A 144,179-nucleotide genomic window follows, 5' to 3' on the forward strand; every position below is an offset into this window, starting at 1 on the left:
ATCTACCTGGTCTCCCTACTTAGGTTCTTACTCCACTCCCAGACTTTCTCAGTGGTTGATAGAGTCTTTTGAATATATGAGTCAGATCAGAGAATGACTCGACCCAGCATCCTCCCATGATTTCCTGTCAGTTCTAACTGCACTCCAGCCTCAGAGGCTCCCTGCCCAGGGTTTTAGCATTTGCCTGATCCCATCTGAGGTCCCTGCACACTGTCCCTCCTGTGTGGGGTTCTCTAAGCTCATGGTTCACTTCTTCCCTCCTCTCACATGGCTTTGGAGAACAACTCCCTGTCTGTCGCCTTTGCAATACCTCTTATTATCTGGATCCCCTACCCTGCTTTATTTATTTTTACTGCACCGTTACTATAGGAGTTTGTTGGTGGTATTGGTGTTGTTCTGTGGGTTGTGTTTTTTTTTTTTTTTTTCAGTACTGGGGATTGAACACAGGGCCCCAAGCCATCTGGCCACATCCCCACTGAACTCAACTCCAACACTTTAGTTTCTATTTTAATTTTGTTTTTCAGCTTATTATATTTTTTATCAAATATTTATAATATACAGACTTTTCCTTCATAAAAAGAAGAATACACATAAGCTGTAAGAAATCAGAACAATTGAGATCTGGACTCTCAACACCTTCACGGACACCAAGCTCAGGAAGTAAGCCAGCAGAGTGTGGCCGGAGGGCTCCTGATGACCTCTGATTGAACTTGAAATACTAAGACCGAGGGTGGAAGAGCTGAGAATTTCAGAACTGGAAGCAGTCTAGTGAACTTGTTTTCTTTTTCTATTTAAATATCATTACTGATAAAATAAAAATCATATGTGGTTTTGGTGCACAGCATGTTGTTGTTAAGATATGGGTACATTGTGGAATGGCTACACTGATACTTAACATGCCTTACCCCACAAATATGTGATGAGAACACTTAAAATATACCGTCTTGGCACATTTTTAAGGCATACTTAATGTATAAGAGTAGGGTAAGAGAGGGGGAGAAAATCCTCACATTGTACAGAGGAAAACCTCAGGAGTGGAGGAGAGGGAAGAAATCTTATTCAGTGTCATTCATTCAGTGAGAAATTTGTGCGTGTGTGTGTGTGTGTGTGTATGTGTGTGTGTGTGTGAGAGAGAGAGAGACAGAGAGAGCGCATGTATGTGCAAGTATGTATGTGTATTGTGTGTTTGTGTATGAGAGTGTCTGTGTGTGTGTTTGTGTGTGTGTGTGTAGCGGGGGTCTCTTGATGCTCCACAATGTTTTTTAACTACACAGTTGAGTAACTATTGCAATCAGTGCTTTCAACAAGCATCAAGTTCAGTTCAGAGAAGAAAGGAAAATAAAAAATGTTAATATAAATACTTTTCAGCTACGTTTAAATCATACTTTATGGAAAATTTCTAAAAATAACGTACAGAATATCCTCAACTACCACAGAATTCTAAGATGGCTTTTGTTTAATATTTTGACTAAGCTTATAGACAGAGTAATTCTAGAAATATTAAAAGTAAAAACAAGTCTAGGCTTGCTGTTTTCTTCATTTCCTTTCTATCTGAAATTCTTGCTCAGTGTAATCTGCAATGGCAACAAGGAAGAATACCCACTGGTCATGTGAGATCTAAGCAATATCTGAGTTTGATTGATAACAAATGTGCCCCTAATCTCCTGATAGATGGCAACTGCATGTGCTAAATGCTATATAAAACATTGTTATTAGAAATTAACACAGTCTTTAATTTCGCCGGCTTTGGCACTAATGCTCATTTTTCTTACATTCACATTATCCTGCTAATTCCATTAGGCCTTTTGTGCACAGCTATGCTCAGCCTGTTCTATCATTTGCATATTTAATTTTCACTGGGTTACTTCCTATACTTCAGTTGCTTGTAATGCAACTGTGATGACTTCTGAGACTGTCGTCGACTAAGTGCTGCTCAGTCAGTGCATTCTCTTCCTTTTCTTGGCACTTGAGGTAAAGGGTCTGATTTCTTCTTGATGCTGATGGTCAGAGAGCAACCTCCACTTCTTTCCCTTCTGCTCCATGTCTGGGCAAGCTGATGAGAAACCTAATTCCCCTCTTTTGACACCTTTGTGAAATAAAAATCACCTAAGTCTCAGCCTGTGCATGGGGACCTGCACCCCCATTCCCACCTAACTCTCATAAAAACCCCAAGCCAGCTACTGTCCAGGGTTTCACAGAAAGCCACCTCCAGACCTTTTTGGAGGGCCTGCCCTGCTCTCCTGGAGAAAGCCTCATGGGCATGTGTGCCAACATCACTGCCAACACCTGAACAGATGATGGGTGGGGTCCATAATATGTGGGTTGGCCACTTAGTTAGCTACACCATTTGCTGTGTGTCCTGTTCCTGAGTAATTCAGTGGTCAGACACACTGGACAATGTTTACACATACCACCTCTCTGAGGTTCACTTTCTATGTCCCTTCAGAGATTATGCGCTTGTTTGGGGATAGGTATGCTCAAGACCTAATTCCTTTTTTTCCCTCAATTTTTTATTGGTCCCTTGCAAGTGGACGTAATGATGGTATTTGTTATCACCTGTTCTTACATGCACACAATATAGCAATATAATTTGGCCAATATAACTTCTCAGCATGTTCCCCTTCCTGATCCCTCCCATCCCTTGGTCCATTTCCTCTACTGATTTCCTCTTGATTTTCAGGAGACTCACCCCCACCTTTATTTGCCTTTTCCTCTCTAATTTCTGCATATGAAAGAAAACAGGACCCTTGACCTTCTGAATTTTACTTATTTTGCTTCCCTTCTCCTGCAAATGGCACCACTTCCATTCTTCTTTATGGCTGAGTAATACTCCGTTGTGTATATATAGCACATTTTCTTTATCCATTCATTTATTGATGGACACCTATGCTGGCGCTATAGTTTTGGCTATTGTTCTGCTATAAACAAGGATATGCTTCAATGCCCAATTTCTTTATTCATTGTGTAAGAAAGATGACATGCTTTCTATTAGATCTTTAGCCCCTGCCTATGCCATGACCAAGACTGCACTCTGGCTAAAACTGCATTAAAATTATGTGTACTCCTACTTAGTATCATGATATATTGACTTATCATAATAACTTATAATAGTTAAATAATAATCTTAGAGTCCCCTTCTGGGACCAGGTGGAAGGAATCGGAAGAGAAGTGTTTCAGATTTCACTGTTAGGATGGCATTTCTGCCTGGCTTTCTCCTCTTTCTCCTCCCTTTCTTCGTTCTTTACCAGTCTTCTCTGGTAATACTTTTTAATATTCTGCACAAAAATTCTTATTTGAGCTGCTTCTAGGGACTCCACTGCCATGATACGGTGATCCAGGTGTGTTTCCTGTTCCCTGGTGCTGCATTGACACCCCTCATTCTGAGTTCCCAATATTGGCTTAGATCCACAAGCAACATCAGTTTGCAAGTTCTTGTGAAGCTACTTTGTGATTCTGACCAGGGTCCCTCTACACACTCTGGTTCATGGGTATTTCGCATGCTTTCTTGTAAGCTCCCCAGTGATGTATTTCAGATAGATTTATTGTGTATGTTGGAGGAAGATAGCTGGGTTTAGACACCTAGACTGACAAACTGCTGGAAATATTAGACTTTTCACTTTTTCCCCCTACTTCTTATGTTGAATGCTTGTTCATGTATTTTGGATCTGTTTTTCAAATTAGCATCCCATTCATGCATCGCTTTAAATGTCACTTAACCCTAAGCTCTTTGTCACTTATCATATGTCTTCCTTAACATGGATTTTATCTAAGTGTTTTCTTGGTTTAAAGACGTGAGTAATTTTAAAATATATTTGATTTTCATTTTTACATTTATATTTCTGTGCTAAGATAAGCCTTTTGTGGCACAATGTCATTTCTTTTTCATTATTTTTATGTAACTCTATGTATTAACTGATACATAAAAACAAAAATTGTACATATTAATGCTGTACATGTTTGTATTGCATTTTGTTTAAATCAGGTTAAACATACCTATCTCCTCAAACATTTATTATTTCCTTTTGGTGAAAACTTTCAAAAAAGCCCCTATTTAGGCACCATTGATTGGAAAGACCTCTCTCTCCTCCATAGTATTTCCTTGGCACTTTGTTGAAAACTAACTGATTACATAGTGAACTCTTCTTTTTTCCATGGATTGATATTCATACCAACACCAGACAGTCTTAATTAATATAGCACAGCAGTGGGTCCTAAAATCTGATAGCCTTCACACTGAGTTCTTTACTCTTCAATATTGTTCAGCAGTATGAGTCTTCCAACTTGTTCTTTCTTTTCAAGACTGCTTAGGTTACAGACATGCCTACATCTATTCTAAGTGCCTTGTCCATATTTTTTAAGTCTTTTGTTATATTGCCTGGGACTGCACTCAATCTACAGAATAATAGAAAAGAGTCATCCTAAAAATACTTAAGTGTTTCAATCCATAAATGAAGCACATTTCCAATTAATTAAACATTCTCCAGCACTATAGAGGGCACATTTTATTGTGCAGGTCTTATAAATGTTTCATTATATTTATTATTAAATATTTAATGTGATACTCTTTTATATATTTCCTTATATTTTCCAAATGTTTTTTGTTAGTTTATATGTGTGATTTTTGTATGTGCATTTTGCATCCAGGCATTTGGACAAAATTATTGATTAGCTTTAGTCATTTCAAATTTATTTGCATATGATAAATATATAGTTGTCTCATCTTTGAATAAAAGCAAACTGAACATCTGTTTTTTGCCAATATGTATGCCTTTTACTTCCTTTCATGTCTCTTTGTACTTGTTAGTACCTACAAATTAATTCCGCATTAATGAACAATTGTTGCTTTATGAATTAGTCGGCTGGGCCTTCCAAAATACCATGCCAAGTGACTTCAACAACAGACATTTATTCCCCATTTATTGTTCTGAAGTCTGAAAGTCCAAAGTCAAGGTACTCCTGGCCAGGGCTTCATCCTGGATTGTGGATGGATATGCTCTCTCTGTGCCTTCTCATAGTGGAGAGAAGACCCAGGTGTCTCTTCCTCTTCTCAAAGAGGGTGCTAATCCCTCATGAAGACCCTGACATCATGACTTTTTCTAAACTCAGTCATCTCCCAAAGACCAAAATCCAAATTCCTTCACTGGGAATTAGAGATATACCATGAGATTTGGGGGGCACAACTTTCAATCCAGAGCATCTTACTTCAAATCTTGCAAGACATTTAGTATTTTACCATAAAGTATAATAATACTCATAAAATTATGAAGACTTTTAATCAGACTGAAGACGTCCCTTGTATTTCTAGTTTGATGGAGTGTGTGTGTGTGTGTGTTACCAAGATTATAAAATTTCTCTTTACTCTTTCTTGTTCTCTATTTAAATGTTACCTCTTGCTTCTCTTCCTTCTTGAGAGTTTTGACCAAAACTGTGAAAACAAAGCTGTGAAACATGTAAGAGCAGTAATTGTTATAGGGCTGGGGACTTGCAAGAAACTGAGGCAATGCAACCCCTGATTCCTGTGACCAAGTCAGACAGATTCCAGACATGTCACCAGAGTAACAGGAATGATACAGAAGGGACAGGAAAGGGAAAAGGTAACGAGAGAGAGAGAGAGAGAGAGAGAGAGAGAGAAGGTCTTCTCAGAGAGGAGAAGAACAATGTGCCTCTCCTGCACCCCAATTTTACTGGGGATCCCAGAATAGTTTCCTGAGAGTCCCGCCCAGGTCCACTTCTAGACTTGTGGCTGACAGCAGGGTGACATCAGACTTCCAAGTTCCCACTGCCATGGCAACTCTAGGTCACCTTGGTTCATGCTGACGGGTTCTAATCGGATTCTTAACCACACATTCTTACAGATTTTATGGTTAGGAGGAACTATCCCTATCTTCCAGAATCTAGTCTGTGAAAAGTGTCACAAAATCTTTCCCTTCAAAGTAACTTGGGTTCCTCTGATCATCATTTCCTGCTTGCATTTCTTTGCAGATAACACGGAGTTTGCTGAAGAATATGACACCCTGTCCACCGAGGCCAGGCAGGGCTGCATGTAAATTGCTTTTTGGCAAAGAGAGCTTACAGGGGTTGGCACAGTAAACCCATTTTATAGAATTATTCTTTTAACCTCATGTTCCCACCATCCTCATCTATCTGTCCCTTAACATAATGTGTGCTGATTTATACTAAGGACCTAGAATAGTATCTAAAATATAATAGACATTCTGTATAATTGAGAGATCGAATGAACCCTGCCAAATGAAACAAGAGATATACAACTCCAGTGTTTCCCAGGAAGGCGGAGTTATAGAAAATAATAGGAACTAAACAACGGGGCCTGTCTGGCTTAATAGATTAAGTGCTGAAAAAAGAGGCCGTTTTACCAAGTGGAGAAAAGACCCAAAGGAGACACTCTACCATGTTTGCAAGGAAGAGAGGAGGAGAAAAGAGAGAGAGAAGGCTCGGGGACAGATCTGGTTTTGAGATTCCACTGATAGCATTCATAAGTCAGAATAGCAGTTCCTCACCTACGCAGAAGAGCAAACTAAAAGATGAGCAAGGCTGAGGTCACTGTTTTGGAGTTTCTGAAGGAAGGCAGAAGTGCTAACATCAGAAAGGATGTGGAAAAGAAGAGAAAGAAAGATTGCATCTTACCACACGTTATGCCTGTTGGTTTGCATCCTCTCTTGTCTGGTGTAAGAAAAATCCCTTCCATTTGTCAGTTAAATATTTTTTCTGTCATTTTAGTTTTTTTTCTTTATGATTTTAAGTATCTTGCAAACAACTTATGGTTGTATTTTAAAATTTATTCACGCTTTTGTAATTTACTAAAGAAATTAACCCATTTACTTGTTTGGCTATACAGAAAATGTTCCAATAATTGACATTCTAAATCATAGAATAGTCAGGATCACTTTGTAAGTTAGAGCACAAGTTATCATTAATGATAATACAATGGCCAAATTATAAAGCAAGTTTAGTGGAGATCAATCAGCTTCATATTTCCCAGAGTCAAAGAATGAACACTGAGAGAATGGCCAAGGCAAGTGTAGCAAGCAAGTTTTATTTAAAAAAGTGATAGACCGACTTCTCTGAAGAAAAGGAGCCCCAGGGCTGGGTGTCTGTAGGATGGCGGAGCCTGACTTTCTTATAGTCCACAGAATTCCCCTTTTTAATTCCTCTTTCTTCTCCTTATCTATGTCAAGGAGCACAAATGTTAGCAACCCTTTGTTCTCTCTTTGATAACCAGTCAGTCTGGTCCCCCATCACCATTACCTACACTGACTGCCTGACCTTTATCCTGTCTCACAAGGACTCCCTATAATAACCAGCAGTTAAAATAAAACACTTCTCTAACCTGCACTGTTTCTCATGTTGAAAATATCACAAATAATTTATGACTGAATTAGAGATACACAAGAAGTACAGACTGGAAGAGAATTGTGACCGGCAGATGTGTATCAAAAGCAAGAATTTAACACTAGTAAGATTTTTATTTTCTACTGATAATTTGTTTCACTCATTTTTTTTTTTACTTTTGAAAATGATAATAAAAAATGAATTTAATAATAACAGTTAGCATTGAGCATTTGCTTTATGTGAGTCCTTGTTCTTAGTTTACGTGTCTAACTTAGGTCATCTTCAAAACAATCCAAAAAGTCATATAAGGCTCTTTACTATTAGATGGTATATACCAAAACTGCATAGAATATTGACACAGTACTGAAACCCTTTCCCTTTAGCTGGCAAAGAGCAACTCCTTAATTATTGAGACCACAAGCCACCAAATGATGTCACCCAAGAGTGGCCAGAAAGGCAGGGAGCAGGGTCTGAAAGGGCTGGCTGGTAGGAGGAAAGACCTAGGTAACTACTGGGCTAACCAAGGCTGCTGTGACTGGCGGCTCTGCAGTATGGCTGATGGCTGGGAAGCCCACCATTAGCAGATTCATCTGACCAAGGGTCAGGACCACGGGTATTAATAACATGGACCAAGGTTCAAGCAATATAAGACACACTGGCATCTATAGGAACAGTAGGCCTCAACTCACGGGCACAAAATGCTAGACACCAAGGACCTAATGATAATCACTGTAATGGGGAATATTAGAAAATTTCTGATGCAATTCTTCTGTCATGACTCCATCATATTTAACTAGTGTCATGTAGAGACTAATGACAGACCAGTTTAACAGAAGACAGTAAGAACAATTAACTCCAAATAAAGAAATAGCTCAAAATTAGAAATGATTTGTAAGTGGATAAAATAATTTGATAAGAAACTTTCTCTATGACATATTAGTTAGTAACTAATTACTCTATCCTTTGTGTATCTTTAGAAAATCAAAGGGAATATATTTTGATGTATTTGTTTAAATAAGTTACTATGCCAGTGCCTGAATATTTTGAATGCTGCATCTGAGACCAATTTTTATTCCCCATTTTACATGTGAGGAAACTAGGCACAGAATAGTTAATCAGCATGTCCAAGGTTATAAATGAATAAATATCAGAGTGATTTCAGCCCAGACTAACTCTGGAGTTAATTATCTTAACCACTATATTTTCAGAATGTCAATCTGAAAAGTGATTTTTCTTCACCACTTTTTATTTAACAGATCATTTGAATATTACTGCATGATGCTAAAATTACATTTTTAAAGATAACAAGCACACATATTTTGTTCTGTTTTTGTTGCAAAAATTGATAGCAACCACATTCATGTTTTTTCATTACTAAAATGGCCTTAGATATTTATTTTTTACCCTATATTCAGGTCAACCTACAATTAAATCAAGGACAAATGGGCACTTAACACATTCTTCACCTGATTGTTAAGACTAGGTTTATAAAGAGAGAAGATGGTACAGTAGAGGAGGGTGCCCTTCCCAGCAGTTACTCTGCTCAAGATTTAAAAAGCAGGAAGACTCTCCTTGGTGAGGTGGGCAATTGAAAGAACTCACCGAAACTCAATGCTGGGCAGCAAAGGAAACTACAGAGACAACAGAAAGTCAGCCACTTTTAATATAAGAACAATAAGGGGAGGGGAGGGGAAGAACAGGGGTGTCATAGATTAGACAATGGGGAATGGAGGGAAGGGATCGGGGAAGAGCAAAGGAAAGACCATGAAATGAATCTGACATAGTTTTCCCATGTACACATATGAAAATACACAGTGAATCCCATCACTGTTATTTCCATAAGAATGGGATCCTAACAGGATATATTCCATGCTTGTATAAGTATATCAAAGTGGATTCTGCTGTCATATATAACTAAAAGAACCAATTATAAAAAGAAATTATATGTTAGAGATGCATGTGCTAGACTGGAGGTGCTGTCATTAGTGGCTACTGAGGAGAGGGAGAGCACAGGAGAGAGAAAAGTACAGAGAGCAATTGGCTTGGGAGTACCTGTGGAGTAGAGAGGGCTGATATTAATAGGCCAGTGGGGGAAGTCACTGAATGAAAGGTGCCCAGAATTGCTCAGTCCACAGGCAGATAATTCTGCAAGAAGCAGGGAAGCTGGCATGGTTATAAGTTATAAGTGGCCTTCAGCTTCGAGCAGAGGCAGAGCAAAAAAAAAAAAAAAAAAGGAATAATAAAGAATGAAAATACGTCCTTAATAACAGTTTTGTCCACCTTAGAAAAACAAGGCCTTTATTTCTCATTAAGAATTTTTATTTTTTTGTTTCCTATTTTCCATTTTTTAATTTTAACTTTTTAAAGATTTATAATTTTATTTCATTTTACTTTACCTTCATTTTAAGTGCCTTCCTCTGTGCCCATTTATTATTTAATCTTGGTTTAACTTGGTTTAACTAGGTGGGGTAAAATTATACACAGAGGTGAGTTATTATGATCCATACATTTGTTTTTACTGTTTGTTTTTACCTTGAATTGTGTTTCTCTTATTGTTCCTTCTTTACTCTCTCCCCCTACTAGTAGCCAGATTTTCCTGTTTTCTCTTCCTCTTTTTCATTATTTTTATGACTTTTTGTTATTTTTTTACTCCTTCTTCTTTATAATCATCATTGGCTATCTATCTATGGCTTCTCCTCTGTTCACTTTTTAAGTATTTCAAACTTTCTCTCACTTGCCTACTATATTTTCTCTTTAATAAAAAAACTACAATTCCACTCTCTGATATAATTATGTAGACTATATAATTATATAGATTATGTAACTACCCCATTCATGTTATTGTGAATATGAACACAGTGGATAACTTAGTAGACACTGCTGTTAAATGTCTGATCAAGTTTATGATTGTTTGTTGGTGTCGCTGAGGTTAAATGCTGTCTCCATCATTCCTATACAGGTGGTAATTCATGTTACATGTGTTAAAAGTAGATACTGGACACTTATCTAAGGCCATATATCTTATTAGCACCACGTTAGTGCTAATCCTGGCTCCTTTCTTTCTCTTAAAAATTCTGAAAAGGGATTGGGACCCTTGCATTTCACAGAGTAGACATTCTTCTGCTAAGCAAGACTCAGAAATCAGAACAACAAACCAGGATCCACATACCACACAGGCCCACTTGAGGTTCAAAACCACTTCAACACATAGAATAGGGGAGAGGAAAAAAAAACAGTAACCAGGCCCTGAGTAGTAAAAATTATAAAAGGCCATCAAGTCCCAATTGTGGATATCTATTATACATCAAAAGCAGAAAGAAGTTACTGAACCAAAAAGATAACTACACACAAAAGGACATGTGTATAAAAGAGGAAGGGGAACCCATCTCAACTGATGCACATGGCCAAGATCTCTGGTTTTCTTTATGTTTTATAAGGAAACAGTCAAACAAATCTCCATCCCCCCCGCCTTAAAAATACACAGTTCCCAAGCAAAGAACCAGCAGATGTGGGAGTGGATAAAATTCCAGAGAAAGACTGTAAAAAACAATTATAAATGTTTAATGAACTAAAATAAGATCTAAGAAATGCATTAAGAAAATAAATATAAGAGATGAAAGATCATTTCAAAAAACAGAGATAATGAGATATGAAAATAAACCAATCAGAGCTCCTAGAAATAAAAGACACAATCAACTGAAAAATTCACTTGAAAGCATCACTAACAGATTAGATTGCATAGAAAATAGAATTTCAGTATATGAACTTAAATACTCAAAATGTTGAAAAAAAATAAAGACCAGGATCAGAATATACAAAAACTCTGCGGCAGCACTAAGAAAACAAACCTGAGAGTCACTGACATAAAAAAAAACATGAGATACACTCTAAAGGCATTAAAAAACTTTAGTGAGATAGCAACACACAAAAAAATGCCCCCATATTAGAAAGAAGGTAGACATGCACATAGTGGATGCACATAGAACCCCAAAATTCACAGGATCAAAATAGAACCTTTCCAAGATAACATCATAATCAAAATGCTTATCATAGAAAAAAGGAAATAATATTAAAACAGAAGATAAAAGCATCAGGTCATATTTAGAGGCAAAGCAATAAGTTTCATTTCTGACTTCTCAATACAGACCCTAAGAAGAAGAACCTGGAATGAGATATTCCAAGCTCTAAAAGAAAAGAATTGCCAACCAAGATTGCTTTACCCAGCAAAGCCCTCTTTCAATACCTATGGAGTATTTCAATACCTCCATGACAAGGATAAACCAAAAGAATTCATGACCCACTAAGCCACCACTACAAAGAATATTCAAAGATGCACTACACACAGAGCTATCCAAAAAGAAACCCCAAATCTCTCAAATAGGTGAAGATCACTAGAAGAGCAACCAACTATATGCTATTTGGAGTGAGTCATCTCATAGGAAGATGCCAAAATTAAAAGCAAGTGGTGAGGCGGGGGAATGTTCCCATACAAAGGGAGTCTGAAAACAAGCAGGAGTATCTTTTCTAATATTTGAAAAAGATGATTTCTAGCAAAAATTAATCAGAAGAGACACAGAAAGCCACTACATGCTGTTAAAAAGAAGAATCAAAAAAGAAAATATAATGATAATAAATGTATATGCCCCAAATTTCAGTCCACCAAATCACATTTTTTAAAAAATACTTCTTAGTTGTGTTCAATGGAACATGCCTATAATTCCAGAAGCTCAGGAGGCTGAGGCAAGAAAATTGTAAGTACAAAAACCCCAGCAATTTAGCAAAGCCCTAAGAAACTTAGCAAGACCCTGTTTCAAAATGGAAAATATAAAGGCAGGGGAATGCTGCTCACTGGTTAAATGCCCCTTGGTTCAATCCCTGATATCAAAAATATATAAATTAGCATTAAAAATCAGAAAGACCACAATACAATAATACTGGATAAGTTCAACACATCCTTATCACCAAACATTAAAATAAATAAAAATATTTCTGACTTAAATAATACTATAAATCAAACGGACCTCATAGATGTCTGAAGAATATTTTACCCCAAAACACTTGAATTTACTTTATTCCCAGTAGCCCTTGAAATCTTTTTCAAAACATCCCATATTCTAGGTCACAATTTTTAAGTCTTAGTAAATACAAAACAATTGATATAATCCTGTGTATTCTCTCAGATCATAATGGATTAAAACTAGAAACAACAGCAAGAAAAATAATAGAAACCATGTAAATCCATGGAATTTGAACAGTACTCTTTTAAATGAATAATGGATCGTAGAAAAAAATAAAGAAGGAATTAAGAAATTCTTAGAAACAAATGAGAACAGAAATAGAATATATCAAAATGTCTGAAACAGTACAAAAGCAAGTTCTAAAGGGAAAATTTATGCCATTAAGTGCTTACATTAAAAAATAGAAAGAACCTAAAGAAATGGTTACACTCAATGATATTAGAAAAGAACAAGCTAATTCCAAAATCAGTATAAGTCAGGAAATACTAAAGATCAGAACCAAAATAAATAAAATGGAGATTTAAAAAATACCCAAGGTAAATGCAACAAAGAGTTGGTTCTTTGAAAAGACAAATGATTGGGGCTGAGGTTGTGGCTCAGCGGTAGAGCGCTCACCTAGCAGGTTCGAGACCCTGAGTTTGATCCTCAGCATCACATAAAAATAAATAAAATAAAGGTATTGTGTGCAACTACATCTAAAAAATTAAGTATTTAAAAAAAGAATCTGAGGGGCTATCATTTAAAAAAAGACAAATTATTGATGAACCCTTTGCTAATTTAACCAAAAGAAAGGGAATAAGACCCAAATTAACAAAATTAGACACAAAAAAGGAGATATCATAGCCAAGATTTCTAAAATACAGACAATCATTAGAAACTATTTTGAAAATTTATACTCCAAAAACTGGAAGATCTAGAAGACATTGAAAAATTTTGACACACATGTGACCTGTCCAAATTAAACTCTGAATATATAGAAAAACATAAACAGAAAAATGTCAAGTAATGCCATGGAAATATCAATTAAAAGTCTTCCGACAAAGAAAAGTGTAAGACCAGATGGATTTTCAGATGAGTTTTATAAACCTTAAAAGAACTAACACTATTTTTACTCAAAATATTCCATTAAATTCAAAAGGAGGGAACACACCAAAATATATTCTGTGAAGTCAGAATAACCCTGATACCAAAACCAGACAAAGGCACATCAGGAAAAAACAAAACAAAAAACTACAGACCAATATCCCTGATGAACATAGATGCAAAACTCCTTGGTAAAACATTAGCAAACTACATTGAAAAACACATCAAGAAGATAACACATCATGATCAAATGGGTTTCATCCCAGAAATTCAAGGTTGATTCAACATACACAAATCAATAAATGTAATTTACCCCATAAGTATAATTAAGAGCAAGAAACATATGATCATCTCAAAAGATGCAGAAAAGACCTTTGTTAAAATCCAGCATCCATTCATGTTAAAACACTGGAGAAACTAGGGCTAGAAGGAATTTATCTCCACATTTTAAAGCTATGTATGACAAAGCCAGTGCAAAAATAATACTAAATGGAAAAAAATTAAAGCTTCTCCTTTAAAATCAGCAACAAGAGAAGGGTGTCCACTTCTCACCACTCCACTGTAGTTTCTGAATCTGTAGCCTGAGTAATCAGGCAAAAGAAAGAAATTAAAGTGATACAAGTAGGAAAAGAAGTCAAATTATGTTTGTTGATGACTTGATCTTATTCATAGAATCTCCCCCAGAAGATTTCCAGAGGTGATAAACAAATTCAGCAAAATGTCAGAATACAAGATCAACATTCATTAATCAATTGGCTTCCTCTACTCCAACAGTGATTTTGCTGAGATAAATATTAAGAAAACTATCCAATTCACAATAACCTAAAAAAAATTCCTCAGGAATTAATCAACCCAAGGAGGTGAAAGATCTCTACAATGAAAATCATTAGCACACTGAAGAAAGAAAATGAAGAAGAACTTAGAAGGTGGAAAGACATCCCATGTCCTTGGATAATGTAATGGCCAATCTTAATTGTCAACTCCATTGGGTTGAGGGATGCCTAAGATTAAGGGATTCCTGGATGTATTGATGAAGGTATTTTTAGCAATGAATAGCTCATGTGGGAAAGTGAACTAGATTCAATGAAATCTTCATCAAAATATCAATGGCATTGTTCATAGAACTAGAAAAAAAACAGTCCTAAAATTTATTTGAAATAATAAAAGACACATAATACCCACCCCCCCAAAAAAAATCTGATCAAAAACAACTATGCAGAATGATCATAACACCTGATCTCAAATTATACTACAGAGCTATGGTAACAAAGATAGGATGGTATTGGCATGAAAATAGACATGAAGACCAAAGAATAGAATAGAAGACAAAGAGAAAAACCCATATACTTACTGTCATCTATTACTTGACAAATTTGCCACAAAAATATTTTGGAAGTATTATAGCCTTTTTAACAAATGGTACTTGGAAAAGTGAATATTAAGTACAAGAATAAAATTAGATTCTCATATCTCACCCTGCACAGAAGACAAATCAAACTGAATAAAAGACTCAGCAACTAGAGTAGAAAATTTGTAACTGCTAGAAGAAAATATAGAGTCAAAACCTCCATTTTATTGGTATAGGACAAGACCCTTAAGGTTCAAAAAATAATATCAAGAATAAATAAGTGGGATTCCATTAAATTAAAAATTGTTTGCACAGTAAAGGACATGTGTGCAGTGTGATTCTGCAATGTGTACAATTAGAAAAATGATAAATTATACCCCAATGATTCAAATGTATGAATTGCCAAGATTGTAATGTCATGTGTAGCTAATAAGAAATAAAATAAAATAATTTTTTTTAAAAAGTACTTCTCAAAAAAAAAAAGAAAAAAAGATCATGAAAAGAGAGCCCACAGAATGGAAGAAATTTTTTGCCAGCTACTCCTCTGATAGGATTAATATCCAGAATATATAAAGAACTGAAAAAGCTTAATACCAAAAATATATATAACCCAATCAATAAATGGACAAAATAAACAGGCATTTCTTCAAAAAAGAAACACAACTGGTCAACAAATATATGAAACCATGGTCACCATCTCTAGCAATCAGGTAAACGCAAATCAAAATTACATAAGGTTTCCTCTTACTCCAGTCAGAATGGCAATTATCAAGAATACAAATAATAAATATTGGTGAGGATGTGGGGAAACTTGCACACTCTTACATTGTTAGTGGGACTGGAAATTAGCACAACCATTCAGGAAAACAGAGTGGAGATTCCTTAAAACAAAACAAAACAAAAAAGAAAGAATCATTGCCACAATATGACCCGGCTATCTTAGTCCTTGATATTTACTCAAAGAGCTAAAGTCAACATACTATAGTGACACTGCTACATCAATGTTTATAGCAGCACAATTCACAATAGTAAACTATAGAACCAGTACAGATGCCTGTTGATAGATGAATGGATTGAGAGAATCTGGTATATATTCACAGTGAAGTTTTAGCCATAAAGAAAAATGAAATTATGGCATTTGTCATTAATTGAATAAAATTGGAGAACATCATGCTAAGTGAAATAAGCCAGACTGAGAAAATCAAGGTCAAGTGTGGAAGTTAGAGTCAAATAAGCAGAGGTGGCAAGCATGGGTAGGAATATTGGATATCATAAAGATATAGGGAACACAAGTGGAGAAGAAGAAGATGATTGAGAGACAGGAAGGAGGGGTATGGGAGAGGAGGAAATGTGGAATGAATTAAACAAAATCCTGACATGTGCATGCATAAGTATAGCACACTGAAATCCATCTTTATGTAAGCACCAATCAAAACTAAGTAAATAAATAAGTGAAAGGAGAATCAGTCGAGTAGAAGAAAGAGAACAGGCAAAGGAGGAGAAGAGGAAAAGTGGGGTCACCAAGGAATAAAATGGAGTAAATCAAATTCCATGCATGTGTGATTTTGCCAAAATGAACTCATCTATTATGTATAACTATAATGCACTAATAAAAAATCTATGCTTAAGTAAAACAAATATTTTTTCTATGAGAATTATGCTTCTCAAATTTGTTTTATTTTTATTTTATATCTAAATTTATACTATACAATATTCATTACAACCTATATTGAGGTTAAGATATCTAAATCCCAGAATTAAAATCTTAATTCAGAATAGGCCAAGCAGGAGACATTCCAGTTAAATTTTTGCTGTGGTTGAGGTTTCTTCTGCTACTTGTTTTTCTTGTTCTTTTATGTCATTTTTTTTCAAGAGCAAGGTTTAATTTGTTTTTACATTCACAGTGTTTTTGAAAGTTCATATGTCTTGTTTTTGTAATTATACATATGGAAATTGCTAATTTTTTTAAAAAAATCACTTTTTAAGTTCTTTTCCTCTAATTATCAGTGGCAGAAATGCTACAATTTGTTTCTAAAACAGAAGATGAAAGAGTTAGCACATTTTATTCACTCTTACCATTATCTCATGCCCTATAAAACACAAATTACCATGTTTGTAAAAGTGATCTGAAACTGTAAATTGGTATTATTAATACTTTAATCTTATATATTATTATATTAAATATCTTGTGTTTACAAATGGTATAAAACATAAGATCACCAGCATGCCTTTTGCCCCAAGATATGAAACAAACTTCTATGAAGTTTTCTCTGTGTCCATTATTATTAACTCTCATGCTGAGCTTACTGTTTATCTTTCTCTATACATAAGAATGTTACTATATATTTGTGCAAATGTGTCTATATACTTACACTATATATTATACTATTTCCATATTATAATCTATATGAAAATCATATATTTCACAGACCATTTTACAACTTGATTACTTTACTCAACATCATGTTTCTAAGATTATTATGTTGATATGCTTATCTTCATTTAAATAATTTAAATGTGGCATTGAATACATGGAAACTAATCTGATCATTCTCCTAAAAATAGACAATTGAATCCTTTCTAATTCTTGCTACTTCAAACATTACTTCTATGAAGATTCTTGTAAAAACTACTCTAGGGTCAAAATAATAGAATTACTGAGCTATAGATTTGACTTTACACAATCGTTAACTTAAGGAGATTTTACCAAATTCTTCCCAAATTGCAGGAGCTTCCAAGCCATTCACATCCCAGCTAACATGTGGTTCTGTCAGAGGTTTTTATTTTGCCTGTCTGTTGAATATAAAGTGCATCTCATTATGGCCTTTATTTTTACTTCTCTGGTAAGTAATGAGGTTGGGCATCTTTTTTTTTTTTTTTTTTTTTTTTTTAAGGAAAAGGAAGGTTTATTGTTTTGCTAGCAAAGGAAAAACACAGAGGACTCCTGTCCCAAATGATATGATTCTTCCTATCAATTTGGAGGGAGGGGCTTTGAAACACGTGACTCAAATGCTCTCTGCCTGGTATTGTAATTCACTTGTTAATTTGGGAGGTAGTCATTTCTGAGATCTTCTGGAACCATCCTCAAAGTCTGGATTACTACCTTCCTATGGTGGGCTTGTACTCAGGGACAGATTACTCTGCATGGGATGAAGAAAGGTAATCTTGTTTCCCTTGAGATTAAACAGGGGGAGCATTTGGGGAGGATTAGAGAGAGAGGAAGAGAAAGAAACATGTCCATTTAAAAAATAAGTTTCAGTGGCAGGGCAGCAAGGGTTATATTCAAAGCATAAAATGGACCATTGTTACATTTCCACAATGTCAATTTCTACATTCCATTTCTATTGGAAAATGAGCAACAACATCTCTAAACTGCTTTCTGCTGAAAGGGGGCAAAGTTGGAGGAAGTAACCCAAAGTCCTGTTCTCTATCAGGTGGGGTGTGGACAGTTAAGGGCATTCAACATAAGAGCAGTCTGGAGGTCCACAGTGGCAGATGGCAGGTGATTGGACAAGGTATACATAGGGCAGGGATTATGCTGAGACAATAATAAAGACAGAAAAGCATTACTTTTTTGTAAATAATTTTCACAAAAACTATTAGAATTTCAGCCAATCTCTGAAAACTATGAGTACAGTAACTTACAATCTTATCAGGGAAAAACAGATTAAGTTCATCAATGTAGGAGGTTAGGAAGTTTTGTAGGTCTATGAAATGAGACTCAAACTTACTCAGAACAAATTTGTAATTCTTGTGATCATTATTATTGGGCACTCTTACACAAGAACCCTTCCTTTATAGCCTCCATCTTTACTTACTTTTGGTAGGGCTGACATAAGTGTACATCTTAAGTTGCATTTTAGAAAACATTGTTTTTACTTTTAAATGTCCATGGAGGACTGTGCTTTTAGGCTACACTCTCCTGCCAAGTGTTTAAGACCAAGTTGGTCAAAACTGACTTTGTTCCTATCTACTCCTGAGTCAACTGAGATTCCTCAGAGATCACTCTTGGGGACATGTGTGAAGCCTCCTGGTTCCTTTAGCTCTCCTCTACCAGTGGTGCCACTTGCCAGGATGGGTTGGGGTCTGGTTGAACATATGTGACTTCTCTTGGAAGCAATTGTGACATTTCTATTTCCAATGACCCTCCTCTTTGCAGAATGTGCACTGATTGACCTCCTGTTCTCTAGGGTCCTCTCGATCTCCCTGCTTAGCAGATCAGATGACTCTGAAGTTGGATGTCTTTTCATTTGTTTATTGGCTATAGGATTTTGTTTTTCCTATGTATTACCTATTCATACTTTTTTCATTTTTGGTTGACTTTTTCTTATAGCTAGGAGCTATAATTTTTATGAGCTATCAGTTTTATGAATTACTGAAGTCCTCTCCAGGTCTACTGCTTGTCATTTCTTTTTTTTATGTCTTTTTTTCTGAAAATATGTGTAAAATTTGAAGAGAGTAATACATCCAATTTTTCTTTCATAATTTGAGTTAGGGGAGACCTTGCTTAAAATATTCTTTGATTCCCAAGGTCATAATATGTCATGTTCCTTGTGACTAAAACACTCAGGGTCACTCCAGGGGAACTGCGCTACACAAAATAATCACACAAAAGACAGAGATATCTTTTTCTTTGGGCATCCTGTGATGGCTCCTCTAACCTTAAGGGTCTGCAGAAAGAGAGAGAGCAAGAACTTGCTGAACCCTTTTATTGAGGAGAAGCCATTCAAATGAGGCAAGGGGTCAGGTTTCAGGGGGTTGAGTCTAGCTCTGTGATGTCTGCTGTCAGCAGGCTGACTGACATCTAGGAAGGCCACACTCAAAGACAGAGCAAGAGAAGGGGACACACAAAGGGCATTTCCTTGGAATATTCTATCCCAAACAGAGCAAAGGTGTAATATCACAAAGGAACAGGTGAGCGTAGCTCAATCCGTGGGGCAACCACCCACATCTGAAGATGCATCCTCAAACTTCCAGGACCAGGGCAATGTCCAGGTCACTAGGAGATGTTGTGATGGTCAGAGCCTCTCTGCTCAGGGAAGGAGAATTAGAATCATTCAGACTGGCTGCCCACAATAATATTTTCTTTAAAAGTTTTTAATTTTGCTTTATTTATTAAAAGATTCAATAAACCTAGAATTTATTTTTATGTACTATATGAGGCAAAATATATTATTTTTATATGCAAATAACAAAGTATTGAATCAAAATTATTGAATTCTCTTTCCCCATGATCTCTAATGCTTTATCTTTTATATCTCTATAAACTTGTGGGATTTTTCCTGCATTTTTATTATATTTTATCAATGAAAGTCTATGAATTATTTTTTCAAAAAATATTTCACTTGGTTAATAATTATTTGTTTTAACACAACTTGATATCTCATAAAGAAGCTTATACTGTAGAACTTTGTAATTCATTAAAGTAGAGATTGCCCTTTGCCCAAATTTTGAACAGAAACTTTCAATATGAATGCCATGGGGAAAAATTTACCAAAAGTATTTTCTTAAGTTTTTGATTATTAATGTTTCTGAACCGCTATCTAGCTGGATCTCCAATCTTAGTCCCCAATGTCTAGTGTCCTTTGTTTTTATTCATTTATATTTTCTCTAACACTTCTGGAAAGCTTTATCATTTTGTCCTCTACATTTCTGACCTAATTTTTGTACTTTAAAATTGACTGTCTCTGACTCTGTGATTGATCTTAGCTTCATCTCATTTGCGTGTCCTGTGTTCCTTCTTCACATCCTCTGTCTATCCCCCTAGATTTCCCAACCAGCCTCTTCTCCCATAAGGGCATTCTGCACCCATCTCCTGGATCTTTCTCTCTGCATTCTATATAAAGGATTTCTAATGGATCCTAAAATTTAATTCTGAGCCCAGCAGTAGATAATTTTCAGGTGTATTCTTTGTCCTCATCTTCAGGGTTTTGTTCTCATCTTCTTTTCTGGTATTTTCTGCAGGCTTTTCATGGACTGTGCTCCATACTCATTCAAAAATATTGAGGGTTCTGAGCTATTGCATGCCACTGCCACCAGGTGAGGCATATGCACTGCCAGGCTCTGGCTGGATGCTTTCTCGTATCCTCACCACTGTATGGGTCCTCCTTCCCTGCTTCTGTGCAAGCTATGGCAGGCAGTCATCTAACGGAGCATAATTCTAGGCAGGAGGAGGGTATGTGCATTCCTCCTGCTTCTGTAACTTGTTTCTTCTTTGGATGGTTTTCACCTTAAATACATGGGATTTATTAAAATCTGTCCTCTGCAGCATACTGTACTCACTAGACTTATGTACCGTGAGGCCGGTAACCATGTCTTGTAGACCTGGGTATCTGCATATGACATGTCAAAAGAGTAGTCTATGCTCTCCGTCTTCCATTCCCTTTAACATAAAATTCCTGTAGTCCAATTTCAGTAACACACAAAATACCAAAGATTGATTCCTAATAATTTTCCTTGGAAGCTCTATTTGTGGTAAAGTATTCAATGAATCATTGAGATTAATTATAATTTAGCATTCTTTGCATTTTTCCCTAAGAAATGTATAGTGGGAGATTAAAGCAGGGGATGTAGCTCAGTGGCAGAGCATATGCCTAGCATGTGCAAGGCCCAGAGTTCAATTCCCAGTACTTCAAAAACATAGGAATACAGTTATAAAAGAAAGCAAGCAAAGTAGATGTCTGTCATCACTCTACAACAAACAATGACAGACATGAAAAACATAACGGTAACATGGAAGGGACATGTTTTTATGTAAAGAATAAATTATAGCCTTCTCTATATTTAAAAATGTGTAGCTGGCCTGACCAGTTTGTGTCTTCTAGCTGCATGAGCATATCTCCAACTATTATAGCAAAGTAAAGTTGAACAGTTTGAGCATGTTTTCTAAGTTGTAGACACGTCCCTCTTGTAGGCTTTGCAATTTATCTCCATTTGCCCTGCATTAAAAAAAAATGTTCTCCAGCTGTGTGCGGTGGCGCACTCCTATAATCCCAGCAGTTCAGGAGGCTGAGACAGGAGGATCTAGAGTTCAAACTCGCCTCAACAAAAGTGAGGGGCTAAGCAACTCAGTGATACCCTGTCTCTAAATAAAGTACAAAATAAGGTTGGGGATGTTGCTTAGTGGCCCAGTGCCTCTGAGTTCCATCCTTGGTACTCCTCACATATCAAAAAAAAAAAAAATTGTTTTTTCTACGTGACTCCATAAGCCCCTGAAAGTACACACTGTATCTTATTCCTCCTAGTCAATTATATCACTGTAAGACTGTTATATAAATTATATCACTATAAGACTGTACTCTAGAGAATAAGAATTTATTGGATATAGAAATTAATAAATATTGACTTTAAAAATGGGGGTGTTCAAATATCTGTTGAATGAATATAAGAATAAAAGGTCATTATTCCAGATGAAGTATTTGCATCACTACTTATCACCATCTTCAGGCCATGGTCTCCCTCTACTTCCAGATTCAATCAGTAATCACAAGCAATATATTTTTCTTGTCTATTTGTCCTCTATTGCAACTAAATATTTAAAAATAACTTTGAAATATCAAATTGTTCTAATTGCAGTAAACTATTAGAACAAACTTGAAAATATAAAACAAAATTGTGGCCGTTCCCAAAATGAATGATTATGTAGCCATAATATATCAGAATCTGTGAATAAGACAAAAGGATCTATAAAGTGAAAATATATATTATTAAATTCCTTTAACAAAAAATAAAATGATAAAATAAATTAAATGTATAACTCAAAAAGTTAAGGACATGACATCTGTGAAGATAGTATCAAAAGATAATAAGCTAGAAAACAAAGACAAGCAGAGTTAATTTTAAAAATAAAAAAAATGATGTTGAGAAAAATTAACAAAATAAAAAATACTACTATCTAACCTATTTCAAGTAAAAAGGGAAAACCTATTTCAAATGCATAATATTGAAAATGGCAAAAAAGCCCTCAAAGAGAAAAATATAATATGTCAAGAAAGCACTTTGTCCAATATGACATAAATATATTTGAAAGCTTCAATTAAATGGTCAATATTTTTGGAAAAAAATGTAGCTTGGGAGGAGGGATGGGAAAATGTAGTTAAAAATACCGAGTAGTCGATGTGTTAGATTGAGCACGTCCACAGATCTGGTGCACCACAGGCAGCCTAGAGTTAGTATTGTGTTGTATGCAGAACTGTAACAGTGAGCAGAATATAACTGCTCTTGTCACAGAGGGAAAAGAGAAACTGGGTGAGAAGTTTGTATTGGGTAGTGTCCTCCAGAGAAACAGAACCAGAATATGAACTAATTTATAATTGCAACAAGGTCACAGGGACTGCCAAGTTTCTCCTTGATACCTGCACGAGAGGATCCAGGAGTCTGGCTTAGTCCAAGAAACCAGAAGCTTGAGAATAAGGGAGGCTGATTGTGCAGCCCCCGAGTAGGATCCCAGAGGCCCAACAGCCCTTGTAGTGCCTCTAGAGCAAGCCCAACTGATCAACAGCCAAAGAACCTGGAGCCCAATGTCCAAGGGCCTCAATGGGAGAGAAGGAGCCTCACTCCAGAAGGAAGAAGGAGAGAGAGAGAGAGAGAGAGAGAGAGAGAGAGAGAGAGGATCCCCTTTCTTCCACTTTTCTGTTCCATTCGGGGCCCCAGCTGATTGGGTGGTGGGTACCCATGTTCCCCTCCTTAGTTTGCTGATCCACACACCAAACACTCTCATAGATACACCTAGAAGTAAGAATTTACTAAATTTCTAGGCATTGCTCAGTCCAGTCAAGTTGACACCCAAAATTAAGCATCCTGATGATGGATATGTAACATTTTACTATATGTATATAACCCAAGATATCATGCTGTATACATTAAATATACACAAAAAAACTTATTTAAAAGACCATAACTTACCAAAATTGTCTTTACCCAGTAAAGACAGAAAGAATAAATAGACAAATTACTACACACACACACACACACACAATGAAAAGTACATAGAAACTCCTGTACAAAAAAAGAAAAAAAGTAAATAAGCACTATTCCAAGGCCCCTTACATTATTCAAAAGCATAAAAATAACACTTGTATAGAAGAAAACAAGTATAACTTTCATGCCAAGATCTAAAAAAGATAATGTTGAACAAAGAAACTAAAGACCAATCTGACTTACAAACGCAAGTATAAAAATTTCAAAAAAAAATTGTAAAACCCAGAATTGAACAGAATTTAAACAAAAAAAAAAAACATTTTGGTCATGTGAGGTTTATTTCAAGAATACTACAGTGGTTCCACATTTAGAAATTGATTGATGTCATCCATCATATTTGTATAGCCATGAGGAAAACTGTGTAACATCTTCATTGATCAGAAAATCTTCTGTGAACCGGGTGTGGTGATGCACAACTATAATCCCAGGGACACAGAAGGCTGAGGTGGGAGTATCACAAGTTCAAAGCCAGCCTCAGCAACTTAGTGAGGCCCTAAGCAATTTAGTGAGAACTTGTCTCAAAATTGAAACGTCTGGGAATGTGGCTCAGTGCTTAACTGCTCCTGGATTCAGTTCCCGCTACCAAAATGATAAAAGGAATTGCCACAAACTCAATGGTTTCAAAAAGCATAAATTTATCATCCAACAGTTCTGGGGAACAGAAGCAGCTTGAAATGAGAAGCCTAGGCTAAAATGAAGGTGTGGGCAAAGCTGTGCTCTTTCTGGAGGCCCTGGGGAGGGTCAGTTCTCTTGCTTTGTTTCCAACTTATATGGTCTACACACATTCTTCAACTTGTGGTGCTTCCTCCATCTACAAACCCAGCAAAGTCCGGCAGTCCTTGCCACAGTGCCATCTCTGGTTCCTTCTCCTTCTGCCTCCCTCTTCTGCTTACACAAACCTTTAAGCCCATTAGACAATCCAGAAGAGTTTCTGCGATTTAAGGTGAGCTGGTGGGCAACTGTAATTCCATTTGCAACAGTAATTCCATTTTCCATGTAAACCCCAAATTCACAGATTTCAGGGCTTAGGATTCTGCCTATTGCAAACTCTTAGAGGAGAGAGATCCAAATTTACAAGTCAGGAATATGAGACCAGAGGAGTTAAAATGGGCTGCCTAACAATCACACAGCTCATGTGGACATGGATTAGAATCATCCCTGTCTATCAGATAAGGGTTCTCCTCACAAACCAGATTCAGCAGCACATGCTATAAACTCTAGCCCTCTTCCCAATAAAATAATACATCAGCCAGGCATGGTAGCACACTCCTGTGATCCCAGTGGCTCTGATGACTGAGGCAGGAGAATCGTCAGCCTCAGCAACAGCGAGGCACTCACCAACTCAGCAAGACCCTGTCTCTAAATAAAATACAAAATAGGGCTGGGGATGTGGCTCAGTGGTCATGTGCCTCTGAGTTCAATTTACAGTATCCCTCTCCCCCGGAAAAAAAATACATCACTCCATGTATAGAATGTAGACTATTTAAAATGCTCAATACACATTATAGAAATCCAATGTGCATTTTCCTTTGAAATTAAAAATACAGCACCTGATTAGTATTTTTAGCATAACTTGGTGGTAATGGAGATGGCAGCAAACACCAGGGACAAGAATGAGATTTGAATAATATTTCTGCCAGTGGAACTTAAAAATCTTAGCATTGATATAAGAAGCAAGTTTTTCTTTTATTAAACATACATTGAACTTGCACTCATCTAACGGGACTTCCTGTCACAGCGCTGAAACCCAGTGTTTGATCTTTAGACTGAAATTTAAGCTGACACACAGCAGTCACATGTACCCACACCCCCGTTTCTTTCCGTTAATAAATGTCTGGGCTCCTCTCTCTCGGAAAGGTTGGCGTTCTTCACTTTGGTAATGTCACCAGAGACACCTCTCCCCATTCAGTGAGGCAGCAGGGAAGGGGAGCTCTTAGAACCACAGAAATTAGAGAGCAGAGGAACCAAAGAGGTCAGCACATCCATCAGCGTGACACTCGGGCTGCCTTCTGCAGGGACCTTGTCAGGGATTTGCTCTCCTCTGTTTTGACTCCAGAAAAAAAAGGTGCTGTCAACCTCATGTAGAGGGTTATTCCACAGTTCTACCTGTTAGGTGCTCTTTCACTCAATTAATTTCTTTCTTTTTTTCTTTCTTTCTTTCTTTCTCATAACCCAATGCTCAAGGGTATGATATTTTAGTTTCATTTCATACATTGACTTGGGAGCTTGCCCAGATCATTTCAATCTGCGGAGAGAACCAAATAACTTCTGTATTCTCTAAAGAGGTCTTTGACTTCTTTGGAGAAAAGATAAATCCCGCAGAGGACGGAAACTGAAAGATTGTCTCCATGGCTGAGTTTGGGGCCTGAGATTAAGAAGGAACCAGTTGATCCCTGGAGAGCATCACTCTTGCTCTGGCAGTGACTGAGGTTCCCTATCCACAGATCCCTAAAAACTTGCTCAGGCTCTCTGGGCCCTGGACATATCCAGGGAAGAAAACCATTTGAGACGGGAGCGATGAAAAAGGTCTCTATTGGATCTGGGGGAAGAATCAATTCAACACAATTCTGCTGCAAAGTACAAAGTGCTTAATCAAGAAGTTTGAATTGTTTATTTACTTTTTCTCTCTGGAGTAGACGTGTGCTTTCATAGCAGAAAAGAGACTTGGTAGTCCGAAAAACTTTGGTTTGAAAATCACTCTAGTACTAGCTGGGGAGGTTTATAAAGCTACATAAGCACCATTAGTCTCAATTCCTGCCTTTAAAAGGGTGGCAGGCAATGGTGGCCTATTTGTGGGTTGATTTTGAGGAAGAGAAAATACACAGACATTGGGATCACACAGCATGAAATCATCCAAAGAACAGGATTTCAATATGTAATGGAAACCATTCAATTCCACGCTCACCTTCTGCTTCACGTCTTTTCTTTTTCTCTTCATCGGAGGGAACAGGACAGACAGAGCTGCTGCGGTTAAGATGGCAATACCCTTTGGACAACTGTGGAGCCCATCTAATTCTCTGAACCTCAGAACCTGTGAACTCTCCAAACCTCGGCTCGTCCCTTCTCCAGCAGCAAATCCCCTCACCACTTCCCACGCTCACCTCCACACCTCATTACCACCTCAAGCGTGAAGACTCAAGATTACAGCTTTTCTGCATGGAGTTCAAATCCCTCCACAAGCTGGTCTGTGTCGACGTCTCTCACTCAGAGGTACTGGACTATTTACTTTTTCATTTATTCAACAAGAATCTATAGGTTGCCTAGTAAGTGCAAATCGCTGCATTAGTGCTAAGTAATTAAACTTGAACATTTTGACAGGAAAAGATGGTAAAGTTGCAATTTTATAGACTTAAATTTTCTTTGTACCTAGCTTGTTTTGTAAAATAAATATGGATTAATTATGTAATTCTTTTCAAAAACCCTACTGGGGCTATATTATCTTTATTGTATTAATTAAGACATAAAGACTCTGAAAAATTAAGCAAATTCCCCCAAAATAAAACAGTGTAGAAAAAAGCCAAGTAGAATCTGAATTACAAAATTTAAAAATCTGCAGTTTTCATTTTATTTCTCTTTGGCCTTAAGATATAGAAAATGTTTTTTATCTATATCATCTATCATGAATTTTGACAAATACTTTTGTGTTGTCAGAAATACTTTCATGTAAATGACAATTAATAAAACATTTAAGGATGCCTGTTCATACCCTCTATGCCCCAATAAAATAATTTCTTGCCTTGGCCAGAAACCACTGAATGGCTTGGTTGAGCAATGTCGTTCCTGTGTCTATAATTACTTTCTGGCCTGGAGTTCTTATCCTTGGGAGGTTCGGAAGTATTATTTATACATGACATTTTGAGGTTGGTAACTCTCTTCAAAACTTTTCCTTCCTTCCAATGTAAAGGAACAGAAAATCTCTTTCCATCCATTTTTTATCTCAAAAACTCACAGACATGTAATCAATTTTGACCCATTTGGGAACCATGGCATACACTGGGAAAAACATGGTCTCTGTGACCTTGGTAAAAATTGCCCCAGTTTTCCAAGCAGAATCAAGGAAAGTCTTAATGACATGTGTCTCTTGTCAAAATCTTCTCATTCATTAGATTGGCCAGGCTGGACAAAGACCTCATTGTTACATGGAGATTGTTTGGTTTTGGTCGTCTTTTTCTAGTTGGGTTCCAGGGTACAGTGAAAATGTTATTCTCTTACCAAGCAAGGACATAAATGATAATAATGTGATAAGGATAAGAATGTGACCTAAGGTATTTTAAGGTGATTGTCCTTTCTCCTCCAGAATTCTCTTCTGTTTTGTGGTCTCATTGCTAGCAGTGGGGAAAAAAAAGCTAACCATCATCACCCAAACTATGGGACTTCCCAAGTTCAGGTTCCTCTGTCTCCCCCTCTGGGTTAGCTTTCCTCCAACACTTGGTGGTTCAGGTTGTGTTCTTTGGGGGTTATGAGGTTTTCTCTCACACTCTCTGATAGATCTCTTTAGTGTCAGCTTGGAAATAGACACTTAGTGGGCTGCCATGGTTTTCTTCACAGAAGCTAGATGTTGGAAATGGCTGCTCACATTTTCCTCTAGAGATACCAGTCTATGAGGATACCATGCTTTAGATGGAACTCAGGCTCCCACACCCTCTGCATCCACCTGGAACCACATGAGGAGGCAAGGCCATAGGCATAGATGGTGGAGCATTGAGCAATTCCTGTTGGCAAAGCAGTGAGTCACTTTGCTGGTTGTCACAGAGCTGCCTGTCCTCTGGATCTAGGTCACACCCTGGGGTGCAGACTTTTGCTGACAACTTTGATTTTGTTGTCAGGACTCCTGTGATGGTTCGGCTGTGATTTCAGTCTTTAATCCTATGTCTTCCACGGATCTCACACAGTTTCCCGTAGAGGATATAGCCTTTTTATATGCATCATGATTATATTTTACTTATTTATATGTCATTTTTGGCATTTTGAGTCTGGAGCAAAAATGGGAAGAGGCAGCCTATTTCAGACTACCATCTTAAACAAGTGAATGAAACTATCAAAATTTTAGTTATCCCACCATTTGCATTCCCCTCTTAACAAATTGCACCATTGAAACAACATGTGCCTTTGGGTCAACTCCAGACTGATCCTGTATCTTCTACCAAAGGAAGACAAAATGAAAGCACAGTCTCTCATTTCCACAGGGATTCTCCCCCTTGGAAACACCAATGGTAGAGCAAGCTCACCATGCACTCGTAAACAACTCGCATGACTTTGGTGCAACGGAACACAAGGCACACACAAGTAACATGAGGCATGAAGGGACAGCAGAAGCCTAGAATTTAGTGCCAGCAATGCACCCTGTCCCCGTGCCCCAAGGCTCAGGAAAGCTGCCAGGTAGATGGAGCCTCATCTGCCTGTGTCTCATACTACAGTTGAGAGACCCTGGAAAGAGCCCACCTGGGTTACATACCTTGCGGTCACATGGCCCACTGGGCTAACGTTGAAGCTCACCCTGTACTGGGGGGAAATGGAACAAAACTTAGGCTGGTTCAGCCAGTTCCTCTCTTATCTCAGGGTGTCACATTCCCAGTAACTTCTAGTTATTCTTGAGAACTACAAGCAATAAAAGGGGGCAAAAATAGGTTAATCTAAGGCCAGCCAGAGAACTGTCCTGCACCATGTAAATCAAAGAATAAGTTTAAATGAGAATATGTACTCTCCACAGTAGGGAGTTAAAATAAAGCAAGAGATCACTGTCTAATGAGACTCATAGGAATCAGCCATCTTATTCAGAGTAAAATTTATCAGAATTTTCAAGGACACAGGTAATCACAAAGAGGTAGGGAGAGGCCCAAGACCCCAGGGTAACAGGGGAGACATATGGTCACATTATTAATTCCTGGGCTTCTCCACTTACACTCTTGAGAGTTTCCCAGCTTAGCAGGCCTCTTTCAGGAAAGCTCCTTACAAATCCATGTATTTCAGATTATTTTTTTTGCTCAAAAAACAGCCCTAGACAACCAGGGATATTCTGCTAAAAGCACTCCTTGCATAAGGGTTCTGATGCCAGCTGAAATTATTTAGCTTGTCTGATGACAGGTCTAGCATTAGTATGTTAAAGGTGACACTGGTCACCTGCCTTCTTTCGTTCTTGGGAGCGTTTCCTTTCCTACCCACCACTCTACCACTGTCCCCTGAAAAGGGATAGATGAATTGAGGACTTGTTGCCTAACTCTTTCCCACAAAAAAAATATTTAACATGAAATTAATTTTATCTTAAAGGGCTACTGTAGCATTCAGTTTTAGTTTAATGGGGGAATTGAGTTGTCCTTGTCATTGTTGGCTTAATTCTTCCTTGGGATCCTCTGGGAAGTGGAAATTTTGATAAATAGCACAGAAATATAAACATTGTGAGAATTATTCTTTATCTATGTCTATCTAGGTAAATTATTTTTCTTATTCCTAAAATATGCTTTGTACATCTTCTACTTGTCTGGCCACTAAATGTGTGGCATACCTTGCCATTAAATGTGTGACATCCCAATTGTGAGAATTTCACTCTGAGAAATTGAGATTTCAATGTTTACTAAATAGCGCATCTGGTATTTACTAAATTCTGGCAATTTAATGAATAGAAACGGATAAGTCTCTAAGTTAGATGTTGTGAGTGGTTTCTGGTTTGTCTGTCAACTCCTATCCTTTGATAATGACTATCTGGACACTGTGTTGGGGATTCTGAAACTAGTTACAGATTTAACAATGACCAAAACAGTAGTGTGATTAATTAGTACACAACATCCCTTCTCATTCACATTGGCTTCATCATAAAGATAAATTAAATTGTAACATTTAAATGGCAAGGATAAAATTATATATATATATATACACATATGGTCACATTATTTATATATATATATATATATATATATATATATATATATATATATATATATCTTTTCTATTATGGGGATATGAGTTTCATTATTCTTTTGATGATATGGCTAATCACCCACAAAAATCTCAGAATCTGAAGTATGAATCCCTCTTTCTTCACTCTTTCTCCAGTGTCCAACCCCACTCTGTCTTAGAAGAGGACAATAATGTTTTCTTCCCTCTGGTTCCAAACTAAAGCTAGTGCCTCATGTAGTTTATGCCACTCAAAAAAATGTCTATTGAAATAATAAAGGCAGGTGCAATAGTACCTAAAATACTTCACGACTGTGAATGAATCCCTGCTCTTTCTCACTTATGCTCAGACAAAAGGAAAACCTCAACGTGCTCTTACTTTTCTGTTTATTCATTGAAATGCATATAAACTGCCTGTTAAGTGGTAGTTTTCCAATAGGCACTGAAGATCTAAAGATCAATGTAAAATACTCCATTCTGGTCAGAATTCAGTAAGCATCTACACAGAAAAATAAGAAAGGGGTATGAATCTAATGCTAAGTGTCATTTCAGAGCTATGTTGAGGCTCCTGTGGAGGCCCAGGGAAGACAGAGCTAACTCTGAATGTCACAGCTAGGAGATCAGAAAGGGGATAGAGGGATGGCTCAGGAACAAGGAGTATGAAGAAGTGCAATCAGGAGAATAAAGGGCAGGAAGTAGAATCTGGACACAGATAAGAGAGTTTCTATAAAATCCAGAAAGATGAAAGGGGATTGAGTAGAGAGAGGATTCAGATAGAAGTGGCTTCAACTCCCTGGAGTGCTGAGTGTGGGTGAGTGGAGGAAACAGGAGAAGTTGGACAGGTACTCCCAGATCATTCTCTGGTGGGTTGGGAGGGGGAATGAACTGTGCATTTAAAGGTGGAAAATCATGATATTCATGATGACAATTACAACTTCAGGCAAAGGCTGAATAAAACTAAGGCCAACATACTCTGATGAAAGAGATATAAAGACTAGAGTGCCCATCAGAAAGCTAACTTTTATTTTATTATAGATAAGTTCATATGTCTTATGAATAAAATGTATAATAGAACTAATATGGATTAACTACTGTTCCAAGTGCTTAGCAAAATAGTATCTCTCAGAATCCTTGCAGTATGTTCCAAGGTGAAAGCTATTACCATCCCATTGGACATGGGAAAACTGAGGTATGGAGAGACCATATATCTTGCCCAAGGTGATAGACCAGGCAAGCCAGGTGTTGATTAGGAGCATGTTCTCTTACATCAGCATGCCCTTGATGAATGACCTGCAAGGCTCACGTGGAGTGCATGCCCAGTGATCTTGCTCTCCGTTACTCCTGAAATCACGGGTCCTCAGCTACATTCAGAGAAGCCCCAAGTAAAATCCCACATGAACTAAGCACTATTTCTATGTCATCCTCTTGTTTATTTTTCTACCTAGCCCAATTCAAACATTCTGCCCTTGTCATATTTTACTTCCTATAGGCATTTATGTGACAGGCATAGCCTTATTTTAGTGTCACTAACCAATTTGTACTTGGCTTTTTCAACCAGTTTAGGTCACCAACAAAATGCTGTGTCAACATCCCCTGGAGTTATGTCCTGGGTTTTCACAGGTCTCATAAGCAAACTGTCCTGAGTACCTGTCTCACACATGAACAGCCTCTGGCAGAATCCCACCTGGGGAAGTCACTGGTGGTGTGTTGATTTGCTAGAGCTGCCATAACAAAACACTGCAGTTTGGGTGGTTTAAACAATGGAAATTTATTCTCCCGCAGTTCTGGAGTCTAGAGGTCCAAGATCAAGGAGTTGGCAGGTTTGATCTCCTCTGAGCTCTCTTCAGCTTGCAGACGGCTGCATCTTCACATGGTCTCCACCCCCAACCCCATGCACATTCACCCTCAGTATCTCTGTGTGTCCAAGTTTCCTCTTCTTGCAGAGACAGTTGTCATTGTCCCTAAAGAACTACTTACTGAATGGCCTTCATTATAACAGAATCACCTCCTCAAAGCCTTATCTCCAAATAGGATAACATTCTAAGCTACTAGAGGGTTAGAGCTTCCACATATGTATTTGAGGGGCAGGGACACAATTCAATCCCATAAAAATATGGACATCATCTTTTTAGGGCTCATAACACCTTTTCTGTGTTCTACATGAGTATCTAGAATTGTGTCTTTACACAGATTTGGCACATGAAATGCCCTTGCATGCAGAATCTTTCCTTATCAATGCCGAAAGCAGTAACAGAGAAATTGAGGTCAATGTTATTGTGAAAGTGTTTGTAGATTCAAATTTTAGCTCTACTGCTTTCTGGTCACTATCCTTAGACAAGTCACTAATGTTTCTATGCCTCCATGGCCTCATCTGATGATCTCTACCTCATACATTTTTTTTTCTTTTAGGATCAAATCTTACATTGCCTATAAAATATTTAACATAGTCCCTGGTTTATCATAAGCATTTCATAGACATTAGACATTATCATTATTAGAACTGATAGCTGAAATTCACATACCTATGTATTATGTTGATGACTAAATTGTACCAACTAAATAGCACACAAGATTTTGCAAAGATAAAGTGTACCAAATGTGGTAATTGTGGTTTCTGGTATTGTTTGCAAACCTGCACATGAACTGGCTGCCACCCTCATGGTGGCAAATTTTGAGGGTTGCTTCTCTTAATATCTATTCTGCTTTAGACCCTCCTCTATCACTGGTGGTGAAGGAGCTAAATATTTAATCTTTTTGGTCAGTTGAGAAAGAAATAGAAGTCTTTGGGGAAGAGCTCTTTCTAAATAAAAGACGAAATTACTTGGTGGCAAGATTTGGTTTCTTCTGCCATGCGCCAGCAGAAAGCACGGGGGCTGCTTAGGGAGGTGACTTATCCTCAGATGGAGGCAGGAAATGTACAAGATTATCATTGGGCATCTCACCACAAAATAAGAGTTTTCAAAACAGCAATAGCATAAGCAACAATGAAAATGTGTCATAAGGGACAAAGGAGCCAACAAAAAGAGCTCCCAGTAACCAAAGCTGAAACTAGTTCAGCCATCAAAGAAGTAATGTAGAAATGAATTATATTCCAAGTAAATGTTTGTAAATCTATACAGGTATAAACAAAGGACTACCTGTATGTCTTATGGAGGAGGAGACATAAACACCTTGGGCAAAATTCCATGCAATACTGTGTGTGCCTTCGTAGGTAGCCTTTCACTTCCTTACTGCTTACAGATTATTATTCATGATGATGATGATGGTGCAGGGCTGACTGGTCACTGTCTGAACTTGAGAGTTCTCAAACTGAGTCTGCTCCACCCCCACCAGAGCAGGATTGCAGAGATACTACCTTCTATTGATCTCTATCCATTGATGATCAGGGACCATCCTACTTCACTCTCCAGAACAGTGAGAGCAGTTGTTCTACAAGGAAATTAAGGCAAAGACCAAGCAAAAGTGGAAGCAGGCTTGGGTCTCACCCCTGCTGAATACTACAGCCTGCCAGCCCTCAACATGGCTGAGAATAGGGTCACACAAGATAAGCCAGCTGTCCTGGGATGCTGGTTCTACTCCTCCACTGAGGTCCCTCCAGCCCTGGTCCCCTCATCGGAAGTTACACAGTCCTCTCCCTTGTGCATTGTCTGAGCTTTCTTTCTCCTCTATGAAGCCTGGGGAAATGATTCCCTTCCCCTCTATTCTATAAGCAAAGCCTTGCCTCATAATGGAAGTTTCTCCTCTCTTCATACATTCCAGTTTTATTGTAAATGCCCCCAAATATTTGTATTGAACACTAAGTTTTAGTATCTTGGATCTCAAAACCATCTTAATGCTGCCACATCATTTTTTGGAGACTCTTAATGAAAAGCCTTCTTAAAGAGAGCCAAATAATAACAGACTAGAAGCAAAACATAGTTACAGTTCCAACAATATCCTAGTTCAAGGGCTGGGGTTGTGGCTTAGCAGTAAAGTGCTCACCTAGTATGTGCGAGGACCTGGGTTTGATCCTCAGCACCACATATAAATAAATAAAATAAAGGTATTGTGTCCAACTACAACTAAAAAATAAATATATATTTTTTAAAAATCCCACTTCAATCTCTTCCCTTGAAACATCCCTGTATGCTGGTGATCAGAATGCTGCTCAAAGTCCCTTATGGCATGCATGGGTGACAGGGGAGTCAGGCAAAGAGAGCCTACTGCCAAGTTTCCATGAAGCTGGCAGGATAGGGAGCTCAGCACAGCATGAAGGATTTTGGAAAGAGCACCCAGGGGCAAGGCAGAGGGCAGAGAAATGCACCTTTATGGCAACCGAAGCCTGATCATTTTTGTTCATTGCTCAGGCATCAAATGACACAGAAAATGGTCTGGACTCTCTTCTGTAGTTTTGGAAAATGCCAGAGGCATACAGCAGAGCAAAGGTGTGGTAGAAACAGTGCTGCAGAAGGACATAGAAAACAGATGAAGCAAACCTGGTCCAAACACTCTGATAACTGCAGGGGAGAGAGAGCCAGATCGAAACCATGGGAGGGGCAATGGAGATGGAGCATAGTATCATTAACCTGAAACTGCAAATGTGCAGGACTCAGCAAGGGACTATCTGTGCCAGACATGGGGCTTCAAGCTCCATCTGGGTCATTTCATTTAATCCTTAGCACTTCAGCCAGTGAGGCTGATATTATTTCCTGCATTTTATAGATAAGAACACTAGGTCTGAGGTTGACCACAGTCCTTGGGGTAGTCCTGGGCTACATCTCTTTTCCTCATATAGTTCTTGCAATATCTTCTCTCTGAAAGGACCACTGTCTTCCTTTTTTCCTCCCTGTAAGCATCATTCTCTCACCAAGATATGTCTATTCCTTCACCCAGGATATCCTAAGACTCCCTTGGTTAACAAAATGTTGCCCATGTGGACCCTCAATTCTAAGCATCACCTTTAGGAGGGCATGGAATTTCCACCTGGGTCTCTTTGAAGACTCTTTTATGTAGATGCCTTCTCTCAGAACCCAGCACCATGCTTATGATAAACACGAGCCACAGGAAGAGGTTATGCATCCATGTTCAGCTTGACAACCCAGCTGAGCTCCCAGCAGACAGCTTGCACCAACCTCCAGCCACATCAAGAGAGTCACGGCATGTGGCATGACACTCCCCCAGCCATAGTCACATGAAAGACCACAAGTGAGAATTTTCAGCCAATCCCAATCAACACAGAGGCTTATAAAGGATACTAACAACACTGCTCTAAGACACCAAGGTTTGAAGTGGTTTATGCACAGTAATAGATATTAACAACAACTATTAATGAGTATCCTGCTGTGGGCCATGCATGGCATTGTTAACCTAGGTAAGAGGTGGCATAGTTAACCTAGGTAAGAGGGGTTGAAAATTTTAAGTATTTAATAAAAAATGTTTGTTAAAAGAATAATGAACATCAGATAAACGAATAGATTTGATGGATGTGAGAGTCAACTGCCCTTAGTTGGTTATATGGTTGGGGAGATCATCTTGCTCTTTGTCCAGTAGTATTCTTTTGCAGAAGACGAGCTTGCTAGTAGACACATTGACCAGGTCAAGGCATGGCACCATTGCCTATTCTTAACCTAATCTTTAGCCACCATGGTGGAAAAAAACAAAAAAAAAAGGTGAAAGAAAAAAAAACTGACTACAGGATAAAACCTATTATGAGTTTTTACTGAACTGTAGGGTGGACACTTTTTAAAAGAATGATCTGATTTTTTTTTTCTAAAATAGAAATTAAGTTGAGCTTTTATGATGGCTCAGGTCTTCTTCAAGCACTTTTCTCATAAATTTTAACATTAGCGTCCTTGGTGCTGCTTAACTGCAGATAATGTGTTTTTTTAAACCATCTTCTTCTCCTAGAGCTCATTAAGAACACTCTCTGCCCTAATGATGTCTAGGCCTCAAGTTAGACTTATTACTGCACAGGGAGCAATAGCTGCCTGAATTCCAGTCTGCTTGCTGGCTGAGGCCTGCTGTTGGGGGGCATTTGATTTCTGTGGGATTGGCTGGCTGCAGCCCATCCATCCACATTTCCCAAAGCCTCTGAGTCCAACCACAAATCATCATGGGGGACGGCACTGGTCTGTGATGCTCCCCAGTTTGGTTTTAACTGAAGAAGTTATTGTTGATGCTTTTTGAGTCTTTATAGTAGGCCAGAAATCCCCTCTGTTCAGGCACCAGATCTCTAGATTTATTTACCTTTGTATTTGTGGTGCTTGTTACACAGTCCATTGTTCCATGAAGATTCATCTGCCTTGGTCTCACCTCTCTTCCCTTCTTTCTGCATCATCTATTTCTGTTTGATCAGTATTTGAAAATTTTTAGATTTAGCCTCCTTAATCATTCTCAAAGAGAACAGCTTTACTCTCTTGTTACCCAAGTCTAGTCCCCAACCCCCCTCCTGAGTGGATTCTTGGGAAGTTTTCTGATAGCTTCCTCCTCCATCCATTCCCACATTGATTTCAAAATGGTAGTGAACTTTGCTCCATTCAAGCTTAAGACACTTCAGTGACTTCTCTTTGTCCGTCTCTTACCATAGGAAAAATAAATAAATAAGTAAATAAACTCTTCAGTATGGGCTGGGGCCTTTTTGATCTGGCCTTTTAATATTTTCTAGCTTTGTTACTCACTCAACATTATTACATAAACATGACCCCATCAAGCCAGACTCCTCATGCCCAAAATATTTCATGCACTTTCCCTAACCATATATTATTGCTTGATTTTTTTTTCTGAGTCTAGACTATTCATTCTGCTATCTTTGCTTGTCAAAATTGGCTCTTCTTTTATAACTCAGTAAAAATGCCTCAAACATTCCCAAACTATTTTGTACATTTTTCTTGTTAAGTGGATTATTCCCTCCTGAGTTTCCCTGATGATGACATCCTGTTTGTTCCATGGATTGGGGGCAGAAAGGCAGCAGAGGGTGTGAAAAGCCAAGATCTGGAGGCTGCCTGCTGGGTTTGAACCCAAGCTCAGCTACTCTTTGCTTTATGAAATTGAATGAGTTAAGTTATGGCTTTCTTCATTTCCTCAACTGTAAACTGGAATAGGGATGGTGTCAAATTTTACATTATAATGATCATTAAGTGACTTTCTTCTCTGACACATTGAAACTGCTCTGAAAGTATTTCTTCAATTTAAAAAAAATATTAGCAGGTGTGACAATAGAAGAGCAATGTCCTCCTGAGTCACTGAAGTTCTCAAGGCACAGGCCACTAGTATCAGTCTCATCCTGAAAGGTCTTAGAAATACACATTCTTGAATTTCAGCTCCACCCTACTGAGTCAGAGACTGTGAGCCTGGGCCCCACTTTGCAAAAACTCTCAGGGAGATATCAACATGTGATGCAGCAGGGGTCCACCCTAAAGATGATCGTTAGGATGCCCTTTCAGGTTCCAGCCCTTGTGGGTGGATTACTGTCCTGTTCAGTCCTCGAGATCTGGAGCATCCCACTTGAAAACAGTGTAAAACATGGGGAGGGTAGGGAAAAATTAAATCAGGAAGAAGCCAAGGAGACAACAGCATTACAGGTGAGGGAAATACCCAGGAGTGTTCTCTTCTAGATCTTCCTTTTCTCATAAAAGCAGGATCCTCTCATAGGTGATTGCTCTAAAATTATTAATGGGAATTTTTGATATATATTTCTATGTCAATATGAAATATCAAGTTAACAGAAAAAAAATTAACATAACTTTTCTTCTATTTTTTCAAATACATTTTGTAACTTAGAAATTGTCTCTCTGGAGTGAAACAAAAGGAAGAATTTATGGAAAAAAAATGCAACCGATTTAATGTTTATCTCCCAACATAACTACATATGAAAAACTAAAATCAGGCACAAGGATTTTGTTTAAGACCAAGCAGAAAAGTCCTTCTTTTTAAGTCTGAGGTCATGTAGCAATACCATCCCATTGCCAAAAAGGGACTCGTGAAATAGTTCAGACATAGGAGCAGCTACAGAGTGACAAAATAGATATCTGTACACCCAGCATCCAGACCAAGATCCTACACACACCTATACACACCTCCAGTGGTTTCAAAAATTATGTGCATTTAAAATGCAGCCTGGCTTTTAAAAAATTTAAGAATAATAAAAAGAACACAGCACAGGGCTTAACGCAATAAAAGTCCACTCCCTTCTGTTCCCCTTTTCTATAATACATAAACAAGCTCTCCTGCAGTAGAACTTCCAGACAGAAAGATGTGTCTGTGGGTTAAGATCTGGAATAGTTAAAGTGGTTACAAGTGAATAAAACAATTACTGCTAATGTGCTCTTCAAATGAAGCAAAGTATTCTTACAGGAGGCTTATTTCACCCCTTTATAAATACAGATCATACTAAAAATGCTGAAGAAAGCTCTCAGGGATAATTCCGCTATTCAGGTTGAGTGCAGCAGATTCTGAGAGTGGAAAAATGAATGATATTTAGCTCTGTTGAATGTGAAGGTGTTTGTAAGCATGAGAGGAAAATTTGTCCACATGAGCCTATAGAGAAATTAGCCAACATAAAATCAACCAAATCTGCTTTCTTTGTGCTTTTCTCTTGATTTCCCTAGAACTCTTGGTTGACAAGATAAATAAAAAGAACATAAAAGAAAATAGCAATAACATTTACTCTTGTTGGTTACAGCTTATAGGTGAGTCATGCTAACCACTTACTGCAGTCTGGTGTGTGTGTCTTCCAAAACCAATGTGCTAAAGCCTAGGTCTTGAGGGCAATGCTGTTGGGGCAGGTGGTGGAATCTTCAGTGGGAAATCCTTAGGTCATTGGGGTATGACCTTCAAGTGGATTGTGGGACCCCCATTCTCTCTCGTTCTGCTCCATTTTGAGATGTGACTGTTTGTTCCTACATGCGCATTCATCATAACATGCCACCACCTACCAACCTCACCAGAGGCCAAACTAACACCAGGTCTTGTACATTGAAACTACAAAATTGTGAACTAAATAATTTTTTTATCTTTATAAGCTATCTGTCCCATCGATTTCATTGTAGTGATGAAAAGTTGACTAATCCATTACTTCGTGAATGTCACCTTAATCTTTCTGATGACCTTAGGTGACAGGTATTGTGATTCCAATTTTCCAGCTATGGAAGTTATGTCCAGGGTCATTGTTAGAGAATGGTTTGTGCTGGTGTTTAACCCCATGTTTTAACCACTGCTTTATTCTTTGTGTCACTCAGGGATCATTGTCAAGGACTGGGGACCCCTTGGCATCTAGAGAGCACTTCATCAGTAGGTTGCACATTTAGTCCAATCTCATCATTTATAAATGTTAAGGAAACTAAGGCTAAAGTGGGAAAGACACTTCTTCAAGGTCACAGAACTGAAGCTATCGAGTAGGATTTCTGAATCTCAGTTCCCTCAGTGTCATTTCTTCTTTCTCACTTCCAAAATGGAATGGGCCTTCACTTGTTCCCAACCCTCTTTGACCGCCCTTTTCCAGATCCCATCCACACACCACAGACTATACCAGTTGAAGTCAACCCTGGATATCCCATAGAGTCACGGAGGGGGGAGAGATTATTTTAAATACCCAACTTACTGTACGTTCAAGAGATATTTATATATTTTGGTGTGGAGTAGGACCAAGACTCCATACTGCCTCCATTTGAATATAAGAGTCTCAAAACTAACATTTCTATCTCCTCCACCCAAAGAAACCTAAGCAACCTGCACACAGAACTTTAGTGTCTCAGTCAATGGCACCACCAAGCTGATCAGAAACCTAGCATTCATTATTGATTCCTCCCTTTCCCTTTCATCTACATTTAATCAGTTTGGCTCAGATGTTAGGCAAATGTTTGTTCGAGGAAGAAACACTCCTGTTGCTGTGGACCTCTCAAAGTGGGATCTCTTTAGGAAGGGTAAATATTTTTAAATTATATATGCTCTCGGGATACACACACATCTTACTGGACCAGTTCGTCTGTCATTGCTACATGTCTTCAGGAGTCCAGCATGTGCTCTGAGAGGAGTGAGCTCTAGGCTCTCTGCTAAGCCACGTTGCTCTGTGTGACTCCATCACGAAGGAAGGCATGGCCAATTTCATCTCCCCTTCCATCCTTCCTGCCCTTCTAGTCATTGGCTTCTACACAGGTAATCTGTGTGTATGTATATTATGTATACCAGAATTAAAAGGTTTATTTTTATATGTAGTAAATATAAAAATCATTAATGAAATATTTTATACTTTTTGCACACCAAGTCTTCAAAACCCAGTGTGTACTTTGAACATGTAGCACATCTCAGTTTGGGTGCTAAATTTTCAATAGTTTAAGTAAACTGTAGTCCTACCAAAGTACTAGAATTACATTGAGTGGAAAATGTTTTAACTTTTAATGAAGATCAATTCAAATTAAATTAAATTTAAAATTTATTTCCTCAGTTACACTACCCACAATTCAAGTGCTTCATAGCCATGAGTGGCTAGCAGCCTCTGTCTGAGACAGCTTGTCTCTAGAAGCAAAGGGTATGGATTTTACATTTTCAGTGGTATTTATGGGACCTTGTAAAGAATCCAGCCTTATTAACTGTTATTGAATGCTTTTTAGCTAATAAAATTGCTTAAGGCCACTAAAAAAAGAAAAATATAAAGTGTTGAGTAAGAACCAAAAAAAATTGTTTAATATCTCATAACTCAACGTCCTCATCTTTAAATGGTCATAACAAGTTCTTAGGCATTTCCCAAAGTAGACAAATGATTCAAAATCAAGCAAACTTGAAAAATGCTGTGTGCAAGCCCATCTCATTGGAGATTCATTAGACAGATCAGTGTTCTTTTTTTCACACATGAATCAAATGTAGAAAGTAATGCTTGTTTGATACTATGCTCTCATTTTTGGTCTATAACTAATGATATCTCTCTCTCTCTCTCTCTCTCTCTCTCTCTCTCTCTCTCTCTCTCTCTCTCTCCCTCCCTCCCTCCCTCCCTCCCTCCCTCTCTGCAATTACAGTAATTTGCATTACCCAATAGAACAACCAGAGTTTTTATAGTAACTTACACATTTTGCCTAAATTGATCTTCATCTAAATTCCACACTCATAGGTTTCTTGCTTTCTCTTGATTTTTTTTTTTAGATTGGTACAACGTAACAGATAATTTATGGTACACACACACATCATGGGGCAGTGAGTTATCATGCTCTATGTAATTTTGAAACATGCTGGATGCTGAGTTAGATTCAAAAATCGATAAGAATTCCCCTCATTCGATCTTTATTCAAACCACTATCACTTATTAACAGATTAGTTTATTATTTTTTTAATACACTTTGCCTGACTTCAAATTTTTCTCTTTTTATTTCGACTTCCACAGTCTTCGTGTTCATTTTCAAAATTATAAGCTTGATCATGTAATTACCTTGCTTAATACCTCTTAGAGATTCCCTGATGACTAATGGATAAGTCCTTAAATCTTTACAAAGATTATGGTAGATTGTTTTTTTAATGCCTTTAATTTCTTATCCCAGCAAGACAGGGGTATATTGCAAGGTGACTTTGCCGTCCCCTTTCTACTTGATGAGTCTCTTTCTCCATCCTCCTGAGTCTGGGCTGGCCTTATAACTTACTTTAATCAATAGAATGTGGCAGAAATAAAAACGCAGTTTCTAAGGTTAGGCTTAAGAGGTTCTTCTGATTTTGTTTTCTTGGAATATTCCTCTAAGACCATCATAAGAAGCAGCTGATCTCAGGTACGAGGCCATCAGGAGAAAAACCAAGTTCTTCCAGTCAAAAGGCAGCACCGATAGCTAGATAGGAAAAATCATCTCACATCCTCCAGCCTGGAAAAATCAGCACAGAGTTCTTTCAGATGACCAACAGAACTATCAGAAATAAGTAAAATAAGAACAAAGTTCAAAATGGACACCCAACTGCTATCAGAGTTAAACATTTGCCAACGTAGATAATTTGTTTTCTTTTGTTTTTAACACTTTCATTGAAATATAATTTACATGCCTTATAATATGCTCATTTAAGGTACATGCTACAAAGATTTTTATAGACTATTTACATATTATGAAGCTATCATCATAGCTGATTTTAGAAAATCTTCATATCAAAACTAATTCCCCTTTAACTATCATATCACATCCCCCATCCTGGTCTTTGTTCAACGTTAGCCTACTTCTTTTCACTACAGGTTTGCTTATTCAGAACATTGCACATAAATGAGTTGTATGTGGTCTTTTGTAAGTGGCATCTGTTTAAGTGAGCTTTGTGTTCCTGTGACCAAAAAACCTGACTTGAACAATTAAAGGAGGAAAAGTTCATCTGGGGCTTCTGGTTTCAGAGGTCTCAGTCCATAGAGGGTCAACTCCATTGCTCTGGGCCTTTGATGAGGCAGCACACCATGGCCAAACAGTACAGCAGAGGAGCATGGCTCATCTCAAAGCAGTGGGGAAATAGAGGGAGTGGAGAACAAGTCACAGGGAAAATGAACCTTTCCAAAGCACAAGCCCAGTGACCCTCTGCCTTTAGTCACACCCCTCTTGACTATAGTTATCATACAATCCACTCAAATTGGGTTGGCCTGATTTGGTTATAGTTCTCAAGATTCAATCACTTCACCTCTGAACATCCCTGCATTAACACAGGAGCCTTTGGGGACAACTCATATCCAAACCAAAGCAGCATCTTTTATTTAGCATAATGCATTCAAGGTTCATCCATCCGCAGCACACGTCAGTACTTCATTACTTTTTATGGCCAAACAATATTCCATTGCATGGACACGCCACATTTTGCTTATCCATTCAATTGATAGACACTTGGGTTGATTTCACCTTTTGGTTATTATAAATATTGCTGTCATCAACATTTGTGTTCAAATTTATATGCCGATAAATGTTTTCATTTCTCCTGACTACATAGCTAGAAGTGGGAATTAAATAAAAAGATCTAAGCTTAATCATTTCAGGAAACGGGTAGATTGTTGTCTAAACTTCCTGCACCATTTTACATTTCCACCAGATGTCTGTGAAGATTCCAAATTCTCCACATTCTGTCAACACTGTTCTTTACTGATCTTTTGATTGTAGCCATTCTTGTGGGTATGAAGTAGCATCTGATTGTGGTTCTGATTTGCATTTACTTGATGATGAACCATGCCAAACATCTATTCATGTTCTTACTGACCACTTCATCTCCCTTCTACAAATGTCTATTTAGATGATTTTCGATTTTTATTTGGGTTATTTATCTTTTTATTATTGCACTGGAAGATTTTTTTAATATATTCTAAATATAAATTATTTACCAGATATATAATTTACAAGCAACCCTATCATCTATTAATTAGGTTTTCACTTTTCCTTCTTCCTTTTTCTTCTGTTTCTTTCTTTCTCCTTTTTTTTTTCTGGGGTTCAGATCCCCACATGCTAGGCAAGTCCTCTATCACTGGGTTTCAAGAAAGCTCTCATTTTGATAGTATGCTTTGAAGCACACATTTTTTTTTAATCTGATGAAGCTCAATTTAGCTATTTTTTTTTCCTTTTGCACCTTGCATTTTTGTGTCATCTCTCAAAATTGATTGCAACATCTGAAGTTGTAAAAATTTACAACATTTGTGGTTTTTACATCTTATATTTAGGTATCTGATTCATTTTGAGTTAATTTTCTGTATATTGTGAAGTAAAATTTCAACTTCATATTTTGCCCGGGGCTATGCAGTTGTCCTAAAGCCTTTTAATTGGGAAGAACATTCTTTCCCATTGAGTGATCTTGCCGTCATTGTCAAATATAAATTGACCACAGACACATACACACATGAGTCTTATTGGAGTTATAAGAAAAAGTGTACAGGGAGTCATCTCAGTTTTATGGAGAAGGATATTTAATTGAAGTCTTTTCTTAGAGTACAATGATGGGCATATTTCTTAAACCTCACTGTTTCCCAGAAACAGATCTCAGGTAAAGTTCAACATTGTCGGTCCTCCTTTTGTTCAAGATGAATGGATATAATAGTTGTTGAACAACTTAGAGACAATCATAAATCTCCTGAGTGAGATGAAGAAGGTTTTAATAACTAGTCATGCTAGGGCTCTTGGTGGTGGTGTTTCTGTAAAATAAATTGAGCCACTTCATGAGAGGTGACAGCAAAGGTCAGTTGTTTTAGAATCCTGGAGTGCAATGTCTTAAACAAGTATGCTGAAATAAAAAGAGAGAGACAGAGAGAGAGAGAGAAAAAAATATTAAGTTAAAAAGTCAAATTAAAGCAAATACCCCGAAGTCTCATCCTGAGGGTCAGCAATCTAGTGAATTTCAAGAGGTTGGCGAATAAAAGCCTTTTATTGTAAGCAGCACTGCTATAGAGTTGTCTGCTAGCCCTCTGGGTTACAGATTTGGATCTCTATTAATCTATTCCAGTGGAAAATATTCAGCCTTTTTGCCTAAGAAGTTTATTGAATTTGAATTTAGAAGTACATGCTGTCTGGTCAATAGATTTGAATAATTAGTTCTTTTTTCTAGGTGAGATAGATACTGGTAAAGTGATAGGCTGATCTACTTAGGGTCAATTTTCAACATAGATACAGTAGAAACACCACCAGTATCCTTCCTATGGTCTCACTGGAGAGACTGGGATTGCCCAGAGGATTTTAATAAGGGGATCAGGTGATGGGTGGAATGTCCAGCAGACAATGAGACTGGATACTGTTTGGGATAATCTAAAAATGGCAATGAAATGAGTATGCTCTGACCTAACCATTATAATAAGGAAGAGAGAAAAGAGGGAAAAAAAAGGCTATTATGTGTGAATGACAGCCAAGGGTCTGTAGAAAGTGAAAAGAAGAATAATTATGAGCAAGTAGAGAAAATAACAAAGCATGAATTAGATGGGAGTCTTGGTCCAACATCTTCACAGTAGCTGCCTATTGTCTGCAGTCAGCTGCTTGTTACCAAGGTCTGGGGTCAGCATTTCTTTTCAAAGATCAGCTGTGTCACATCCTCTAAGAATCTTAAGTTTTCCATGCTGTAGTCCTCCGTTGGAGTAGACTTCCAATTGTATGGAATTCTGAATTTCCCCAAGCATTGACTCTCTGGAATTTTACTACAGTATTTATTGTAAGAATACCTGATAAGGTGTCTTCCAATGAAACCAAGGGCAGCTTTTCTCTTAAATATCTTCCAATGATGAAATATTCTGGTAGAAAATCATAAAGAAGAGATTTAGGACAATGTTGTGGGGAAATTTTTAGCCTTAACTCATTGGTGACAGAGCTGGTATACAGCAGGCCATCCTGAGGGTGACAGAGACTGTCTCAGTGAGGAGTAAAACCAGATGTGTTCCAATCTTCCTTTTTGAAAATCCCACCGGGGATTTATGCTCCCAGTGTTTAAACAGGATCATGACCTTAGTCAAGGGAGCTTGTTCAGCACAAATATCTCCTAGAACAATTTGTTTAGGAATCTCTCCTTACGGGGCCTAAGCCTTTTTAACAGCCTTCGCTGTAGCTTGTTCATTTTTATAAGGATCCTGGCAGATGAAAGAAATACCCTGCATCCTGAGAGCACACTAAAGTCAAGTACTACTCCCTAAACATGTCTGCTGTCTACATCTGTATTTACTCTTTGGTGTTCAGCTATTTGATAAACTCTAGTAACGGCAACAAGCCTTGCCCTTTGGGCTGATTTTACTCTGGGTAGAGGATTATATTCTAAACATCCATCTTCTTAAACTACTCATTGCAGATCCTGCTTAATAACCTTCAGTGTCACTTTTAAGGTATGGTCCATGACACAGTGTCAGGCCAGGTTTCTCAATGAGGTCACTAATACATGAGAGTAAACTTACATAAAGTTCCCTAACTAAACTAAAACAGTTGAATTGTTGCCTTATGTTATTTTTTTTTAGGAAAGTGCCAGGATTCGGTGTGTAGTAGGGAAATGTAGTGTTGTGAGAGGGAGAGGTGTGAGGAGCTCATTGGCTGGCTGAGTACTCAGGCAGTAGTAGTGTCCAAGAGGCTTGAGGAACCCTGAGGAAAGGCACGGAGCTCAGAACCAGATCAGCAGAAGCATCACCAGGTGTTGCAGCCCCACCTACTGCCCTAAGTCGAGGGGAGTGACCTGAACAAGCTGGTCAAGGTGGAGGGTATGGTAAGCAAGAGGATTTTATTTATTTTTTTTATGGTTCCCACGAAAGCACAAGGTTTTTGATAGTTCTCAACAAACTGAGTTAAAACCCTAAGACTATGTCCAGATCACTCATAAAATCCAGGAAACACCCTTTAGGGATTCCTAAGGAAGGAACATAACAGAGAACTTTCTTTGGGTTATGGGAGACCTATTTCTGTTGGTGCTCTCAGATCAGAGGATGTTGCAGAGGACTTAAGTCCATACATAAAGAGTCACTGCAATCACAGAAAACTGGGCACTGTTACCTGAAACACCTCGTTAAACCCGGAAGACCTCTCAGCTGCCATCTTGAAAGGAGTCTAGGATAAGTTTTGCAGCCTTTGACTTATCAGTAGAGAGCACTTTCCCTCCTCAAGGAAGTTATGCCTCAAGTAATGGACACTGTTCTGGAAATTTTATAATTTGCCTTTTGAAGCATATCTTTTTGCAACAGGACTGAAAGCAAATAAATGGAATTTTTTACAGGCTTTTTCTTCTTTCAGTGAACAAAAAATAGGAGGCTATCTACATATGGTATCAAAACTGAATCACAAGAGGCATTTATAAAGCTAGAAAATCTTGATAGAGGGCTTGGGAAAAAAAATAGAAGGGGCTTCTGTGAACCTCTGAGACATGACTGCACAAATATATTGTTGTTCTCCCCAGGCAAAGGCAAAACGTTTCTCCTGGTCTAGAGGCACACTCAGAAAAGGCAAGGCAGAGATCACTTGTTCACAGTGAAGCAAAGTGGCTTTAGGCAGAATTGATGACAGGGTGACATGTGAGTCGGGAAATAAAATCCCCCTGTCTGCGAGGCTGGCACTAACGATAGGTTTGCAGTGCCTGTGCCTGTGTCCTACTTGTGATTCTTCTCATGACAAATCACACTTTCAGACAGCACAACTCTAGTTAGTAACACAAATGACAGCAAGAGAGAAGAAAAGAGTGGCTTGGTTCTATCAAGGATGTCACTCATCTAGGAACTGATAACGAAACCAGAGGACAAAAATCAAAATAAACACCCACGATGCTTAACAAGAAGAGAGCAGAGTTCAGACCTGGCACTGCTTGATCACATCACGGTGCAGGAAGCAGCAAAGCATGAGGCATCCCACGGTGGATTGATGGCTGGGCTCTGAGATGATGGGCAGTGCCAACCGTATCTTGATGGAACCTCCAAGAAAACTGGAAATAAATGAAGGTCACTCAAATGAGCACGAACAAATGCTACTTATTCAGAGTTTGCTAAACAAACGAACCACCCACCATTTCTTGTGTTTGTCAGGGGCTTGAATACAGAGTGGTGGCAAAGCTCAATAGTGGAAACTAGGAAGGCTGTGGTATGCCTACTTGAAGGCTCTTGGTATAGAGAAGTTAGAGGGAGGCTAACTAGCAGCAGAACATACAACTGGATTGGTGAGTATGTATTTATCCTCTATGGTCAGTCCAAAGTTAGGAGTGGGAATGAAAAATATAGAACCTGACAATTATTGATCACGTCCTGAGTGATTCTGGAATCAGTGCTAAAGAGGCTGAGTTAGGGCTTCTCAGAGTGTTGTTGTAGAGGTTTTAGTCAGAGTTGCATTTTTACATATGAACTGGCCTTTACCTATTTGTGTCTAAGCCTATTTTCTGTTGTTATAACAACATATCTGATGCTAGGTAATATATAAAGAAAAGAGGTTTATTTAGCACACAGTTTTAGAGGTCCAAGATCATGGTGCCAGCATCTACTCAAGGTTGGTGAGAGATTCCACATATGTCATAACATGGTTGATAGCATCATGGTGGGAACATGTGTGAGAAGGAGAGATCACATGGTAATAAAGGAAGCAAGAGAGGGACCCAGGACAGCTGAACTTGCTTTATAACAACCCATTTGTTTGGTAAGCTTTTTTGTTGCTATGACCAAAAGAACTGACAAGAATAATTCCAGAGGAGGACAAGTTTATTTGTTACTCACAGTTTCAGAGGTCTTAATCCTTAGATGGCAGACTCCATTCCTCTAGGTCCAAGGTATGGCAGAACATCATGGAAGAAGTGTGTGGCAGAAGAAAGCAGCTGGGGACATGGCACCAGGGAGCAAACAGAGAGTGAGATTCCACTCACCACATACAAAATGTATATCCTCATGACTCATCTCCAGCCACACCCTAACAGCCTACAGTTACCAGGCTAATCCCTAGTAGGAAACTAATGCATGGATTCTGTTAAGGCTCTCATAATCCAATCATTTCACTCTGAACTTTCTTCCATTATTGTCACACAGAGTTTCTAAAGGACACCTCACATCTAAACCATTCTTTCAAGGTCTAATCCACTCCTAGAGACCTGCATTAATCCCTTCTTAGGTTCATGCCCCCATGGCCTGCCCACCTCCCACTAGGCCCCACTTATTAGAGGTTCTACCACCTCAACCTTGTCCTACTGAGAAATAAAACTCTAGCACAAGAAACTCTGGGAGACAAACAGGAACTAGACCCAAACCATAAAAGATTGTATGTTTGGTCCCTCACCACTCACCGAGTTTTTTGAAGCAAAGACATTGATACATTGGTAATGCCGTCCACCATGTTGGTTACTTCTCCAGTAAAGTAATGCATGACCTGATAAATTCTGGTCTTATAGAATTGCTCTTTGAGTTTTTTGATGCTCTCGGGGGTATTATTCAGAACCTAGAATACATCTTCCATGAGGACATGCATGACCCAAGCATTTCAGCAGATATGGTCCAGAAACTGGCTGGTCCAGAGGAAAACAGGGCCCAAATCCCACACATAGCCTGCTGCAATGATGGGTTTTTATAGGTTTATAACAACAAATCCCTGGGCTTCAGCTTGCACTGATGTCTCAGAAACTAGGGGCCAATCCAAAGGCAAGCTAGAGCCTCAGTGAGGATCTGGGCAGTCAGATTTTAGTTGTTCTGAGTAAACCGGAAGAGAGAAAATTAAAAGGTTAGCTTACAGGGTTATAGCCAAATACTCAAAAGAATCATAGGATCTGAAAATTAGGTAAAGATTGGTAATTTCTGCAAGGTGATATTAATATTATAAAATATATTATATGATAATATGTAATTATTATATACAGTTATATATTGATATATAATAATATATACAATTCAGAATAATAGTTATATATTATGTAATAATATATATAACAATATATAATATATATTATTTATGTATATGTATATATATATATATATATTTTTTGTTTGTTTGTTTGTTTGTTTGTTTGTTTGTTTTGGTACCAGGGATTGAATTCGGGGGCAGTAGACCACTGAGCCATATCCCCAGCCTTATTTTGTATTTTAGTTAGAAATAGGGACTCACCGAGTCTCTTAGCACCTTGTTGTTGCTGAGACTGGATTTGACTCATGATCCTCCTGTCTCAGCCTCTCAAGCCACTGAAATTACAGGCATATGCCACTGTGTCCAGCTATATTTATATATAATATATTAATGTATGCTATATATCATATATATTATAATAATTTTCAATGATATGTATCATATTATAATATAATATATGTTATATATTCTATTTATTCTAAAATTATGATATATATTCTATACATTATATATTATGAATTATATTATATAATGTTTAGAATATATAGATCATAATGATATATATATTTATATATCAAAAATATATATATCTTCAAACTGGAATAGTGCTATTACTTCATGGTCTATGGGAGAGGAAGCCAATTAAATATCTACCAGACAAGACAGGGTTTGCATATCCACCAGTTGCATGCAGTTTACAAAGAGGTTCATAATAGCTCCAACACAAATGGATGCAACCAGAATCCAATAACCCACAAGGATGTGCTAAAGTTCCCCATTAAAACACAAAATTTCCTTCTACAGTCTCTCCCCACTTCTGATCAAAGACAATCTTAAAGAAAGATTATTCTTGATCACCCAAGAGAGCTGGTCTCATGACATCTGCCCTGGCTCTTCACAGAGGTGCACCAAGAATGGCGATTTACATGTAGATCTTCTTCCATTTGCTCTGCTGGAAGTTTTCAGGAAGAATCTCAAAGTGCACTTTGCAAAGCCTCTTGAGGGTGAGAAGCCAAACCCAGAGCTCACCATCACATTCACCTGCAGAACCTATTGACTGGCAGGACCTTCCTTCTTCTTGAGGTCCCCCAGGTAGCCTAAGATTCCTGGAAGTCACCTCCTGACTCCCCTGTGAGTCTGGGCACCCTGTGCAGCCAGGTGTCAGGCCAGTTTTTCCAAGAGGAGCTTGTAAGCACTGGCTCCATAAATCAGCCTTAGTTTTGAACGTGTCTGCTCATATCTGACTAAATAAGCATCCTCCTCCTACAGATATCCCAGGCAAGACTTTGATTGTCTTACCATTGTTTCTAATGCTGTCCTGTTAACAAGGAGGACAGACTGTCTATGCAAATCTACGCAAATCAATGGATTGCCAGAAAAAAAGAAAATTCAGTAAGAATTTTGGAAAGGCAAGTCAGAAAGAAAAAGATAAATGTTTCATTTCTCATTATAAGAAATGAGCACAGTCTATGGAATTGTTGCTACTGGACTACCTGTCCCATGACAGGCCAGCTGAGTTGAGAGACAAGGTGTTGAGGAACAAGTCTGTTCCAAAAGCCAGCTTGGAGAGAAGTTAGAGGGGCTCCTGTCACAAGGCCTTTCTTTTCTAGAAGATGATTTAAGAGTAGCTTATAGAGATACCTGATGGGCACCTTCTCACAGAAGCTGATCCAAATCACCTAGTCATGAGAGATTTTTCAATTCTATAAATCTCAAAAACAAAGATTATAATTTTCCTGGGCTGTCTTGTCACTGACTAGTTACATATTACAAAAATAAGCAGGCTACAGGGTAGATGTGGCCACAGTCTTAACTATTGCCAAATTCTCTGTAATGAGCAATTATAAACTCCCAGTAATGAAAAAAATATCCCCAGTTCTGGGTTTCAATTCCTAGTGTCAGGTGTCCATTCCACAGTCTTAGGGGATTGGGGTCGACGTCTCATATCTGACTACTTCCTGCTGAGAGGGGGCGCTGCAGGGGGAAATGGAATGGAACCACCTGACCTGATAGGAATTGAATTCCAGTAACTGTTTAATGTATATTTGTGTTTTTTAAAAAATGGAGGGCTGGGATGAGGAGAGACCAAATAAGTACTCTTCAAACAAATTTTCCCTAAAGGACAGGCTTGTAATTTAAGCCAGATAGCTAATCTGACATCAGCTGATACTATAAATGTTTCTACTTCCTTTTGTCTTTTTACTCAAAGTCCCTAGCTTAGTGTATAGGTTAAATCCTTGCAAGTGGAGACACCACAGTTATTACACATAGTATGAAATGTTGATTTCTTACCAATTTTTCCTTCCTCGAATTTGTTTCCCATGTTAGCAGAGGCTCCTGTTAAACCTTCAATGCTCTCTGCTAGTCATGTGGTACTAACTAGCAGACACCTTCATCCAATTTCCAAATTCAGCCCAATTGTAAGAACCAAAATTTAAATTGAAATATCATAGCCTATAAGCACTGTAAAAACAGTTCTTTGGATTTTTATCAAAGATATCAAATAACCTTTGTTGTTATTTTTTTTCCTGTCTGGCATAAATAATAGAGAGCCCCATTTTACCAATGCTATTTAGTATGGAGGAGATGCATGAGAGTAGGAAGCAAAAGCTCAAAGTTACTCATCCTTTTTATGGAGAAGAAGTTTTCTGTTGCTGTGGTGCAGCTCCCATGCATTAGGACCAATCCACCTCTCACTCATGGGTGGCCAGATTCTTGTTCTTTCCAGGTTTTGAGTAGCACTCTATCCCAGAAGTGAATACATACAGAGCTTTGTCTGATGGAAATCTGGACCTAGAAAAAGGAAATTTCTACACACTGCTTATTAATTATTTGAACATTTTTTCAAGATTTAAAGTAAGGAGACAAAGTATATAATACAGATGGCTGAAAAGGTCTCCTGAACAGAATTTTTAACGGGCTGAATTTTAGCCCATTTCAGAGTCATTTGCAGTTGTGACTTGTTCTTCCCATGTCTTATTCGCCCATACAGCAGGCCCTTTAGAGTCCAGCTCCATACTTGATAGACCTTGTTCAGGGGTCTGGTTGTGTCTCCAGCATTCCTGGAAGAGCCATGTGTAGCTAATTAGTCAGTTGCCTCCTGTCAGTTGCATCCAGGGCTCCTGCAGGGAAATGTGACTTCAAGTCCAAAGGCGCCCCTTCAGTGGTGCCTGCTCCAGTACTGACTGCTGATTCCTTACAGAATTTTAAACCAAAATGTTCTGTTTAAAGCATCTTTTTAAAACACTTCTTTCTTTACTCAGAAATGATAGTCATGCAGCCATGTAATGACAGAATTAAAAACACACAATCATAAACTTGTCCTAAATACAGGCTAGCCCATCATTAGAATTCACCAGAAGCATCATGCATAAGAACACTTCCTCGAAAACCTCCCAGTTTTATTGTCTTTTTGGTAAGATGGACAAAAGTGACTCCATTTTGATTTTCACAACTTCTCCCCCTGTTTCTCTAAAAACATTGCCAGGATGGACCCATTCCAGTTGTTGACCTCATTTGGTCCCAAGTTGTAAGGGAAATGATAGACTGTTAGCAGTCAGTGGACAAACCTTTTTCATCACATCTCAGCAACAAAGAGGTTTAAAAGGAAAGGTTCTTAAGCAAAGCTTACCTGGAATACAAATGCACTTAAAATTTGAAGTAACCAGTGCCTACTCCGTGAAAACAAACAGATGGAAAGCAAATTGCAAATAGCAGGGTTTTTACCCCCCTCCAAATGGCATCAAATGTAAGCAACAGAAGTGCCAGATTTTCCTGACCATTTTGTGTGTTTAAGGTCCTGATGCAATGCACCAACTTGTGTAAAAGGCAGCAATTACTGGTCACTTCACATGAATTAAACATTCACATATTTGGGGCTGGAGATGTGGCTCAGCGGTAGCGCGCTCGCCTGGCATGCGTGCGGCCCGGGTTCGATCCTCAGCACCACATACCAACAAAGATGTTGTGTCAGCCGAGAACTAAAAAATAAATATTAAAAAATTTCTCTCTCTCTGTCTCTCCTCTCTCACTCTCTCTTTAAAAAATAAAAAAAAAATTAATATGTCTTGGAGGTTAGTCCATGACCATGTGCATGATGCCAATTTAATAATTGCATGGCATTCTTCTTTAAAAAAAAAAATTCACATATTTAACTTTAACAAACTTCAGCAAAATATTTAGGCGAAGCTCCGACACACAGCATATCAAGCCCTCAGATACAAACACATCTCAAATCACAGGTATGTAAGAGGTCCAATATATGATAATAGCCTCCTTGTAAGGTATGAGATTTGATTTAAAATCAAATGTTGTAGCTCAACATGAAAAGGACTTCCATATAACACAGAAATATTATAATATTGACCTTTTGTTTCAAAAAGTTTTGATAATAATATATTCAGATGCTTTAATCTCTAGAAATGTTGAACATATCACGTTCCCATTAGTCACTTAGTAGGCGTCATGGTTGTCAGATCAACGGTCACATGGTACTTGTGTTCAAGTGACCCTTATTTTGCTTATTAAAGTCTCCAAAGCTCAAGAGTATCGATGCTAGAAATTGTAGGTCCAGGATGTATGATTAGAAAAACAAAAGCTGTAAAGTGTTTCCTTAAACTTAAAGGTCAAAGTTCTCCACTTGAAAGGAAAGAAAATAAAGTATATTCCAAGGTTGCTAAGATATACATAAAACAAACCCAGATGCAGAAGAATCTGGAAATGAAGAAACTCGTAATGGTTTTGCTGTCACACCTCAAACTGCCAAAGTTAGGCCACAGCACACATGAAAAGGTGTTAAATGATAGGGTTCAGTATTGTGTGCATTTTCAGGTGTCCACTGTGGTTCTGGAAACATATCTCCCATGGATGAGGTGGGGGAACTGCTGGACTTAATTCTTCTTCCATTTGATCTTGAAATAGTTGTCTCATGAGTACATTTGCTTCCCAGCTAGATGTCTGGAACTTCTTGCTCATTGCAATGATCAGTCTGAGTCTCATCAAGTTTAAGCAATGTCATCAGGGCTCTGCACCCCAGAGGGTCTGCTTAGTTCTTTCTAGGAGGCTCTAAGACATCCTCTTTGTTGAAGGTGAACACTCTGACCAGCAGCTGACTTCCAGAATTTCATAAAACAAACAAACAAACAAAAACCAACTCCAAAAAGTCTGTCTGTAGATGACAAATCACTTTTCAAAAGTGAATGATCTGAGTAGTTCATTTCAAGATTAATGCAGTTGACAAGCACATCTGATTGTTTCCTGTGACATACAAAACAAAATAAAATGAACCCAAAATTTTTTACACAAATTGTCTATAATCACAATGTTTCACAATATTTTCCGAGTAAAATGGCATATCTAATTTATGAACATGGGTGTGTTTCATCATCATAATACAAAAATTCCCATATATAACTTATTTTAAAAATCATGAGACATTAGATGCCATCTGTGGCTAGCCCATCATTAGAATTCACCAAAAGCATATCAAAATCATCAAGTAAAGAGAGTCCGTAAAACTGGTGTAACTTCTAAACATCAGTAGATCAACAAAACTTCATAAGTTATCTGATTCCCCAAGAGTAAACCACCAGCCTAAAATACACTGGTTTAAATTAAAGAAGTAAAGTTGCAACCAAATTAATATTTAAAAGCATAACTGAAATCATGACTGACAACATCACTCTGTTATCTGGTGTTAGGAAAAGAGACAACAGGACTCTGACACATAGGGACATATTGTGGGTAGTGAAAACAGTCACAATTTTACGGCTCCTTCATATGCAAAATACAACTTTTTTTAAAAAAAAAAAAACTTACATTAATAAACTTTTACTCACACAAATTTAACCCAGGGAAATTTCAGGTTTGACCATGGTTTCCATGCATCTTGTCGTTCATAACATTTCAAATAATCCAAACTTTTTCTAACACTTCTCTTCATAAAGTAAAAGAACAAACCTGTGACTTTCCATGGGCCCTCCCCAAGCTAGTTTTAGGTGCTGATAAAGCTAATCAGACACTGTACTTCGCACAACCTTTTGGCAGTTTGCCAAGGACCACGAAGCCCCCAGCTCTGTGTGAATTTCTCACTTGTTACCTTGCCTACCCCGTCCCAGGTGAAGTTGCTGCCTGTGGGCCTAACCCACAAACCAACATTTCCTGCCTCCACTTTGCTGTTGTCACAGCATGTGATGATGTTTGTCAGGTTCCCAAAACCCCCTCCCACCACCCCTCCCAGCACCCTCTTCCTTCCACAGCCACCTAGCCCAGTGTCTCTGCATTTAAAAGCTTTACTCACCTGTCCCTCCTGGACACATGGCTGGTTCAGGCTTTGAACATCTCTGAACGTTTTTCTCTCCTCCCATCACAAAATTCCCTCAACGGACTTTTCCACATTAATGTCCAGATGACTCTTTTTCTTTAACAGTCACGATGCCAGGGTGCAGAAGGAACATCGACGGTGCCCTCAGCTCCTGCGCTCTTCCCTGGAGTGTTAATGCCACCTGATAGGAATCTCGGTTCCTGTTCCTGGCTGGGGAAATCGGGATCAGCTGTGGTGAGTCATAGTGTCCCAGACATTTTCCGGTTGTAGCATAGTTAAGGACGTGACTTTAGTTTTCTCTCATTTTTGTCTTTTCCTTCTGTTTTCTGTCTTTTTTTAGTTTGGTTAAAGCCTTGATTCTCCCTCAGGAAATCCTAGCTTGGGTTCTGGTCCGGAGGCCTTTGGCACTGACAGCTGTTCCTTCCATTATCATGAACTGTCAATCAACTGTTGCCCCTCATGCCCCTCAGCTGAGGGCTGCATGCTTTGCCATTATGGTGCGAATTCAACCAGGTTTATTCAAAAATGGCCACATTTCACAGCTTAAACTTCTCACCTCTTTGGAGGAACTTAGGATCTTCCCAAATTGTCTCTTTCTGTGAAGGGCATCCTGCTTCAGCAAAATCTCATCCAAACAAAGGATGCTGGGTTGCTTGTTTGTTTGTTTGGTTGGTTGGTTGGTTGGTTGATACAGATAAAAACAATATCTTTCCCATAGAAACTTTTCAGAGACTACTGCTCCCCTCAAAGACGGCCTTTCCTTCCTTGCCCAGGGCCTCGAAGACCTGTCTTGGCAAACCTCCCCCATCATCTTCTATTACTTTTCCCCTCCCCTTCAGCTCCAGAATCCTTGGATCTTCCCCCTCTCAGCACCTCCACCATCCCTACCCCTCAGTCCGCCCCTGCCAGACCTTTCCCTTCCCCTCTGGCATCGTGGTGCCCTATGCTCCCTTGAGCTTTAAGGTCCTCTGCCATGGTTGTGGGCACGGAGGAGTTTGGGACACCCAGAGCAGCAACCTGAGGCCCAGAAGGCTGACTGCAAACAGCCAGAGGCATCATCCACTCAGGGGGACTTGGGACACCCTGGACCACCACTTCCTCTCTGCCTGTCCCTCCCCGAAAGGCTACTTCGCAGCATGCATAGATGTCCACAGCAGGGCAAAGGACAGTTTAAGGGTCCCCTACCCAAATATTGGTGAAGTGTTTCAGCAATTCAGTTAGTGACTTCAACTTGCCCCATCTGCTACAAATACGATCCTTGTAAAGACGCAAAGGTGAGGGAATGAGGAAAAAGGAAAGGAAATGAGGAAAGCCACCTCTTTTCTATGAGCTAGTGAGCTTTGTATTTCTGTGATTATGCCAGAACCAGGGCTACAATTTTAAAATGAAGGATGAAAGCTGGGCACAGTGGTGCACACCTGTGCTCTCAACACTCCAGAGGATAAGGCAGGAGGATCACTAGAGTCCAGAAGTTCAAGACCAACCTGGGCAACATAGCAAGAACCCATCTCAGAAAAAAAAAAGATGTAAGCTCTGTATGTCTTCCTGTGCATTACTTATATATGTGTGTACACACACACACACACACACACACACACACATTATATTTGTAATATTTTCTAACCTCCAGGTGACTATTACCACATTTAATTATAAAATCCCTTTAAAAAGTTCCTTTTGGATTGGCTTAGGGATAAATAACAGATACAAATTAAATATTCCTGAATTTCAAGGAAATTTCTGAAATGATCAATGTGGAAAAGTATTCTTATAAAAACTTACCCAAATGTTTTCAAAATTCAACACATTAAATAAATAAATCTTTGTCCAATGAGAGTAATTAGATATTGTTGACTTCATGCCTCCAATATGTCTTGTGAGCTGTCAGCATTGCCAAAATTCATTTTTATTCCATTTGAGCATTTTCTTCCTAAACTTACACAACTACAGAAAATCTCCCTGTTTAATAATCTAGATATATTCTTGCTATGTTCTTTCTATATGCTTGATATATTCATGGCATATTATGTCTTATGCATCTTAAGTGGCTTTCTCTGTAAAAATTATTCCCATCCATTTTCATAATTTAGTTGCAATACCCACTCTTTTTTGAAAATAGAATTAATCTTTATGTATATGCATATTTTATCCAAAACTTTTTGAATTAAGTGCCACAAAAACAACCAAATTTTTCCTGTCGATGGCATTATTTTTGTGGTTAACTTTCATCAGACCTTCTACTTCTGAAAATTAGCAAAATTATGTCAGCCACAGCCATTTTAAGTCTTTTGTCCTCTGCAGATGGTTTGCTGGATGATTGTGGTCTTTCTTTGGAATAGTGCTGTTGTTTTCATGCTCTATTTTCTGGACATAAGAAATCCCTTTCTCTTTTCTCTTTAGAAATCTATCACTCAAAATAACTCCATAGACTGTGCTCATTTCATGTAAACAGAAGTGAAACTTCTCCCTCTTCCTCCCTGACTCTCATTTCCCTTACAACATGGGACCAAATGAGGTCAACAACTAGAACGGGTCCATCCTGGCAATGTTTTTAGAGAAACAGGGGGAGAAGTTGTGAAAATCAAAATGGAGTCACTTTTGTCCATCTTACCAAAAAGACAATAAAACTGGGAGGTTTTCCAGGAAGTGTTCTTATGCATGATGCTTCTGGTGAATTCTAATGATGGGCTAGCCTGTATTTAGGACAAGTTTATGATTGTGTGTCTTTAATTCTGTCATTACATGGCTGCATGACTATCATTTCTGAGTAAAGAAAGAAGTGTTTTAAAAAGATGCTTTAAACAGAACATTTTGGTTTAAAATTCTGTAAGGAATCAGCAGTCAGTACTGGAGCAGGCACCACTGAAGGGGCGCCTTTGGACTTGAAGTCACATTTCCCTGCAGGAGCCCTGGATGCAACTGACAGGAGGCAACTGACTAATTAGCTACACATGGCTCTTCCAGGAATGCTGGAGACACAACCAGACCCCTGAACAAGGTCTATCAAGTATGGAGCTGGACTCTAAAGGGCCTGCTGTATGGGCGAATAAGACATGGGAAGAACAAGTCTCAACTGCAAATGACTCTGAAATGGGCTAAAATTCAGCCCGTTAAAAATTCTGTTCAGGAGACCTTTTCAGCCATCTGTATTATATACTTTGTCTCCTTACTTTAAATCTTGAAAAAATGTTCAAATAATTAATAAGTAGTGTGTAGAAATTTCCTTTTTCTAGGTCCAGATTTCCATCAGACAAAGCTCTGTATGTATTCACTTCTGGGATAGAGTGCTACCAAAACCTGGAAAGAACAAGAATCTGGCCACCCATGAGTGAGAGGTGGATTGGTCCTAATGCATGGGAGCTGCACCACAGCAACAGAAAACTTCTTCTCCATAAAAAGGATGAGTAACTTTGAGCTTTTGCTTCCTACTCTCATGCATCTCCTCCATACTAAATAGCATTGGTAAAATGGGGCTCTCTATTATTTATGCCAGACAGGAAAAAAAATAACAACAAAGGTTATTTGATATCTTTGATAAAAATCCAAAGAACTGTTTTTACAGTGCTTATAGGCTATGATATTTCAATTTAAATTTTGGTTCTTACAATTGGGCTGAATTTGGAAATTGGATGAAGGTGTCTGCTAGTTAGTACCACATGACTAGCAGAGAGCATTGAAGGTTTAACAGGAGCCTCTGCTAACATGGGAAACAAATTCGAGGAAGGAAAAATTGGTAAGAAATCAACATTTCATACTATGTGTAATAACTGTGGTGTCTCCACTTGCAAGGATTTAACCTATACACTAAGCTAGGGACTTTGAGTAAAAAGACAAAAGGAAGTAGAAACATTTATAGTATCAGCTGATGTCAGATTAGCTATCTGGCTTAAATTACAAGCCTGTCCTTTAGGGAAAATTTGTTTGAAGAGTACTTATTTGGTCTCTCCTCATCCCAGCCCTCCATTTTTTAAAAAACACAAATATACATTAAACAGTTACTGGAATTCAATTCCTATCAGGTCAGGTGGTTCCATTCCATTTCCCCCTGCAGCGCCCCCTCTCAGCAGGAAGTAGTCAGATATGAGACGTCGACCCCAATCCCCTAAGACTGTGGAATGGACACCTGACACTAGGAATTGAAACCCAGAACTGGGGATATTTTTTTCATTACTGGGAGTTTATAATTGCTCATTACAGAGAATTTGGCAATAGTTAAGACTGTGGCCACATCTACCCTGTAGCCTGCTTATTTTTGTAATATGTAACTAGTCAGTGACAAGACAGCCCGGGAAAATTATAATCTTTGTTTTTGAGATTTATAGAATTGAAAAATCTCTCATGACTAGGTGATTTGGATCAGCTTCTGTGAGAAGGTGCCCATCAGGTATCTCTATAAGCTACTCTTAAATCATCTTCTAGAAAAGAAAGGCCTTGTGACAGGAGCCCCTCTAACTTCTCTCCGAGCTGGCTTTTGGAACAGACTTGTTCCTCAACACCTTGTCTCTCAACTCAGCTGGCCTGTCATGGGACAGGTAGTCCAGTAGCAACAATTCCATAGACTGTGCTCATTTCTTATAATGAGAAATGAAACATTTATCTTTTTCTTTCTGACTTGCCTTTCCAAAATTCTTACTGAATTTTCTTTTTTTCTGGCAATCCATTGATTTGCGTAGATTTGCATAGACAGTCTGTCCTCCTTGTTAACAGGACAGCATTAGAAACAATGGTAAGACAATCAAAGTCTTGCCTGGGATATCTGTAGGAGGAGGATGCTTATTTAGTCAGATATGAGCAGACACGTTCAAAACTAAGGCTGATTTATGGAGCCAGTGCTTACAAGCTCCTCTTGGAAAAACTGGCCTGACACCTGGCTGCACAGGGTGCCCAGACTCACAGGGGAGTCAGCAGGTGACTTCCAGGAATCTTAGGCTACCTGGGGGACCTCAAGAAGAAGGAAGGTCCTGCCAGTCAATAGGTTCTGCAGGTGAATGTGATGGTGAGCTCTGGGTTTGGCTTCTCACCCTCAAGAGGCTTTGCAAAGTGCACTTTGAGATTCTTCCTGAAAACTTCCAGCAGAGCAAATGGAAGAAGATCTACATGTAAATCGCCATTCTTGGTGCACCTCTGTGAAGAGCCAGGGCAGATGTCATGAGACCAGCTCTCTTGGGTGATCAAGAATAATCTTTCTTTAAGATTGTCTTTGATCAGAAGTGGGGAGAGACTGTAGAAGGAAATTTTGTGTTTTAATGGGGAACTCTAGCACATCCTTGTGGGTTATTGGATTCTGGTTGCATCCATTTGTGTTGGAGCTGTTATGAACCTCTTTGTAAACTGCATGCAACTGGTGGATATGCAAACCCTGTCTTGTCTGGTAGATATTTAATTGGCTTCCTCTCCCATAGACCATGAAGTAATAGCACTATTCCAGTTTGAAGATATATATATTTTTGATATATAAATATATATATCATTATGATCTATATATTCTAAACATTATATAATATAATTCATAATATATAATGTATAGAATATATATCATAATTTTAGAATAAATAGAATATATAACATATATTATATTATAATATGATACATATCATTGAAAATTATTATAATATATATGATATATAGCATACATTAATATATTATATATAAATATAGCTGGACACAGTGGCATATGCCTGTAATTTCAGTGGCTTGAGAGGCTGAGACAGGAGGATCATGAGTCAAATCCAGTCTCAGCAACAACAAGGTGCTAAGAGACTCAGTGAGTCCCTATTTCTAACTAAAATACAAAATAAGGCTGGGGATATGGCTCAGTGGTCTACTGCCCCTGAATTCAATCCCTGGTACCAAAACAAACAAACAAACAAACAAACAAACAAAAAAAAAAATATATATATATATATATATATATATACACACATATACATAAATAATATATATTATATATTGTTATATATATTATTACATAATATATAATTATTATTCTGAATTGTATATATTATTATATATCAATATATAACTGTATATAATAATTACATATTATCATATAATATATTTTATAATATTAATATCACCTTGCAGAAATTACCAATCTTTACCTAATTTTCAGATCCTATGATTCTTTTGAGTATTTGGCTATAACCCTGTAAGCTAACCTTTTAATTTTCTCTCTTCCGGTTTACTCAGAACAACTAAAATCTGACTGCCCAGATCCTCACTGAGGCTCTAGCTTGCCTTTGGATTGGCCCCTAGTTTCTGAGACATCAGTGCAAGCTGAAGCCCAGGGATTTGTTGTTATAAACCTATAAAAACCCATCATTGCAGCAGGCTATGTGTGGGATTTGGGCCCTGTTTTCCTCTGGACCAGCCAGTTTCTGGACCATATCTGCTGAAATGCTTGGGTCATGCATGTCCTCATGGAAGATGTATTCTAGGTTCTGTATAATACCCCTGAGAGCATCAAAAAACTCAAAGAGCAGTTCTATAAGACCAGAAGGGCCTATCTACTAGCCTTGGACTCTTGAAAATGCATATGCTTGGTTCAACTTCTACTTTTTTTTTTTTCAATGCATCCTTTTACACTAACTTCTCTATTTATTTTAGGCATCCCACTTTTAAGATGGCCCATCTAAAGGACACTTAATTGACGTTTGCCAACATACCCAAGAAATGGTTCAACTGATCTTCTGGGGACATCACTGAGAAAACTGACCCTGAGGACTATTCCATTCAGTCACCTCCTACTTGAGGTTTTCTCTTCACTGTGTTGTTCAAGGACAGTCTTTCTAGCTTTCCTTGGATAAGAGGGGTACTGACAAGCTCAGTGGTGATCAAACTTAGCCATAACACAACATTAGGCTGGCTTGTCTAAAGCACTAGGTCCTCAACTGTACATGCAAATTCTCCACTTTAATTTATTTGTTCCTCCTTAGACCCAGCATCCCACTTCATGTGCATAACTTCAAGTCAATTTACTAGCTAGTTTTCTCTGGTAGTACAATTTGAACGCAATCTATCAAGTTTCAGCTGATGTCCCCCGATACACATATACACATTAGCTCTTTTCTTTCTTTTTTTCTGATGCTGGGGATTGTGCCCAGGCTTCATGCACAGCAGACAAGCTGAGCCACAACCTAGCCACGCATCAGACACATCCCACAACCTAGCGCTGCACAGACACATCCCAGAAACTTTGCCTATAAAAGCGTTGCTTGCCTATTTCCTGCCTGTGATATTTCTGGCCTAGACTTGGAGTATATTCCCATTGCGGTAGTCTCCCTCAGTAACATGTTCCTTGCTCAACTCCAGACTCACTTTTTAACTTTTGCTTTACAAGGCAAAAGATATCATTTGGGATTTGATTTGGAAAAGGTTTTAGAAAATTAAACTTGTAAGAAAATTTGATTGCTTAAATAGGATATTAAATTGCTAAGAAACAAAACTTGGTACCTATATAACCCAAATGACTTTAAAGTATTTCAAAAATAGACACGGTGGTAGTATCATTGAAAAATTATTATCTAGTTCTTATAATCTAGGGCATAGTAAAGCCAACACAAAAGACAGGACATCATTCCAAAGCACAGAGTGTTCATTTCTATTCTGATTCTTTAGAAGAGAAAGAAAAATCTTTTACTAGCTCTAAGAGGATATCACTAATCCAAAAAAAAAAAATGTCATTTTAATAGAAAACCAAGTTCTTTTCTTGCATTGGTATAATATTCAATATTAAATGTTTTCTTTTAAATCTTACAAATAATCCCATTAAAAACTTAGCCAACTCTGACTACAAAAACTAGAATCCTCTTTCCCTTAAACTTGGACAACTTTACCTAGTCAAGTGTTTCCATTGATTTTCCTCTATGTCATTCTGGAACAGTCACTCATTGTACATTGGAACAGAATCACTCTTGTTTTCTTTAAAAAAAATAGAACTTATATGTCCTCAAAACAGTGCTCCTTTCTGCCACTGTCTCTTTCTATTACGTGGAAAAATACAGGAGGTGTTAAAAAGCAAAGCTGTTTGATAGATGCCTGCTAAAATAGCAAAGTAGATCTTAATCAACCTAAACTGCCTCAGTGATATTTTTGCTAAAAGAGGGCCTAAGACCTTAACAGGAAAAAAGTGGGTTGGGGTGGAAAGTCGGGAGTTCAGTTTAGGATGTGTGAAGCTTGAGATGCTTCCAAGGACCTCACTGCCTCATCCTCCATGGAGATGGTGAATAGGATGCAGGACATAGGAGCCTGGAGTCCAGGAGCCTTGTCTAGCTAAAGATGGAAATTTGGATGTTGATAACCTAGAGACAGACTTTAAGCCATTCACATAGAGGAAGTACCCTATGGTATGAATGGGACAGACAGGATGACCAATGACCAAAGTCTGAGGTTCAGGGATGCTCAGCATAAAGGGACAGAGCTAGAATTAAATGACAGTATGACCATATCAGGCAGTGAATGCTATGAGAAGATGCAAGCAGTTTTGAGTGTATCAAACCGGCAGCTTCCTTTACAGTCTTGGGTGGGTATAGAGACAAAGAGGGCTTCCTTAAAGAGGAGACCCTAGACAGACACCCCAAAACTAAGGAAAACAGGTAAAAAGTAATAAAATAATAAAAATATAAAATAAAACAAAATATCAACAACATAGATATCATGGATGAGGAATGAGGAACTTAATAAAATATCAATATAAAGAATGGTCATATAGGCTGTAGCTGTAGCTCAGTGGCAGAGCTCTTGCCTAGCACATGTGAGGCACTGGGTTCGATCCTCAGCACCACATAAAAAATACCAAAAAAAAAAAAAAAAAAGGTATTGTGTCCATCTACATCTAAGGAAAAAAATAGAGTGGTCATATAGCCAGGCACAGTGGCACATGCCTATAATCCCAGCAGCTGGGGAGACTGAGGCAGGAAGATTGTGAATTCAAAGCCAGACTCAGCGAAAGCAAAGCTCTAAGCAACTCAGTGAGACCCTGTCTCTAAATAAAATGCAAAATAGGGCTGGAATGTGGCTCAGTGGTTGAGTGCCCCCGAGTTCAATTTCTGGTACCCCCCCCCACAAAAAAAAAAAGGATTCTTGATAAGTTAGCTTAACAGGGTTCTTTGCTAAAATAGGGTTGGATAGGCCAAAGTAAAAGTCTAGTCAAAAAAGTCCAAGAGAGCTTCAATGAAGTTTGGCCAAGGAGAGATAATTTTTGAGTTGATAATCATGAACTAACTTTCATATGCCATTATTTTGTAGAAGACCAGCAGGACTGTGAATATATATCTCATTTGTAGTCATAAATATCCTTTCTCAATGTGGGGAAAATAAATATGTTTAATAGAGCCAAATCTATAGAGCCACTCTGTAACATAGGAAAATAAGAGGAAAAAAGTCTATAAATAGAAGCTTATACTTAGTATTTCAGAATTTTACCTTACTTAAATATGATCTAGGTAGCTAATGAATATCTATTAATTAATTCAATTTAATATCAGACCAAGATGTTAATGCTACCCCCAAATCTTAGAAACTATCTTTAAACTAATATACTAGACTATTAAACACGATAAATTCCAAAATAAAGTTTTTCAAATAATAATTCAATTTGAATATATACAAATGTACATTTTATATCCATAGAGTAACTGTAAAGAAGGCTTAGTAAGCCAGCAAACCTGTATAAGCTGAATAATGACATGCTCAAATAGATAAAAATAAGTGCTTGTATAATAATTAATACTGGTAACTCAGAAGACATGGCTTTTTATATTAAATCATCAATATAATTTTCCAAAATTTCCCTAAATTACATGAACATGAATTCTTAAAACATTTGAGTAATTATCTATAAGAATATAGTTTAGCATATTGACATCTATTTGCTTGTGGCGCACACCTGTAATCCCAGAGGCTCAGGAGGCTGAGGCAGGAGGATCACAAATTCAATGCCAGCATCAGCAATGGCGAGCAAGGCACTAGGCAACTCAGTGAGAGCCTGTCTCTAAATAAAATACAAAATAGGGCTGGAGATGTGGCTCAGAAGATGAGTGCCCTGAGTTCAATCCCTAGTACCAAAAAAGAAAAAAATAATAATTTCTTAATCCATGGAGACTTTAGGACTATTCCTTCTTTGTGGTTCTGATATTAGGGATTGAATCTAGGGTACTCTACCACTGGGCTACAACCGAGCTCTTCCATTTCTCAGTTTTGAGGCAGGGTTTCTCTAAGTTGCTGAGGCTGGCCTTGAAGTTGAGATTCTCCCAAATCACTAAAAAATATTCCATTTTCATAAGATATTATTTAGGCTTAATTCAATCAAAACAGAGCTCCCTTACACATTTTTATGATTTTTTTTAGTAATGCTACCTGAGGTTAGGGAAATCTCCCACCGACAATAAATATATACGTGGACATGAAGAACTGAGAGCTTTACTTCTGAAATTTCAGCCACATGTCAGGCATAAAAACAAATACAATACTCACTTGCTCATTTCGAGGGGCTCTTGTCGTAACAGTGGGTACAAATTCTTCAAGTTTAAGGTAGGGGAAAATAGATAAGCAAACAGAAAGGAATAACCACCTCAATTTTCTGCCATCTTTCCTCCAACACGTCAATAAAACATCAATAAACTATTCAATTCATTTCCAAAGCTTACCAGATGCCCATGAAACAATCAAAAACGCAAGCAAAGTCCATCGCCAGGAATCGACAACGAATTCAAATAGAAGGAAAGCAGATCCTTAGCACGCTACCAGCCGACCGGGCCCAGCACTTACTTGGGCTGCCAGGCAGGTATGGGGCACCAGGAGAGCTCCCAGCGCCTCTGTTACCTGGTGGAGGAGATGGAAGGCAAGGTCCAATTTCTGAGTCACAGCACCAAACTGTCAAAACAAAAACGACAAATTAGGAGAGAGGTGTTATTCTGGCCCTTGAAACAGGAAGTTTGCTTCTGAGCTGAAGACCCACCAGAGACTGAGCAGCTGAGACTGCAGGAGCCTTTTTATAGGTTCTAGGAGGGAAGCTGTAGGAGGGAAGGATGTGGCCTGAGGTCACATGTTTTTGTCTGTTTTGGTTTGATTTGTATGAAAAAAAATATGTGGTAAACAAAGAGCAGAGTACTCTGAGCTAGTCAACTATGCGACATATTTTTGTCTGTTTTGGTTTGATTTGTATGAAAAAAAAATATGTGGTAAACAAACACATAGCAGTGTATTCTGAGCTAGTCAACTATTAGACATGTTTTTGTCTGTTTTGGTTTGATTTGTATGAAAAAAAAATATGTGGTAAACAAACTCAGAGCAGTGTACTCTGAGCTAGTCAACTATGCGACATGCTTTTGTCTGTTTTGATTAGATTTGTATGAAAAAAAAATATGTGGTAAACAAACTCAGAGCAGTGTACTCTGAGCTAGTCATCTATGGGACATGTTTTTGTCTGTTTTGGTTTGATTTGTATGAAAAAAAATATGTGGTAAACAAACTCAGAGCAGTGTACTCTGAGCTAGTCAACTATTAGACATGTTTTTGTCTGTTTTGGTTTGATTTGTATGAAAAAAAAATATGTGGTAAACAAACTCAGAGCAGTGTACTCTGAGCTAGTCAACTATGTGACATATTTTTGTCTGTTTTTGTTTGATTTGTATGAAAAAAAAATATGTGGTAAACAAACTCAGAGCAGTGTACTCTGAGCTAGTCAACTATGTGACATGTTTTTGTCTGTTTTGGTTTGATTTGTATGAAAAAAAAATATGTGGTAAACAAACTCAGAGCAGTGTATTCTGAGCTAGTCAACTATGCGACATGCTTTTGTCTGTTTTGGTTTGATTTCTATGAAAAAAAAATATGTGGTAAACAAACTCAGAGCAGTGTACTCTGAGCTAGTCAACTATGCGACACACTTTTGTCTGTTTTGGTTTGATTTGTATGAAAAAAAAATATGTGGTAAACAAACTCAGAGCAGTGTACTCTGAGCTAGTAATCTATGTGACATATTTTTGTCTGTTTTGGTTTGATTTGTATGAAAAAAAATATGTGGTAAACAAACTCAGAGCAGGGTACTCTGAGCTAGTCAACTATTAGACATGTTTTTGTCTGTTTTGGTTTGATTTGTATGAAAAAAAAATATGTGGTAAACAAACTCAGAGCAGTGTACTCTGAGGTAGTCAACTATGCGACATATTTTTGTCTGTTTTGGTTTGATTGGTATGAAAAAAACGTATGTGGTAAACAAACTCAGAGCAGTGTACTCTGAGCTAGTCAACTATTAGACATGTTTTTGTCTGTTTTGGTTTGATTTGTATGAAAAAAAAATGTGGTAAACAAACTCATTGCAGTGTACTCTGAGCTAGTCAACTATGTGACATGCTTTTGTCTGTTTTGGTTTGATTTGTATGAAAAAAAAAATATGTGGTAAACAAACTCAGAGCAGTGTATTCTGAGCTAGTCAACTATGGGACATGCTTTTGTCTGTTTTGGTTTGATTTGTATGAAAAAATAATATGTGGTAAACAAACTCAGAGCAGTGTCCTCTGAGCTAGTCAACTATTGGACATGTTTTTGTCTGTTTTGGTTCGATTTGTATGAAAAAAAGTATGTGGTAAACAAACTCAGAGCAGTGTACTCTGAGCTAGTCAACTATTAGACATGTTTTTGTCTGTTTTAGTTTGATTTGTATGAAAAAAAAATATGTGGTAAACAAACTGATTGCAGTGTACTCTGAGCTAGTCAACTATGTGACATGCTTTTGTCTGTTTTGGTTTGATTTGTATGAAAAAAAAAATATGTGGTAAACAAACTCAGAGCAGTATATTCTGAGGTAGTCAACTATGTGACATGCTTTTGTCTGTTTTTGTTTGATTTGTATGAAAAAAAAATATGTGGTAAACAAACTCAGAGCAGTGTACTCTGAGCTAGTCAACTATGTGACATGTTTTTGTCTGTTTTGGTTTGATTTGTATGAAAAAAAAAATGTGGTAAACAAACTCAGAGCAGTGTACTCTGAGCTAGTCAACTATGTGACATGCTTTTGTCTGTTTTGGTTTAATTTGTATGAAAAAAAAATATGTGGTAAACAAACTCAGAGCAGTGTACTCTGAGCTAGTCAACCATGGGACATGTTTTTGTCTGTTTTGGTTTGATTTGTATGAAAAAAAAGTATGTGGTAAACAAACTCAGAGCAGTGTACTCTGAGCTAGTCAACTATTAGACATGTTTTTGTCTGTTTTGGTTTGATTTGTATGAAAAAAAAATATGTGGTAAACAAACTGATTGCAGTGTACTCTGAGCTAGTCAACTATGTGACATGCTTTTGTCTGTTTTTGTTTGATTTGTATGAAAAAAAAATATGTGGTAAACAAACTCAGAGCAGTGTACTCTGAGCTAGTCAACTATGTGACATGTTTTTGTCTGTTTTGGTTTGATTTGTATGAAAAAAAAATATGTGGTAAACAAACTCAGAGCAGTGTATTCTGAGCTAGTCAACTATGCGACATGCTTTTGTCTGTTTTGGTTTGATTTCTATGAAAAAAAAATATGTGGTAAACAAACTCAGAGCAGTGTACTCTGAGCTAGTCAACTATGCGACACACTTTTGTCTGTTTTGGTTTGATTTGTATGAAAAAAAAATATGTGGTAAACAAACTCAGAGCAGTGTACTCTGAGCTAGTAATCTATGTGACATATTTTTGTCTGTTTTGGTTTGATTTGTATGAAAAAAAATATGTGGTAAACAAACTCAGAGCAGGGTACTCTGAGCTAGTCAACTATTAGACATGTTTTTGTCTGTTTTGGTTTGATTTGTATGAAAAAAAAATATGTGGTAAACAAACTCAGAGCAGTGTACTCTGAGGTAGTCAACTATGCGACATATTTTTGTCTGTTTTGGTTTGATTGGTATGAAAAAAACGTATGTGGTAAACAAACTCAGAGCAGTGTACTCTGAGCTAGTCAACTATTAGACATGTTTTTGTCTGTTTTGGTTTGATTTGTATGAAAAAAAAATGTGGTAAACAAACTCATTGCAGTGTACTCTGAGCTAGTCAACTATGTGACATGCTTTTGTCTGTTTTGGTTTGATTTGTATGAAAAAAAAAATATGTGGTAAACAAACTCAGAGCAGTGTATTCTGAGCTAGTCAACTATGGGACATGCTTTTGTCTGTTTTGGTTTGATTTGTATGAAAAAATAATATGTGGTAAACAAACTCAGAGCAGTGTCCTCTGAGCTAGTCAACTATTGGACATGTTTTTGTCTGTTTTGGTTCGATTTGTATGAAAAAAAGTATGTGGTAAACAAACTCAGAGCAGTGTACTCTGAGCTAGTCAACTATTAGACATGTTTTTGTCTGTTTTAGTTTGATTTGTATGAAAAAAAAATATGTGGTAAACAAACTGATTGCAGTGTACTCTGAGCTAGTCAACTATGTGACATGCTTTTGTCTGTTTTGGTTTGATTTGTATGAAAAAAAAAATATGTGGTAAACAAACTCAGAGCAGTATATTCTGAGGTAGTCAACTATGTGACATGCTTTTGTCTGTTTTTGTTTGATTTGTATGAAAAAAAAATATGTGGTAAACAAACTCAGAGCAGTGTACTCTGAGCTAGTCAACTATGTGACATGTTTTTGTCTGTTTTGGTTTGATTTGTATGAAAAAAAAAATGTGGTAAACAAACTCAGAGCAGTGTACTCTGAGCTAGTCAACTATGTGACATGCTTTTGTCTGTTTTGGTTTAATTTGTATGAAAAAAAAATATGTGGTAAACAAACTCAGAGCAGTGTACTCTGAGCTAGTCAACCATGGGACATGTTTTTGTCTGTTTTGGTTTGATTTGTATGAAAAAAAAGTATGTGGTAAACAAACTCAGAGCAGTGTACTCTGAGCTAGTCAACTATTAGACATGTTTTTGTCTGTTTTGGTTTGATTTGTATGAAAAAAAAATATGTGGTAAACAAACTGATTGCAGTGTACTCTGAGCTAGTCAACTATGTGACATGCTTTTGTCTGTTTTTGTTTGATTTGTATGAAAAAAAAATATGTGGTAAACAAACTCAGAGCAGTGTACTCTGAGCTAGTCAACTATGTGACATGTTTTTGTCTGTTTTGGTTTGATTTGTATGAAAAAAAAATATGTGGTAAACAAACTCAGAGCAGTGTATTCTGAGCTAGTCAACTATGCGACATGCTTTTGTCTGTTTTGGTTTGATTTCTATGAAAAAAAAATATGTGGTAAACAAACTCAGAGCAGTGTACTCTGAGCTAGTCAACTATGCGACACACTTTTGTCTGTTTTGGTTTGATTTGTATGAAAAAAAAATATGTGGTAAACAAACTCAGAGCAGTGTACTCTGAGCTAGTAATCTATGTGACATATTTTTGTCTGTTTTGGTTTGATTTGTATGAAAAAAAATATGTGGTAAACAAACTCAGAGCAGGGTACTCTGAGCTAGTCAACTATTAGACATGTTTTTGTCTGTTTTGGTTTGATTTGTATGAAAAAAAAATATGTGGTAAACAAACTCAGAGCAGTGTACTCTGAGGTAGTCAACTATGCGACATATTTTTGTCTGTTTTGGTTTGATTGGTATGAAAAAAACGTATGTGGTAAACAAACTCAGAGCAGTGTACTCTGAGCTAGTCAACTATTAGACATGTTTTTGTCTGTTTTGGTTTGATTTGTATGAAAAAAAAATGTGGTAAACAAACTCATTGCAGTGTACTCTGAGCTAGTCAACTATGTGACATGCTTTTGTCTGTTTTTGTTTGATTTGTATGAAAAAAAAATATGTGGTAAACAAACTCAGAGCAGTGTACTCTGAGCTAGTCAACTATGTGACATGTTTTTGTCTGTTTTGGTTTGATTTGTATGAAAAAAAAAATGTGGTAAACAAACTCAGAGCAGTGTACTCTGAGCTAGTCAACTATGTGACATGCTTTTGTCTGTTTTGGTTTAATTTGTATGAAAAAAAAATATGTGGTAAACAAACTCAGAGCAGTGTACTCTGAGCTAGTCAACCATGGGACATGTTTTTGTCTGTTTTGGTTTGATTTGTATGAAAAAAAAGTATGTGGTAAACAAACTCAGAGCAGTGTACTCTGAGCTAGTCAACTATTAGACATGTTTTTGTCTGTTTTGGTTTGATTTGTATGAAAAAAAAATATGTGGTAAACAAACTGATTGCAGTGTACTCTGAGCTAGTCAACTATGTGACATGCTTTTGTCTGTTTTTGTTTGATTTGTATGAAAAAAAAATATGTGGTAAACAAACTCAGAGCAGTGTACTCTGAGCTAGTCAACTATGTGACATGTTTTTGTCTGTTTTGGTTTGATTTGTATGAAAAAAAAATATGTGGTAAACAAACTCAGAGCAGTGTATTCTGAGCTAGTCAACTATGCGACATGCTTTTGTCTGTTTTGGTTTGATTTGTATGAAAAAAAATATGTGGTAAACAAACTCAGAGCAGGGTACTCTGAGCTAGTCAACTATTAGACATGTTTTTGTCTGTTTTGGTTTGATTTGTATGAAAAAAAAATATGTGGTAAACAAACTCAGAGCAGTGTACTCTGAGGTAGTCAACTATGCGACATATTTTTGTCTGTTTTGGTTTGATTGGTATGAAAAAAACGTATGTGGTAAACAAACTCAGAGCAGTGTACTCTGAGCTAGTCAACTATTAGACATGTTTTTGTCTGTTTTGGTTTGATTTGTATGAAAAAAAAATGTGGTAAACAAACTCATTGCAGTGTACTCTGAGCTAGTCAACTATGTGACATGCTTTTGTCTGTTTTGGTTTGATTTGTATGAAAAAAAAAATATGTGGTAAACAAACTCAGAGCAGTGTATTCTGAGCTAGTCAACTATGGGACATGCTTTTGTCTGTTTTGGTTTGATTTGTATGAAAAAATAATATGTGGTAAACAAACTCAGAGCAGTGTCCTCTGAGCTAGTCAACTATTGGACATGTTTTTGTCTGTTTTGGTTCGATTTGTATGAAAAAAAGTATGTGGTAAACAAACTCAGAGCAGTGTACTCTGAGCTAGTCAACTATTAGACATGTTTTTGTCTGTTTTAGTTTGATTTGTATGAAAAAAAAATATGTGGTAAACAAACTGATTGCAGTGTACTCTGAGCTAGTCAACTATGTGACATGCTTTTGTCTGTTTTGGTTTGATTTGTATGAAAAAAAAAATATGTGGTAAACAAACTCAGAGCAGTATATTCTGAGGTAGTCAACTATGTGACATGCTTTTGTCTGTTTTTGTTTGATTTGTATGAAAAAAAAATATGTGGTAAACAAACTCAGAGCAGTGTACTCTGAGCTAGTCAACTATGTGACATGTTTTTGTCTGTTTTGGTTTGATTTGTATGAAAAAAAAAATGTGGTAAACAAACTCAGAGCAGTGTACTCTGAGCTAGTCAACTATGTGACATGCTTTTGTCTGTTTTGGTTTAATTTGTATGAAAAAAAAATATGTGGTAAACAAACTCAGAGCAGTGTACTCTGAGCTAGTCAACCATGGGACATGTTTTTGTCTGTTTTGGTTTGATTTGTATGAAAAAAAAATATGTGGTAAACAAACTCAGAGCAGTGCACTCTGTGCTAGTCAACTATGGGACAAAACAGCAGGTGACCATGTTTGGCTTTGTCACAGGTAAACAAAGGTCTTGCAGGGGAATTTCAAGAAGTGGTAAGAACAAAAGGCAGGTTCAGGTAGAGGTTGAGCCCTCTGCTCCTCCTTGAAGGCCACCCAAGTCATTTGTCCTTCTTCACCCTGGGGTTCCTCTCTTGGAATGCATGTCCCATTCCAGCTGCCCCTCCCACCCTGGCCTCCTCTATAGTGTCTTCCACCCTTTCTCTTTCCCAGTCTTTACTTTCACTAATAACAACCCAGTTAGTACATCACCTTTTTCATATAAAACTGCACCTTCTTAAATGTTCTCCTTGCTTCCTGTTGCCTTTTTTTTTGGGGGGGGGGCTCATAATTTCATTTCTCTGGAGCAGCCAGAGGGAACTAAAATAAAAATCTGATTTTGTTACCCATCTGTTTAAAATTTTTCTCTCACACCTTATTTCCCTTCAAAGAAAATCCAATATACATTGTACTATGATTCAGCACTTTGCACTCGGGGTCACGGCCTTTGGTACCTGGGATTGAACCCAAAAGCGCTTAACCACTGAGCCACATCCCCAGCCATTTTTTGCTTTTTATTTACAGGCAGGGTCTCGCTGAGTGGCTTAGGACCTCACTAAATTGCTGAGGCTGGTTTTGAACTCATGAGCTTTTTATTTTTTTTTTATTAGCTGCTCAAGACAATACAATGATCTTGACATATCATACATTTGATTCAAATAGGGTATGAATTCTCATTTTTCCACGTGTACAGATTGCAGGATCACATTGGTTATACATCCATGTGTATACATATAGCAATCCTAGTGTCAGCTGTATTCTGCTGTCCTCCCTATTTCCCCCTCCCCCTCCCTCCCATCACTATTCTCTACCCATTCTACTGTGACACTTATCTCTGTCTTTTTTTTTTTTCCCTTCCCACTCACACCATGGTATATGTATTTTGTGAACCCGTGAGGGTCTCCTTCTGTCATCCTTGCAATTCCCCTTCTCCCTCCCTTTCCCTCCCTCCTTGTTTCCTTGTTTTGTGGTAATCTTCTTCTCATGCTCTTCCTTCCTACTCTGTTTTGAGTCACCTCCCTTATATTAGAGAAGACATTCAGCATTTGTTTTTTTAGGGATTGGCTAACTTCGTTTAGCATAATTTGCTCTAGTGCCATCCATTTCCCTGCAAATGCCATGATTTTGTTATTTTTTAATGCTGAATAATATTCCATTGTGTAAATGTCACATTTTTTAATCCATTCATCTGTTGAAGGGCATCTGGGTTGGTTCCACGGTCTAGCTATTGTGAATTGTGCTGCTATGAACACTGATGTAGCTGTGTCCCTATAGTAAGCTCTTTTTAGGTCTTTTGGGTATAGTCCGAGAAGGGGAATAGCTGGATCAAATGCTGGTTCCATTCCCAGCTTTTCAAGGAATCTCCATACTGCTTTCCAAATTGGCTGCACCAGTTTGTAGTCCCACCAGCAATGTACAAGTGTACCTTTTCCCCCACATCCTCACCAGCACTTGTTGTTATTTGACTTCATAATGGCTGCCATTCTTACTGGAGTGAGATGGTATCTTAGGGTGGTTTTGATTTGCATTTCTCTGATAGCTAGAGATGGTGAGCATTTTTCGTGTATTTGTTGATTGATTGTATATCCTCCTTTGTGAAGTGTCTGTTTAGATCTTTTGGCCCATTTGTTGATTGGGTTATTTGGTTTTTTGGTGTTTAACTTTTTGAGTTCTTTGTATACTCTGGAGATTAGGGATCTATCTGAAGTGTGAAGGGTAAAAATTTGTTCCCAGGATGTAGGCTCCCTATTTACCTCACTTATTATTTCTCTTGCCGAGAAAAAACTTTTTAGTTTGAATATGTCCCATTTCCTACCTCAGCCTCCAGAGCTACTGGAATAGAGGTGTGTGCCCTCCCACCCAGTTTACTGCCTTTTTTTTTTTTTACCTGCCCTTAGCAGACTGTGTCCAGCTCTGCTGAACCATCAGCATCTCCCTCGTTCCGTGCCCTGCTCTAGATCACTGCTTGTGTTTTTTCCTTCTGCCTCCAATGTCCTTCCTCCATCCAAGTATGATGTATAGAGGACACCTACTGCGTTAGACCATTTTCTGTTGCTAATAACACAGTGGCAGCGACTAGGTAACTTTATAAGAAAAAGAGGTTTATTTTGGCTGGCAGTGCTGAAAGTCAAAGGTCAAAGAGCTGCATCTGGTGAAGGACTTCTTGCCGACAGAGTCCAAGGCAGTGCAGAGGCTGGAGTGGGAAGAGAGGGAGTGTGTGTGTGTGTGTGTGTGTGTGTGTCTTCTGGCCTCTCTCACCAGCATTCAATCATGGAGGCTCCACCCTAATGACCTGATTCAACTCTGATTACATCCCAAAAGTCCCACCTCTAAACACCCTAGGGGAATCAAGTTGCTACCCTCTGAATGCCTCAAAATGGGGCAATTCAATTTGACTTTAGGGATACACGCAGGCCTATATTCACCCCAGCCCAGTCCAGCTCCCAGACTTCCTGCCTTCCTGAGGCCACATTGGCTAATGTTTCTCTGTTCCTCACCTTTTTCTGTCATATCATTTACTACCCAGTTAGCAAGATTCCCTTTCTTCACTGTCTCTGCTGCTAAACCCCTGGGACCAGGTGGTTTTCATTGCTTTTTCATGGCACAAGGAGAGATGGGCTGCAGTAGTGAGGGGGCCTCTGTTCCCAGAGGCAGTGTTCGGCACTCTATAAGCTTTTGATAAACTCTGGTGAAATTAATAAATGGGTAGTTTACCACGTGTCTTTAAAATTACACTGTATGCGGGTTGACACAGCACATCTCACAATCCTGTCTTGGAAACAAGGCAAACTTACATAAAGCAATCAGAAAACCAAGATTCTATGAGGCAGAGCATAAAATAGTGACTTAATTTTTTAAAAATCGCCCTCTCCCACCATGGAGCCTAGTGAACATTGGAGTCTCCCAGCAACCCCCTTGTAGGTTGGGAATACATTGATTCTAGGATTGCCTTTATCTATCAGAACCATGGTGGAATTCCTCCCAGAGCAAAGCTCCTGAGGCAGCTTCTGAGCAATCTATGTGCTGAAATCAGCTCCACTCCTTTCTAGTTAACTGAACTGTTTTAGGGACAGTGAGATGAGTTCCTCAAAGTCAAATCCACACACAATTTTCATGGCTCCTGTGCAGGAAGGGCATTCCGTGTGCCAAGACTTGATGAGCACTCGCTCAGGCTTAGGCAGTGGCTTGTAGAATAGCTTCCCTTTGCCTCCAGGATTTCCATGCTTTCCTTAACATGAATCTTGAGGTTCTTTTCCCCAAAGTTTGCTTGTAACAATACTCACAATTATTCAGACCATAGTCCTATTTAAAAAAAAAAAAAGATTTACCTTTCTTAACAATATTCATAAATTTGTTAGAGTGTGACATTTTTTTCCCAAAGAAGCATACCCCAAACCTGCAGAGCAGTGCCACAGGTATATTGCTTCTTAAAGATACCATTCCAGGAGAGAACACTTGGGAAGAATATGAAAAATTCTTTGAAAAAACTGCGGAGCTTAATTTGGGTTGCCTCAGTGAAAGGACCCTGACACAGGGATTATTGCAGGTAGATTTGGAATGGGGTCTCGAGAAACATCAGTAGAATAGAGAAGGGAGGCAGGTAAGAAGAAAAGAGTGTATCCTGTGGGCAGCTGGGTCTCCATCTCCACCTACCATGGATTCTCCTTCTTTTGAATGGTTCAGATTTCTCAAGGGAAGTTTATAGAAAAAAAAGTTAGTGTGATACATTAATCTCCATGCCTGAAAAGTGAGGATTCTGTAATGTTTAATATGCCAACTCACTTTAGCTATTGTTTGGGAGATGCTCTGAGGATATGAAATCCTCAGCATTTTCAACCCACCTGACATCAGGTCAAGCATATTACCATGCTAGAGGGAGCCCTTAGATTTAAAAAATAAAAAAAGAAGTCATCCTCCACCACCACCCATCTCCAAATGCAGCCACCTCCATCTTGGGACACTGGCCAAGGGCCTCGTAGACCAATATCAAGGTGCTTGCAGGTTTGCCACTGATCTTGCTGCTAAGGTGAGAAAGAACTTGGCTTTCCTCAGCTCCAAGAGTCCTGAAGGTGTGGTGATAGACAGGGCTAGCTACAACCGGTAGGAAGGTTGGAAAAGGGTATGAAGCCATCTTGCTCTTGATTGCCCAACCAACCAGCCAGTCCAACACCCACCAGGTTCCAGGGGTCCACTCGGGCCAGCAATTGTTGGGCCCCAGAACCAGCCTGGTCCCCAGCACCACCCTGGTCCCTGAATCCCCTGGCCTGGCATCCATCAGTCCCCTGGTCCCACCAGGTCCAGCATCAGTCTGGCACCCACCAGGGCCCTCCAGCTTCCCAACCCCCAGTCTTCTGACCCCTCTTGGGGCACCAACCTGGCCTAGTGTTCACAGCTATGTGGCCAGCCCCCAGCTCTCAGTGCCTGGTCCTGATCCGCCCTATACAGAATAGCTCTCCATGACAGGTGCACAGGGTCCTGGCACTCAGCCCTCAGAAATTCTGGGAGAGAAATGCCTGACATATTAATAGGAACTATTTTGTTTAAGGCTGCATATTGTTTGTATTGGGTGATGTTAATATTGGTCTCCCCCTTAAGGTGAGGTACTGGAAATCATCAGGGACACTCTAAGTCTACAGGGTAGAAACTGTCCTACCTCAGATCCACACTGCTAGATGGGAAGACACACAATCAACATGAAAAAAAAACAAGGGAAAAAAGCACCCCAAACAAACCAAGGTGCTGCAATAATAAAACCCACTGACAACACAGTAGAAGAAATGTCAGAGAAGGAGTTTAGAATGTGCATAGATAACTTGACCCACAACATAAAGGATCATATAAGGAGTGAAATCAGAGATAAATTTCAGGAGATGAAAGATCACTTCAATAAAAAGATAAAGATTATGAAAGGAAATCAAGGAGAAATCCTCAAAATGAAGGAATTAATCAACCAAATTAGAAATTTGATGGAAAGTATCACCAACAGACTGGACCACTTAGAAGACAGAACCTCAAGCAATGAAGACAAAATATATAATCTTGAAAATGAAGTTGACTAAGCAGAAGAGATGATAAGAAACCATGAAAAGAACTTCCAAGAATTATGGAGTAGCAAGAAAAAAACAAATTTAAGATTTATTGGGATAGAGGAAGGCATGGAGATACAAAGCAAAGGAATGCACAATATTTTCAATGAAATAATATCAGAAAATTTCCCAAACCTGAAGAATAAAATGGAAAATCAAATAAATTGGCTCACAAGACCCCAAATGTGCAAAATTACAACAGACACCAAGGTGCATTATAAAGCAAATGTGTATCAGACAGAATAAGGATAAAATTTTAAAGGCTGTGAGAGAAAAATATCAGATTACATGTTGGGGGAAACCAATATAAATCTCAGCTGATTTCTCAACTCAGATCCTCAAAGCTAGGAGGTCCTGGAATAACATATACTAAGTTCTGAAAGAAAATGGATACCAACCAAGAATCTTATATCCAGCAAAATTGTTTTAGATTTGAAGATAAAATAAAAACCTTCAAGATAAACAAGAGTTAAAAGAATTCACAACTAGAAAAGCTGCACTATAGAACATTCTCAGCAAAATATTCCATGAGGATGAAATTTTTTTTAAAAAAAAAAGTGAAAACCAGCAAAGGGAAGAACTACTCTAAAGCAAAGCCAATCAAAGGAGAAACCAAGTCAAGTCGAAAACCAAAACTAAACTGAAATGAACAGGAATACAAATCACATCTCAATATTAACCCTGAATGTTAATGGCCTAAACTCATCAATGAAAAGGCATAGACTGGCAGATTGGATTTAAAAAAAAAGTCCCAACAATATGCTTCCCCAAAGAGACTCACATAATAAGCAAAGACATCACAGAATGAAGGTGAAAGGATGGGAAAAATATATCACTCACATAGATCCTGTAAACAAGCAGAGGTTTCTATTGTCATATCAGATAAAGTATACTGCAAGCCAAAGTTAGTCAGAAGGGAAAAAGGACATTTCATAGTGCTTAAGGGAATTATACATCAACAAGACATAACAATCATAAATATTTATGCCCCAAACAATGAAGCATCTACATACATCAAACAAACACTTTTGACTTTCAAGCATCAAATAGACCACAACACAATAATACTGGGTGACTTTAACTCATCTCTCTCACTACTGTATAGATCTTCCAAACAAAAACTAAACAAAGAAACATAGAACAAAATAATACAATCAATAATTTGGACTTAACAGACATATATAGAATATTTCACCCATCAACAAGAGAATACACTTTCTTCTCAGCAATATATGGATCCTTCTCTAAAATAGACCATATGTTATGCCACAAAGCAACTCTTAGCAAATATGAAAAAAACAGAAAGCTAATACCCTGCATTCTATCAGATCATAAAGGAATAAAATTAGAAATCAATGATATAATAAAAATATAAGTTACTCCAATACCTGAAGACTAAATAAAATGCTATTTAATGATGAATGGATAGCTGAAGAAATCAGGAATTAAATAAAAAAATAATATAGGTAATGAGAACACCAATACAACATAACAAAATCTCTGTAACACAATGAAGGCAGTGCAAAGAGGGAAATTTATTGCATTGAGCTCATTCATTAAAAGAATAAAAAGTCAACAAATAAATGAACTAACATTACATATCAAAACCCTAGAAAAAGAACAAACCAATTCCTAAAGTAGCAGAAGACAGGAAATAATTAAAATCAGATTTGTAATCAATGAAATTAAAACAAAAGAAACAATTCAGAAAATTGACAAAATGAAAAATTGATTCTTTGAAAAAATAAATAAAATTGATAAGTCACACTAATGAAGAGAAAGAGAAAGAAAACTCAAATTGCTAAAACCGTGATGAAAAAGGATGTATCACCACAGACATGTCTGAAAACAGAAGATAATTAGAAACTACTTTGAAAATTTATACTCCAAAAAAATTGGAAAATCTAAAAGACACTGACAAAGTTTAGAGATATATACCTGCCCTAACTGAATCAGGAGGACATATACAGTTTAAACAGATATATTTCAAGCAATGAAATAGAAGATGTCATTAAAAAGTCCACCAATCAAGAAAAGCCCAGGACCAGATAGATTCTCAGCTTTCTACACAATCTTCAAAGAAGAATTAACACCAATATTCCTCAAATTATTCCATGAAATAGAAAGGAAGGAACCTTCCAAACTCATCATATGAGGCTAGTATCTCACTGATAGCAAAACCAGATAAAGACACATCAAGGAAAGAAAACTTCAGACAAATATCCCTGATGATCATAGATGCCAAAATTCTCAATAAAATTCTGGGACATACAAAAACATATTAAAAAGTTAGTGCACCACAATCAAGTGGGGTTCAGCCCAGGGATGCAAGGTTGGTTCAACATAGGGAAATCAATAAACATAATTAATCACATCAACAGACTTAAAGACAAGAATCACATGATGTCTTCATAGATGCACAAAAAGCATTTGACAAAACGCAGTATGTCTTCATGTTCAAATCACTAGGAAAAACTAGGGATAGTAGGAATACTTCAACATTGTAGAAAGCTATCTCTGCTAACCACAAGGACATCATCATTCTACATGGAGAATAATTAAAAGCATTCCTTCTAAAAACGGGAACAGGACAGGGATGCCCTCTTTCACCACTTAAAATACACATAGTCCTGGAATCTCTAGCCAGAGCAATTAGAAGAAAGAAATTAAAAGGATACAAATAGAAAAAAAAAAGATTTGAACTATCATTATTTGCTGATGACACGATTCTATATTTAGAAGATCAAAAAAATTCCACCAGAAAATTTCTAGAACTATAAACAATAAATGAATTCAGAAAAATAGCAGGATATAAAATCAACACCCATAAATCAAATGAATTTCTGTACATCAGTGATAAATCCTCTGAAAGAAAAATTAGGAAAACTACCTCATTCACAATAGCCTCAAAAAAAAAAATGGAAAGATCTTCCATGCACTTGTATAGGCAAATTGTCATACTATCAAAACTTAATGCAATTCCTCTTAAAATCCCAATGATATTTTTCATAGAACTAGAAAAAGCAACATGAAATTAATTTGGAAAAATAAGAGACCCAGAAGAGCCCAAGCAATCCTTAGCAAGAACAGTGAGGCATAAGGCATGGTAATACCAGAACTTAAACTATACTACAGAGCCACAGTGACAAAAATGACATGGAATTGGCACCAAGACAGATACATAAACCAATGGTATAGAATAGAAGACTAATCCACATAAATATAGTTATCTTATACTAGATAAAGGTGCCAAAAATTGAGAAAAGACAGCCTCTTCAACAAAGAGTGCTGGGAAAACTAGAAATCCTCATGTAACAAAATGAAATTAAATCCCTATATATTCCACCTTACACAAAAGTCAACCCAAGTGGATCAAAGACTTAGACCTTTGAACAGAGACACTATCCCTAATAGAAAAAAGTAGGCCGAAATCTTCACCATGTCCGCTTAGGAAATGACTTCTTTAACAAGACCTCCAAAGCACAAGAAGTAAAATCAAGAATCAATAAATGGGATGGATTTAAACTAAAAAGATTCTTCTCAGCAAAGGAAACAATTAATAATGTGAAGAGAGAGCCTACAGAATGGGAAAAAATCTTTACCGCATGCACATCAGATAGAGCATTAATCCCCTGGTTATGTGAAGAACTCTAAAAACTCAACACCAAAAAAACAAATAACCCAATCAATAAATGAGTTAAAGATCTGGACACACACTTCACAGAAGAAGAATTGCAGATACATGAAAAAAAATGTTCAAAATCTCAAGCCATTAGAGAAATGCAAATCAAAACTATACTGAGATTCCATGTCATTCTAGTCAGAATGGCAATCATCAAGATTACAAACAATGTTGGTGAAGATGTGGGCAAAAAAGGCACTCTCATACACTGCTGGTAGAACTGCAAATTGGTGCAGCCAATATGGAAAGCAGTATGGAGATTCCTTGGAAAACTAGGAATGAAACCACCATTTGACCCAGATATCCCACAACTTGTTTTATTCCCAAAGGACTCAAAATCAGCATACTATAGTAATGCAGCCACATCAATGTTTATAGCAGCACAATTCAAAAGAGCCAAACTGTGGAACCAACCTAGATGCCCTTTAACGGATGAATGGATAAAGAAAATGTGGTATGTATACACAATGGAATACTACTCAGCCTTAAAGAGGAATGAAATTGTGGCATTTGCAGGTAAATGGATGGAGCTGGAGAATATTATCCTAAGTTAAATAAGCCAACCCCCCAAAAAACAAAGGCCAAATGTTTTCTCTGATATGTAGATGATATTTCACAATAAGGTGGGCAGCGGGGCTAGAGAAAAATAGAGGTACTTTGGATTAGGCAGAGAGGCGTGAAGGGACAAGGGTGGAATAGGAGTAGGAAGGATAGTAAAATGAATCAGACATTATTATCCTATGTACACATATGATTACACAAGTGGTGTGATTCTACATTATGTACAATCAGAAAAACTGAGAAGTTATACTCCATTTGTGTATGATGTGTCAAAATCCATTCTACTTCCTCATCAACACTCATTGTTGTTTGTATTCTTGATAGCTGCCATTCTGACTGGAGTGAGATGAAATCTTAGAGTAGTTTTGATTTGCATTTCTCTAATTGCTAGAGATGTTGAACATTTTTTTCATATATTTGTTGATTGATTATATGTCATCCTCTACATTATTAGTGGGACTGCAAATTGGTGCAGCCAATATGGAAAGCAGCATGGATATTCCTTGGAAAACTGGGAATGGAACGACCATTTGAGCCAGCTATCCCCCTCCTCTGTCTATATCCAAGAGACTTAAAAACAGCATACTACAGGGACATAGCTACATCAATGTTTATAGCAGCACAATTCACAATACTTAAACTTTGGATCTAACATAGATGTCCTTCGGTAGATGAATGGATAATGAAAATGTGGTATATATACACACAATGAAATACTATTCAGCATTAAAAGAGAATAAAATCATGGCATTTGCAGGTAAATGGATGGGACTGGAGAATGTAATGCTAAGTGAAGTCAGCTAGTCCCCAAAAAAACAAATGCAGAATGGTGTTGTTGTTTTTTTTTTTCTGATACAAGGATGCTGATTCATAATGGGGTTAGTTGGGAGGAACATGGATGGATTAGATGAACTCTAGATAGAGTAAAGAGGAGGGAGAAGAAGGGAAGGGGCATGGGGGTAGGAAAAACAGTGGAATGAGATAGACATCATTACCCTAAGTACATGTTTTAAGACACAAATGGTGTGACTCTACTCTGTTTGCAACCAGAGATGTGAAAGTTTGTGCTCTATATGTGTACTATGAATTGTAATGCATTCTGCTGTCATACATAACAAATTAGAATTTTTAAAAATCCATTCTACTGTCAAGTTTAATTAACTAACAAAAAAACCTCTATGGGTTATTATCGTAAAGAGCAGTTCCCTGGACCAGTGACCAATGAGGAGAAATGGAGGTGAACCTGGGCAAGGCTGCCTGCCGGACACGTGGTGGAGTCGAGGTCTACACTGTGTGAGGCATCCCTGGAACACAGACTCAATCTAGGAAGTTGAATCTATAATCTGCTGTCTGAGCTGACAGGTGGAAAAGAAATATGAATTTATTTAGCTTCTTTAGATTCCTGAAAAGTGCCATACAATAACTGGGTCTCCAAGCTCTTCTTCCAGGATTTTGCACTCACTCCTTGTCTAGTTAAATGAGCTGGATCACTTCATGCAAACCATCCATGCTTATTCTCCCCTTTACACCTCATTAACTCTACCCTGAAATGCCCTTTTCTCCTGGGTCCCTGAAACACAGATACAGGTAATGGACTAAGAAAACACACCTACAAGAAACCAGGAAGGGCAGATAGGAAGAAGGGGAGGCCAGGGGGCAGAAAGAAAGACTGTGTGTTCGCCCCTGAAGCCCCAGGATGGGACCTGTGTTGCAGGGAGCTCTCGGTATAAATGCCACCCTGAAGGTGGTGCTAAGACAAAGGTGAGGGGCTAATGTATTCCAGAAACCCCCACAGACATTGGAAATGGCTGCCCGGAAGTAGTCCAGGTGGGGCACCTCAAGTTCACTCGCTTGTCATAGTTTCTCCGTTTGGGAGGTCAGGGTGTCTCAGGGGAAACTCACAGAAGGAAAGTCAAGGCAATAAATGAATTTCCTGCCATGGCATCTGGTCCTACGTAACGCTCACCATGCCCATCTCTACTGTTCTTTCAGAACATCCCTGAGGCATTGGCTGATGTTTCGTGTTAGCAGTGATCCAAGCCTTCCTCCCTAGCTACCATTTTTATCAAACCGTAGCATAAGAGTACTAAGCAATAAGGGGTGTGGGGGGAGGTGTCCTAAGGGCAGAACACATTTCTGCCCGTTCCCATTGTGAAGCAGCGACTCCCTCTCAGGACCCTAGTCACTCTTGTCTTTCACACATTTTTTCTGGGGCTGTACATCCCCAGAGTTCAGCCCAAGCTCCCACCTCCTCTATGAAGCCTTCCCTGGTTTTTGCAGACCACAGAGTTCCTCCTTGCCTAACTCAAAAAACCTACTGCCCGTACCTCTCCTCTGTTCTGAATCGCAAGTTGCATGGTGATTCCTCATTACAGGACTTCTGTTGACCTTGGACTAGAACTCTGGTTGACTTATTAGAGTGTGTGTCTTACCTTTCCGTTGGGAACTGAATGCTTTCCATCTCATACCCAACTCACCTACCTCCAGTGCTGGGCGCAGACTGCTGTGCACCCGTGGGTTGGTTAACGCCTGTGGAATCAGCGACTGAACACCTTACAGAGTAGCCTATGTGCGCCCGGACTAGATGCTGATTTTCTCATATAAGTCTGGTTTCCCTGAGTTCCCTCATGTATTTGGTTTTCAATGACACTCATTATCATTCAGTCCACAATCATCTTTCAGACAATGAAGAAAAGACAGCTTTGAGAGGTTTAACCACTTCACGATTTAAAATCAGCTCAAATCCTTAAAAGCATATGTTTTTAGAGAATTCATTACAAATTACTTGCAAATGAAGGCCATGACTTTTTTCCCACGCAGAGAGATTTTTCTTTTTTGGCATTACTCAGACCTTGAAATTGACAAACCTGCTTTGTTTAGGGATACTGGAGGGCATAGGAAACACTGCCAATCATTACAGAAAGGGGCAATTCAATTTCCACTGAGCATCTTTTTGGTGCCAGAAATTGTCCTAGGTGCTTGATATGAACTGCATTGTCCAGGAGATTTTTTTCTCTCCTTTTTTTCTTCTTTTCTCTGAAGCTCATACGTCGGAGGATTTTGAAGCATGTTATAGTCTCTTGTGGGAACTTAAAGAGAAAGGGGAAAAACTCAAACCACTTTGTTTTGCAATTAATTGCTTCTTCTGGGAAGACTTTGCCTTATAATTATAGTATTTATCTGTATTTATCATTTTTTTATTGTTTCTGCTCTGTTGTATGCTTTATTTAGAACCAAAAGTCAAATACAAAAATAGTACTAATCTTAACCATGTGACTCCAAGCACGCTATCTCTTCTCCACAAGCAGTACTGAGATGAAATAGAATATTTATATTTCTAATGATAAAGGTTAAGATATAATGAATGCTTGCTGTGAGCCGGGCACCCTGTACAGCTCTTTACGCACATCATCTCATTTAATGCTGATAGAAATTTCTCACAATAGGTACTATCATTATCTCTGTTTAACAAATACAGAAATTAAGACTCAAAGAAGCCGAATGCTTTCCCAAAGATCATATAGCTAGACTGTAAGCTACACCGACTAGAGATCCCTGATTCCCTCCTTGGACATGGATGAGTGGGTTATATTCTCAGCCCTGGTCTTGCTGGCTTGGGTCTCAGTTTCCTCATTCATTGGAGGGCCACATTACTTCCCCCTGTCTTTCCATTCATCCACTGGCCCATTTTAGAACATCTTATTTTTGTTGTTTCTTATTTTACTTAAAGGAGTTATCTATCAGTGGCTCTCAAAGAACAGAAAGTATTTCACATTCCTCTTTATATCCAAAATTCCTAAGCCACTATTGTAAATGCTTTAACTGTATTAGTTCATTTAATCCTCACCATGCCAAGAGGAAGATACTCTTTGTAGCTGAGTTTATTTCATACTTAAGGAGGTTACTTGACCTCAATCACAATCACATTCACGGTGTCAGATAGATTCGAACTCATGTAGTTTGGCTCCAGGGTGTATGCTCTTAATTACTGTGCTGTACGAGAAAGTAATTTAATTTCCTTCTGAAAGACAGGTCTAATTTCAGAGAGAATTTTTCTGTACCTTTTCATCTCCTTTATCCCTTTACTCTTTGGCTCTTGTTTTCATTCTGTTTTCTGTATTTATTCTTTCTGTAAATGGAAATAGAATTTTCATGGCATGGTACTTTAAAAATCCCAGATATTCAATCTAATAGAGGCATGAATATTAGTTTATCATTGATGTTTGTTTCCTTAGGAGTGGTATGGAGAGAGAAAAGATTTCTTCTAATTTACAACCTTGAATGTGAAGGGTAGCACAATATGTGAATGTGAAGGTACCCCCACAATATGCCAATTGAGTGTGATTACTTGAGCCAAAGGCAATTGTGAAGGAGTAGATACCAGCAAAAAGCTCTCTGCCCTCATCTTCTTTGCCCAAGAGCAGGACAAATGTTCAAATATGCCCATCCTCTCATCTCTTCCAGAGGGACAAACATCAATCACGGAGACAAACTTAGACTCTTGTCAGCCTGAAACTGGCACCAGAATAGTCCCTATCACAAACTTTACTCAGTGGACTCATTGACCCTTGGTTTCCCACATATTTGCCTGCCCATGATTTACCCTCCCCAGAGGTTCAAGGTCTGTTTCCTTTGTCTGGCATCTCTCTAAATATTCATAGTTCCTTGGCTAGGATGCTATATGATCCAAATCTAACCAAACGTTTGGGACCTGTATCTCTGAATCTTGCCCTCTATATGAGGTATTCTTATGAATCAGCTTCTATTTGATCTCCTCTTGTGAATCTGTGTTTTGCTACAGAGGACCAGCTCAGACCCTACAAGGAGAGAAGAAAAAAAATACTTTGTTTCTTCCCCTACAAGTTCAAGGAGAAAATCCTCCATGGGTCCAGAAAAAAGGTAAGTAATATTGAAAGTACAAGAATATGAATGACTTCAGATTTTGACTCTCAGACTTAGAGAAAATAAGGTTTTTAATTAAATCAACACAAGTCTAAGATGAACAAGACAATTACAGTGAGCCTTAGGTCTCAGATATGCACTTGGTCTCAAAGGTCACAGAAACCAGATCTTATTTAAGGCATAGGGATTAAAAAAGATTATTAACTAATTTCTCTAATTGTAAAAAATATAATAAATAATAAAACTAAATAGAATATAATTTTTAAAATAACTGTCATTGTTTTTTAAATAGAAGCAGTAAAATATCAAATTAAAAAAAGGTCAGTTAGGCATTCTAACATTGCAAAATCCTGAGGCATAACTAAAGGATATTCAAAAGAATTTCCAACAATCAAAACATTACCCTTTGGTAATGATTTTTATCAAGAAAAAAAAAAAGAGCAAAAGCTTAAAAGATAAACAAATCCACTTTTTTTTTTTTTTTTTGGCGGTGCTGGGGATTGAAGTCAGGGCCTCACACATCTAGGCAAACACCTTTACCACTGAGCCACATCTCCAGCCCAACAAGTACACTTTTTAATGTGACTCTTGCTGTTTACTTAAAAATCTGCAGTAGGAGACATAAAAATAACTTTCGCCAGCTGGAACCAAGTGAGTGCTTCCCCACAAGCTCTGGACAGGTTACAGAAAATAGTTGCAGGCATAATCAAGGCCACACAGACACTGCATCCTTCCCAGCCTGCCCATGAATGTTTTGAGATCCATCAGTGAGAGATGCCTTTGTACCCACAAGTGGAACAAATTAATAAAAGAAAATCTAATACAATAACACTCACATGTACGACATGTGACAGCAATACTATATAAGGTTAAGACACAAGATGGTGATGAAGGCAGAGTTATAGACAGCTAATGAAAAATTGATAGGTGATAGATGATAGATTATAAATGTGCATTTAAAAGTTTAGTCACAATTATAATAAATGTGCATTTAAAAGTTTAGTCACAATGTTTCTTCCTGGTATTGAATTATAGAAAAGTGATACTCCAAGGCTGTCCAGACCAAAGGAGAGCTGTGGATTTTAGTTTTCTGTTTATGACAAGATGAGTATTGAAATAGAGAGTCTTAGGAACTTTCACAGTTTCCTGTCTGTTCAATCTAACAGTAAAAAAGTTTGCAGTTGTATTTTGTACCTTTTTTAACCATTTTCCTATTAATTCATTTTTATGATATTTTATAAAAGAATAAGCCTCTGGGGGGTTAGAAAGTTCCTTTCACCTAAATAGCATGAGAAGCTGTAATAAAATTATATGTGATCATGGGGATGCCATGGATTTTCCCCTCTCGGTGGCTGCACAAATGCACAAATTTAATTGGGCTACATTTTACATTTCCAGGGATTGTAATTGTCACCATCATTGTAGGAGAAAGCAGTGAGCTGAGAGAAAGCATTGCAGCTGTGAGCCAAAACAGCAAGTCTGGGCGTTCTGCAGTCACTGTGGACTCCCAAGCACACCAGGACTCCTGAGATCATTCAGTCCCTCTCCCTTGACTTCAAGGCTAGAGCTGCCTTTGAAACCCTAGAGAAAGAGAAATGTGGAGATGCCTGTCAGGCTTTAGGAAATAAGTGGAATCTGTGACCTGCATCAGCCCCATTTTGCTTTGGTGGCACTTTTTATATGGCTACAGTTTATTATCCATGCAAGGCAAAGCTGACTTCCAATGAGATGTGTGTGCACAGGTGCTCAAATGTGCACAGGGCTAACTCCTTTCTGCAAAAAGACAAACAAGTGAGCTAAAAAAAAATCTCAAATCTACTCCACCCATTTCTACTGCTTATCTCCAAACCACAGAAAGTACACAAAGTTCATTCTTAGGCTTGTTTATGTCACCTTTCTCTGAAAAGAGACAATTATTATCTTAATGTACATTTTTTTGCCTTATCTATAGATTATTTTTTTCAGAAAATTGATAAAATTTGACTCATCTTAGCAAGCATCTATCTCATACCCCATGAGCTCTCCCCATTTCTTGGTCCACTGAACTCATGAATAGCACCTGTAACCTGGAAAATGCCAGGTGTCAGGACCAGCTCACTTTCAGATTGAATTGCTAGTGGCAAATATAGCTTTTTCTTTTCTCATCATTATATCCTTTAACAAGCAATTTTTAAAAAAAAAAAAAAAATATCATAATGTAGTTCATTGTGCTCCTAGGTCAATGTTCCCTCAGGGTCTCCTGTGTGTGGACCCTGTGTATGGGCCAGAATGTAGATGCTAATATGAAGTTCTGAGGTTCAGATTACACTTCTGTTGAAAAGGAACTCAGAATGGAAGAAAGGGACTCATGGGTTCTCCAGGCGTTAGATCGAACATCAGAAGGAAAGTTTAAATTATCATTGACTAAATCCCATTTTCCATTGATAAGAAGACAGGGTTTCAGAATACTCGTACCCAGACTCACAGCTGATGTCATGTGCTCGCAGTTTAGGGCAGGAGGCTACCTACATTTCTGTTTCTTAGAAATGTTCTGCTAATTAAAAAAAAAAAAAAAGAAAGAAAAGAAAAAAGAATATGATGGAAAACAGTCCTAGAAACCTGTGATTGTATTTTAAAATATAAGGAAAATTAGATGAATATGTTTAAAAGCAATGGAAAGAATCATGTATTGAATATAACAGATGCATGAAAAAAAAAAAAAAAAGACTCCAGAAGCAGCTGCAGGTAACTTAGGATAAAGAGAAAATCCCAGCAGCATCAGACACTAATTTATTGTGAACACTGGTAGTTTGTATTAAGAGGGATCTCTCCAAAATATCAAAATAAAACACAACAAATTGTAGCCTATATAGATATGTACGACATAACAAAATGAAAACATAACAAAGTACAACGTCAGCCTGGCACGGTGGTTCACACTTGTAACCCCAGCAACCCAGGGAGTCTGAGACAGGAAAATCGCAAGTTGCCAGTCTTAGCGACTTAGCAAGGCCATAAGCAACTTAACTTCAAAATAAAACAGGCCGAGGGATGTGGTTTACCGGTTAAGAACCACTGGGTTAAATCTTCAGTACCAAAACAACAACAAAAAGTACAATGCAATAGTATCAAATAAGTAATTAACAGCAAGAATATATTAAATTCAGGCTAGTGTCATAATTAAGGCAGTACTAACACAATAAACTCACCATGTACTTGAAATCTGTATTTAATAAATAAATATTTAAAACCATTGAAAGAGAAAAGTTAAATGACAACACAAATCCTAAATAAAACAATGCTAGGGTAACAAATTATATTACATTTCTGATAAAATTTTGGGGGGGAAATATCCATGAAATCTATACATTTGAATTTAATCAATTTATCAAGCACTAATAAATATATTAATTAATAAAAATTGGAATAAAATGAGAACTTCAGCAATTTGCTTGTGCTTGTGTGGTATCTCATCTCTACTACAAAGATTAAAATCAATGTCTGACTTCCTTGGGAGATTCGGGCTCTGTAGAACTGGTGGGTGGGTCATGTCTGGGTGTCAGTTACCCATGTAGTAAGTGCTCAGTAAATAATTTGAATGAATAAAAGAATTTAAAAAAAAAAGAAATTTCTGAGTTTCAGGAAGAGATGAAGAGAGTTAAAACAGTAGAAGGTGTTGATGAAGACTTTAAAATGAAAGCATTTAACTCTGACATTTACTGGACAATTTTTCAAAACACCTTAAGAAGCGGGGAAAGGAAGACAATCATGAAATCTTACTTTTTGAGAGACAGTAAGTGTCAGGCATTATGCTCAGAAACCTCTGTGTGGGAGCAGGTAAGTGGGTGGGTACACAAATGAGATCAGAAGACATGAAAATAACAACGTTTGTTAAGATATGATTGAAAATCAGAAAATAAGAGATATATAAATCCTAAAACAAATTAAGCACTTTTTTTGTAGGATCCATGGAAAACCCAAGTATTGCAATTGAATTCTTATGCACCTATGATAGTTAGAATGTGAAGGAATGAGTGACATTCCAGGCAGCAAAAACTGAGTACCTGTGACTCTTGTGTTAACAAAGAGATCTATCTTCCTTGCAGTCTCGGACTCACACCCTCATGGACTCACACCCCCACCATAAATGTACAAAACCACATGCATTGATAAAAAGGGAGAGCCTCAGTAAGGTTGAAAAGCTTTAAAGGGCCTGTACTATTCTATGTAGAAATCCACTTCAGTGGCATTATTTGAGTCATGCCCCATCCACACTCCATCCCATCTTCCACCTCTAGATTAGTTTTCTTAAAATATAAATTTTTTTATGCATCCAATGGTCCAGATCTTCCACGTTCACCAAACCCCTCCCCTGCCATGGCTCAGAAAAAGGCCATTCTCCAAAATCATGTGCATGGTCTTTTCCATTTGTGATGTATCACCACCTTTTAAAATATTCCTCTCTGAGGGTTGTTTGTTTTGTTTTTGTTTGGGTTTTGTTTTGGTTTTTGGTACCAGGGATTGAACCCGGGGGCACTTAACCACTGAGCTATATCCCCAGCCCTTTTTGTTTTTATTTTTTATTTTTCAATTTTGAGACAGGTTCTCACTAATTTGCTCAGACCTTTGCTAAGTTGCTGACTTACAATCCTCCTGCCTCAGCCCCCAGAGCTGCCTGTCATCTTTGAGTTTTTATAGTTTTCTTATGGTAGCAAGAATATTTAATAGGAGATCTACCCTTTTAACAAACTTAGTCCCTCCTCATCTGCAGGGAATGTGTTTCAAGAAGTTCCTTGGATGCCTAAAAGCACAGATTATTTGATACCTCATATAAGTGGAACTAGATTGTCCAATGACTGGCCTATTACACTTAGCAGAGTGTCCTTCAATCTCATTCATATTGTCACATTTAATTTTTATATCAATTTTCCTTCTCCATAATTGCCTTCTTATTGATTTCTAATACCCATGTGTCTCATCCTGCATTTTTTTTTCTATCCATTTGCCTTCCTGTGAAGCTTCTCTAGATCTTTTTCAGTTTGGGCTACTTCTTCATCATTGAGCATATGATCTTCTATGCTGCCCCCTACTGACACCTTCGCTTGCTTGTGACATTTCTTGTAGGCTTTGCTTCTAGTGCAGCTGAATAATCTGTGCTTCTGCAACATTTCCAATTAGACTGAACCTGTGCCTCTCACCACGTTTGTATTTCTCATCGCATTCAGCAAGGTGGCTTACATGTAGTCACTTGGCAGTAAATATTCTTTAATTGATGGGATAGTCATAAATTCCTTAGAGGAACATTTCATTTGGCTTTCTATCCCCAAAGTATAGGAAATACCTGATGTAAGGCAAATGCTCAATTAAATATTGCTGTATGTGAGGAGAAACAGGTTTCATATGCATGGAGAAATACATTTTTCTTGTTCCTGGAAATGTGGCAAAGTTGCATCGCAGAGGAGCAGGTGAGACGGGAGCCATTATTGGGGCAATCTTTGGAAAATACAACTCATTGTTTCATTTTTCAACCCCAACAGTTCTGCTCCTGCCTCAGTGCTTTGTGCTGGCCCTTCCCTCTGCCTAGAATGCTGTTCTCCTGATAGCAGCCTGTGCTGCTCTCTGATAACTTTCAAGCCTTTGATCTCTCTTTTACTTAAAGTCTGCTAATATGTCAGTTCCTCGCTGATCACTCTATTTTACCTTACACCTGAACACCTCTCCTTGTGACCAGGTGCTCACAATTGCCCACGACTCACCCATCTAACTTTGGCTTGATCAAACTTCAGCCAAGGCCCTGAACTTTGGCTTCCACTCAAGTTTTAATGAACACAAAACCACTAAAATGTGGAGCATCCCCCCTCAACAGCTTATTTTGATAACAAGCCAGCCACAAAGAAAAGCATCTCTACTGAGGAAGCCTCTTCTGCCACCTGCTTCCCCCACTCTCTTCCCCCCTCCCCTGCAAACTTCCAGCTAGTTCTGCCTTCCCTTCTCTATGAATGATAACCCCTTTCCTGTTTGATTTTGAGATGCTTCAGATTTCTGAGATCAAAGCACCCTTCTTATTGCAATTGTCTTTTAAAACCAAGTTCCCCTTTATCTAAGTCTGTATGTGTTTTGATTTGACACCTGGAACACTTAATTCATTTTACTGCATACCATTTTTGTATTACTAATAGCTTTCTAGCATCCAGTATATCTTATTTATTTAATACTACCTATTCGTTATGTTGACTGTTTCTCTCTCTCTCTCTCTCTCTCTCTCTCTCTCTCTCTCTCTCTCTCTCTTAGAATATGAACCGCATGTCAGCAGGACACTTTTTTCTTTTGAATTTTCTCTACTGAATTCCCATCACCGACTCCAAACACGGCAGGTGCTCCAACAGCTTTGTCAATATAATGGATAAGCTGACTGGGGCCTGCAGTGGGATGGAAGCTGGTCCCACCTAATGCATCAAGACATAGAGGGATGTTTGCTCCCCATTCTGGCAGGATCTCACACCCTTTCCTTGTTAACTAAGCCTCTGACATTTCCTTGCGGTAGGCTCTTGTTTCAATCTTCTAATCCATAAAACTAGCACTCTGACTTGGTTTTTCTTAGTCCTAGCTTCTTTTCCTCTCTCCTCTTGAACTTCACTCAGAAATCAAAGCCAGGTTATTTCTGGGCAATTTTCCCCTGTGCTGTCCTCTCTTTGGATTTTCAATCATTTCCTCTTAACACGTTGCTGTTAATTTGAGCCAAACTCAGGTCCTACCTGATACCAGACACCTGCCAGTCCCTCCTTGCGGCCTGTTGTCCTCAGATTCCTTGTTCTGTCACCTGGTCTGGACCTCCCTCTCTCCCACCATCAGGTCCTACCCCAGATTTCTCTGCCTCCTTGGCAGGTACCATTCCTGTTTCTGTCACCTCCTCTTTTACGTCCTGCTGTTTACTGAACTAAGTCCCACATCCCAAGACAGAAGAAAAAGAAACCAATCTTCTCTTCCCAATCAGGCAGGGATATTGTTTAAAGGTAGAACTTTTGTCAAAAAGATCTGATAACACAATGATTTTATGTTCCAAACCCTTCTCCCATTTCCAGGACCTAGGTAGAGAGAGGGAAAGAGGAGGGGAAGAGTCAAATGTTTTATGATCATAATGAGTTTCGGGTCATGACCACATAATTCACCTTTTTATCACACACTCTGCTGATCCTCTAAATAAAATACTAGACCCCATTAAGATGAATGAGACACCAACGTCTCAGGATGTCACCCAAGCATTGCTAATTAGGGGTTATGTTCAAAAGCATCCAAGGTTCACAAGCCTCTTGAGTTTGCAAAATCGATCCAGAAATCAGATGAGGGAGATTTGTAAGATTTCTGACCCAACAGGGAAAGCATGAAAGTCAAGAAACTCAAAACCATGGTGGGGAGGGGAGGGCAGCGAGGGAGGGGACTTCCCTTGCATTTAAAAATGAAGTGTATTTGTTTCCAACTTTACTTTTAAATGTAGGCAGTCTCACACTATATTTTAATATCCTTGTTGACTTATTTTCCAATTGTTGGATCCTCAAATGAGGCAGATGGTCACAGAAAGAGGCCTCGAATCCAAATCAACAGCCTCATTCAGCATCTGAGTCTCATTTGTAAAGTGTAAATAATAATTTATGTGCCTAACCATGAGTTAATAATGTGGATTAAACAAGGAGTCAAACTTAAAATGTTTTTAAATTTTTTTAGTGGACCTTTATTTTATTTTATTCATTTATTTATATGCAGTGCTGAGAACTGAACCCAGTGCCTCACACATGTGAGGCAAATGCTCTACCGCTGAGCCACAACCACAGCCCTTAATATATTTTTAATGCTAAAGTTATAACCAGTCATAAATCTATGTGTTAACTTGGAATGTAGGAGAATACTGATATGAATGGAAACATTTTTAATAGAAACATTTCTATATAAGATAATTAATATTTTAAAACATAGTTCTTACCCTAAATCAATATATAAATTTAATATATTTTAAATGTATTTGCTAAATGAATCTAAAATGCAAGTGGAATAGTAAATGCGAATAACTGAGATTTTGGGGGAAGGAAAGGGAAGAGCAAGAGGGGGCCTGATGTGCTATCAGGATGTCAGACTATAAGGTACCAATCAGACGGGGGGGGGGGGGAAGAGGGGCCTTGTTCTAAGATAGAAAATCCAATGTAAGACTTTAAAAAATGGTTCTCAACTGGGCAGTGATTTTTGTCTGCCAGGGGTAGTTGACAATGTCCTTGAGAGGTTTGTGCTTGTCACAACTGTGCTGGGAGTGGAAGGCACGTGCCCCTGACTTCTAGCTGGCAGTACCCTAGGGTGTTGTTCAACCTCGCACAATGCACACGACGATCCTCGAAGCCAAGCATTATCCAGGCGGCATGTGAATAGGGACAAGCTGAAGAAGCATTGAGCTAAGTATCAAAACTGTGGAGTAGGATGAGAGTGACAGAGAGTGGCAAGTTCAGGTGGAGTCTCAGAGAGCACAAGAGCCCTTCACAAAATAGCATGTCCCACCAGCTTGATGGCACCCTTAATAAATGCCAATGACTAGTGGATTGCAAGGAATGATTGTGTCTTTATTTTATGCCCAAAACTAAATGTTTTAATAAAATAAACAAAAGAAAATAGAAAGTGAATAGTTATTTAAACTTGGGGTGGAGAAACTATTTCTAGAAGTGACACTTCCTCTATCCACCTTTTAAGATCCACTCTAAGTTCCAGTTCCTGTTCCTGAATCACCATAAAGTGGTGGGTAGGTAGGAGGGTACACATACTCCCCTTGCCCAGCCAACACTCCAACACTCAGTGACAGGAGGCTGGCTCAGGTCTGCAGATAAACTCGAGACCTGGGTACACAGGGTTTTGTAAAAGCTGTTCGTTTTGCCTTTCAGCCCTGCTTTCCAAACCAGGACAGAGTGCTGCCAAGGCACACACTGCTTCCCTCCTCAGGACTGCAGAATGACATTGTGTTTGATGTTTCTTCTTTTAATTCCCCACCCCTGGGAGGATAGCTGAGGGTCTAGCAGATCTGACCTCAAAGCAATAATATACAGAACTCTTTTGCAACTGTTAGTCCCGAAGAGCTGTGTACAACCCAATTAAATCTGCAGGTGTATTTGGAGACGCTCTTCCCAGTCTGTCGTGCCTCATTTATTTCTTTTGTGCATAGAAATCCATACGGTCCTGTAGCCTCGTTTGGACTCAGGACATGAGCCCATCCCGTCACTGGCCACAGGAGCACCTGGGACAGACTCACAAGTAAGGAGACATTAAAGTGGACAACTGGGACTCCAAAAAGCAGAAGAGGTTCTCTGCAGAGAAAAAGATCGCAGAGCCATGGTGGGTCATGCACTGAGCAGGACAAAGGCAGGATGTCAAATTAGACAACATGGTCTATTAAGCTTCAGAGAATCAGAGCCTCCCAAACCTTTGCAGAGAAACGCAATCCTGGGATTTAAGCAGCAAGAGCTGTGGAGCCTAAAATAAGTACCCTGAGGTTATACAGTCTTCCCTTAACACAGTCTTTCTGTAAAATGTTCTCCCAGACAACACTGAGTTTTAGTTTCTTCTTTGAATTGTCCACGTTATCTACCGAATCATCTGTTTTTCACAAAAGTTCCTCTATTTTTTTTTTTTTGCATCTGTAAAGTTTGAAATCTTCTTTAATTTTGCACATAACCCTAGTGGGGCTTTCCATCTCTACTCTGAGCAGCTTAAGGGCAAGGACATTGTTATTTTGTTTCCTGAAGAACATAAAGCATTGATATTTTGCCCCAAAATAGTGGTTTTTGTGATTTTAAAATATAGCTGGTTGATAACTCTATAGAGTGAGCGGAAGACAGAATAATATCTCATTTACTGTAATTCACTATGCCAGCAGACTTATCCATTTGATAAGAAAGAACCAGTAAGTAAGAAAAAGGAAAACTTTAAAACTCCCAAAGTGGGTGTTACTAAGTTAACTTTGCACCCTCTTAAATAAGCATAACTTAAAGTCAAAACCTGAAGTGACTATCTCTGGGAATTATTTTAACAATATGAAATAAGATTTAAGTATGCAGTAAAAAAAAAAAAAAACATTGTTGTTATAGATAGCATAAAATGTGGATTATTTTTCACCAAAACCCAAACAATTTGAACCCCTCTCCTGGCTACAGAGAGAAGAGTCTATTATTAGGTAACAAAGAACTTACACAAAGTAATTTTTAGAAATTAAATGACTGCTACATTGGTTAAAGAAGAAATTCCAAGAGACACTAAAATATCTCAAATAATCATAATGGAAACACCACATATCAATTTGAGGCAGCAGCTAAGGCAGGGCTAGGGGAAAAAAGTCACAACCATCTATACTTAGACCAAAAAAAGAGAAGTGATTTGTGTTCTACCTTAAAAAAAGGGTCAGAAAAAGAAGAGCAACCTAAACACAAGGTGGAGAGAAGGAAAGATACAGTAAATACAAAAATCCGAATCTATAAAATGGCATGGAAACCTTTGAGAAAATGAGAAAGCCAGATGGGTTTTTTAAAAAATCATCAAACACTTTGAGAGTGCATATTATGTGCTACACTAATTAATGACACAAATTAAAACAGTACAGTTTATTATGTTCCTGTCCCCAAATTCACCACATTTGAGGTTTCAGAGATACACTTCACAGAATGATTCCAGGATAAAACACCCAAAAGTCCATCTGGTCAGAGGTGCCTACGACCCAGAAGGAGCCTGGTAAATGTTTGTCAAGGGAGTGAATGAACTCTCTCCTTTAACAGATGGGGAGGCCCAAGGAGAGGAAGAGGCCTGACCAGGGTCACTGAAGCTGTAAGCGGTGGAGCCTGTGTTGAATGAAACCTCTGGACTTGGCATTTGTCCTTCCTGTCAGACGATGTCCTCTTCCTTAGCCACTTCATCTGTCATGTCTCAGCCCTCTGATGCCATTAGTGAGCCTAAATAACCAGTTCTGTTTTGAAATGTCCCTGGCAACCCATCCTTAGGAAGAGTTTCATTAATACTTGCCAAACAAGGAGCCCACAGGGACAGGGAGAGGTGACAGGCCCACAGACATCCGGACTTGCAGCTCCACCTCAATCGCCTTCCTCAAACTCTCCCGCGCTCAGTAACAGCTGGTGTGTCAGATTAAACCTGCTGCGATACATTTCCTTGGGACTGAGCTAAGGCACAACTGAGACTGGAGGACTAATTCCCACCAGTGCAGACTGAGCCTTTGTGAAAACACAGAAAAAAAAAAAAACAATATGGTTGTAATCCAAGTACGATCAGGGGCAAGACGTGCTCAGGCCTTAGTAACTCAGCAACTCAGATCAGAAGGGAGGCAGAAGCTGGAACTGACAGAAAAGTGGCAGGAAACGTAGCAGGAAGTGGTTATAGGGCCAACACTTGCAAAGGCACAGCAAGTTCTAGCTCCTGAATAAATAAAAATGATAGAAAGTACATTTATGTTATGTACTGTGTATTGGGAACTCTTCTAAATATGGTATAAAACAGGTAAAATTTGTTTAATGTTCCCAGCAAACCTAGAATGTAAAAGCTATCATTGTCCCCATTTTACAGATGGGAAAACGGAGTCAGAGATAGGTTAAATAGATTACCTAAGTTCACAGAGTTCATAAGTGTTAGAATCAGCCTATAGGTGCGGGTGATCTTCTTCCAAAGTTCATTCTTTTGATGCTCTCTCCCCTCTACCAATGCTCCATAAAGAATCACTTTTATTCTGGACATGAGCTCTTGATTAGATAAACAGACCTACCCTCTGATGCTCCTCCAGAGGTCAAAACCCTGCAGCATGACAAGCACTTGAAGCTCAAGCCTCAAAGACGGTTAGACGGCTGAGTAGCAGTGGTACCCATTCCTCCCTTTCTCCATTGATTCTGTATCAATCACGAGGCCCGTGAAGGAGTGGACTGGGATATGACCAGAGTTAATACTCTGAAGGAACAGAGGATGGTTGTTTGAAAGTGAAACACAAATTTTGATTTAACACCCACCACAGACGAGTTTCGCACACTGGAGGCTGTCTGGGGCTCAGAGAGGGAAGAGAACGAATGCAGAGTAGCTGTCTGCGATCAGATGATGTGTGAGGTCTGAGCGGGCGGCACTGTCCTGCGCCTGCTCTTATGGACTCGCAGTCTGAAAGGAGAGACAAGTATCAATCATGGAATCCATGAGTGCGTGTGTAGGGGCAGAGTGAGCCAGGGCCTCCAAGAGAAGGAAGATCACTCCATCAGCCATGCACAAAGGAAGTGGAGCTGGCCTTGGGCATCAGCGTCATCTGCCTCAAGAAAGAGATGCTCGGCTTGGGCTGGGGCTGAAGGATGAAAGGCTTTATCGAGGTGGCACAAAAAAAGATGAGAAGAGAGTTCTAGAAAGAATAAACAGCTCTTGTAAAAGCAAAGAGCTAGGAGGCAATGAGGCCCCCTGTGTGGCCAGTCCCAAGGCAGTGAGCAGAGCCAGTGAATTGAAACTGCAGGGAGAGGCAGGCCATGCAGCATCTGGGGTCATGATGCCTGTGCACAGGGCACAGGAAAACCACCCAGGGATGTAAGCAGAGCAGAGGCCTCATGTAGGGACACTCGATGCTCCCAATGAGTGACGATAAATAATGAAACTCAGTCCCTCCATCCTCCACCTCCAGCCTCTCTGTATTCTTCCCAGCAATGCAAAGCCCAGCCAGAGTCCCTCACCAAGCCACTCAGACCCCAGAACCTCAGGGTTGGCACAACATCCATTCCACATATTTGCAAAACCTTCTCACACCCTGTCTGAAGCCCAGTCAGTCAGCGCTCTGTGGAGAAGTGAGTGTCTGAACTCAGCATGGGTTTCATAGCTGGTAATTTCCAGCAAATCAAAGCACCTGATGAGTCTCCCTTCTTCAACTGCACAAAAGGGATGGTAGCATCAATCTATGACTCTGATAATGTGAACAACATTTCCAGCATCGTCTCCAGTTTTCTGCAGATACCCAATAACAAACAATTTGATTTGAATTCAGCTGTTCATTTTGAGTTCTCAGCCGAGCAAAAGTTCTAAGATACCATCCTGTGTATCAAACAGAGCTCATCATTAAATTAGCCCAGTAGTCCTCCAAATAATTACACATGTTAGAGAAGCCTATTAAAAAAAAAAGAAATTTAAATAATCACGAACTGCCCCAAGGTAGAGAAAAGAGGAACCAAAGAAAGGAAGGTTGTCAACTTTGGGTATAATTTTCCATTGTTTCATTCCCTGAAAATGATATAATTTTGCTTGGGCTCCAAAAATCAAAGACATACCACCAAAAGAAGATGAACTATAAATATTTTAGCCAGAAGTAAACATTTGAAAAAAAATTATCTATTTCTATATTTGCATATATCTATTTGCCTTATTCAAATGTATTTGTATATTTGTGTGTGTTTATTTGTCGGTTCCATTTCTACTTGCAGGCTCACTCCATAGCAAGTGTTCTAAATCATAAGAGGAATAAAATTCAGTGCCTCCCTTTAAGGACTTCACAGTCTGCAGAAGAGAAAGATATTCAAGTAAATAAGTGCAGATTTAGGAACAGAGTGCGGTAGAAGAGTTTGGAGCAAGGGATACTCTCCCTGCTTGTGAGAATATCAAGAAAAGCCTCCTCCAGAGGTGAGTTTCACCTGAGCAGGATTTGAGGCTCGTATTCTAAATTTTCTAACTAAGAAAAGAAGAAACAGCATTGATGGTAGGAGGAATAGTTTATGCAAAGAGGTGAAGGCCCCAAAATGTTGTGTTTTCTCATGTTCCTACTAAGGCATCTCCTTGTCGACTTTCAGGTAAAAACATTAGGCAATGGATGGGTGATAAACATTTCCAGAGGTAAGAAAAGTTCTAAATACTGGGATTAGATACATTAAATGAAAAGCATCATGACAACTTGATTGTAAGCCTTATCTGTTGATGATGGAAGCAGAGGGAATAACCATTGGGAGCATGCAGTTCCCTGTCATGTTACAAGGACAGCTTCATGACCCCACTGTGACCTGGTGGGTGATTGAAGAGGGACTAATTACTTCTCACCTAGTTGTTCTATTATGATGGGTTGATATATGTAATCGATGAGAGAAAATGGGCTTTTGGAATTGTAATAGGTAACATTTTGCTTTGGACTCAGGGAACAGGATGAAATAGAGCTGGGGAGATGGCAAACACCCGAGGAGGGGTGTCACATATCGGTTAGTCTGACTTGAGAAGGTGTCTTGACTTCACTTCATAGCAAATCCAACAACTGTGGTTCTACCTTTTTCCTGCAAATAAGGGCCTCTTTACAAGCTGAAGGTCTGCAGAGCCCTTAGTACAAGAACATCATTTGTGTGAAACTTTCACATCACTCCTTTCAAAAAAATATAAATTTTCTCATATTTCTGGGGTGGGTATAATCCCTCTGCCTCCAATCCACTTTGGAGATAAAGAAACCAAATCCTAGGGAAGGAGCCAACTAGTTGCCAAGTGATGAAATCATGAGTTAAGCCGTCCCTGTTCTGCTTAGAAACCCAATGTCCTGCCTGACTCTGCTCTTAGTTGGGAGAGGGAGGTCTGGGAGCACAATTTGTGCCTGGCAGGACAGAGCCAGGAGACGGGAGAGGGCAGCTCTGTCTTTCTCCAGCAGACAGGGTCAATGAAGGGGAAAGGAAGAAGCCCTGCCAGACCTGCTGGGGAGGGAGGTCCTGCAGATACATGCCTCCATGAGTTCCTGTGCACCTGAAGCTGGTGTCCTGTAAGTGCACAGGATGAGGATTGTGACACTAACCCTGCAGGTTCACACTGGCAAACTGGAACCACTATGGGTTGTAGGACACTTCCGTGGGCTGGAGCAAACAGTCATTGATTTTGCTAACATCTCTCCCTCCTTCTCTTTTTTTTTTCTTCTTTTTTCTTTTTTTGCAATGTACAACTCAGATTTGGGTTGGTGAAACAGGCTAAGGTTTTAAAAATGATACTCTTTATTTTATGAGCAACCATGTCTGCAGAACCCTTTTGCAATATTGGAGTCAAGGCCCAACACAACCTTGTCAACAATCCATAAGCTCCATTTACCATTGTATCACTAGCAAACACACTGTAGATGTGCAAAAAGACTTGCCTAAATAATAGGGAATGATTGCATAATGTGCAAAAAGTAGGTATTAGGTTTCATCAAGTAGTGTTCACAAGCAATAAAAAAGACTTGCAGAATCTGCTGGATATAAAGTGTATTGTAATATCCACCTTCTACTCTTCTGAAGTCCTGAGTAACACTATCCAGGGAAAACAATTAATAGCTGTTTGCTTTGCAATAGCATGCACGCACGCGCACACACACTCACTGAGTCCCCTTCAATCTTCTGACTTGTAGCAGGCTATTGAGGGTTGAACAGCTTGATGAAGCTATTAAGTGACTTTTCATTTACTATCCAAGAAGGCAAATTCCTAGGGAATGTGTGTGGGTGTTGATGGTATATTATGGGGCCTACAATCACTTGTCATGTTGGTTGGGTGAGTTAATTAACTCAGAGATCTCATATCTCTAGTAGTGAAAGTGGAAATGCTAAAAGTCATTGAGTTTCAAGGGAAGAAAGGTGATACTGTGGGCATGGAGGTCAGACTTCCTGAATCCGAATCCTTCTTCCACCACCACCACCGTGGACCCCGGGTGCTCCATTCAGATTCCTTTCAAGGACTGAGAACAGGCCTGTGGCTGCTGGAGTATGTACTATGATCATCCCACTGTTGGGTCCCTCTCCACAGATTGCTCTCCAGTAGCCAAAGAGAGCTGCCTTGCTGGACACTGTACCCCACCTCCTGGGGAGATTCTGCAAGAATTCAAAGGCTTGGACATCTCTGAAGGGCCATTTCAACACCAGAAATGCCTGCTGGGACAGTTTCAGCCTGACCACATCATCTTTACTTAATCCTGCTTCACTCTCTCTCCCCGTGACAGGTACTGCTCTGGAGAACACTCCCCAATAAACTTCCTGCAAGAAAAATTTCCAATTTAGAATTTCTTTCCAGGAATCTTGGTATTTTGTAAAAAAAAAAAAAAATGGTAAAGGCACATGGTAGGGTTGGAATTCTGATAAGAATCCCGTGAGTTCAAGTCCAAGTCTCCTCTTGGTCTCCATCTTTCTGTCTCTGCACATGAAATAGGGTGAAGGACGTCTCCACACAATAGGCCCTAGTATTTCAGTTCCTTAATAATCAGTGTATTCTGATTGAATACAGGAATTGTCATAAAAAAAAATTGGATGTATCATCATAATCTGTGTGATCTAGTCCAGTTTTTCCATCAGAGAAAGCTGCTGGACTTAAGGTATATACATAATTATTTTCTCACATTTTTAAAATTTTTTTATAATTTTAAAAATTACTAAAATGAGTATAAGCTTGAACAATAAGAATTTTTAAATAATTTTTTATTTATATATAACAATAAGAATTTTAGAGAGATGATCATGCAAACTAGCAAAGATCACTGCCTTTCATCCATCATCCACTCATCATTCATTCATTTATTCTTTATCCATCCAACCGGCCACTCTATGTTGTAGACTTTCCAAGCATCATAAGAAGTTCTAAGAACTTTCCGAACACGATCCACTTTCATCTTCACATGGACAATATGAAGATTAGTAGATTCTCAATCTTTTCCCAGATGATCCAGATAGGAAGAGGCACAGTGAAAACTCTAACCCAGCTGTCTCTAAAGCCCCTGCCTTTACCACTACCACAGTATGTTGTCATCCTCACTGGTACCCAACTAAATAAAAGTGATAGGAACTTTTATGTGAGAAATAACAAAAAAAAATCTTAAAGTTCAGGAGAGAAGACTATTTAAATAAATGATCCTCTGAAACTTCCCAGAAAAGGCACAGGTTGGCCTAGAGAGAAAGCCTGGCCATTTTATGTAAGAAATAAGTAGAAGGGTCCTAGACATGAATCGCAGACTTGAGTTCAAGTTCTGTCTTCATCTGTTACCAACTGTGTTTCCCCAGACATCTTACTGAACCTCTCTGAGCTTTCCTTTTGTCACTGTAGAAGACCTCATGTTTTGAAGAAAATATCTATCACATTTACTCCACCAGCAGAAAATATGGTAGACATTTAACAAATGTGTTTAATTTGAGCTAACCCACATCTCTAGGCTATAGTAAGAAAATGGTGAAAAGTGATTCAGCTACTTTGTAGTTGTCCTTTTATTTTGCGTCCTACTATTTGGTCATGAAATGCCACACATTCACGTGTTTTTGCCACACATGGACACACACACACACACACACACACACACACACACACTCCCACAGTTAGGGATGAGTCAGAATCCACAAGGAAGGAGTGTTTAGGCACCACAATAAACTTTCACATGGAGAGCAGCAGTAGTCTTCTTAATTAAAATCTCTAAAGAACTCTTGTTGTTGACAATATCACCACCCAAAGCCATATTTACGTTGTTAATTATTCACGTTGCCGTGAATAAGAAACAATGCCCAGGCTTCCCATAAAATTTCCAAAAATTAAACCAGGGAAATGGGCAATAAATGTCATTTGAAATGGTACTGATGCTAGTTAATTGCAAGACAACTGTAAAATAATGAGACATGAGGTGCTTCCACAATGCCTAATTAGTAACTATATGGACATTTTCTTGGAAAAAAATGGCAATTACGTGGAGCAAACACTTAGCAGTCATCATCAAAGGCCCTTTACCAATATTAGCTCATTAATCTTTCCCACAACACCTACTAGGAGGCAGCACCCATCCACATTGAGAGAAGGGGTAATGGGGAGCCAAAAGATGAAAATGCACTTCTGCTTCGGTTGCTTAACGATTTGTCACCCTCACACGGAAAGCACCCAGGAGGGATACCCTAGGCAGGGCAGAAAGGTGGTTTGCTTATTAGCTTGCCCAGGCCAGATGCAAGGCCAGTGTAGTGACTTGTTGGTTCCTCCTCACCTCCAGCCCCGCCCCAGGTCCCAGAGAATCCCCCACATTGCACTACACCTGCAGAATGCACTCTCTTGAAGTTAGCCCTGCTCCTTTTCCTCTGCAAGAAGGCTTTGGACTTCAAACACACAAGACCACAGGGGAGGCAGAGCTGGGCCCCCTTCCATGAAGCCCAGCTTTCCACAGTTGAACACAGTTCACAACTTTTGGTTTCCACACAACTATAAGATCTAGAATTACGTCCTAAGTATAAGAGAATCGAATTAGGTGCAAACATAAAACAGCAGTGAATTGTATCTTACGGGACCTAATTTAATCCACATTAAAATTTGTGGCAAATATCTCATTTGTACCTAATTTTGTGTTCTCTCTCCAAAAGAGAGTCCCCAAATTGTATAAATTCTAGACTCAAGAAATCATGGACCTGCTGTTTATGCCTGTTGAGTTCCTCCTTCTGAGTCAGGAGCCACATTGTGTGGGATTTCTGAGGGCTGATGCCCTCCAGAGGTCAGGTCGGTTTCTCAACCCCTACAGCATCTTCCAATGACCTAACATCATCTGTCTTTAAAAAGTCATAAATGATAATGTGAAAACAGAGAACAAGAAAGGGATGGAGATCCACAGGAAGAAGGGAAGGGAGAAGAAGGAGGACTGGGGTGGAGAGAGGAGGTGAGAGCAGCCTGTGCCCCGACACAGGTGAGGGCCTAATATGCTTCCACCTAATGACAATATGTGATGGGGACAATCACCACCCCCAGTTCATAGACAAAGACACTAAGGCCTGGGGAGTTTAAGTGACCTCCAAACCCCACAGCTGGTATGAAGGTGAGCCACACCACAGTGCCACCACCAACAGACTCTCCCCTCGATGCTGCCTGAGAATGTGTTTCTTGTTCACCTCCCACTTGCCTTTTAAGCCCTCGCCTAATCCACGGCCAGTGAAGAGCATTTGGGGATATTACTACCCTGAAAATAATGTTTGATGATTTGAAATCCAGTTTTCTTAGAGCAACATATACAGTTCAAGGAAGAAGCATCCTTAATTTGTTCTTGTGTATAAGGAAAGAAGACAAATGATCATGCAAGATTGGGAGGATAGATTTTAGGGTCTGATGAGCCTCAATTAAAAAATCCTGGGCCCTATTCCACATCAGTAAAATGGGCACAGTGATAGTACTTATATGTGAGTCTGATATGAGGATTAAATGAGCAGATATTTAGTGCCTGGTACTTAGGAAGCACTCAATGATTGCTGGCTATGTTTTAAAATACACTAACTATGGATGATTGCTAGTGATCACTCCTTCATTCAGAGTGTACTGAATTAACCGACCATGCTGACTGGCCCTGGAGTCATACAGTTTAGACTTAAATCCTGTCTTATCAAATTACTCTCTGCATAACCACAAGGGCTCTGGTGAGCCTCTGTGCCTCCGCTTCCTTATTAATAACAAGGATGTAGTAACAGCATCTGCTCGATCTTTTTAATAAAGATGGTTGCAGAGACTGAAAGAGTCTTGCATGAAAGCTTTTTAGCCTCTGCCTGGCCAACAACAAGAGGTTGATGGATGTCGGCTAGTGATAGATTTCAGGCAGGCACACCTTGCGCACAGAAGGACTTGGTCTGTGTTTGAGACACAGAGTCAAAAAAATTAACTAAACATTCACTCAACAAACATCCATCACCTGCTGGGTAAAAGACGGCGTCCTGTGGACCATGGATTCAGGCATCAATACATTGCTCCTGCCCTCGGCTGAGATAATCATGTGTTCTGGCATAGACAAAGCCACAAGGATCATTAGAAGCATGTGAAGGGAGAAACTACTCTTTCTCAGAGCATCCAGGGATGTTGAACAAATGAAGTATTTTATAGTCTCCCCAAATTTCAGGAAGATACATTTTATTCACCTTCTGGCACCCTCGGGTTTATTTAATATCAGTTCTGATGTCAAGTGAACAAATGATGGCCTTTCTTCATGAAGTGATAGCCTGTCTTTAAACATCTCTACTGACAGGGAGTTTTGGAACTAGCATATTCCACTGCTCCATAGCTCCCAAGTCCTTCCACCTACTGATTGGACTGCAGCCTGGTCCCCTGGACACACCCACACTTGGAGATGGCCCTTTCTCTGCAGCAGGGCAGAGCAAATCCAAACCCTCTCCTACCCTGTAGGCCTTTCTCACATGCCTAAGTCGTTATTTCTTTCAATTAAACTTCTGGGCCTCCCATGATGAAATCCTCCCACACGAGCACCTTTTCTCAGCCATGAGCATCTGGATGGCAGAAGTGAAGGCTGAACCGTGCCCTGGGCACTCCCGCCACCCACCACCCTCTGCCTTAGTCTCAGCATCTCCCCCTCCTCCCTGTCTGCCCTGCCCACACTTGTGACTTGGGACCACTCTGCCAGAGTTCCCCTCTTAGTCTTTACCGGGGGCCTAACCCATGCTCAAGTCTCAGCCTCTGGAAACAGGAGCTACTGCAGATTGTCTCTCAGTCTTACTAAGAAAAAATGTCTCCCGAAGGAATTTCAGGGCCCAAGGGGGCCAGCATTAGTTTTTGAAACATTTCTTGTTGGCACAAGTCCAATGCTAGTGTGGTCTATGGTGTGGGGCTGCCCCCAATCACCGAGTTCACTCCCAAATGCCAGAGACTGCTGACCACTGCCAGATGGGGTGTGGTGTGCTTGATGATACAGAAATAACCTGCAGGACTTGCTGACCCTCTTGTCCTCACTCAGCTTACCCTTCTTAGCCCCCAAGCTTGGCTCTTATGCCTTCCCAACTAATTTCCCACTCTATCCTCACACCCCAAACCATGGCCAATCTGCAATTTCACTGTGTCTGTCACCTATGAGATCGTCCAATGTCATACCTTCCCCTTGTCAAACTCTCTGGACCACCTCTGCCACAGCAACCTGCTCAAACCCGATTTCCCAGTGAAGTTGCCCAACACTTTAGTTAAAATGGATCAGGCCTACTCTCATCTTTAGGCTCAGAATACTTTTTGGAGCTCTTATGAAATTAATTATTCACTCAAAAAAAGAATCATAAGCTCTTATCTGTTAAGGGTACAGCATGTAATCGTCCCAAAAATCATGAGGCAAGGATAATCACCTAAAATATTCTTTTTTGAACAAGAAAGCTGATTAGCATTTAGCATCTTGCCAAAACCACAGGGGATGTGGATGGTGGGATCGTTACTGTCTGCCTTCAGTGTCTGTGCAATCAGGCCCTGGCTCTGTCTCCTGAGGCTCCTGCAGGCCCAGAAGCTCAGAAGCAAAAGTTTCCTGAGGACATGCTCCTAAAAGGCACGCTCCTGGCATGCAAAGGAAGAAAAGATGTGTGAGCTGCAAGGTATTTGGGCAGAGGACGAGGGGCCATGGTCCGTGGCCCAGAGAAACCAAGGTGGATCAGAAGGAAACTGAGACCCCTAGTGGCAAGTGGAAGAAGTATCTGAAATGGAGACAGCTCTTTGGGCAAAAGGGAAGCTATGTGCCAAGGCAGGGAGAGGAGGCAGGCAGAGAAAGCTTTACCCATGTCAAAGGGATAAACACCCCAGAACTATTTTTAAAAGAATGAAAAGAACTTCAAAGGTAAGCAATGCCCTTCCTGACAGAGCATCTTCAGGTCCTGAGTGACACAGTTTTAGGGGGTCCTGGAAGACCCCAGAGTAGAGTGTTTCCAGCCATCCTCTAGGAGAACAGAGGCCATTGTCTCCCCTCTCCACTCCCCACTCAAAGCCAAAATGTGCCCCAAGTGGGTGGCAGGCATGTGCACTAAGAAGCATGAAGGGCCCTCTCTTGCCTTCCAGCCAGCCTAGTCCTCCAGTTTAATTCTGTATCAGGCAGCTCATGGTGAAGACTAATACCAAGCACATGCATTGTATAGGGAAAACTTTTAAATATCAACAATCCTCCTGTAGCCTGATGCAAAAGGCAAGTTCAAACCCCTCTAAATACAATGCGCAAAGTTAGGAGTGATGAGTGAGGCGCGCCCCACATTGAAACTTCACTGGATCCAACTGCTTGCTCAATTCTAGAATCTCACACATTCCTAACACAGGGCTCTTGAACACCTCTGAAAATGGGGAGTGTGTGAGGCAACAGTCCCCAGTGCTCAATGATTCTCATGTCCTTCGACATCAGAGAAAGTGGAGGTCTGCCCTCTTATCACCCCCAGCCCCTTTCTCTGGAACGGAACAGAGCCAACGTCTCCACACTTCCACCAAAACACAGGTGAATCTGCGAGGTCGTTTGCCTTTCTGGGTCTCTGCTTCTTTAGCCCACAGTTCCTCAACTGTTCTTTAGAATCAGAGTGAGATTCTTCATCCTATGAATATCTCCTGCTGGTTTTCCTCCAATGTGTTGGTGTTTCAGTGAGCGATTCTGTGGGGCCTAAATCTGGAAAATCCTAGTGATGCTGAGCTTTTAGGGAAAGGATTGGTCATTTGGAGGTAAGGTTTTCTGAAAGTCTTTGGTGCAAGAGAAAGGCTACGGATCATCTGGGAATCCAGCCCTGAGGAGATTCCCTACCACGGTAGAACCAGGAAAACTACAAAGGGCTGTCTTGCTATCCTCACTGACCCCAAAGGATGCTCTTGGTATTGGGGTTCTGCACATAAGGAGAAAATTCACCCATATTCCACTTAGGAGCTGACTCTCCAAATCCACCATAAGGTTAACTCTTAAAACATGCTCATCATTGGCTCCCTCACGTGCCAGTCCCAATCCATATGGCACTTAGCTCCACACTCTATTAGCTGACAGAACCGAGATCTCTGTGAAAATGAGTCTTGTCTGGCTTCCTTCTACACATTTGGACTAATTTTCTGTCCCCTAATTAAACCTCCCTGTGACTGACAGAAGCTGACAAGAAACAGATCTGCTGATGGAACTAAATATTTTCAATTTTCTCCTCAAGACCATAGACATCCAGGGCGATTCTGGCGATCACCATTTGGGGGAAAGCAGAAGGTTGTATTTTTAAAATGGATATGTACATGAAAACAGGAGCCGAGCCAAGGAGGCCTTGGAATGGGTGAAGAAAGCATCCTTGGAGGTATATGGAAGACATGGTCCTCTCCTCACTCATCAGGAAATAAAATCCCCACAGGACAATGCATAAATGTGCCCCTGGACAAATACCTTTACTTCTGCAGTCAGAAGTAGCCATCCTTTCCTGAGCCCCTCACCTAGCTGGAATGAAGCAGTGATCACCAAGCACAGAGTCCAGAGACTTGGATTTGAGAACTGACTTTGCTTCTTGCTGTCAAATTGTGTTAGTCTGTGCTCTGAACTTCAGAGAATGGCAGTCAGCTGTGTATCCGTCTCACGAATCACTGGGTGAACTTCAAGTTATCTAGGTTGGTGAGAATGCTCTGTGTTACTGTAAAAAGTTCTAGAAAGGTAAGATCTGAAGAGCACCACCGCATTCTGCCTCATGTCATAATTAGTTGTACGCGCCACCCACTAGAATATAAATGCTAGACAGCAGGAATCGCTCTCATCTCTGCCTCCTCAGTATCTGCCATAGGACCTGTCATGTGCGAGGAGCTTGATGAATGTTTGCCGAGTTGACTTCCATTGAATTGGATTACTAACTTGCAAGGTCTTTGGGGGCAATTGTAGAATCTCATTTCACATCATTGCCATTGCCTTGCTCAAAGCTGACATGAGGGAGTATGCAATAAATGGTGAGCAAGTGAATGAATAAATTGAGAGGACCTGAAAGACGGGTCTCAAGTCTGCACACTCGGTGGAATCACCTGGAGTGCTTTTAAAAATTAATCTCGGGACATTGCCCCAGAGAGTCATTTAAAAGTTTCTCAGGATATTCTAATATACTTTCAAGGTTGAGAACCAATGACTTTGAATAATATGAAAATATAAGGGAGAGTCTCTTGCCCCCTGTTTTTGTATCCCCTAACCAATTAGGTTTTACATTCTTCAGGAAAGCATATGGAAGGTATGGCTCTCAGGTGGAAGGTCATGTTGTTACTCCTTTTTAGAAAACACCATCAAGAAGTGATTTGGTAGACTGATGGCTGACGGACCTCCAGTGGCTATCACAGTGGCAGAAACTTGCCTCTGTTGTGTCCACATAACCGAGCTTGAAGGCCAGATGGCCACCAAGGTGGCACTCCATATTTCTGCCAGGCTGAAGGCTCTGAGAGGCTGCCACCTGGTGGTCACTAAGCAGTGATCAGTTAAAACAGCTGCCTTAAAAAAGGCTTATCTCTCAAATTACATGCCCCAGTCATCTATATTTTAATATTTCTGGAAAATGAATATTTGTTAAGGAAGAGAGGGTTCTGGATGCTCCATGGAGAGGAGAATGCAGTTCATACTTACCCTGTTGAATAACAAGTGACAGAAGCCAGGAGGGGACAATGGGCTCAAGGACAGAGTACTATTAATGTCTACCATTGATACATCTTTACTTCTTTGAGAACAACATATAGTAACAGTAATTCAACCCCCATTCCCATTTCCCAGGTGGAGAAACCGAGGTACCTGGAGTTAATTGTTTTAAAGTCTCATGGCATGCTACCGGATAAACTAATCAAGAACCGACTTTTTAAAACCAGTGTCTTCAGAAAAGGAAATTCCTTATTATCCAAAAGAAAAACATGGGAAAAGCCAAATTTCAGGACTGAACTTTCATATGTACATATGGAAAACAAAGTACATGTGTACATGTATACTTGTGTATACTTGCAAGCAATTTTTTTAAAAAAAATCTTCATAATGAGGATTAGATGATAGAAATTCTTTGTGAAAAATTGGACTTTGTGATACTGTTTTTTATATTTATTTAAAAAAAATTTTTTTTTAGTTGCCAATTAATCTTTTGTTTTATTTATTTATATGTGGTGCTGAGGATCAAACCCAGGGCCTCACACATGCCAGGCAAGTGCTCTACCACTGAACCACAACACCAGCCCCTCTCTGTATTTCTTTATAAATATATTGAAAGACACAAACTAATTCAACCAAACATCTTAAAGTTCAGTCTTGTCAGATCTGCTGTAATGAACAGATAAAACTTATTGGCAAAGGCACCAGGGATCTGGATGTGAAGTTTGGATTTTGTGTTTCATACAGCCTGTTTTTTCAAGGGTTTAGCTATGTGAAAAGTGGAAAGGATTGTAATTGGGACCAAACAGACTCAGTGTGTGTGTCAACCCAACCATGAGCTGTGAAACCTTGCACAATTTACTCGAACTCCCAAAGCCTCGTAGAGTTTTCTCTACCAGGATTCTAGAGAGCCTGGAATTTCTAATTCTTTTTGTGGCTTCCGAGGATACAAAGTCTTCTCCAAGCAAAGTCTCCCGGCCAGACACTAGACTGGAAGAGAGAAATACCCATTGAAACTTTTCTGAGGACTACCCATGAAGCATTTGTCTGTCTCCCACCTTAGGATACAGATATCTGGGTTCACCTGGTTTCCTTTTGTTTTCCTGCTGCCCTGGTGGAATGAAGGGAGTGTAGTGTTCGTGTCATGAGTGAACACAAGATTTCAAGAAACGACCATGACAGGAGCGTGGTCTGTTTTTACTTAATATGGGGACGAGGGACTAGAAATAGATAAACAAAACGTCAAAAATGAAATCATTACCTGTTTTGAGAATGGAGTCAAAACTCAAGATTTAAGGTGCTGAAGGGTATTGGCATTAAAATCTATGTGAGAGAACTTAAATGGGGTAGGATGTTGTGACAGCATAGCAAGAAAAGCCAATGTCAGAACCCTGGGAGGTGCTCACCCAGGCCTTGGGTTCTGAACTGGCAAAGCAGGTACTTGCCTATAAGATGGGGTTTGAGGGGCACAGGAGAACCACAGACCTCCTTAGCCACAGAGAGTTTTCTCTACCAGGATTCTAGAGAGCCTGGAATTTCTAATTCTTTTTTTTCTAATTTAAGCCTGTCCCCAAAAGGATTCCATTAACAAACATGGATGTTTCCTTAAAAGAATAATGGTAGAAGTGCTATTTGTCCTGTGTTACTTTATCTTGTAGAGAGGAAAACACGCAATAGAAATAAAGAGTTGAGAAGTTAGAACAGGAAGAGCGTGTGGGAAGGGAGATGGAGAAGCCGGCTCCCATGTCTGTTCACCCAAACTGCAGACTTGTGCTGTACAATATGGTAAGCTCCACAGACAAGTGGCTATTTAAATTTAAGTAAAACGAAAAATTCAACACCTCCACCCCACTAGCCATGTTTCAAACATTCAATAATCCCATGAGTCCAGGGTCAACCATACTGGTCAGAATGGACATGAACCATTTCCATCAAGTTTGTGTTGGACAGCACTGCCTGTGTGAGACACGGAGAAGAACCGCATGTCAGGCTTCAGAAGTAATAAGCTTTGAAATGAGCGTGTTGTTCTGGACGGGGAGCTCTAGTACCTCCTGGCCTTTCTTGGCTTGGTTACATAAAGAACAAAGAAGGAGACGCTTTGTTGGCAGCCAGTCTATGTGGATCCCAGAGGGAAAAGATTCAGATTGGACATGCCAGAGGCCACTTCCTGACCCACCCAAATAGGAACAGTGGCATCACACGTCCATGTCCATGTCGTCAGAGCCCCCGATCATACTTGTGTTACATTCTGAGATTCTCCTGGCAGAGTGAGAAGACCACATGTCACGCAAGAATTCTTCTGTCATCTTGATTGGCTTGACCAATGGTGTCCCATGATCCCTGTAGGCTTTCTCCTCTCTTCTTCGTGTTTTAGTGGGTTGTTTTTTTTTTTTTTTAATTTTAGCTCCTCTGGGTAATTTCAAATATCTTGGCTTCAAGCACACGGATTCTGTCTTAGGCTTGATCAAGTCTGCTGTTGAATCTCTCTATGACATTTTTCAAACCTTTGCCATCTTCCTAAGTTCCAAGTTATAGAAACCCTTCATTTAGTTTATAGATAAGTACCCACTCTCTGACCAGGTGAGAATCAAGATTACCAAAGAGAGCTTTTTAAAAAATACAACTAGGGCTGGGGCTGGGGCTTAGCAGTAGAGCGCTTGCCTTGCACGTGTGAGGCACTGGGTTTGACCCTCAGCACCACATAAAAATAAATAAACAAAATAAAGGTGTCCATCTACAACTAAAACAGTATATATTTTTTAAAAAGTACCAATAAAAAAAAATACAACTAACCAAAGCTTGAGCATAAATGTAGATAAATAAGAAGCCCAGAGTTTTAAACCAAGCCACATTATTTCTATAAAGGAGAAAAAAACATTGTGAAAAGGTTGTTTTAGCCAGAAGTATGTGTAAGGGAGGCCCCAGCAAAGGACCCTCTGTATTGGTTTGGCAATGTTGGGAAACCCACCGCCTGATCATGATTAACAGCAGGCAGGGGAAAGCCAGGATTTATCCGAATCTTGGTATCTTCCTCTATAAAGTGAAACACTCAGATCAAAGTATCTTAAGCACCTTTCAGTCCTGCATAACTGTGTACTACCCCAGGTTTCTATGAAGTCAATGTGAAGCTTCTCTAAGTGAGGATCACTTTATCAGCCAGTAAAAATGGTTTTATTTTATCGGCACATATTATTTTACTGTTAAGATAGGGTGTCAGTGCACATTAGCTAGCCACAAAATTGATAGCTAACAAATTGACTCACTTGTCAATTTCTCCAGTGCATTGAATCCTAAGAGGGTTTTCTTTTTCATTTAAAGGAAATTACTTTTTAAAAGGACCATTTTCAGTTCTTTTGCTAGATTCATCCCTCGAATGATTTCTGCCTGTGTAAGCCCTCTTCCTGTGCATGCCCCCTGCTTCTGCCCTCCACTTGCCCCAAGCTAGGCATGTTTATGCTCAAAGCTGTTTTGTAAATCTCAAGAAAGCATTTGAAGAAAATTAAAAACCTCTGCCAAAACCTATAACCATCACTGAGCTTGGTCATAAACTTTAATTGGAAAACTGATATTAAGTATGTATCTTTATTACATTTTGAAAGCATGAATAATATATGTAATCGTCCAAAGGCTGAGCTGGGAATGTTGCTTTATTATTCAAACATAAATGAAAATGCAGTACACTGTATTATCAATTAGTGTCCAGCTTCTTTGGAAAAGCAGGGGGAGACAAACACTGAGGGCCCTCAGCTGGTGATTTATAGTCTCAAACATCTTTATTCACAAGCCTAAAAAAGCAGGCTGGTAACAGTCGCCAAAGCAGTTGCCAAGACAACTCATCCCTGGATTTAGTATTACTGCATCAGGAAAGACGCCTACGAGGAATTTAATTAGCTAACGCCTCGTCCTCCTTGGCCAAAAATGGATGGATTTTCTTTCAACTCAAAGTTTCTAAAGAATGAGATTCAGTGGAATCGGGGTAGACACAGACACGCAAGACAGACTTACATGCACCCAGAGAAGCTGGGTAATTATAAAATAGCGAGGATAGTTTTCACACGGAGTTTGTACTCAATCTGTCCCAGTAGTTTATGTGAATAACTATGTAGCTAGGATTTCCCATACACCTATATCACATATCAATAATTATATATATAGACACATACAGGTGCACATTATTCATTCATTCATTCATTCATTCATTTTCTTCTTCCATCTTCTCAAAAATGAAGAGGCAGTTTACAAGAAAGTTAATGAAAGAAACAAAGAACACCAAAGGAAAAAATAAATCAAATATAAATCTAATCCAGACTTTAGAATTGTTAGGACTGTTTCATAATTGGTTCTGAGCTTCCAGGTAACCATGGTAATATGGGAAATAGAACAAATTTCTGGCTTCAATTATTCCCCACTGAAAGGAATGGTTTTACTATCCTAAATTCTAGAAGATAAAAATACATACTGTTTTGAGGGGGAGGTGTTGCTTGAAAACCATGTGTATTTGTGATTAACTTTATATAAATCCTAATTTAAGTGCTATACTTTATTACTTCATGGTCTGTTGCTTTTTTCCCCTCATTTAAATCCTCACCACTCACCACTAATACACCAGATCTACAAAGATAGTAAGACGGGCTGAACTAATCTTGTCTAATAGCATTAATTGCTATTCACCTGGACTGCACTTCCTTCTTTTCCATTTGCTCCCCTAATTTAATAATCCAAAGGTCAGGCTCTGGGGTCCAACACCAAGCTTTCACCCTCCTGCAAGTGTGACCAACTCTCTCTTGGGGCACTTTTTCTCCTGAATGGGAAAAATTATCCAACTCCAAACACACATTATGAAAGCTGTGTATGTACCTGCTAATAACTCCAGAGATGCATGGTATTTTTTTTCCTTTTAAATCACATTTGTACATATTAGTCCTTCCAATAAATAGGGAGAGCAGGTAAGTGCTGATTTCTATTTGTGTGCATTAAAAATTCTGGGCTTCCTCTCAAGTTGTTGGACCCCTATTCTAGGACTCCATCCTTACCTTTCCTTTCTTCCGGTACATGATCTGAAAACTAAACCATGACTCGCATATGTCCAGGCCATTATAAAACCCATCAAACTAGTCACTAACTAGGAAAGCAATAACAGTATAATTTCTAATTATTCCTAATTTCCTGCCTCAGTAGATAATTTAGAGCTAGCCAAGTCTATCTGTCTGGGATGTCAGCCTTATGGGTTTATTAATTTCCAAAGAGATTTTGGAAATTCTAGATCCTTTGCATTTCCATAAGAATTTTAGAATCAACTTGTCAATTTCCACCCAAAATACAAAATCCTACCGGAATTTTGATTGGGATGGTGATGAATAATTAGATAATCTTGGTTGTGACTGACATTTTAACAACATTGCATCTTCCAATCCATAGATAAGGCCTTCTTCTTCCTTTTATTGATGCCTTTGGTAATTTCTCTCAGCAATATTTTGTAGTTTTCAATATGTGGGTCTTTCTGATCACTTATTAGATGTATTCCTAAGTAGTACATGTTTTATGCTATTATGAATAATATTTATTTCGATTTTCAAATATTCGTTGCCCATATAAACACAATGGAGCTTTGTATATTAATCTTGTACCCTGCGACTGTGATAGATTCAATTTCTAGTTCTCAGAGCTTTATTGTGAATCCATTGACTATTTCACTCAGAAATTAGGCCTTTCAAAACTGCAGGTACTTTTAAATTTATTTTTCTTGCCTAAGTGGACAAGCCAGGACCAGGACAAAATTGAATAGAAATGACAACAGCACAGGGGTTGCTATTTTGGTCTTGATTAAGGGGAAATAATTCTTTCACCATTAAAGCATAATGTGAGCTATTACTTTCTGTACATGCCTTTTCTCAGTTTGAGTGAGGTTTCCCTTATCTCCTAGCTTGCTGAGAGTTTTTACCCAGAGTTGATACTGCATTTTCTCCTTCCCTTGTGCATTTCTCTCACATGCATAAGCTGAAAGGTACTCAACTGAAAATTAGAAAGGAATCTCTGGAGTTATTCCAGAATCTCTATGACTATCTCTTCCTCAGCACTTTACCCTGTACATGTTAGCTCCTTGGCTTCCCCAAGTTCCCAAGACCAATTCTTCAGCCTCAACCTGGGTCCTACCTAACAGCCACCTACTTGGACTCATTCAAGGCAGTAAGCTGGAGAAAGTGTAGGGCTCACTTCATTTGTTTCCTTTCTCTCAGGAATTATTGTCTTTCATTATCTTATGTTCAAATGTTTTTAATAACATTGTGTTGTATGTTTTGTCTAATTTCTGCAGAAGAGTTAACTAATCTTTGTTATTCTGTCTTGGTTAGAAGCAATAATTTATCTTGCATAAATTTGATACATGTTCCTTCTTAGGGCTTATGCTATGTATAAATCATGCACTAAGTCTTGAGAATCTGCATACTTTCAAAACTCCACACTGAGTTTGTTTATTGATAATTCTGGCTTGTGAAGTACATGTTTACCCCATTTTGTATCTAATGGAATTGATTTCTGTAAAGAATTTCAGAGCATGAAATTTGGGATGCAGTAGATATTTACCAAGATTATTATCCTCATTTGCTCCCTTTCAGTATTTGGGGGTACCATTCCAAAATGGTGTCACCTCAGTAACTGTTTCCCACTGGGACTGGTTTTCCTTAGACATGCACAAAACACAGTTGTATACTCAGCTCCATGATGTCTTCTTGAAAAATTTGGGCAACTTACTTGTTCCCACTCCTGAATGGCTATTCTACATGGCATGTAGCACTGTTTTAACTTTCTTCACAGCACACTGAGCATTTGTGTTCATATATAAGTAATACCTACATCACTACATTCTCATGTGAATTTTCCCAGGTAACTAATTTCATAGAAATTACTGGCTTGGTATTTCTACATTAGTCAGTGCTGAGAGCCATGGCCGAGTCTGTATGGCCCCTGGCATCTTGCCAACAGTATCGATTGACAGGCGAGGCATTACTATCTGCCTTGGCTACTACTTTGGAGTTCTCGTGGGGATCCCGGGGATTCCCCAAGAGTTCCCATTGGTTGGGGAAGTGCAGGAGGAGGGATTTCCGGGAGAGATATTTCAGGCTGGGGATTTTTTCCTGGAGGAGCCACATGGTGTTCGGGAGAATTCTCCGGGAGCGTGGGTGAAGTGTTTTCTTGCAGTTCAAAAATAAAGTTTGTTCCTGCTTCAGTGGCTGGTGATTTGTGCCCAACCAGACTGCGGCAATTGGCAGGCCCATGTGGGGAATGTCTAAAGCTTGGGGGTAAGTGAAATTGCTCACCCCTAAGGGAAGGCAAGAGAATGGGTGACCATTTTAAAAAAACAATGTGTTCTTGATTTGTTTTGTTTTTGTTTCAAGCTGCCTATCCCTAGAACTTCTTCAGGCAGACTGAGAAAAATGGTTGGCTCAAGGTTTGAAGTTGTTCGCCCCTGAGGAAGAGATAGAAATAGACCCCCCAACTGCAAATTGGTGCAGCCAATTTGGAAAGCAGTATGGAGATTTCTTGGAAAGCTGGGAATAGAACCACCATTTGACCCAGCTATTCCCCTTCTCAGTCTATTCCCTAAAGACCTAAAAAGAGCATGCTACAGGGACACTGCTACTTCGATGTTCATAGCAGCACAATTCACAATAGCAAGACTATGGAACCAACCTAGATGCCCTTCAATAGAAGAATGGATAAAAAAATGTGGCATTTATACACAATGGAGTACTACTCTGCATTAAAAAATGACAAAATCATAGAATTTGGAGGGAAATGGATGGCATTACAACAGATTATGCTAAGTGAAGCTAGCCGACCCCTAAAAAACAAATGCCAAATGTTTTCTTTGATATAAGGAGAGTAACTAAGAACAGAGTTGGGAGGAAGAGCATGAGAAGAAGATTAACATTAAACAGGGATGAGAGGTGGGAGGGAAAAGGAAAGAGAAGGGAAATTGCTTGGAAATGGAAGGAGACCCTCATGGTTATACAAAATTACATACAAGAGGAAGTGAGGGGAAAGGGGAAAAAAAACAAGGGTGAGAAATGAATCACAGTAGATGGGGTAGAGAGAGAAGATGGGAGGGGAGGGTATGGGGGATAGTAGAGGATAGGAAAGGCAGCAGAATACAACAGACACTAGTATAGCAATATGTAAAACAGTGGATGTGTAACTGATGTGATTCTGCAATCTGTATACGGGGTAAAAATGGGAGTTCATAACCCACTTGAATCAAAGTGTGAAATGTGATATGTCAAGAGCTTTGTAATGTTGTGAATAACCAACAATAAAAATTAAAGGAAAAAAAGAAAAAAAAAGAAATAGACCCCAAATGCACATGTCAAGAAAATAGGAAAATTGATACAACTAATTTTTGTTCCGTTTTTGTTTCATTCTGTTTTGGTTTTGTTTTGTGTTATCTTATTGGGTTGCGTTATCTTTATAACGGATTAGAAATTAGTAAAAAACAAACTGAAAGACTGTTAAGTAAATTGTTAGAGGTTCAGACCATGGAGAAAGACATTTTAGATCAAGCAAAAGAGAAGGTCTCTCGAGCTAGTCAGACAGAGGAAGAAAATTTAAAGGAAGAAAGCTTAGAGGAGAAACAGCTATTAGGGAAAAAGCTACAACAGGAGGCTGCTACTAACACCGTTCTATCACCAGAGGGCGTAATTCAACCAACAGCTCCACCTATGGAGATAGCTGAGTGGCCCTCAACCCCCGTAGTTGATAGATGGGATCCTGAGACAGGACCTCAAAGATTAGCATGCCCTGTACTTGAGCAGGCAGGAGGGCAGCAAATTCACAGTGCTTCAGATTTCAAAACAGTGAAGCAGTTAAAGGAGGCTGTAACAACCTATGGTCCTCAAGCACCCTTCACTGTAAGCATGGTCGAATTCATTACCAACTTGGACATGACACCAGCATATTGGACTAGTATGTGTAAATCTGTGCTAAATGGAGGACAATATTTGTTATGGAAGGTTGCCAATGAGGAATTTTGCACGGAGACAGCTAGGCAAAATGCAGCAGCCAGTTACCCTCAAAGAAATCTAGATATGTTGTTAGGAAAAGGACCTTATGAGGGTCAACAGCAACAAATTGAATATGATCCTGGCGTATACGCACAAATTGCTGTAGATGCGGTTAGGGCATGGAAAACTCAAAGGGGCATGGAGATTTACAAGGACAATTATCTAAGGTAATACAAGGAACTAATGAACCTTACGCTGAATTTGTAGATAGGCTTATTCAAACGGCTTCCAGAATTTTGGGGGATACAGAACAAGCAATGCCATTTATAAAACAACTGGCTTATGACCAAGCAAATTGTTGCTGCAGAGAGGTCATTAGACCATGGAGACATGAAGATTTAAACACATATATTAAATTATGTAGAGACACTAATGAACAAGGGCAAGTCTTGGCAGCAGTACAACAGGCTTTAGATGCCAGGCTAAAAACATGCTATAATTGTGAACAAACAGGACATTTTAAAAGGAATTGCCCCATAGGAGGAGGGCTTAACAAAGCTAGGTATCAAAGGAATAGAATACCGGGTATTTGCCCACGATGCCGTACAGGGAGACATTGGGCTAATGAATGCCATTCTCAAACCACCATAGAGGGTACTCCGTTATGAAAAAATGGACAAGGACCAGGTGTTTACCCACAATATCATGGAGAAAGGCATCAGGCTCCATTGCTAAAAAACGAACAGGGGGGCCCAATGCTCCGGGGCCCACGACCACAAATATACGGGGTACTGGAGGAACCCAGAAACACCATGGAGGAACCCAGCAACCCCATCAGGGTAGTGCCCAGGACACATTATCCATCAGATCCCTCATCAGACGAACCAGAGGGAGCGCAGGGTTGGACATCTGCGCCTCCGCCAGAGCAGTACTAACTCCAGAGATGGGAGTTCAAATCATTCCCACAGGAGTAAAAGGACCTCTTTCCCAAAGAACAGTAGGCTTATTGTTAGGACACAGTTCTTCTACTCTAAAAGGACTTATGATAAATCCTGGGGTAATTGATCCCAATTATGAAGGTGAAATAAAAATTAGAGCTAGTTCTCCAAAGGGTATATCAGTAATTTCACCAGGAGATAGAATAGCACAGTTATTAATAATACCCAGCCTACATGATAAATTTTCTAGTAGTAGTAGTATAGAAAGAGGTTCCAGGGGATTAGGCTCCACAGGTGTAGATTGGGCTATGCTGTCTTTAAATTTAGATTCTTGCCCAATGCTAAAACTAAATATTCAAGGACATGAATTTAATGGGCTACTGGATACAGGTGCAGACCTTAGCATCATCTCTCATCAAGAATGGCCAAAACATTGGCCGTTACAACAAACCACTCCCTCTGGCATTTTGCCAGGCGCCATCCAGACTTGTTTACAGACTCTAACAGTCAGCTTTTCATTGCTGTGACCAAAATACCTGAGAAGAACAATTTAGAAAGGGAAAAGTTTGTTTTGAGATCATTAAGCAACTTCAGTCAATGGTCAGCCAACTTCATCCTCTAGGCCTAAGGTGAGGCTGAGCATCATGGCAGAAGAACACAGCAGGAAAAGCTGCTCACCTTATGGTAGCCATGAAGCACAGATAGAAAGGGATAGGGGGCCAAGGGCAAGTGAAACTTTCAAGGGCATACTCCCAGGAATCCAACCCCTCCAGCCATGCCTCACCCTCTTAGAGTTGCAACCCCATCCAACCATTCAAAATAGGATGGACTGATTAGGTTATAGCACTCTGAATATTCCTGCATTAACACAGGAGCTTTTGGGGGACACCTCATATCCGAAGCATAACAATATCCATTATCTCATTTAGTTATTTTAGAAATAATCATAAACATAGAATATATTATAATACATATTACATCATCTGAATGTATAACTATGAATAAATTTATGATTATGTAACTTAACTATACATATAATTAATATGAATGCAGAGTTTTTCTTCTCTGGTCTTCTTCCTGGGAATATCTGAAAAACAAATACTGAGTTATGTTAAGTTTAATTAATATTAAACAGCATTAAGTTGGCAAGTCCCCTATCTTCAGTGCTGCCAAAATTTCTGATCTCATAAGTATCTAAACTGAATTTCAATGACTGAATAAGGGGTAATGTTGTCACTTGGCACTCTTATACTGAACACACCCTCAGTCTGTGGCTATGATTCCTCAGTATTGTCCATGTGCCATTCAACACCAATGATATTTAGGAAATTAAGAAAAGTTATTCTAGGCAAGGTCTAATCCCACCACACAAATATTAACTCATAATGGAATTTTGTCCCTTTGTCCTTCAAATCATCCTATAAATTGTTCACAAATTATCAAACTTAATGTATAAACAAAATAGGGGAACTTTGTTATAGGTCAAGGGTTTGATTTTAAGTCCAAATGCTATGTTTTTTTTCTGTGATTACTTTATTTAGCTAACATAATCTCTAGTTCCACACATTTTCATAAATTACAGGATTTCATTCTTTTATCTGAATGACAGTATTTCATTATGTGTACATATACCACATTTTCTTTATTGGTTCCTCTGTTGATGGCGACTTTGGAAGTTTTCACATTTTGGCAATTGTCAATAGTGCTGAAATGAACACGGGAGTACAGAAGTCTCTTCAATATATTGATTTCATTTCCATTAGCTACATACCCAATAAAGTGGGTTTTCCCAAACACATGGTAGTTCTATGTCAATTTTTTGAGAAATATCCATTTTTTTCCAAAATGACTGCAACTAACTTACATTACCAGAAAGCAGTTGTACAAGTTTTCCTTTTTTTTTTCACATACTAATTCATTCTTCCTTTTTGTTGTTGTTTATTTGATAACCACTGTTCTCACTGGAATGAGTTGATATCTCATTGTCATTTCTGATTGGATTTTGCTGATGACTAGTGATGTTGAGGACTTTTTCATATACTTGTTTTCTATCTGTATGACTCTTTGTAATGTTTTGAGCAACTAATAAAAAATTTTAGAAAAATAAATAAGTGACCTTAAAAAAATAAAGAGAAGGTGGGGCTGAAACCAGGTTAGAAAAAGATAAATGAAACAGAACTTCAATGAGGGGGACTAAAGAAACACTAATCAGATCCAGAATAAATATTGTAGAACATATTTTCATTTGTGTAGAGAAAAGGAAACAACCCAGAGAGTAAAGAGACAACCTATGGAATGGGAGAAAATATTCACAATCTATACAGATGGCAATGGGTTAATAACCAGAATGTATTAGAAACTCCAAAAACTCTATAGTTAAAAACAATAACTTGATTAAAAAATGGGAACTGTATCTGAGCACTTCTCAAAGAGTCATACAGGTAGAAAACAAGTATATGAAAAAGGTCCCAAATGCTATATTTTAACTGAGGGTTTAAAGGATAGTTGAGCTATGTCTACACATGCAGCCTGAACTAAGACTGTCTCACCAGTCTCATTAGGAATCCTGGTCACATGCAAACCCCCGTTGGTGATGAACTCAGCTTCCTAAAAATAAGCTTCATGACATATTCTACCTGAAAAAGGCCTTAGAGGTCATCTAATGCTATATTTCTCACATTAGAAGGGAAAGAGGAGATGGCAGTAATGAGAATTATCAGGGCAGTGAGGAAAATAATGTACATACATTATTTTGGGCACATACAATTTGAAAAGGTGCTCTCAGTGATTCTTTTTAAGTTCTCACAAGTTGCAGATCAACAATCCTGCCATGCTTTACAGCTCTGGCCACCTTCTGGGCCACTTTTAAAAATCCTTCCTAACCAGGTCACATCACAGACCAGATTAGAATCTCTGGATTGGTTCCAGAACAAGTACTTTATTGACTTGGAAAAGCTACCCACAGAGAAGTGGGACATTGGAGTCAGGATAAGTCCCAGCTCCCTCTAGGGTGGCCACCAAGATGGTGGTTCTCCGCCCTCTCTGGGCATCTCTCCCTCTAAGAATTGATATGCTATCCAGGGAAAATATTAAAAATGTTACTTTAATTGTGGCAAAATAGAACTTACCACCCTCATCATTTTTAAGTACACAATTCAGTGTATTCATATTGTTTTATAACAGGTTTATGGAACTAATGCATTTTCTAAAACTGAAACTCTAGAACCATTGAATTCCAGCTGCCATTTCTCCCTCCCTGGCCCCTCCCCAGAAACCACCATTCTGATTTCTGTTTCTTTGAGTTTGACCACCTCATCTAAAGGGAATCACACAGTATTTGGATTATTTTACTTAAGTTTTATCCGTGTTGCAGCATGAGAAGATATTTCCTGCTTTTTGTTGAGTTAAATGATAGTACACTGTGTGTAAATACCCCATTTCTTTATCCATTCATCTGGCAATGGACATTCAAGTTGCTTCCACATCTTGGCTATTGTGAATAATACACAAATATCTTTTCAAGATCCTGTTTTGAATTATTTTGTATATTCACCCAAAGTGGGAATGCTGGATCGTTTGACAATTCAATTTTTAATATTTTTGAGGAAATTCTGTGCTGTTTTCCATAACAGTACACCATCTTACATTCACACCAACAACACGCAAGTGTTCCAAAAGGCAGAGAAGGCTTTGAAAATTTCTATGTCATTCTTGCACAGGGACCATGCTAATCTTCCCTGTGAAGTTCCAATGTTAGTAGATGTGCTGCCAAAATGAACACTAATTAAATAAATCTTGATACAATTTTCAGAACATCTTATTAACACATCCCAGGGGGCTGGCAGACTGAGTCTTCCAGATTTATTTTTTAGAGCACATTTGAATAATTCATTGTAAGAGGAATCAGATCAATGGTTTAAAAAAAAATGTACTAATAGGCAGACCTCTATGGGTGGCAGCCCTGAAAAGGTAGACACAAAACAGAGAATCAGCCTCATTTGGGAACTTACAAATGCCCAGGCTCCATCCCAGATCTACTGAACCAGAAATCCTGTGGGTAGGTCTCAACGACATCTGTTTAAAAGCCTTCCAGAGATGCTGATGTATACTCAAGTATGAAACCTATGTCATGATTTTGTGGCACTTAAGAAGACTCTTCTAATACTTTTAGCATATATGCCTGAAATGTCAACAAACATTTTTTCTTTTTGTTTATATTTTGCTTCTTATTTGTTGGTTGGTTGGTATTTTACATCGCATAGTTGCCTTTTACTAAGAATAAAAGCCAGCGTTGTCAACAGCTGACCCTATGAATTGTAGCTATATTAACTTCTCATTGACTAATGTGTGCTGTAAAGTGAGAACAGTACCTCAAGATGGCAAATATGTGCCTTACATACCACCTCCACTTTCCAGAGCCCAAGACAGGCAGAGTGCATGACCAGGGCACTCCACACCACCCAGTCCAGGCAGCCTCAAAATCCCTCTCAACACAGCCCTAACAAAAGCCCTAACAAGAGCCCGAGATAACTCTCGCTGCACACCTCTCCAGGAAATCTAGATCAACCCATCTAGCTTGACCCTTTTCAAGTTGTGTGGAATCTAATGACTATCAATTTTTTGGGATTCTCTAACACTGCAATTATTCTGTGAGCACAGTTTCATCATCTACAAAATACTAATACTAATTATGTCATGGGATTTTTAGGAAACTTAAATGAAATAATTTCATTAGAAGAGCTAGGCACAGTGGAACACCCCTATAATCCCAGTAATTTAGAAGGCTGAGACAGGAGGATCACAAGTTCAAGGCCAGCCTCAGCAAAATTAGTGAGGCCTTAAGTAACGTTAGCAAGACCCTGTCTCAAAACAAAAAAATAAAAAGAGCCGGAGATTTAGCTCAGTGGTAAAACACCTCTGGGTTTGATCCCCAGCACCAAATAATAAATAAATAAAATCTACATATTTGTTCAACAGTAACTGAAGCATGAAAAGTGACATTTTTTCCAATTATTTTATCTGCCCTCACAATAGCAAAATCCAAATAACCATCTTCCTCATGCAACTACACTCCAGATGTATGACCTTTTTAGTGCTGACCTAATAAGATGTTTTTTAATGAGTCGACTTCCCTCCTGGATCAGCCATAAAGAAGTTAAGATTTATTGTGTTTAGAAAAGCTTGTTAGCCCATTTGCTATTTTATTTCATTCATTCTGTCTAAGAACACATTAAGATATGTGTATTGGTATTGGGTTTTTTTTTGTTTATTTACAGATGAAAGAAAACTGGTGTAGAAAGAAGTTAAGGAAAGTAAGCAGTCATAAGCTTGTAAGCATTACCAGCTACCTAATTTGCCGGGCTCAGTGGAAAATGAAAATCCGGAGCTTCTTGTTCAATAGATTACTAGGAATCTCAAGACAGAAACAGCACAGCATTTAACAGGCCCGTTCTGGGGATAGCAAGGTGTAAGACCACACAGCCTGTCCAGCTTGGGTCAGAACTGAGCCCAACAGCTGGACCATTCTTCTGTTTCAACTCATGGGAATATCAATGACTTCACAAGGACACCTTGGATCCCTGGCTCTCAGGGAGCCAAGGGCAATGAGAGTGAAAACCCGAAGACAACTCAGTTGGCTCTGTGGGTTGGATGAGGGCTGATTCTGTTCCCAAAGCCGGAGTGACAGCCATGTGGATCTGAGTCAGAAGACCCAGGTTCAAAGCCGGGCTTGGGAAGATGTCCCTGCAGGGCCTCTGGCAAAGTCATTCAGCACTTCTGACTCTCGTCTCCTCCCCCAAAAGAATGAAGAGGCTACCTCTCTTAATCCACAGATTCAGTCCTTAAATCGACAGGTCATAGATGCATACAGTAGCAACTGAGTTTCTGAGAATACTGTCTGTGAGGTTAACTACAGCTGCAAGGCCCTTCCCCAGCTACCTCCTCCTGGGTGTTTATATCCACAGATTAAACTGGGGCTGAGAGGTCCCCAGAGCAGGAGGAAAATCTAAACAGCGACTCCCACATCGAATGACAGGTGGCTGAACTATAGGGAGATGGACTGCAGACTGCGGCGACCCTGGGGAGGATTGACTGAATACTCCACCGATCCTGATTCATCAGCCCTTGGGAACATATCCTTTTAAATAGTAACAAGGAATGACTCTGAGACCTTACACCATCTACTGCAAAAATGGTTTCTTCGCTTTCTTTTTTCCCTCAGTTTCACAGGTACCGCTGTCCATCCTGTGCACCCAGACTCTGCATTCTCCTTGGTGACGGCGGATGGGCAGGTACTGACCGAGGAACCCAACGTGCCCTCTTGTCAAGCAGTGATTTAAGTTAGGTCTTTAAAACTTTGCCAGTTTATGACAAGGGTTAAGAAATATATCATTTACCAAATGGAAAGTTGCAGAGCTAATGAAAGGCACAAGATCCTATTGCTCAGTAAGGGGTCTCACCAAGAAATCCAAACACTAAAAAAAAAAAAAAAAAAAAATCCACTTCTTCAGATTGATTACTGCCTGGTCTTCTCTGCGGTCAGACAGACCCACTGTGGTCTTTTAGCCTTGCCCCTAGCAATGTCTCCGTGTTCTAACCATTCATCTTTTCTGGATTTCAAAATTCTCGTTGAAGAAAATAAGACATAATATCTATCTTCCAGGATCAATGTGAAGATTAAATGAAATAAATGATACAAGTGCAGGAATATATCAGAGTCTATACCACAGTTTCACAATACATATGTGCTACTGATGAGTGATTGCATAAATAGACAATCAGCTGTAGGCGCATCAGTGAACATTTCTTCTCACACATTCTCACTCCAGAACCATCCAAGACATAAACAGGAGGAATAAACACTATATTTATTCTTACCCAGGAATTTATAGTTTACCAAATAGCACATCATTTATCTCATGCCATCATCATAAAAGTCCTTGAGATAGTCCAGAGAGGGGTTTTTACTAGCATTTGATAGAAAAGTAAAATAAGGCTAAGGGCAGTAATTTTAATAATCCATATAGTAAAAATTAAGAAGTAAATAGTGAGGGAGGGTGGAGGGAAAATGAGGAAGGAAGTAAAGAAATAGAAAGGAAGAAAGCAAGGAAAGAAACCAGTGTGAGACTTCTTACTCCAAACTCCTTCCCTTTTAGAAATCACCAGCCATTTATCTTTGCTCACTGAAAGAACCCATCTGCAGTCATGGGACTAGGTGTTAGCACAATCAAAATAGACATTTCTTTCCTGTCTAAACCTGATTAATGGCTTAATCTGTCTACAGTCTTATTTCTGGAAAATGCAAAAGAGGCTTTTTCATAGAAGGCTGTCAGGAAGAGTTCGGCCTCAGATGAGGCAATCTTTTAATCATCTTCACTCATGCTATCTCCAAGTTGGCTTCTGGTGGAGGGACAATCAGGACACACAGTCATTTCAAAAGTGTCATTCTCAGAGTCTGACCTGCCAGTCAGAATCAAGAATGACTTCAGATGAAGCCAAGGACAGGTTTGTGATGAAGGGAGCTTTTAGTTTAGACTCCAAAGAAGTAGACCAACTCAGGAATTCCACAGGCATTTGGCCACCTGAATAGACAGATGTCCTGAAATCAAGCAGAAACAAGGAAGGAGTGGAGGGATGTAGGAGCCTTCCCTGAGAGTTAATAAATCAAGATCCAAAAGAAAACTCCAAATAGAATACGCCATTTAATCACCCCAAACAATAGAGAAGGAGGTATTTTCATCCTCATTAAACACACCAAAAAATTGTAGCTCATAGAATTTAGGCAACTTGTCCAGCATCCGTGGAAGAGCTTCCGTTTAAATTCTGACTTGTCTGAACCTAAGGCTTGTGTTTTATCACCAGAGCAAGAGTTCTTAACTAGCAGATCAGTACAGGGCTGACAGGAAAGGAAAAATACAGAAATGGCTGTCCTGTTCTAACACCAATATTCTGATTCAGTACATCTGGAATGGGTCCCATTATTCTATATTTTTAACATGTTATCTGGGCTATTAAAGGGGACAGCTGGATATGAAAAATTATAACTTGCCTACTCCAGAGACAAAGAAGTATTTCTTGTAGCAGAGATTCTTGGCACTTGGCTGGTGTAATAGCTATAGATTGCTCCTTGACACTCAAGGTCTGAGAAACAGCCTATTTCTTTATATTTGCCAATCAATTATGTCCTCTTCAATCTTACCCCTAAGGACATTAATAGGTGACTTTGGGTGAACTTGGAATGTGAAGAAGCTCTGAGACTTACTCAAAAAATTTTAAAAGCTCCTTTCTTCAGGCCACTGTCAGTCATCACCATTACTCAATCTGCCAAACAGCCTAAGTTTTCCCTATTTGCACAAGCCTCAGAGTCCCTGATCCTTCACAGAGACACTCCTTGGCACTCAGGCTGAGATCTTAAATCCCTATCCTTTTACGACCCTAACTTTCGCTGTGTGCTATTGGTAGGTAGTTCTCACTAACCCAAGGTAAATGAAAGTCCAGCCATCCTCATAAAACACAGGGAATCTTCCCTAACCCCCTCCTAACCCATCAAGCAAAGTAGCTCTTTATCTCAACTCTAGGACACTGTCACCTGTCCTTCCTCCACATTTTTCCTTTCAAAAAGAAATCTAATTTTAGGATGTGCATGGTACCTTAGACCCAAGAAACATCAGATTCCATTGGTCTTTTAGGAGAATAAATTCAGTCTAAAAGTGTGTGATTGATCTTTCATCCCCAGGGATGAACGACTTCTCCAAAACAAGGGAAAACAAAACTCAAGGTTGAGTCTTCATATTCTGTTGCATTAAATTTCCATTAACCTGCTCCATCACAGAGTTTACAAACTGTGATGAAAATGAGATTCCATTCAAATAGATGTGAGTGTGTGTTGGGCCATGTGAGGTGCCCATACTCCATGAGCAAAATTTGAAAAACAAAATGTGTTTCCTTCCTCACAGATCTCATAATCCTATTGTGAAATAGAAAATATGTAAAAGGCCTTTGGATTTGTACACCTCAGGATTCCTATTTCTTTTTTCTTTCTCTCTTTCATTCATTACCTCACAGGTTTTTTTAAGCCTAGGCTTTCTTCACTGGCCAAAATAAATATAAATAAAATCTGGATGTTTTCTTTAAATGACAAAAAAAGGTATGTCAAGATACTTGGAAAACTATAAAATGTTACTCCAATGTATCGGGAGCTCTACAAAGTAAAAACCACACAAAGGTATCACTATATTAGGCAATAACGTCTCCTCGGGCTTCATCTTATCTCCTCTACCCTAATTTCTTCTTTGTCACATTATCCTCATCCACTTAAGCTTATCTTTAATTTTGTTTTATCTCACTGCATTCAAGGAAAATGTCTTAAATCTTATCTGTAAAAAAAAAAACTGAGATATTAAGCAAACAAACAGAGGCATTATTTATAGAAAATCTATAAAGCAGTGCAAATTCCACTGCAGCATAGAGAAATAAACCTTCAAAGGCGTCCAGAGAAGGAAAGATTGAGGAGAAGCAGATTAGGGAAGCCTGGACAGAAGAGATAGGCCAAGCTCAAGCAGATGTGTAGGGAGGGACAGGATTTGAACACAATGGCATCTGTGATAGACAACAGGGTTCATTTGCTGAGATCAGAGTTCGTATTGGTGAGCAACAAAAGAAAAGCAAAGATGGTTAATAGAATCCCCAAAAGGAGTGTGTGTGTGTGTGTGTGTGTGTGTGTGTGTGTGTGTATCAACCAATTGTGATTTCTTCCAAGCAGGCAATCAGATTCAAAATTCAAAAATCAATGTAATCCATTATATCTGCATGGAAAAGAGAAACAACATGTGATTACAGCAGTGGATGATGAAATATCCATTTATGACAAAAATTTCTCAGCAAACTGTAAAATGGAAGGATACTTCCTTAGTTGATAACATCTATCAAACCAAACCAAACTATAGCTAACATCATAATTAATGGTAAGAAACCAGATTATTTCTCCATAAGATAAGGCAAAGATAGCCTTCTCTCATCACCTCTACTATCATACTAGATGCTATAAAGTAAAAGGAGAAGAGATGAATAATATTCAGAGAGTGTTATGGTTTAGATATGAGGTGTCCCCCAAAAGCTCATGGGTGAGACAATGCAAGAATGTTCAGAGGTGAAATGATTAGTTTATGAGAGTTGTAACCCAATCAGTGGATTAATCCACTTGAATGTATTAACTGGGTGGTAACCTTAGGTAGATAGAATAAGGCTGGATATGATTATTAACTGGGTGGTAATTTTAGCTAGATAGGACGAGTAGGTCACTGGAGGCATGCCTTTGGGGTTGATATCTGATTTTGGTGAGTGGAGCTCTCTGTGTCCTGGTGGCCGTACCTTGACTTGCTTTTCCCACTGCCCTTCTGCTATGATGTCCTGCCCCACCACATAGTCACAGCTATGGAGTTGGCCAGCCGTGAACTGAATCTCTGAAACCGTGAGTCAAAATAAACATTTCCTCCTCTAAATTCCTCTAGTCAGGTCTTTTAGCTATGCAAAGCTGACTAAAACAGGAAAAAGTGAATAAAATTATCTTTATTCAGAGATGACATAGTTGTCTATGTAGAAAGTATGAACTCAAATTTATAGGTTATTATAGCAAGGTCACAGCATACTAGGTAGATATACAAAATTCAGCAATGATCCATCAGCAATAAATAATTATAAAAGGAAAAAATTCCTAAAATATCATTTACAACATAACACACGACATATAAACACTGAACTATAAATTTAGGACTACAAGAAGCTGTGCATAAGCACTATACTCTATGTGGTAAGGTTTTTCCAAGACAAATATATTAATGATTCTAATACCCCAATTGTGTACATTGGAGTTGAACAATTAAGGAAATGGATGGCCAACTGTGGGAGCCATATTCTCACTGTTGGAATGAGAGACTACACAAAAAGCCAGGGTAAAGTCCAGAACAATCCAAGTGGCGCTCTGTGAGAACTGGAGTCACCAGTATGAACTCATGTTTAGCTAAAAGTAGATTCAGGTGTCTACATGCAGAAGCATTTAGAGATGGTTATGTACACTGGTTAGTGAACAAATATCTTTTCAGCTCTGTCAGCGGAGATAGAAGTGACTACCCCATGACAATGCCACTGTAGCAATAATGTCAACTCAACACAGATGCCAAATGAATACATTTCCAGTGGCCAAAGTTAGTATAATTTAAGCAACAGAGTATACTAGTATTAAATTATAACACAAATATAAAATCAATATTCATGAGTAGTTAATAATCAATAAATAAATGAAAATCTACAGTGCAGAGGAATTCCAGATAATTTATGGAAACAGTTTACCTTCAAGGAGGTGGATTGTACTTCTTGACTGCGTAAGTGTGGGAAGCACAGAGTGACTTTCTAACAAAAGGTACAGTTATAGAAAACAGGACAAAAGAATAATTTCACAAAGGATAAACTTGATAAGCAATACCTCAGCCACAGAATCAAGGTCAACATAAAGAGTAGTAAATGATGTTTATAGCACAAACAATAAATGGGATTTGAAGAGAGTGGCACTTTTCCTCTGTGGTCTTTCCCCCACAGACCCATAACCCCACTGATCTCATCATAAGAAAAGCACCAGACAAATCCCAGTTGAAAGTCAGGCTGCAAAACACCTGACCAGTGCTTATAAAACTGTCCAGATTGTTGAAGACAAGGAAAGTCCGACAGATTGTCACAACCCAGAGGAGTTCAAGAAGATGTGACAGCTAAGTGTCATGTAGAATTCTGAATGGGGTCTGTAACAAAGAACATGGAGTGAATATGAAGGATATACAAATAAATATGAACTCTAGTTAATGAAACTTCCTCAGGGTTGGTTTGTCAATTGTAGCACACGCACCATGCTAACGTAAAATGCAACTAATTAGACAAACTGGGTAAGGAGTATGGGAGAAACTTCCATCTTGTCTCCACAATTTTGTTAGAAAATTAAAAATTAACAAGTAAATGAACAGAAAAGGTAAACCAGAGGGCCATCCAAGGTCAAAGAAAATTGGGAGTGCCTAGCCCAAGGTCATCCAGCTAGTCATGACTGAGTTAGAAACTAGATCCAGACCCAAGTGAGTCTGGGCCCTGAGGGATAAGGCAAAGATTCAGAACAGGAGGAGATAATGAAACACTATCCTCAGAATATCTTCTTCTAAATTCAAACATGAATTCAGCTTGCCCACTCTGTGATCCTCGGAGAATGAGAGCAAAGCTCAGATAATGACAATGTGCTAGCTGATCATGGTGCCAACAGGAAGGGAAGCATCAGGGAAGCGTCTGGAATGAGTTCCCTCTTCAGTTTATAGAGGCTTCCTTGCGTTGGCTGGAGACATTAAACATTCCACCCCCGGCCCTATAGGAAACAGATTGTAGAGATGGAATCTCTGTCCTTTGCGATCATGTCAGCATTTTGTGATTTATAAAGAGCACTGACTTTGCCAGGAGCCACTTTGCCACTGCGTCTGACATTGGGCCTAAGGACAGCTCTCGCTGGGTCTCTCAGGAGCCATGCTCATGGCTGTGCTATTTCATTCAACCTCACCTGAGTGCTGTGAAGTCAAGATCATCACACCTATTTTCAAGATTAAGCAATATGTACTTCTAAGAGTCGGATGGCCTGCAAAGTCATGCAGAGCAAGGATGGGAACCCATGTGTGTTTATTCGGGAAACCACACTGCTTCTGTGACCTTGGAAAAATTATTATATTTATTTTCAAACACCCTATGATGTTTTCATGAGCTGGGCCCCATTCCAAGTACTTTATAAATAATCACCGATTCAATATTCATAACCACTTGTGAGGTAGGTATTGCTAATGACTCCATTTTAGAAATAAAGCAACTGACTTCATCTTTCTGAGTCTGAGCCCTTTCTGAAAATTTTTTCCAAGAGTCCCCTGCAGCACTAACAGTCACTGATTCACTAATAAGCAATATGCCTTCAAAGTCAAGTTCCCCAGCTCTGTGCCTGGAACAGGTCCATTTTGAAGACTGGGCAAAATCCTTTGAATGGCACCCATAAAGCTCATTACAAAACTATGGAGCAAAAACTTATCAAACTTAATTTTTCTTGGAAAATGGCATGGCAGACATAGATGGATCAGCTGGCGTCTGTGCAAGTTGCTTTTTTAAATACATATTCATTTGAAAAACGTCCTGGAAATACAGTGAAGCGGAAGGATTCAAAAGGCTTCCATCAGAGGGATTTGGTCTTTCATCCTCTCCTCGATTAACACAAAAAGAGGCAAGAGAGAGAAAAATGCAAGGAAAGAAGGGAGTGAGAAAGAGAAGGAAGAAAGAAGGAGAGAAAGGGAGAGAAACAGGGAAAGAAGAGAGAAAGAAATGAATACTGAAAGAAATTCACTGAATATCAACAAGGGTGGCACAGCACACTTGGTCTGAGTGCAACCTGGGTTCAGATCTTTTCTTCGGTCCTTTAGAAACCTTGTGACCACCATTAATTCAGTTTATCTGAAAAACCCAAACAATGTCTCTTTTATAGGATTTTTGTGTGATGGCTCTTGAATGTGTGTGATGATAGGGCACTGAGCCACCACCACGGGTTCCACACAGGAATCCCTCCTTCGCTCTCCAGGCATCCTCCTGGTGTCGCCAACAGTGGGCAGTAGGATCAGGGAAGCAACGGAGCCTCCTCTAATTTAAAGTGAACCTTGAGAACATCCTGAAAATGCCATTGGAAAGCCATACCTTCAACCATCACAGCAAAAATAAGACTCCAGTGCCATCAAGACTCGAGGGAACTGAACAAACTCTAAAATTAGTGAGAAACGTGTTTGCCTGCACTGAAGGTGATACTGGCAACTCCTCTCAGTCCCAGCCTGACCAGCGCAAATTCCCTAAACCAATGAGCAGAGCCAACGGAGGCTAAGAATGAATGCCATGTCCCAGATATTCTAAGCATTATCAGTACATAAAAATGACAAGTATGTCTTGAGTTTCCCCAGCGACATTATTCAGAGTCACGGACACTCAACCTCAGTCTATAAATTGTGATCCTCATTCCATTTGATGGAATAGAGGGAGACTGTCTCTAAGTGTGTGTCTAGACTTTGTCATTCAACAATCAACCTATTTATTCAAGGAAACTTTTCTTTCTCTAAGGCCTTCAGTGAGCATTTCTTTCATGCTCACCAGATCAGAGAATTTTGCTACTAAAGATGGAGTTCAAATTCCAGCTCTTTTACTTAATAACCTTAGGCACTCCTGGGCCTCAGTTGTCTAATTTAAAAAATTAAGAATAGCCTTTTCATAGACAGCAACTGAAGAGGCTGAGGCAGGAGGATCACAAGTTCAAGACCAGTCACCAACATAGCAACTGGCCCTAGTTATGTCAAATCAAATCCCCACACAGAGCAAGCATGCTAGCTCAGATCTTACCAGTCACCCTGTCCCAAATAAATAAATAAATAAATAGGACTGGGGATATAGCTCATCAACCCTGAGTTTAAGCTCTAGTACCAAAAAAATAAAAGATATTCAGACATTCTCTTCATCGGGAGCTAAATAACAAAATCAAAACATTATAATATAATCAAATATTATAATCAAATAATACAATCAAAATTTAAAAAGCAAAATCAAAAATAATATAATCAAAATAAAAAACTAATCAAAATGACCATCAAAGCATCTCTGCCTAAATTAGTTATTCAAATGTGACAATTATTGATTTATTGTTCCATATTACTATTTATTGTCATCTGATTCTTGTGCCTTATTTATGCTCTTAACAACTCCATTCTGAACTCATAGTGCCCTATGCTTAAAATCCTGACGTTCTAATTTCTAAACTAGATGACTTCTGACCAAGTCTCACCAATCTGTACTAGGAAACTCATGCAAGAGAAAATGTCCTGTTGTGGATTTAAACAAGATTGAAAGATAGAAATAATCCCGTTGTGCTGGCCCAGGCCTGTAATCCCAGCTTGGTGAATTTAAGACTAACCTGAGAAACTCAGAGAGATCCTGTTTCACAATAAAAAATAAAAAGGTCTGGGATGTAGCTCAGTGGTAGAGTGCCCTTCAGTTTAGTCCCTAGCACCATGGGGGGAAAAAGATGGAAATAGATATGTTCCCGCTCACCTTGAAAAGGCAGCTGTGGCTAATCTACTGGTTACTGATCCCGCAGTGAAGGGGACTGATTTGTAGATTACTAAATTATCCAGGCTGATAAGGAAGAAGGAAACCCACAAAGGGCTAAGAAAACCAAGACATTAAATAGCACATAGAGGTGACGCTCCACACAGAAACAAGCCCACCAGGCCACTCAGGTTGTCTAGAATAACCTATGTGAGATAAGCATTCTGGATTTGGAAGAGTTCGTGATTCTTCTCATGCATTCTAATGGAATCCTTGAGATAATTAAAATGTCTCAAAAACTAGTGAGTGAGGTGTCAAAGCAGATAACTCAATAGAGATGTCAGCTCTCTGTATAACATCTGTCAAAACAGTGATGAGGATTTAAGACTAGAATGATTTTCTCTTTCCTTGGCCAATAGATGGGATGACAGTGACTTCTTCCTAGTGTGTGCTCAATCAAGTGTAGGCTTTGCAAAGACAGAGGGGGCAGGAGCAGAGGTAAGATAAGCTCCTGTAGAAACTCTTTCCCAGTAAATTCTACCTTGAACTGTTGACAAGACCTAGTTTTACCTCCTATTCCTACACCAGAAATAACTTTCAAAAACATGTAAAAGTAATTCATTTTTCTTCTCTTGATTAAAACTCCTCAGAAAGGTCACATTTTGTGGGATGTATACCCTTTAGATACCTGAACTCTCCCTATCTTTCAATCATGAGATGTACAGATTTCTTTGAAGCCTACAGATAAAATTAATTGATGCCCATCCCCACCCTCTGTCCGTATCTGTCTTAGTCCATTTTCTGCTATTGTAACAAAATACCTGAGACTGGAAAATGCATAAAGAATAGAAGAACAGAGACTGGGAAGTGGAAGAGCACGGAGCAGGCCTCTGCTTGACATCTGGTAAAGGCCGTCTTACTGTGTCATAGCATGGTGAAGGATACTGCATGGAGAGATGGTTCTGGAACAAACTCTTTCTGGGATATAAACTGGCTCTGAGGTGTTGAGACATGGAAGAAAGAGTCAGACAGATTCAGAATTTCCCAGAATACAACTTATTGGAGGGACTTACCAATAGAAGCACAATTCTGAGTGGCAGCAAGGCTAGGCAGATCCCAATTTGGGTCTGAAGGAGGGGGAAGTGGTTAGGTCAAAAGTGACCTCATCCAAGCCTGAATATACCTGGTCTATGTAGAGCTAATACCAAGGGCATTTCCGCCATAGTGAGTTCCAGGGTCCAGGTTGGAAAGCTCCACAGGCCACTCTAATGGTTTTATCTGTTTATAGCTTGCTGGAAAGCTGAGCAGGAAAACTGACCAGAATTTCTCAGGCAGTCATGGCAGTTTCAACTCAAACTGGCCTTGGTTATGTCAAATCAAATCCCCACGCAGAGCAAGCATGCATGTGAGCTCAGATCTTCCTCTAAGAGTTGGCAAGAGTAAAGTCGTGAATGCCATCCATCATGGGGCCCCACCCATAACTTCATCTTATTCTCATTACCTTCCAAAAGGCTTGCCTCCAAATAACTCTAACATTTATCTTTTGGGATTAATTTCCAACATGTAAACTTTGGAAACACATATTCAAACAACAGCAATATCTGTCTCTAGCATTCCTTTAAGATATTTTCTGAAACCTTTATGTCCCAGTAAACTCACTTTTTTAAGTTAAACCATACATGATGATGTAGTAGTTAAGAGCATGGGAACTGGAACCAAAATGCATGAATATGAATCTCAGACTGGAGGTTCCAAACTGCAAAGCTTTTGTCTGGTTACTTAACTTTCTGTTTATATTCCTCATCAGTAAATCAGATATGATAACAGTACTTAACTCCTAGGATGGTTATTGGTATTTAACCAGGTAACATGTAAACACCATAACAAAATAAATGTTACCATTTTAAGTTCAATAAACACAATCCTGACCGGACACAATGGCACACAACTGTAATTCCAGCAGTTCAGGAGGCTGAGACAGGAGGATTGTGAGTTCAAAGCCAGCCTCTGCAAAAGCAAAGCCCTAAGCAATGCAATGAGATCTTGTCTCTAAAAAAAAAATACAAAATAGGGCTGGGGATGTGGCTCAGAGGTCAAGTGCCCCTGACTTCAATCCCCAGTGCCACCCCAAAATAAATAAATAAATAAATAAACAGTCCTCAGAGTCAGCTTGTTGTGATGGAGGGGTGGTGTGGGGTGGAGGGATATTGAAAGAACAAGAGCTCTGTTGCCAGTAAGATCTCAGTTTGAAGCCCAGCTTCCCTAATAATCAGCTGGTTGCCACTTAACAATGTCATTTCACCACTTCATTTCTTACACTAGAGGTGAAAAATACCTATACACAGAGTTTGGAGACATAAGATCATATAGGAGAACACATGGCTCTTTCTATTTGCTGAAGAAATATTTTCTCTCTTTCTCCTTTCATGCCTGCCCACTGCTCACCTCTAACACTACCAACCTGCTCCCTGGTGACACTGTGATAATGTAACCTCCTCTCCCATCACAGTGGGAGATTAGAGAGAGTTGATGTGAAGCAGCTGAATACCTTATTTCATCTTTTACTGGTGCATAATGGATCCTTGGTGCATTTTAAATGAATATAATAAGGCCGGTGACAGAATAGAAAGGTCAAAGAGTACAAGATGCCGGAGATTAACACACAGGATCTAGTCTCAGGTGTGTGATTCCAAGGGAGTCACCATCTGGAGAGTCTCTCTTCAGTCAAATGTAGTTCATACCACCCACTCACTGCTGGTCCTCAGAAGTAATGGTCAGAGCAAAATGAGGAAAGCTTGTTGTAAACATGTTAGTTAATATTCGTCATCATGTCACCTGTTTTGTGCCTGTTTTTCTGTGAACCTGCTTACGTAAAAAAAAGCAAGGTGGGCTGTGGTTGTGGCTCAGCGGTAGAATGCTCGTCTGGCATGTGCAAGGCCCTGGGTTCAATCCTCAGCACCATATAAAAAAGTAAATAAATAAAATAAAGGTTAAAAAAAAGGAAAAGAAAAGCAAGATGTCCATAGTTAGATTCTCGGAGAAGCAAATCAGAGATATTTTGATGATGTCCCAAAATAACATCCTGCCTTTGGAAGGCAGGACCTTCCTCTTTCCCTGTTCTTGTGGGGTTTAGAATCAGAGCTGGATTTGAATTCTGGCTCTACCATTTATTATGTGTCTACTATGGGGGAAGTGTCTGGGAATATAATACTTCCTGTGAAAGAATTAAATGAAATAATGCAGTAAGCCTTTGGAAGAACACCCAGCTCTTTAGTTCTACTTTGGGGATTATTTCCTTTATTATTATTCAGTTGGTTCAGACTGCTATAACGAAATACCTTAGATTGGATAACTTATGAACAATAGAAATTTATCCCTCCAAGTTCTGGAGGCTGGAAAGTTCAATATCAAGGTGCTGGTAAAGGCATTATCTGGTGAGGACCCAAAGGCTGGTTCACAGATGGTACCACCTCACAGCATTCTCTTGTGGTGGAAAATTCTCTATCACTAATCTAGAATGCTTGCTGTCTGGTGTCTCTTTTATATGGACACCAATCCCATTCATGAAGGTAGAGATGCATGACATAATCACCTTCCTAAAGCCCCACATTCTAATAACATCACCTTGGTGGCTACATTTCAACATCTGAATTTGGAAGAGTTACAAATATTCAGATGCCAGCAGTTATTCTGGTTTCCAGAATATTCAGACTTTCTAAAAAACCCAAAATTACAAATACAACATTCATGGGAGCACATATTCCAAACCAGTGTTTTTTCTATAGTTCAAAAATTTCCCTTTTTTTCTATAATGGAGAATTGATTCAAAATCTGACCACATGTCAACTTATATCTGAATTTTCCTCCTGATAGGAATGTTGCCTATTTCCTCTGTGGATAGATGTCTTCCCTGAATTCTGAAGCCTTTTGTCTTTCAATAGATCATTGGAATCACCCCAACACAGTTTTTTATCAGCACTTTATATGAATTTTGTGTATACTTTTGTCTTCTCCAGACTTCAGCAACCTCTTGTGGAGACCAGAGAGCTCTATACATTTCTTTGAAGCCAGTCTTCATTCCCCATTTATTGAATTGATATGTCTCTTACTAGGTTCCTATAAGGCAGCTAGTGAATGAATGACAAAACATGATAGAAAGAAAGGAAGAAAGAGATCATTTTGTAACTCCTTTAGGACATAGGGTGGTTATAAAAAGGTAGTAGATTCTCAATATATTTTCAAATTAATGAGTAAAGGAAAATAAATAAGTACTGAAAAACTCTTGGATTATCAAAAATACTATTTACTAGTGCTACGTCTTTTCTCTACAGAACTAAAACTCAGTTTTGGTGTTTTGTTTGTTTGTGTGTGTGTGTGTGTGTTTTGTTTTTGTTTGCTTCTATAGCATAAGTTAATCATAAAAGCATCAGAAGGGGCATCACTCTGTGGCCTGCCCAAGAGTCATAGGAAAAAAGCATCAGGAACAATATGATACATGCTCTGCAAAAAAAAATTATCTATCACTAATCTAGAATGCTAGAATATAGTGTTTGAACTATAAATACTTCCATTTGTCCCTTGTAAGGATCTTTTTCATGCAAATATTGGATATTGTTATGAACCTTCCCACTCATTGACAGCGTAGTTCATACAGCCTAGATTTCTTTTTAATGTGCATCTATACAGATTATAGTTTCTGTTGTCTCTTAAGGATCATTTTAGCAAACAACAAACAAGTCCACAGAACAGAAAAATTAACCCATACGTGTTTCTTTTTCCTTTTTCTTTCTTTGCTTGCATCCTTCCTTCTTACCTTTGCTCTCGCTCTTTCTTTCTGTCATTTATACATGTCTTATCATTCATTCACTAGATACTTTATAGGAACCTTGTAAGAGGTTGGTCTTTGGGACCTTAGAGCAATGATTACATTCAATGTGATTCAATTAAGCCAAAGGCTAACTACTTCTTACTCTTCAAGATTCCTTTTACTGGGCAGCACTAGCACTCATTCCCTATTCTCCCAAGACTTTGCACTTTCTCTATTTTTTAGCATCCTTTCCTCCCTCCACCCATGATTTCCTTAAGGCTCCTCAAGGATAGGAAATGTGCCTAAGTGGTCTCCATACCATCATGTGACCTGCAAAGGTTCTGGCACTATGATGAGGCCTTGTTTAATTAATTAGCTACTCAGGGCATAAGCTGAAATTTCAGATCCCACTTACACCATTTTAAACATTAGCTACTTGCTCTTAAGCTCCCAAATCTTCTTGGTAATATACCATATTATACTTATATAAGTATATTATATAACTTACACAAACCACTTATAATAGCCAATTGCACACTTCAGGTTTGCTTTCCTTTCAAATTTCTGAACAAGTCAAGGACAGAAACTGTCAATTAATCATCTTTATTTCTCTAGCATGTAGTCCAAGGCAGCAGTGAGTTCTTGATGAATTAATGAATTAAAAAAAAACTTTTGTAGTAGAATGTCTAAAAGAAGACAGCCTCTTTGATGGTCACATTTGCCCTTCCCAAGGCTCTGCCCTTCCTTAGACTGAGTCTAAACCCTCAAAATTCCACAATGACTTGATTTTATCTCTAGCACCCTCTACTTGATCATTCTTTCTTCATTTATATTATTTCTTTGCTTCTTAAAAATGAAGTGGTATTTATTTCTAAGTCTTAAGAGAGGTTGTGTCAACCTAACAAGATTGAATAAAAAATAAGTAGAAAGTTTAAAAGGACCAATAACAAATAAGGATATTGAATCAGCAATAAAAATCTTCCCAATAAATAAAAGGGTCAGATGGCTTCATAGGTGAATTCTACCAAAGATTTAAAAAATAATTAGGTTGATTATTCTTAAACTCTTCCAATAAACAGAAAGAATAATATTTCTTGACTCATTTTATGAGATCACCATCATCTTAACAGCAAAGTCAACAATAGATACCACAAAAACTAAAATTACAGGACAAGACCCCTAGTGAGCATGGATGCAAAAACCCTCAACAAAATATCAGAAAACTGAATTAAACAGCACTTTGGAAGGATTATACATCATGATCAAGCTGAATTTACCCCTGCAATACAAGAATAGTTTGACAAACACAGTACAAGCAATGTGATACACCACATTAACAGAATAAAGAATTAAAAGTGTATAATCATCACAATAGATAGAGAAAACGCATTTGACAAGATTTAACATGATTTTAGAACTAAAAGAAAAAAATCCTAAATGAATTAGATATAGAAGGAATGTACCTCAACATAATAATAAAGGCCATATATCCCAAACTCACAGCTAACATCATACTCAATGGTGAAAATTTGAAATATTTTCCTCAAAGATCCAGTCCAAGAAAGGGGTGCCCATTTTCATCACTTCTGTTCAACATAATATTGTAAATCCTAGCCAGATCAATTAGGAAAGAAAAATAAATAAAGGGCACCCAAACTGGAAAAAAAATGAAATCATCTCTGTTTATGAGATAGTATGATGTTATATGTTAAATCCCTAATGACTCTAGACACACACAAAAAAAAATTTTAGAACCATTTAATGAATTCTATGAAGTTACAAAATATAAAATTGAAAAAAAAATCTGTTTGGCTTTAATACTGTAACAGGAAACTATTAGAAAAGGAAAACAATAAAAACAA

General features: G+C 38.8%; 1 long non-coding RNA gene and 1 other non-coding gene across 2 annotated transcripts; one reads left to right on the forward strand and one right to left on the reverse strand.

The window, feature by feature from the left end:
- Nucleotides 1–26,736: 26,736 nt before the first annotated feature.
- LOC144255995 (uncharacterized) lies at nucleotides 26,737–62,847 on the forward strand. Its single transcript, XR_013344029.1, has 3 exons — nucleotides 26,737–26,988; nucleotides 56,317–56,445; nucleotides 62,818–62,847. It is a non-coding gene; the product is annotated as an uncharacterized LOC144255995 (long non-coding RNA).
- Nucleotides 62,848–126,042: 63,195 nt separating this feature from the next.
- LOC113196155 (U6 spliceosomal RNA) lies at nucleotides 126,043–126,150 on the reverse strand. Its single transcript, XR_003302518.2, has one exon. It is a non-coding gene; the product is annotated as a U6 spliceosomal RNA (small nuclear RNA).
- Nucleotides 126,151–144,179: the final 18,029 nt, after the last annotated feature.

Source organism: Urocitellus parryii, chromosome 7 (genome assembly GCF_045843805.1).
Source record: "Urocitellus parryii isolate mUroPar1 chromosome 7, mUroPar1.hap1, whole genome shotgun sequence".
In the NCBI taxonomy this organism is placed as follows: domain Eukaryota; kingdom Metazoa; phylum Chordata; class Mammalia; order Rodentia; family Sciuridae; genus Urocitellus; species Urocitellus parryii.